The sequence below is a fragment of the Rhagoletis zephyria genome, unplaced genomic scaffold, assembly GCF_001687245.7.
Source record: "Rhagoletis zephyria isolate East Lansing unplaced genomic scaffold, Rhagoletis_zephyria_1.1 Rzeph_scaffold_00996, whole genome shotgun sequence".
NCBI classification, from domain to species: domain Eukaryota; kingdom Metazoa; phylum Arthropoda; class Insecta; order Diptera; family Tephritidae; genus Rhagoletis; species Rhagoletis zephyria.
In genome coordinates, this window is record NW_016158080.1 from 22,401 (window position 1) to 165,108 (window position 142,708).

Sequence of the window (142,708 nt, forward strand, 5' to 3'; positions counted from 1 at the left end):
AAATTTTTGAAAAATGGGCGTAGCCACGCCCACTTATAGTTATATGTGTATATCTCGGCAACCGCGGCACCGATTTCTTCCAAACTTCGCACAGTTGTTCGCCTTGGTACAGCATACCAAGTGGCTGAAAATTTTTAAAATCCGACAATAACCACGCCCACATTCCATATAAGGGTAATTTAGAGAAATACGAAATCTTCGATAAATCAGTAAATATTAAAGCTAACTTATTCAAAATTGATGCTCGCAACAATTCTTTACCAAGAAATATGTTCATGGTTAAATTTTGGAAAATGGGCGTGGCACCGCCCACTTATGACCACATATATGTATATCGGTAACCGTTCTATCAATTTGTACCAAACTCGGTATTTTTATTGTTCTTGCCACATAAAAGCAAAACGTTGAAAATTATTGAAATCGGACTAAAATTACGGCCGATTTTTATATAACGGTAAATTTCAGAAATGCTTGAAACTGCAATATTTCGAAATTTAAAGACGCTAATTTACTCAAAATTGATACACCCCGGCTTTCCATGTAGGCGTAGCTTTCGGAAGGGGGAAAAACATGTATTTAATACTTGCGCCGGGTATTTAATGTTCGGCTCTGCCCGAACTTAGACTTTCTTACTTGTTTATAATTGTTTTAGACCATATAAAGTTTTTAGTAGTAAGTAGTATCGGATAAGAAAGATCAGTTACGCCTCATCTGTACACAAGGATAAGTATATTGGGCGTTACTTGAGGTATTTCGCTTGCCCTGAACGAATTCGCCAGAACGACACCAATTACTTTGTAGCCTTTTGGCGTTATGTTAAAAAAAAATTCATACCTCGGTCCAATGGATGAGATCTAGCCCTAAGATATAACCATGGTCGCTAGGGACTCAACATAAGCATGCCAATAAAGTTACCTAATCAGAGAAGTATCTTTCAGGCTATGAGGAAAGCCGCGGAGGTAGCAAAGCAAGATATGCAAGTGTTCGCCCAGCGGTTGAAATTCATCCTTTTAAATTAAGGGGAGTTGAGGTGGGCTGAGCTGAGCCGAGTTAAGTTTAGTTGAGTATTGAAGTAAATTGATGTGAAGTGCATTGAACAACATGACCGAATATAACATAGCATAACATAACATAAGACAACACAACACAACAAAACACAACACAGTACAACTCAACACAACACATTATAACATAAAATTATATAAAATAACATAATACAACACAAGACGACAAAACATAACATAAGATAACATAACATAACATAACATACCATAACATAACATACCTTAACATAGCATCACATAACATAACACAACATAACATAACACAACACAATTCAACAACACCAAAACACATAACATAACATAAAATAACGCAACACAAAACAATAAAACAACACCACAAAACACAACACGAAACAAAGCAACACAATATAATACAAGACAACACAATACAACATAACATTTTGTTCTTCAATTTTATCGTTTTCTTTTTCCCTGTTTTGTTTCAACCTTTACCTCTTATCTCTCTTTGTCTCTGCCGTTTTTCTATCCTTTCATTTTTATAATTATCACTTCCTTGACGTTAATTCGGAACTTTATCTGTATTCGTTTCTATATCCAAATATTCACCCACACCTTTGCTATTATATTAAGTATTTAAATTTACCTTCCTCTTTGTCTTTGTGTTTAGATTTCTTTACTTTTATTTTAATCTCTGCATCTATCCCTTTCTTTTTCTACATACGCAACTTTATCTTCTTCCTTGTTTTAGTCTCATAGCTGTATTTAAAACTCGTAACTGGTTGGGTCTTTGCTATTAGCGACTCATATCCTTAAGAAACTCCATTCGAGAAATTAAGAGACACTTCAAAAGCATATTTCCCTAAGTGATGTCTACGTAAACCCATAAGGATATATCTCAGTTGCTGCGCATTTTTATTTCGTGACCTTTTCAGGGTAAACTTCGTTATAACATTTAATAGTTACATCGCGCCAGTTTTACGGAATTAATTTACTTCATGGACTCGAGAGACTAAATAAATTCTAACATGAGAACTGCGAAACATACGTATTCTCATTTTAGCAATACTTAATTCGTAATTTTTGCTATTTTTGTATAGTAAAGTTTTCATTAAACCATTGGTTATAAAAAAAAAAAATATACATTTAATTAAACAAAGCAATGCTTATACCAAAGACTTAAGCAACAAACCTGACTTGACAAACCTGACTTGACAAACCTCAATGTTTCACTCAATATTTCCCTTAATTTGGTTATATTTCTATTTTGCCAATCAATTTTCAGCTATTTAAAAAAGACGAATTTTTATGAATTGCTGTAAGTCCATTTAATACTGTTTCATTCGTATGCAACAATTCTTAATTTTTTTCTTTTTTCTTTTGGTTTACTCTAAAACTACGCGTACATATAAAAAATATTATTTCAACAAAACTTAGTAAACTGCTCCTAAACATGTGGCAAATGATCACCCTGTGGCTGGAAACCATTCTCATCGGCAATATAATTTAATGTGTATGTTTGTCCATCAGGCGCCACCCAACTGACCGAGCCACGTACTGAAATCGCTTCCTGCTCGGTGCCAACATTTTTCAGTTCAGCCTCCTCTTGGCGTACCACACCATCGCTGGTCTCATAGCTGAAAGGATAGAAATGAATAGAAATAATTAAAAAATACTAAATATGTTAAATTTATCAGATTTCAATGCAAAATTTTGTCGAATTTTTGCAATTTTTTTTATTTAAGTTTTTACAAATCCTGATAGCGGCACCATTTTTTTTTTTTTGTAATTTTGAAATCTGTTGTGGTTGCACTTATTTTGCAAATGACAACTAACAAAGACACTGGATATGGCACAATGTAGTAACTAGTTTTTCTCCGAACGAAATTTTTCAAGGGATTGTGGAACTTTGTTCCAAAGCTCACTAAAAAATTACGGTTTGAATTGAAGCTAAAAATACATTTCCTGATTTGAGTTGTTTTCAATTCTTCTTTTTGTAATTTTTGTTATGAAAAGGTTCAGAAAATTCAAGAAGAAACCACAAAGGACCTTGAAAAGCTAAAAAAAAAAAAAAAACCGAAAACTTCTGGAGGATAAAAAATTCGTTCCGAAAAATCCCAAAAGTTCTTTAAAAAATCGGAAAATTTCGGGAAATTCTTGAAAAAATCCAAAAATTATTGAGAATTAAAAAAAAAATTCTTAAAAAAAAGTACAAAAAAATCTCCAAATGTTCAGAAAATTCACGAACCAATACCAAAAATTCTCGAAACATCTTGAAAAATCGTTAAAAATCCAGTCAGGTGTTTTCGGTAGAACTTTGTCATCCTAGAACCGCTCAAAATAAACCGATTCTACCAAACTTTCATTGCATTTTCGGTTTTCTATTTCTTACTTTCGAAATTCGTTATTGGTATCTGCCCACTTCCATTACTTCCAAGTAAATATAAATTTTTCACACAAATTTTTTATTTTTTATTTCGAGAAACCATAGTTTTAACACCACAACGCGCGCCCACTCTCTCATTTTGTAAACAAAAATTCACTTTCGATTACGCTTCTTTTTTTCCAACTCACCCAAATTTGTATCCATCACCAACATTTTCGTTATCATAGCGCAGAATCTGAGCGTGTTCTGAATCATCTAGAGGCGCTGCAAAGGCGAACGCAATTAATCCACACAGTGCCAGGATGCTCAATGTATAATTCATTTGAAATTTTTAATTTATATTGCAGTACTTTTTTTTGTGTGTGCAATTTTAAGTTACTTCACTACGGATGCTGCGCTACCACACTTGTTGTTATACCAAATTACGTTCGCTAACTAATGCAGTGTAATTATCCATGTCTAAGGCTATTTATACGTAAATATGTGTTTCAGAAATTCCAATCAAGTACGCATTTGTTGATGGGTGTACGTACACATACTATGTACCTGTGTACGAGTAAATACATATGTATGTGCAAAGTGCGAGCTATGCATTACGCTCGTTGAGCAAATACTCGTATGTACATTTATTTGTACTTAGGCAAACAAAAGTTAAGAAACTTATAAGTACGTACGAGGCGTTGTGGTAAGCAACAACAATAAGTAGACTTAACAAAAGTAGGGGAGTAAATTGAGGTTTATTGTCAGCGTTATTTTTTTTTTGTGCGCACTTGCAGACAATATGCACATACATACATACGCAAGTACAATTTAATGTGATAATCTTAAATGAAACTGCGATTATAAGTTCAAATCCACACGCGCGAGCGCATTGCAGCATCCAACAAAGTAAACAAAAAAAAAACCAAGTACATTTTTGACCCATCTGTAAAACATTTGAGGCTGGCCTACAACAAAATATATTTTACCTAAATACATACATACATACATATGTACATATGTACATGACTGCCAAATAATGAAGCGCAAATTATGTAATTTAACCGATTATCTGAGTTTTTGTGATTTACATCCGCATGTGTGTGTGTGCTGTGTGTGTGTGTGTGCATGAGGGTGGGTGTACGAGTGTATGTGTGTGTACCCGTTGCGGTCATTAACCGCAATACATCACAAACCCATTAAATGCGCTGACGTTTTGAACTTCACTCTGCCTGCTGTTGCTGCTGCTGATTATCATTTGACAATTGAGCTATCTATGTATTTATGTATGTATGTATGGACTCGAATTCGCCTTGCCGCTTATAATGCTGCTGAGGCGCATCTATGTAAGTGGCTCCATTCAATGCTACACCTAAGTTCAAACAAAACTTATTTACACACCTTCAGAGGCGCTATTGAAGTGTGCACATTAGGGTGGTCCAAATAGCAGAAAAGTCGGAATTCTAACGCACTCACCCCCTAGGATTGTTCTATACCGAAAAATACTATACCTCTGTTTTTTTTTTTTGAAATCAAAAAATATTTAAAGGTCACTCAAAGCACTGAAAGTTTTCCATGTATTTTATATAGAAAAAAAAAACAATTTCAATTTCATGAAAATAAATATTTTTCGACCATGAAACTCGTTTTCTCTTCAGGAGACTTCCAATAATAATAACGAATTATTTATTTTAAAATTTTTTTGCATTTTTTCCATTGCAATTTTTGGCATTTTTGGGGGTCCTGTAAAAATTAAAGAGTATTAAAAATGGTTAAATAAACAATTGAGTAGTAATGTCCAAAGTCTCCTGAAGAGAAGCAAAGTTTTCGTACCGAAAAATATTGATTTTCAAGAATTCTATACCATCTGCACGAAAAATTCATTTTTCCCCATACAAAATATATGGAAAACTTTGAGCGCTTTGAGCGACCTCTAAACAGGGTACAATTTTTCTGTTATAGATAGCGGATGAGAGCATTCAAATTCCGACTTTTTCTTTTCCACATGCATTTTTAAACCACCCTAGTGCACTTACATACTTACTCGTGTATAGGTTATTATTTATGTACAAATGTGTGTATGCATGTATGTATGTAGGCGAAAACAATTGATCTTAAATGGCTGTTATGAATTCCTTAACAAGTTATGAGCTGATCACCTCTTTGCATAGTATGTGTGAAGAGGAAAACACTTTTGTTAGCAATTAATGGCATAATTTCTCATCCCTTTCAGTGATTTACGGTGTGAATATTATTTTGGATTCTACTTGTTTTTATATAGACTGTTTAAAAACTCTTATTAGCAGTTATCAAATTACGAACGCTGAAGAGTACACTGAGAAAAGAGTTTAGTTACGCGAAATGCACCAACTGCCCGCGCTCTTAATTATATCTTCTACAGACCACTGACTTATTGTCGAATTTTACCGTACATAATGGTAATGTCTGTTGTTGGCAAATATGATTTGTTTACATACTCCGCGACGGCAACAGGAGTTAACCCTCCATATAAGTTTGCAGTCGAATGCCAGAGCAAACACCGACGTATACAACAAATGTAAAAATTACCCACAACCACAATCAACTACGCCAATTTCTTACTGCTCGTCTCGAATGCACTACCTTTTGGTAGAGGAAGGCTATAATTTTTGGTTTATTTTATTTTTGATTTTATTTTGATTTTTTTATTTCACGTGTTGCATTGCATAACGTGTTGATGACCTTAGTAAAACAGATGTTATGGGTAAAAATCTTAAACATAAATAAGAAATTTATATGAAAAATATCGAAAAAGTAATTGATTATAAATCAGTATTTACTACACTGTTAAAAATATTGGAGAATTAAAAACAAATATATTTCTTTAATGGCAACTGCTTAATAGGCACTTAATTGTCTTTTGACACTAAAGCTGACTATAAAACTTAAAAAAGTTATCATAGCCTATTGCGTTTTAGTCAATTTGATATGCTTGCTAAAAACCTTAGAGATACTTACTAAAAAATAGAGAGTTATCTCGTATTATATTGAGGCTTGCTGTGAAATATTCAAGATAAGTGCATTTGTTGGTGTTAGTTAATTTTTTTGACAGGCCGCGAAGTTGACTTATTTTGGAACAAATTTCCGTCATCCCTTGTCAAGTTTGGGTTAGAGGCGAACCGGTTTCGGTTCTCATGAAAAATTAAAAATATAATCTGTCATTGCATAAACAAAATTAGTTTAAAGAGATAGTTTTGTCCAACAAATCACCACGATTGATAGAAGAGTTTAAAGCTTTGAAGGTCTGCAATTCTTCAATGGCAACTTTTTTGGTGAGACATCCTAATATACAAATATAAATTACCTTGATGCCTAAGTGTGAAGTTTTAATGTTTATTAAGGTACTTCATCAATCAAAACTTGTGATTGAGTTATGATGTTTGAACATTAAGTGCCATCACAATAAATTACGCTTTATGTAGTGGGCGACATTCATGGTTGCCAAACTACAAATAGGTTCTCCATGTCAGCAATTTTCATGCAACATCACTCGCATGCATTGCCAAATTTCAGTGGGAATTTTTAGTCACCAAATGTTATTTCTAAAGTTTTGTACTAAAGCTATCAAATAGTAGGTAAATTGATCATTTATTTTGCACTGAAGCTTTTATGGAAACTCTCCGGAAGTTGGGTATATACATATACATATATGTACAAGTGCATGTACAAATATGTATGCGCCCTAGAAGATACATAGTTGCGGCAACAGTTGAAGCTGTCAGCGCTGTTGTCTATAAAGTAATAGATGCTAAATATAACACTGTGCGACAATTTTATGACAATTCAAACCAGCCGGGACTTTGCTAATATTTTGTGGAAGTATATATATAGAGTAGGGAGCCCTTATATGGACGAAATTGTTCGTTTAGTAATTATCAAAACGCATACCCTTTAATTCTGTTTAGTATAATATAAAATAAATATAAAATTTTACCTTTCTATGTATATTTTAACCCGTGCCGACAGGGGCTCAAATTTAAAAAAATTTTGTTTTCTACATCTAGTAGCTAGATCAATGCAAATATTCATATTTTTGTTTAATATTGATGAAAATACAAATTTAGGCAATGGATTTCTCTAATCTAAAAGAGGATTATTTAGGACATTTTCTTTTTTAAAGTCTCTTTTACAATCTGGATACAACTTTCTATGTTCTTGCACACAGCGTAATAGGAACTGCTTTTGTTCTTCGTCTGCGGTTATCAAACCATGAAAGTCTTACATTAGTTTAACAGCTCTTTCAGCTGTGTCATTTACTGCTTTTCCACTACTTCCAGTTATCTTAAAATTTCTTAAGCAGTAGAATATCGGGACTAGTAGCGCCTTCTTGGATCTTTGATATAAATACACTTTTCAGCACAACTTCGTAAACTTGATGACGGCAAGCAAAGAGTAACAACGGTCTTCAAAGGGTTAAATTGTTTAAGGGGTTCTGATCAATTGCTTCAATTTAAAGTAACGCATGGGTTAAACCAACTTTTCGGTTAGCAACATTTTTTAAAACCACTGTTCACTCACCTGCACATCTTCAAAAGTTATAAAACTCACAAAAATGAATACCAAGACCATCAATTTTTGTACGTTTGTAAAAAAATTTTAATTATGAATAGTTGGTATTTGGGTGCATACTTGCACACACATACATAGTTGGCCAAAATATTTGATGAGAGTCGACATTCAACTTCCGCAGCAAATTAAAAAAACACAAACAAACAAACAAACCAAAAAAGGAAATATCATAAATTGCATTACTCGTCATCATAATAATTCTATAAATTATACAGCTGTGAATCTGCTGCTGGTACTTACATATGTATCTATGTATGTGTATATGTATGTACAGCATTTCGTGAGCTTGGTAATGCTTTTGGCTCTTTTTATTTCATTATTTTTTAAGTTATCTCATATTTGATTGCCATGTTACAGGTGCATCAAGGTGAACCAACTAATTACTTTTGAGGTATGCAAACGTCATACGAAGACCATTATAGTCACATATTTATAGACACTTATAGACAGTGTAAACATTCATAAATACTATTTTTTTTTTTATTTATTGGCTTGGGTTAGCGAATTAATAATCTCCTGTTTTTTTTTTATTATATTGAAATCGGAAATACCTGCAGCAATGTGCGGTTGGAGATGAGTTAGTTAAACTCGCGCGTGCATGAATGCAAATAAATATTTAAATTGTTTGACTTGAAGAGACATTGTGATTTTAAATGTTTATAAAAAATGGAATTTTTGGTCTAAAAGCCAATAGGTTATTTGTTATAGCGACATCTTGTCCCGTCAAGTTGATCGCGTTCCTAAACATACTAATTGATTTTATTAATTTTCTATATTTTGATATTTTATTTTATTTTAATTAATTAATTTTTTATTTTATTTTTCTAGAAACGCCTAAGTTATATACTTCCGACCTAACCAGATTAAGACATATACATATATTTATTTACTTGCAATATTAAATATTATAAGTAATTAGCTGCTCAAAAATTTCAACTTTCTGCAATAAGCCAGTAAGAATATATTTGGTGGATAGAATTTTTTATCTCAAGAAATATTTTCTATAACCGTTGACTTATAGCGCTATATAGTTCTTTGGTTTTGTTGTACTTTTTATTTTCGAATTCTAAAAAATTTTAAATTACAAATTTTTTTAAGAATTTTAAGCCATGCTATCCCTTTTTTTCTGTGGTATTTTTAGCAGTAAAGTAAAACGGAAATAGAAAATGCTAGCAAAAATATTCGGTACAAATTACTTGATTCTTTTCTATCGCAGAAGACATCTGCATTGATTTCCTGGAAGTTCGTCGCACTTCAATTTCATTGTTGTTGTTGTTATTTGTAAGTTTTTCAAATGTCATACGTTGGTAAATGTATGTGTTCAGCACGCTGCTCAGCTTTTCATGACATACGACCCGATTTAATGGCATCACTGCTCGAAATTTGGGATCATCGAGTTCGCTCCCGCATTGGGAACCATGGAAATCATTTGAATGATATTGTATTCAAAACTGAAAAGGGTTGTCTGCAGTTCTCAAGAAAAATCACAAAAAAATATTTTTATTTATTTCCGTACCTTGAAAAAGTATTTTGTGCTGCTGTTTTATATTCTCTTGAAGAAATAAATATACGAACTTTTTTTTTTTCTTGAAAAATCATATCACCACGCCTAGTGTAAAACCCTTTACAAGCTCTTGTTAGTGTGTAAAGTGTGAAGATGCATATCTAAATATGCAAATACATTTTACACACATTATCTATCAGCACAAAAGTTGCTGGCGCGATCACCTTTTCGTCGCGTGCTAGCAAAACTTGTTAGCGATGCTTGCCATTGGTCATTTTAAAATTGTGGGTGCATTCGTGTTTTGTTATGTTTCTCCATACATACTACTGTTATTTTAGATGACCCTGAATATGTATAAATAAATTCGAAAAAACAGCTATTTTATGTAAAGTATAAATAAATTTATTTAACCCTTGTCCACCTACCACAAATTATTGTCACACATCCACCTAGCATACGTCTGTGAGAGCCCACAGTAAAATGACTTACGGTCATAAAAATTAACAAACAAAGATTTGATTTTTTTAATTTAAAGTCCGTTTACAACATATTGCATTATTTATTAAAAAAATTATTATTTTTTTTATCTCAAATACTTGTCACTTATATCTAAGATAAACGTACTTGGAAAATGCGATAAACAAGAATTATTAATTGCAATAGGAGCTTCTTTTGATTTTTCTTTAATGTTCATTAAACGGTAAACGTATAAATTTACTAAAATTTCAAATAAAAGCAAAAATTCAAAAAAAAAAACTGTACATAAAAAAACAAGTACATCTATATCTAGCCTCCACGAAAATCGGTGGCAAAAATATTCATTCCACGGGGTCTGTGAGACATATGGGTAGGTGGTTAAGGGTTAAGCATATGAATACGTATAAATAAACTTTCGTTTTTACATATCTCATGAAAGTGTTACTCAACGCTTTGATGAATGGATATATGTATGTATGTATATAATCACCTATTTTAATTAATCATTGCATAATTATGACAGATAATAACATTTAAATCAGAGTGTCGATCGGAAATAATTATCCCAATTGTAAAAAAAATAATGAAATCGTGACTTCTTGTAATTATCAATTTTTATTACAAAACTATTAAAGCATAGCCATTGAAGTTTTTTCGCGAAAGAAAAATTGAAACTTCTGTCATTATTCAAAAAAATAGTAGTGGGCCTAGAACGTTTGGACCGGTAACATCTAAATGAAAATTGTTTGTCAAGCATGAAAATGTGGTCCTCCAAAGGGGTCTCGCTATGCAGGTGATGTTTATGCGATATCAGTAGGTAACCCCTTCTCTTTCTACTAAGTCCTTCCTGTTCGGAAGGCAAATAGACGCAGCTTGCTTTAGTTCTTGTCGGCCAATTCCCTTGCAGCTTGCCAACAATGTTTCAGGACGATTATCATTTTTGGTCTTTAGCCCGTTTCTTACCAACCCAGTAAATACTTAGAAAGGAGGAACATGCTTCATTGCAACACCAAGCTGATTCCAGTTAGCTTATGAGAGTCCTTTATCCACAATGGTTCTATCACTCACCTTTCCTTGCCTGTTGAGTGGCGACTTCCGCTTGAAGCAATTTTGGTGTTGGCTGAAGCTGAAATAGAACTTGGTTTCTACCGAGTTGCAAAAGGTTTTCTTTTAAATTTTGGAAATTCATTTAGCACACCTCACCACTGAACAGATCCCTCAAACTTTTTTTTTTTTTTTGAAGTGAAACCGCCGCTAAGGTTGGTTGGGAGTAAATTGGCGAATTCAACAGATATTGCACACGGAAATAGTGCAACGGAAATGGTTGGAGCTGAAACAAGTGCTTCTTGAGTGTATGCACATGGTATTAATTCAACAAAAACTTGCTAATAAAGGGTTAAAGACTAACATCTAGAAAAAACCAATACAAGAATGAAAGTAAAGGTGATTACGTACATAGATAGAGAGAAGGATAAGGGCAAAGGTAAAAATAAAAACAAAGATGCGTAAAGATAAAAGCAAAAATGAAGACCAAGGTAAATTTAAACACTTTACTTTTATAAGGGCAAAGGTGAAGGGAAACATGTAGACGAAGAAAATGATAAACATAAAAGTAAATATATAGAAAAAGATGAGGATGAGGATACCGATAAAAGTAAAGATTAAGATAGAGGAAGAAAGATTAAAATAAAGGTAATTATAAAGAAAAGGATATAGGTAGAGACACAGAAACTTATCGGTATAATTTGTCGGTTTTTTTATCGATATTTTTATGGATTTTGTTATCGAAATTTTTATCGATATTGTTATTGATTTCGCTATCGATATTTTCGGAACTTGTCGATATAACAATCGATTTTGTTATCGATAATTTAGTGTTTTTGCTATCGATATTTTAATTGGTTCTATTATCGATGTTGTTACGGATTTTCTTATCGATTATTTATCGATTTTGTTATCAATTAGTTATCGATTTTGTTATCGATTATTTATCGATTTTGTTATCGATATTTTTTCATATATATTGTTATCGATTTTGTTATCGATATTATTATAGATTATTTATCGATATTTCTATCGAATTTGTTATCGATTTTGTTATCGATTTTGTTATTGATTTTGTATCAACTGTATTTATCGGTTGTGTTATCGATATTTTAGTCGACATTTTTAGCGAGTTTCTAATCGAAATTTGTTATCGATTGTTTATCGATATAGAAATTTTTATCGAATTTGTCATCGATTTTATTGTCGATATTTTTATCGGTTTTGTTATCGATATTTTGTTGGATGTTACTATCGATTTTGTTATCGATATAGTATAGAGATAGAAATGAAGATAATGGACATAAAAAAACAATAACATATATGTTATTAGAACGAACAGGGGTAGAGGTAGGGATCTAGATAGAAAAAAGAGCACAAATATAACCTTAAGCAAAGCGGATGTACGTATGTACATATGTACATACATATGTATGTATATTGGTTAGGAGACAAAATAGATATGTAACGTAGGTTTCACTTCTCCAGCGTGGCCCAGGCGCACTTACTTCTTTTATTTATTCTTTTATTATTCTTTGATGTATATACATTAGACCGGACCACCTTACAAGAAAACAAAAAAAAAGTTCGCCGCATACCCGTGGCTGTAAAGTATTTTGCAAGACAATTTCCTTTTTTTATTTTTTTCAGTGACATCTACATTGGGCAATAGTTAGACACATATGCTTAAAATAGTACCTATTGCAATAATTTAAAAACTCCTTGTAATGTAAATGTAATGCTTTTTGGGGAGCTTTAATTTACTGCAATCAGGATGCAACGTTAGGGTGATAGAAGTTGAGATCTGGTGTGTATGTACTGGAACAGTATACTTGAGGTCAACGAACTTTGGGAAAAAAATTATCCTCGAGACAAGAACATCGATATATCATGCTTTAATATCCAACTGTAAATGCCGAAGATATAATAAAGAATATAAATAGAAGACCCATAGACAGTCCTGGGCGACGCCGTATGCGCAGTACCCTCGGGTTAGTTAGCGTCGCGTATTCGTATACATGAAGTTTAAGCCAAAAATAAAGTATACTGTAGCGTATTACATTTTAAGCGATTTATTAAGAAACAGTGACTAATTTTCACTTAATTTTTGCCTTAAACTCCGTGTATGCGAACACGCGACGTTACCATGAGGGCACTGCGCAGTCAGCATCACCCAAGCCTACCCATAGTTCAACCAAAAACAAATAAACAATTTTGAAATTATCTTGCGAAAGTATGTGAGACTTAGGAGTATACCGCGAACTTTTTTTCTGGTATGGCCCATCGATATATTTTTGGAACACAATATACATTGTATACTTATCAGAAGCCAATTATGTTATTATTATCAATATCATAATCGATAAATGTATGTTGTTATCGGCATTGATAAATTTAGTTATCGATATTGTTTCCAATATTATTATTATCGATATATACATAAGTATGTACATACGGCTGTATATCGAAAACGATTACTTTGTTAATCGATGTCTGTATCAAGATCGACTAAAAGCTAGCTATATCCTCTCTTTCCATAATATCCTTCTCTTTCCAATTACATTCCAGGACACTAAAAATTAACTGATTTCAAAGCCTCAGCATGGGAGAATATTACTCTACTGAAAGTAAAGATGCTTTCAATATGTTTTCCAAATGGAAGAGAACACCGTTTTTTTTAATTCAATAATTTAATGTCAGGCCAGCTCATACCCTTGATATTAACTTTAAAATAAAAAAATATTATCTTCATCACTTCACATTACCTGAACATAAAAAAGAACACGCCAGAACTAGCATCTTTTAGTACTCACCTTCACCTTTCATTTTCGTCATTGCTTTCTGTTGCGCTTATTGTCGAGTCAATTTATTTATGGTAGTCCTCGGTGACTTTTTTATTGCCTTGCTTCAAGTGAAACGAACTCATTCGCCGTCCAACCGCCACAACGTGTATAGCGCGCGAATCGATTTAGTCAACCTACACGCCATAAACCAACACCAAAATCGCACGAATGTCACAGCTGTGTGTGACAAAAAGCAAGAAGAAGCAGAAGAAGCAACAGCCAGTGCCCAAACAAAGTCAACTTCTTGGATGTCAATTCTCTGTTGGCTTCCAATAATTTACGATGCAAAGTGGATTAGCATTTTTAGCCGAACGTGTGTAATTTGCTTTTGATCGACTTGCACGCCACACTTGCTTTGCTATGTCGATGCTAAATTAGTACGATTTTTATTTCAATTGAGGCTGTTCTAACATTTCAGAAAAAAAAAAAATTTGCTCAACTCGTGTGTGTATCGATTCGCCGGCGAGTTGTTGCTTCTAGGTGACTTCTTCTTCTTGCTCATTTTTTGTTTTTTTTTTTGCTTTTGCTTTATCACTGCTGCTCTTATTGGCATATTTTATTGTACATGTATTTCATGTGTTGCCTATTTTTGGGAAAAAAGTTAGAAAACTTCTTTCTTCTTCGACGAAGCGCGTATTTTATGATTTCGATTTTATTGTTTGTGTATTTTCTTTTAGTCGTATATAAAGCTATTGCGCAGCGCATTTTGATGCGCAGTTGTCGGCTTTGGACAGTTCCGAAAAAACGTTTGCACCGATTTCGAGTTTGGTACTGGTAGACAAGAAGCCGACGGGCAGGCCAAGTTAACAAATCAAACAACGCAACGAAACGAACGCACACAGCAGCCAACAATCGTCAGCCAACAGCAAACAAAAGACTTAAGCGACAAACTTGCCAGTACAAAAGTAATAAATCAAAGCCGGCAAAGTCTAGCAGTGTGCTAAGCGAAACTATCGTTTAGCTCAAAATGTTACGAATATTTGTGCTGTTGGCGCTGCTCTATGCAGGCGCGTGCGTGACCAACGCCAGCCCTGTGTCCGATTTCGTGTCCACCAAAGCACCAGCAACGCACGCTGACGATGAAGTGCAGATTGTTAAATATTCCAATGAAAATGTCGGCGCTAACGGCTATAATTTTGCGTATGTACACAAACATCAAATAAATTAGAGTTTAATAATTTGATTTTACTAATTAAATGCTTTCAATTGCATTATCTCTTTCCCTCCCTCCCACCGGCATAAATACGCAACAGTTTTGAAACCAGTGATGGCGTGTCACGCAAGGAAACGGCTACTGTCAAACACGCCGGTGCGATATCGGTCGAGGGCACCGTCAGCTGGACCGGGCCGGATGGTGTGCAATATACATTGAACTATGTCGCCGATGAGCACGGTTTCCAGCCGCAAGGTACACATTTGCCGGTGGGACCAGAGCCAGCGACTTGATTTTTAATTAGGTTGTAGCTGCTTACATACATACATACATGCATACATATGTACATATGTGGCGATGTATATGAAAAAGAGTTAGAGAATTTAAATGAATTGTGATGTTAAATTTTAGTTCAATTGTATTTCTTAAGTAACTTGCATTTGTTTGCATGAGTCTAGTCGTAAATAAATAAAAAGAGCTACAATGAAAAATTTGCTTTATTATAAAGTAGCTTTTGCCCGCAGCTTCGCCTGCGTGATGTTTGGTTTAACGTAATTCTTTTAAATGTAACAAGGAAGGAAACAAATAATTTTTCCGCATAACTAGTATAACAGCTTTTATTAATATAAGTTAAGGAACTCAAATTAGATTTCTGGCTCTCGATACACGGGAGAAGCCAACGTAGCGTTATCCGTGGGAGAATCAAGGAGTGCTCAGATGTATGCCTGCAACTTTGAGTGTTTGTCCTTGACTTTTACTAATCGTTGCCGGGAGGGCTATTTTTAACGGAAACTACAAAAGTTTAAACTGAAATGGCATATTTGTTGGTATCAATACTGTTTGTTCTTTGGCCCCGCCAGGGATGTTGGTGGCTTGCATGATATGTCTTTTCAGCTCCGTAATGCATAGTTTTGCACCCCAACCTTTAATGTCAGTTTGTGGCACGACACCCCTGACAATTCTTAAGAATTTAGATATTCTATAGGATATGTTGTGGCATCTTCAGTTGCCATCACTGTATCAACAGCCATGTATGTGGTCGCCTTACCACGCACTTTGCCATGCAGCCCTCACCGATCTCAATCAAGAAGGTCTTGAGCAAAGAGTTCGGACTCTCTATCACTGGATGTTTTTTGTGAGCTTCAATATTTCGACCTTTGCCCACCGTGGCGAAACTTTCATGCACGCACTTAATGTATCAGAGGGAGTTTACGCGCCGTTGATATCCCTGAGGAGGAAACAGCTAGTGCAAAATTTTTATTCCTATGCAACTGTGCCAAGAAGTAAAGGCCCCCCATCTCCGCTCTCCACGTACTTCACAATTTTATGGGAAAGTTGCCTTTGCTCGCGAAATAGTTTAGTTTTTGTTTCGGTGACTTGAGCCGCGAAGTTCGTGGCCATATAATAAATAACTAATTGGACAGTGGGCGATGTCTTAAAACAGCAGTTTTATACTTTTCATACAATTGCAGGGGTTTAACGTCCATAAAGCTTACTAAAACCTCTCCCGTTTGACATCTAAATTTAAATATTTCATTTCTCTTGTCGATTAAAATGATTTTAAATTGCTAAACGGGCGGTAACTACTTCAAAAATATTTTCAAAATAATGCTTTCTTAACCCTCTGTCGTTTGGTAACCATATTAAAACTTTTCTTTAAAATTTTAAGTATATTTATTAAAAATTTCTTAACAAGTGGCAACACTCTACAAAAATATTTAGAAATAAATTTGTCTGAAACCTTTCTAATTTGCTACTCATACTAAAATATTTGATTTAAATAGTTAACTCAATTGATTTTATGTTTATGACAAGGTGGCAACTCAGTTCAAAAATATGTTTGCACCTTTTGTTTCACATGTATAACTTAACAAATAAATGAATTTAACTTTTGAAAAAGTGCCAACCCCTTCATAAAAATATCCTGTATGTTAATCCAGGTCATAGTCTATAAGTATGCCAAATTTCATTGAGATATGTCCATCCAGCCGTGTAGGCATGAAATAGCCACAAACATATACACTCACTAACTCACAAACTTTAATAATATTATATCTAATATTGTAGGTTTGATTAAAATGATTTTAAATTTATAAACGGGTGGCAACTCTCTTCAAAAATATTTTCGAGATGAAGCTTTCTTAACCCTCTCTCCTTTATATCCATATTAAAACATTTCGTTTAACCTTTAAGGTAAATTTTATTTGAATTTCTTAACAGGTGGCAACCCTCTTTAATAATATTTAGAAATGAATTTGTCTTAAACCTTTCTCACTTGGTACCCAAACTAAAATATTTGATTTAATAGTTAATTAAATTGATTTTAATTTTGTGAAAAGGTGGCAACTCTCTTCAAAAATATTTTTGAAAAAATCGTTTTTAAACTGCTTTTGTTTGACACCCACACGCTTGTGACATTTTAACTAACTTTTATAAATTTTCAGTTGATTTTTAAAAGTGGCAACCCCCTTCAAAAAATATCCTATATGTTAATATATGGTCATCATGGCCTATAAGTGTGCCAAATTTAATTAAAATACGTTCGGCCATTTTAGCGTGAAAGAGCTACAAACAAACACACTCTCTCACAAACTTTCACTTTTATAATATTAGTAGGATTTTAAAGCCTTATGTAGTTTTCCCTAACAGAACCAACTGGGATAAACGAGTTTAACTCTCTGAGCATTGACACATTTGGCATGCTGGTGACCATGATATCGGGCAGGGCTATACAACCTTTAGGGCTCTCTTTCACTAGCATAGATGAAGTTAACTTGGAATTTCAGGCTAAGGGCCATTGAACTACATAGACATGTTGTTATATCCCGCATACTCCGAGAAATTGGGGTAGGACAGTGCCTTTAAGTACTCAGCTAGTCGAATATTGAGCAGCACGGGAAAAAGGCATCAGTTGCCCTATGCTTCTGTAAAAGCGCTTTAGATGTTGCGCCGTTCTACTTGCTATATGAAACATTAATCAATTTGGTTGTAAGGGATCATTTCCTAGTGGAAACCATTAAAAACAGTCTACATTGACTAAATAGGTAATGCAGATGCAAACAGCCACACACCAAATATAACATTCAATACTACCCTTAACGTTGAAAACGTAGACATTCTTCTCTACACACAGCCTCGAGAACATTTTCACGGATGCTTCGAAGCTGGCTGATAGAGTTGGAGGAGAAGTGCTTTGCATTAATCTCAAGCTTAGACTAACGAGCGTTGGGCAGAAATATTTCTACCCGGTAGTTGACCTTGAGTTAACTAAGGAGCTCCTTTAGCTGGCTAAGCGATGACTTTTGCTTCTGATAGGTGCGAATTTAAATAGTTTCGGAATATATTTTAGGGGGGGTTTTATATTTCTGAAGATATGTCACCGGAAAATACTGAAAATTTTCTTCAGATAATACGCTCTTTAAAATATATTTATGCAAGTTTTATGTACAGTATGTAATAAATAAATAAACGTTTTAAAATTCATAAACTGCACTTTATTTACATAAGATTAACAGAACTCAAACACTTTTAACCGACTTTAAAAAAAGGGGAGGTTATCAATTCGTAACTTTGGACCACGTGAACCGATTTCAATAATCATTTTTTTGTAGAAAGATGGTACCTCCCGTAATTTGGTTTAGAGATCGATGATTGGATCATGAAGAAATTAACGGTACCCCTAAATTTGAATATAAGAATTGAAGTCCGTTGTGTTATTTCCTTAAAAACTACTTGTTTAATAAAAAGTACTATGAATTCATGATGCGCTCAACTTTCAAAAGTACCTAAGAAAAAATTTTAAATAAGACTCAGTAAAAATAAATTTATTGATTCCATGAATTTTTGCACTTTTATGTTACTTTTTTCGATTTCTGGTTTCTGGCTTTCGATAGAGATGGTGATTTTTAACGATTTCTAATTTTTTTTTAATATTTCGAATACCGAAAAAATTAACTGAACTCTCAAGAAAAACGAAAAATTCATATAAAACGACGGACGAGAAATGTAAAAGAAATTTTCTTCTACCAAAATTTCTTAAATCAGTTTGCAGCTCTCAAGCAAAAAATGCTCGCATATTTATTCCCTCATGAAAATTTACAGCAAAAGCAAAGCGCTTTTTCAAGCAACAGAAATTATAATAAATATTTCTTATAATTTCCTTGAGAGCTGGATTCTTAGCTTTAAGATACAGTTTGTATTTGAGGTTATTATTGAACCCCAAAACCCACCCCTTGTGTGCGCTAATGGCCTACAGTTACCGTACCGGAAAAATCGATTAAGTGGTAACACAGTGGACAATATATGAAATATCGCGCGCAGGAGTGCCACCTAACATTTGCGTTACTTTTAATTACACAGTAACTGCTTTCCACTGCGTTCGAATGCGGTGTGAGGTTTTCAGTTGAATGTATTAGTATTTAAGTACATTAATATGTATAAATATTTTTGTAGTTGTTGTTAACATACTTACAAGCGCATACAACAGTACAAATAATTACATGAACCTTTTTTTTATAGTTTACGTTTACATATTAATAAACATACACACACACACACGATTATGAGCTTTGCAAAATTTATCTATGTATTTGTGTTGTTTACTTTGATAGAAGTAGGTTAGCATACAAATGGATGCTGCTTGCGACTATTTATTGCCGGCGGGCTGTCTGCGTGATATGCGTGGACTGAGTGACTAACTGACTGTGGCACCTCAAGTTTGGTACAAAGCAAAATGCAATAAGAAAAATCAAACTCATTCGACCAATTGGCACAGCAGTTGGGGCCACAGTTGATGAGTGATCGTCTGCTGGTGGTGTTGCTGCTGCCCAACCTATCTGACCGCCACAAATAAGCAAATTCACTTCGCACATTTGCCAACGTCTATGCGGTTAGTTTTCGTTCGATCACTCATCAAGTGCAAACAATAACTTGGCCTTTTGACATCTAGCAAATAAACTGCATAAAACATTTCGAATGCATGCGCCGGCGCAAGTGTGTGTGTGTGGGTGTGTGCGTGTATGAGATGCGACTATCACAATGTATGTACATATGTACATATGTATCTACAAAGTTAGTTCGTTGCGCACATCAAAGCTGAGTCATTGGTGGGCATTTGAAGTCAAAATTATGTTTTGAAATTTTTTTTTTGAACAGCGGTAATTTTGGAAAGATGTTTACATATATTTATTAATAAGGGTTGCCGTTACTGCGCTGGCGTAATGGCATGTTTTTGCAATCCGTAGTTAGCTTAAACTTATTAAAATAATAAACTAAAAGTGTTTGTTTTTGGAATTGGGTCAGTCAATTGGGTTATGCAAAATTTTCTTCTATGTTCTCCCCGCCAGGAAATTCCGCTCCTCGGTCGGTTTTCGACAGAAGACACACGAATAGTCTGTTTAATTCTATTTCAGGTCGTGTATTACCAGTTTTGGCTTGGCCGAAAATTAAGTACAACTATACCGCTATTCGCCAATTTTTATTCCTTTTCATAAATCCGGTTCTCTGGTTCTTGGAACAGACAATACATTATATAAAGATCTATAGCAAAAAGGTTTGTAATAACATTGAGGGCATCCGTAGAGCAAGTTATCATTGCTCCTGTCGCCCCTAGGCTTGCGTGCTTCTAAACTTCGCTTATTTTCTCAAGATTTCAAGGTTTTTTTTTTGTAAACTAGCAAACCGTGACCACTTCTGTGTACGTCAAGAATATAATTTTTGCATCGAAACCTCATGTCTCACCAAAAAATTCTTTTGCAAGAGTAAAAGGCAACGCTTGCTTTTTTACACTTTATTCTACTTACTTACTTTTTCAATGCTGGTATATCTGACAAATACATCGCTCCTTTAAATAATTGTAGGATTTGACCATTCGACTTTGGTAATCCAAAGCTAAGACACTTTATCTGTTTTTTCTGGACTAACTTTAAGAGCATATTGCTCAGCTTATCAATCTAGCTTTCCTAGAGCTCCTTCCATGATATTGTTCAACACATATGCAAATATCCCGGTAACTAGAACTACCACATCAGCAGTATAGGCCCATACTTTCACTCCAACCTGTTTGATGTGAATCCTTCTCCTCTGCATGCATACAGTCTCTCAGACAAATAGTGGCCGTGGAATACCCATTATATGTTCATACTCGTACTCATACTCATACTCATATTCATACTCATACCCATACTCATACTCTTACTATACTCATACTCATACTCATACATATACTCGTATAATCCTCATTCTCACAAGTGTCGTATAGTTGTATGTCGTAAACATTAAAAGTTTAAATAAATGTTTAGAGGATTTGAAGCCACAAGCAACTATTTTTTAACATTTCGAAAATGCATAATATGACTCTGATGGTACTTTGCGAACCCCCTTAATATACTTTTTATATGTTTAAAGTTTACGACATACAACAATATGACACCTAAGACACCGTTGTGAATACCTCAATTATTATTTATACCTAGTCATAGGCATACTCATATTCCTACTCATATTCATACTCATACTTATGTATACTCGTACTCATACTTATACTCATACTCCTACTCATACTACTTCTCATTCTCACATTCAAATGTATTCACATTAATATTTATACTCACACTTATACTCTTCCTCTTACTCATACACACATTTGTATATATACATATAGATACATATTCATCTCAATCAGTGAAAATTGCATCTAACACTGTAAATGAGAAAGAAACTTTGCCCAGCTTAGACAGTATTTGGAAAATTACTATCTTTTTGTAAACTTTAAAATTTCCAGAGGTTCGACCTGTACCAGTTGTCAGTCTCCATTACATGTGTTTGTAAGTGACTGCATGCATATGTTTTTGCCGCGCGTGTTTTATTTTCTTAAGAAGCATTAAAACACGTTTTCGGCATTTTTTTTCCACCATTCGACCGATGCGCGTGAATATTCCTGCTGAAAATTGCAAAATTCACACACCTCACAACAGCAGCAGCAACATCGGCGCATTGCACGACTGCATCTTCTTCACTTGCATATGTATTTGTTGTTGCAAGTAAGTATTGGCGAACGATAGGTGTATGTATGTAATTAGTTGTAAGCATGTTTGGTTGTTGTTGCTGTTGTTGCCGCTTCATCTCGCTGTACACAGGTAAGTACTCTTACAAACATACATACATATTTACATTTGCATTGCCAGCGTATCGAGTTGCCATCCATTACGAATGGGCAGTACTTAAAGTTACGAGTATTTTGCCGGCATTAAAACGTGCACACGCGACGAGTATAAAATGTCTGTAATAAAAGGCTTTGGCAAGCATTAATTGTTCAGTACTTCGACAAGTCACAACCGACCAACTAACCGTCCAACCGTTCAGGCGGCCATCCAACACCACCAATACCAAAACTCCATTAAAAACACATCTCGCGATCCCGCCTCTGGCAAAAAACCCTCGACCGTTAAGAAAACACCTACATAGTTCGTTGTAAGCGCGTGTGTTTGTGTGCGTGAAGAAGAAAAAAGGAGAACAACAAAAACCAAAAAAAAAACGCAAAAGAAAAAGGAAGTGTCCCATTTACACTAAACGCAAGATTGCGCAATCTCATTCAAGATGAAGTTTGCTATTGTATTTGTTGTTGTTTGCATCGCCTGCTCCATGGCAGCGCCAGCACCACAACAAGAAGTACAGGTTTTGCGTTACGATTCGGATGTGGAGCCGGAGGGATATAAATTTCTGTAAGTCAAATGTGTATGTACAAGTACATATGTATAAGTACAACAACGAAAGTGTGTATGTGTGCATGTATGTGTGCTTGTAGTTGTGTGCTTCCAGTTTTTGTGGCCACCACCATTCACTTGTGCGTGCATGTGTCACGTTACAAGGTCGCGCCGCAATATTAATTACGTATTTAACACTAATTACGTCAATAAAAAATTTTGTTTACTCTTTCTTTCTCGGCCATTGCCTTGATTGCTGTGTCCCGGTGACCTACATACTCATACACATTTCAGTGTTGAGACCAGTGATGGCAAACTGCATGAAGAGGAGGGAAAATTGAAGGACGTCGGCACTGATCACGAAGCGATTGTTGTACGTGGCTCATTCTCCTATGTCGGCGACGATGGTCAGACTTACACCGTCAATTACATTGCCGATGAGAATGGTTTCCAACCGGAAGGCGCTCATTTGCCACGTGTCTAAGTTGAGAGAGTGGTGTTCTAAATGTGATGATCGTTCTTGTGGTACCCCCACAAAGTAATCCACATAAATACTTAACTAATCCGTAGGAGTACTGAGGAATTTGAGAGCAAAAAAAAAAAAAACAAACAAACAACAGCAGCAAAACAGCGTTAAGAGAGCGGGCATATCCAGCGATTTTATACTCATTGTGTTAACTAGGTTTAAGTAAGGTACATACATTCATACAAGTGCAAGTACATAGATAAAACATAAAAAAATGAAAGCAATTGAAATGCGAGCACATAGGCATTTGAATAAAACTTTGTTGTAGACGTGAAATACTTAAATGCGCTTGAAGTTTAAATTATTTATTTTGTTGTTATTGGCGGAGATTTGAGTGGATTTGTGGCTGATATATACATAGATTTCCATATACGTACTAGATTCTGAATCGAAAAAAAAACTTTTCATCACACTTCCCATAAAATTTTTATTCCTTACAGAGGCTGTTAAATTTCATTTTTAGCTTTTGAAATCAGCGCGCTTTATGAAAAAAATAATAATATAAAATGACTCGAAAGAATTAGAAAAGAAGTTTTCTTGAATCAGTATGCAGTTCTTAAGAAGAAAATGCTCGTATATTTATGTCATCAAGAAAATTTACACCAACTGCAAAGTAATTTTCCGAGTAACAGAAATAAATAATGAAAAATATTTCTAGTTATTTTCCTTGACAACTGTGTACGGGCCTTTAGTGGACAATATCCAGTAGGATTTATATTTTTTTCTATTAAATAGGAGGTAATAAAAAATTAAATCACTCCTAATTTTTGGAGATTTTTCTGAGATTCTACGCGGGAATTTTGTTTGCATTTTCGGAATTATTCCTAACTAATGGTTGTTTTCACACGCTAACTTTTTTACCAAAAACTGTGTTAAAATAAAAAAAACAAGAGTGAAATCAAAAAATTAAATCAAAAGTAAAAAAAATTAATTTTGATCAAACCAGGAGGTTGCTTAAAGAAAACAATAATATTTTTATTTATTGGCATATGATTTCCAACATGCTTGCAAAAAATTCTTAACCCTTGACGACCGTTGGGTATCTATAAATGAGTTACTTTTTAATTTTTGGTTTTATTGAAAAAGTTTGAATGCAGATGTTTATAAATATTTGTATTAAGGAAAAAAAGCAATTTAGCTAAAAAATCTACAACGCCGGAAAAAAGTATTGGCATAAAGCATGTTTCACAATATATGCAACAACGTCTATTCAAATTTTTTCCGCTAATTTTTTATAAAAATGTGGTTCATTCTACAACAAAAAAAACATAAAAATATGATTTCTAAAGTTTGTGAAAAATTCAATAAATTTTCTGAATATGCAGTTTTGTAGCCCACAAGCGTTGGTTTTTATAGATTTTTTTGTTTTTTTTCCCCAAAAATTCCAAGCCCTATCTACTTCAAAATTGCACTTAATTGTAATAAAATTGATTAGACTACAAAGCTCAAACGAATTGAATTGAATTTTCCTTAATTTTGCACAAAGTTTAGGAATCATATTTTTATGTTTTTTTTTTTGTAGTAGGAACCGTATTTTTATAAAAAATTCGCAGAAAAAAATAAAAATAAAAATTATTGGATATGTATGCATATTGTAAAAATTGTTTGTGAAAATATTTTTTCCGGCAGTGTATTCATGCAGTGGCCATTTTTTAAAAATTACCTGAAAGGTCTGAATTTCCTAATTTCTCCGACGAAAACTTAAAATGAGTAGATTTTGCAGCAAGAAAATTGTACACAGTTTTTTTTTTGTTTCCTCTCTTTATTGAGTTCTCCCCCAAATGGTAAAATCGCAAAAACTCGAAGCATGAGTATTAAACTCAAAACGATTTTGGTATTCTTCACACGACCAATATTTTAAACGCTTTTTCGAATTTAATTCTTTAGAAAAAATCTATTCAAGGTTAAGTCAGAGGTATGCATTTTTGTCGCCAAGAAAATTTCCAAAAAATGTCAGTTATAGATTTTAAAATAGCCTCCTTTTTTTCTTTATTTTCTATACTTTTGTAAATTTTTTTAGATAAATACTAACTTATTTTTGGTTGTTCGAACTAAAAAAAAAAAAAGCAGAGCAAACAACAGATCCAATATGTATTTCACTCGCAGACAGCGACTACGACAACCTCCTAAGCAGTTGTCGATAGCTATTTAAAAAAAAAAAATTTGTTATTAAATACCAAGGAAAAAAGTTTGTTTTAGTAGGTAGGAACAACGAATTTTTACCATAGTGCTATGGCAGGGCTGTCATATTTATGTGAGGCAAAACCGGGACAATTTTTTGAAAATGTCCTAAGCACCCCTACTCCTTCTCATAGCGCAAGTGCGATATGATCCACATTGAAACATTACGTTCAACTTTTTTGCCATTTTTAATTGTGTATGTGGAATGGATTTTTGCGATTTTTTACCGGGACGTATGGCAGCCCTATGCTATGGTAAAATGCAATTTACAGAATTAATTTTTATTCTTTTACTTCAAAGTCAAAAGCTGCAAAATAAATTCTGGAAAGATTTATTTGAGGGATTAATTTTCTAAGGCATCAGGCTGAGGATAACGTCTATTGCTTGCGACGGGCAGTATTTTAGTGCACTCGTTATGCCTGCACTTGTCGCAGGCCCCTCTAAGGAGGATTAACTCCTTTTATCCCGTTAGATATCTTCGACACGAGGCCACTAAACCCGGGTTCCGTATGTTGAAACTACATAGTCTTCTGATCTACTTTTACTTTTACCCCACTTTCATTTTCAATAGTGATGCTTGCCTCAGGCGACAATGATAAGCAAAAAACTCAGCCGCGAAAAGATCTAATCAAGTTAAGAGTGGCTAAGTCTGTGGTGTAGTGGCAATCGATCGTTCATCGGCTTTAGTACTTCCAAAAGCATGAACTCTGGAAGCTTTAGTCACAGACAGAACCGTGCAGATCAGCCCAGATTCGGTAATATTTGCAAGAGCTTATGGTATTGTGATAGTTTTCTATAACATTTTTTGGCACACAATATTAGGCAGTATCCCGTCCATAGCTTGACGAATATTGGATTTAAAATGCTCCAAAGTTATAATTGTATATACATAAATACGACTTGCGCTTCTAAGATAGGTAAAAATAAATATTTCTTTTCGCATTGTGCCACGGTTTTCTTTTACAATATTCAATCTCAGTACAGAAAAGGTCGGTTATCATACGGTCATACATAGCCCTGCGCGTTGATGTCGGTTTTATTTTTTGAAAGGAGTCTTTAAAAAATTAAGCTGAAATTATTTAGAAAGTTAAACCAATTATTACCAAATGAGTATCGATCGAAATGGGTTTGAAAGCTTTGCCTCTTAACTTCACTGGAGGGGTGCCACCTGTTTAAAAATTAAATTAAATTTAAATTAAGGGAATTAGGTAACGGACATACATATTTATCACCATTTGAGTGCTAGGCGAACAGTTTTTTAAGAAGACAATAGTTTAAAAATATTTTGAAGAGGGTTGCCACCTGTTTCAAAAGTCGATTTCAGTTAACTTATACACGACAAAACATGTTAAACAAAAGAGTGTTAAGAAATCTTTAATTTCGACACTAACAATATTTTTGAGGTGTTTACAGAGGGATGCCAACTGTTTAAAAAGTAAAATTTAAATTCTTTAATAAGCTAATTAAATTATTAAAATATTGGTATCAATCGAAAGGCTTTATTGCTGAACTATATTTAGAGGGTTGCCACAAATTTAAAAAATCAAATTAAATTTAATTCATCAGTTAATTAAAATATGTACCACAATATCAGACGAGGGTAATTCAAGAAGATTATAGCCTGAAACTACGTCTGAAGAGGGCTGCCACCTGTTTAACAAGTCGAATTTAATTAACTTAAACGAAATTTATTAGAAATAAGGATGCCAAAATAACTTATTCATCACCATGTTAGGCGAAAGAAATTTAGGAATATTTTAGCTTGAAAATACTTTTTACGAGGATTGCCGCCTGTTTGAAAAATCGAATTTGATTAACTTATATACAAATTATACGAAATATTAAAATACGGGTGTGAATTACGGGCAACATTTATAATGTTGTAAAAGAGTTACCACACGTTTTTAAAAAGTTAGAATGAGATTATTTTTTTAAAAAAGATGAATTATCAAAAGATAGATATCAATCGAAATGTGTTTGAAAAGGCTTTACTTTTGATGCTGTAATATACATATTTTCTACTCTTCTCGAACTCATACGAAGGTTCACTCCATCGGCTTATAAATTCTTGGTGAGTTCTGGTGATTTTAAACTTTTAATTCAAAGCTTTGAAATATCAAAGCAGCCTGATTATTTGAGTGGCACATTAACCCTATTGTATACTGATTTATAAAATAAAAAGGAACTTCTTTTAAATATAAATTCTTTTTATTTAATTTTTTTCAACTATCTACAACTAGGCAACAACGTTTCAGCTTCATATTCATGAAACCGCCGTTCAAGCAACTGGAATGTGAGCACCCTGTGGCTGGAAACCGTTCTCATCGGCGATGTAGTTGACAGTGTAGGTTATGCCATCATCACCGACGTAGGAGTAAGAACCTTGAACTGCGATGGCTTCTTGTTCAGTGCCCAAGTTGCGCACCTGTCCGGATTCTTGGCTTTTGATGCCGTTGCTGGTTTCTTGTCTGCAAAATGCAATTTTAAATTTGTTATCAATAATTATTCCAGATTACTACACTCAGCAGCAATCGAATCATAAATTACTACTTACGCGTATTGATAGCTCAGAGGTTCTACATTGGAGTCTAGACGCACAATTTGAGCTTCACGATCCAAATTGCCAGCCATGGCAACGGCGAAGAGAGCAACAAAAACAATGACGAATTTCATTTTTGCAAAAGGACTTGTAATTTTTTGAGCGATTTTGAAATGTCGGCTGAAACGCTGTTGACTGCTGAGAAGCTAATGATGACAATTTGATGATCTGACTGAGTATTTATAACAGACAAACGACACGCATAATCTTTTATTTTTTTTTAGTTTTATTTTTCTTCTTTCTTTTAAATTTTATGTTTCTTGGTTTCTGGTTTTGGAATAACTTTAGCAGTAGTGCAACAATTTTTGGGCGCTTTTGACTTAGTTTTACTTAACTTTTGTCTTTCGATAGCGACGAACTTTGTCGTTGCTTTAGCCGGTGAACAGCTTTTGAGGCGTTCCAATGCAGGCAGTTAGCCCCGAATGCCGAATGTTGCAATGCGTTAATTGGTCGCGGTTAAAGGTGACGCGCTCACTTTTGGGAACACGTTTCTGATGCGCTCGTTTTTGGTTTTGTTTTTTCTTTTTTTTCAATAACCAAAACGTTTTCGTAACCAACGATCAGTGACCTACTCCAACTTCATAGACTATACAACATACAATGCCGATTGCCGGCGATGCTTCAAAGAAGCCAACTGAGGGCAGTTCGAACAAGAAATTCGCAAATTACAAAGGTTATTTAAATATGTATATATATGTTTAAATATGTTTACACATGTAAACGAAAATGTGCGTGCGTATAGCCAATGTGTGTGTTGTTAAAACGTATGCAATAAATTAATCGGAAGTTATGTGGGATACCCCTGTTGGATGGATGATAAATTGCATGCGAAACCCAAATGGAAATACATGCCGGCTTAATGACATAAACACTGAAATTTTTGTGTTTCTCTCTTGAAGAAACGATATGCCAGATTATACATACATAAGTATGTAGCGAAGATTCCGTCTTCAAATAAACAGCACAATATTTTATTTTTTTTTTTTTGATAAACAAAACTGAGTAAAACGGGTTTCTTGCCCACATCCTTTATCGGGAGCAACCTGCCTGCAACAGAAATGAGACTAGATCCTTCAGTTCTTCGAAAGTAAGCATTGAAATGTTTCCTGTTCTGATTTTTATTCACCTTTGTAAAAGAGAGCACCAAAAAGCAGGGAACGAGAACAAAAGGTATGATTGCAACTGAATGCCGTTCTCGTAGTTTTGTTTCCAAAAACACTTCAAAACCAAAACCCAAATGAGAACAAAACTGTCGAGAACGTTCTCAGTGTGAATTATATAAGAACAAACCCCTGTGGAACATTCCGAAAGGGAACAAAATGCAAGCAATACTTTCGGAAACATTTCTAAGAGAAAAAAAATGGGAAGAAAGGTCTGAGGAACTTTCTCTCGAAGAACAATTTGGGAGCTAGAGTCTTAGACACTTTCTGACAGAGAACGAAACGGGGCAAAATCTTCTCTGAACTATTAGCGAAGAAAGTAATCGATAACCAAATTTTTCTCAAAGCGTTCCATTAGTTTGAAATCATTGAATATTAAAATTTATCAATAAAGGACTGAGACATTATTATGTAAATAAAGTCATAAGGCACGAACTTTTCTTGCATATAAAATTAAAAGTTGTGCCATAAATGAACAGTTTACCTTAACGATAAGCGATCTGGAAGTTGAAATAATCCAATATATAAAGTGACCAATGCCAAGGAAGGGTTGCGGTATTATTGCTTGGATAGCTGCTTCCTCGTTTGCAGTTCTGTCAGCTTACTAGTACCACCGTGTGCCTTCAAATCCTGGGATCCACATCAGCTATACCTTCTGAGTTGTGTTATCCCAGAGTGTGTAGCCTTGTTTTGTTCTCTGACTGTCGCTGCTAAATGTCTTTACAGATTTATTTCAATACAAAAACTGATGGCGTAAATCTACGCTTGGAAGATACAAAGTCATTTTTCCTTCCAAATTGAGATCACGGACAAGGAGGAAAAGTTCAAAAGGACCTCCTTTGTGATCTATTCCATAACACGGTTCAGTGGTCCTCAGTCGAAAATGACAACCAAGACTAAAATGGGGTAAAAGCGATCCTGTCACTGTTTTGAAGGCAATATCTCGCGCAATGTCACTAAAGAAAAAATTTCGCGGTGTCCATCTACCTCAGGATATGCGGATGCAGCCCCGCCATTTGCCGACCAGTGTTCTCTTTGCAACATCCTAATCTACGTAACTTCTCTACGATATTTAAGAGTCAAAGATAACTCCAAGGTATTTCGCTTCAGTTCACTTTTCTATCTCTACTGTTCTCTGATTTATATGGCGAGTGTCTAGGAAAGGTTTGAGTGCTCTTTTGGTATGGTTGATATTTAGACACACTGGATGGCACCAAATCAGGATATATCTCCCAGAAATTATGTATTTTCGCGTAGCTGTTCATCGTCCACATATCCTTGGATAGTATCTCAAGTACTCATTCACTAGCTAGCCTCTACAGCTCAGCCGCTTACGGTCTCTAGCTGTATGATTTTACTTCCAAAAAAAACTGGTTTAAAAGTTGTAGTTCAAAGTAAGTTTAGTCTTAGTTGTTGGCAAAATTCCGGCATTCATTTACATCTACGAAACTACAAATCGGCATGAACTGTTAGACACTTTTTTTTTGTTATAAAAATATATTTTTATTTTTTTTTTGCGCTTTAGGCACCCAGCTTAATTTTAAATAATTCAACTCGAAAAGCAAAAAAGGGGCTAACTAATCAAAATGCAAGTTGTTTCTCAGCGCACGAGCACGCTTGTCTTTAACATTAAATAGAAATGTATGCATACATACATACATACTAATATTTAATCCAAAATCTGTTGCGCCCTATTGGTGGCATACACACTCCCGGCACACACCTGAAGCAGTTTATAATACTAGTTTGCATGATACAAATAACTGTGTATGTAGCTATGCATTTTGTTGCTACCAACACCTACTTTAACTAAATTGTATTTGTATTTTAAACACAGTTACATTCAATCTTGCAGATCACTATAAAACTGTCACACTTCATTCGATTGGCATTCATTCACAAACTCATCATCGTTCAAAGCGTTCGAACAACGCTTAGTATTACCAAAGATAGCATAAAATAAAACTTAAATTAAAAAAAAATGAAATACGCTGTTGTGTTTTTCGCTTTGTTCGCTGTTGCCTTGGCCGCACCACAAAGGGATGCAGAGACTTTACGTTACGACGTACAGGTTGAACCATTGAACTACCAATACAAGTAAGCGGATTTGAAAAAAAAACTTTAAAAAGTCCAACCTTCGACCTATTTACATTCGAAAACTAAGTAATTGTATGCTCTTCTTTTTCTTTGCCTTTTTAAAGTGTTGAGACCAGCGATGGAAAAGCTGCCCAAGAGCAGGGTATCGTACAAGATTTGGGCACTGATGATGAGGCTATCGCAGTGCGTGGCTTCTACTCGTACATCGGCGATGATGGTCAGACTTACCGTGTGGATTACATTGCTGACAAAAATGGTTTCCAACCTCAGGGTGCTCATATTCCTGTTGCTTAGGGAATTGTTATGCAGCTATCTCTTGTTGTTTTGTTAACTAGTTTTAGTTCTTTTAAAATAAATGAAAAAACACAGTTAAGTTAAAAATATTGATACTTCATCACTTAACGCTACTAATTCCTGGGAATTAGGATGTCCCGAAAATGCATGTGAGAGAAGTAAAGTTGGAATTTTAATGCTCTCACCAATCACCACCTGGGACATGTGAAAATATTTACTAAAAAATCGCTCAAAGGTCCCATGCACTTTATATGGGGGAAAATGCCATTTTTCGTATAAACAACTTGTGAATATTAATGATATTTTATGTGTGCCCCCATTCCATTTACTGGGAATTTGGGGGACCTATAAAATAAAAAAAAAAACAATTGGGATTTTGTACTTGAAGTACTTTAAAGAGAAACAGAGCTCGCGGATTGACTAATATAGATTTTCTACTATTCTAGATTCTATACTGTTTCTACGAAAAATTGCTTTTTGCATTAAAAATACATAAAATATTTTTTGATTCAAAAAGGCGTATATTTTTCCTATATAGAAAAATCCTGGGTGTGAAAGCATTAAAATTCAGACTTTACTTTCTTTAGTCCACCCTACTTAGCATTCATGACTACTTTTAAAGAGTACTGTAAGTATATGGCCGTTCCACCGGCTACGATTGAGTGGCGAAGATCCATTACTCTTCTGAGAGATCTCGCAGATTGATGTTTACTTCGCTGATGAAAATTACTGAAAACAAGCTCTAAGATAAGAAGAGATTTCTATCTTCATATCCACATAATAAAGAACAATGAATGTGGAATATTTTCACAGAAACTCTCAAATAGAAGAAGTTACGCAGCTCTCAACCATTGTCTTGGAATTGACCTGTTAGACTTTACATAAATTTGATGCGGGTATCTAGCACAAAGAATCAAAGGAATATTGGAGAAATAGTTTTAAATTCTGTAGGGGTTGTAGAGATGAAAAAGCCATGCATCACATTCAGTATTGTCATTAGTTTCATTTTCCTCGAAACGGTTCACTCTTCACTTTGTGTTGCCGTGTATTTACAATGGGCGGATGAAAAGTTTTATGGTGAATTTTTTTTCTACGAAAATCTGTTTTCTTTTACTATGTTTGGAAGACTAATTTTCAGAGCTGTCGGTGACTTCTTACTTTAATTTGGTATGATTTAACCGGAGGCAGCCGAAGGTTTTGTGGAAACATCCCTTTTCACCGTAAAGATCCTTCCTTTTATAATAAGAGTATTCACTAAGTCTTGCAAAACCCTTGCACGGTGTGCGGATTTCACGGTTTTCAAAGTTTTCTCATAGGAAACCCATCTCTACCATGTAATTCGAGCACCATCAAAACTTAGTTAATACCCCTAACATATTAAACTCACCAGTTTCGTGTTACCTCTGAAAAGGTAAGTAAGAACTCGTTACTTTATAATCGTTCAGACCAAAGATTATGTTTTACTGTTGTGGTACAATCCTCAGTAGATAGCAAATTTGCGATATTTCACCCCACTGATTTGAGTTACCAGGCCGTGTGTTACCATCCCATCGACTATAGGTAACGACATTCAATATTGTCATGCCCGGGAACTCATCGAGACTTTGACGTGACTAAATGATGCTAGCGACGAGCGATAATTCTGCTCTTACTGCAGCTTGGCTGTCCTTCTTTCCTTTCAGTTGGAAATTGTTATTTAAAAATTCTCTGCCGGCAGCTAAATGATTTCAACGTTAATTCTGTTTTGCCTGCCCTCTTTTAAGCTCATCAAGGTTCTGCGCGCTCATCATCGACTTACTTCAATAGTTTTGATTATATAATGCTGCTTTTCATGGATGCGTTAGATAAGCAGGCTTTGAGGGGCAGATGATATCCAGCACTTCTTGAGCTCACAGTGTGCGGTAATCTACAACGTGCGAGTTTCAGTACTTTTCCGATTACTCCCTGATAGCTATTAGCTTGCAGTGCTTTCCATTAGACTAGAGATCTATAATGGAGACCCCATTCCCATTTTCGTCGTAGCCCATTACAAGATCCTGTTTCTACCAGTTGACGGACTGCTGAAGTAATAGATGTTCCTTGTCGTATGGAAATTATAAATCTACGCTTCCACCTGTGTTCGCATACAACCGATGTGTAGTCTCCGGCTCTATATAGGGTTAAGGATACATTCCTATCAAGTTTCTATTGGGCAGCATAACCGATAAGCTATGAAGACAGTCTTGAAGAGTTGTCCTCGGGTAAACTGAGTGAGCGAGATCATGGGACACAAATGGTCTCCGCCGGTAAAGGTGGGTGTTTTGTCAATAAGATGAATAGGTTCTTCAGGCCACGAGTAGACCAGTGACGCTCAAAGGAGCGCTTGAATCCTTGATCAATTTTTTAATCCGTGTCTGTAAGCTGACGTTTAACAAATCGCGACTTATGTTTATTTACTTTATATAGTATCTAATCTTTTGCTTAGAATCTATAAGCTTGCAAAATTAAATATCCCTTTTTTTTGGTTTGCATCATTTGCTCGAAGTTGCCTGCTAATCTCAAGTTATACACTTTGCTATTAACAAGCCATCAATATTGTTGCTATTGATAATTTTCGCTATAAAAAAAAATACTAATCCCAGTTGATTATCCATCGTAAACTATGTCTAATTTATCTCCAATTATGATTTCATAAACCAAAATTTATACAATTTTGAACTGTTAAAGCGTAAATCGCAAAACAATCATCGCAACATACTTATAAAAGTGAAAAATCCGTAATTGCGATTAAAGAAATACAAGAACCTCTTAAAAACATGATTTGAGGGTTTTTGTATGTGCAATTAATTGAGCGATTAATTAATTTATCAAACTTTTTGAGTTTATACAATATTTGTATAATTAGGGTGTTGCTTGTACAATGGCAACAAAATTTTAAACGAATCAAATATTTCAAAACGCTCAGTGATTAATTTAGAAAAAATGCTAATCAACCAACTTTTGACAAAAACTGATTTGCATTGCTTCATATGCACATATGTGAACATTAGGGTGCCACACCGAAAAAAAAAATTTGCATTTGAAAGACATCAACCGGTTTGAAAAGTCCTTCAAAAATTGAGTTTTTATCATAAAATTAGTTAAAACAAAAAATTTTTTTTAATCACCTCAGATGACAGAAGAGTTTAAGTTTAAAATGTCAGCATCGAAATGTTTCAACATATTATCAACGGCATCAAAAAAATGAAATTTTTGGAGGTATTTTTAAGTCAGTACAGCTCGCGTAACTCTCAATATTTGTCAGAAATATTTTGGCGAAAGTCTAAAATATGACATTTTCTATAATTCCGTTGGAAAAACAGTACTGTTACCGATTACTTTTATTTACGGTTTTTGTTTTTTTGAGAATGATGCACCTTACTGTATATATACACATACATATATCATTTAATGTTCGCGTCGGTGAGTTAATGAACAAAAAATTAATTTTACTACGAAAACTAATACGGCAACTTCAACAACTACAATGAATACTTTGCGCTATGGATGACATATAGTATTTTTTTCTTTATGCAATATATTGTGTGTGCATTCGGCATACTAAGGGCGTTTAAGGCTTTGGCACGGAAAACAATTATCTTCTTTTAAATGTCAAATTATAGGCTACCTTTCTATTTTCCTCCCAGAAACTCCCCCAAAATTTAGAGGTTTTTGCCCCGCATCTTTGACTAGCGAGCGATTCTTTGAAGAGCCCAGTTGCCCCATCGACACCCACTAAGCTACTGGGCTAACATCGCCAAGAAAGACCCTTACTTAGACTTTTCTGATGCATGCCGAAACAAATATCTTTAATAGCCTTCGTAAGGGCATCCAAAGATCCACCACAGATCTCGAGAAGTATACGCTTATTCGATTTTTGTTTTGTAGCTTTTATACACTGCAGCGACTTTTCGGTTGGTTCGGCCATCGGAGGTAATGAAATGAAGGCTCGCACTGGACTTTTGCAACACAACCAGCAAAGAATTCTGAGGGAGAACGTATTCTCAAATTTGCCTACCCGACATTACCCTAGGAATTCCTAAGGGTCAAATTCTCGATGTCACCTTCGGGGCTGCCGAGCAGGAAAACTTTTACATCGATCTAAATAAATTTTTTCTTCACTGTTAGCGGTGTTCCGCTTCCATTTCCTATGAAGAAAGTCTGAAAGAGATCTTTGCGGCATCGCTGGAATAGCGTTTCTTATTAGACGTTACAAACTACTCATCAAATCCTTGTTTCTCCCGTTTTTCTTACTGCTCTCGTTGTGAGAGATATGTGAGCGTATCTGAGCTTCATTAGTTACAAAAGCTGTAGTATGGGTACCGCTTTCGAGATTAAAATGGTCTTGGCTGCGCTTGCGGTTTTCTCTTTTCCTCTACCGTATTCCGATTCCCCGTAGAAGGGCTATAAGCGAAGTTATCAATAGGCAGTCCTTACCATGTGATACTAGAGAACTTCCTTGGCTTTTCAAAGGAGGCTTTGAGTTACCCGTTCTTGCCTCAACAGCTGCGAGGCTGTGCTTCTCGTCTCCTTTACATCATAGATAGATTCATTTTATGCCGCTTTTCTTAACAACGCCATCCATTTAATTTCAATGTGAATGTAGTTCCGTGCATAAACAACTCCAGCAGTTCCTCGATCGGTCTGCCTTACTCGATTAATTTATTCTGCGAATAGACAGCGAAGAACATAAACCACTGTTTGTTTAAACCAGGCTTTGACTTACTGATTTTTGGGAGAACATTCAGAAATTTCCAATTAAAAAGTATCGAAGCTGCGTTAGAATTTTAACCAAATCAGGCTCTGGAACTTTAGCATACAGCGACCTTGGAATGGATTGGAATGGAATGGAGTTGTGGGTGCCGTATAATCCAAACACAATTTTTTTTAATGTCTCAGGCAATGTTGCCTATTGTACTTAAGGCCTATAGCGTGGATTTGGAGGTTAGGCATATATATAGGTGCGGTAGGAATTCATTTCTCCTCTGCAAACTTACCAGAGTCCTTTATGAACCTTAGCAGTTTATTGAGAGAAAGAGTATGTAGATCGTCCATTATCAAAACTTATGAACCAAACATATAACATCTACGTCTAGCGAAGGCTGGACAACGGCAGGGAAAATGTGCTGTACTGTACTCATCTTCCAAACAAGATGTACGTAGTGAATCCTCGATGCTGCCTATGGTGACCATATGCCGTCCCAATGGATTTTGCTCTGTAATTGGTCCTATCAGCGCTCGTAGATCACTTCTTCTCTATCTTGGATGTTTTGCAGGTGTCAATACTATATCAACAGCTGTCATGAGATTTATTGATGAAATCCTTGATGAACCCAATTGTTCCCGCTATGCATGGCCATGGTTCAATAAGTTCAAGCTAATTCCACCTTGCAATGGGGTTCAGCCTCAACTCACATTCCTGGACTATTTTTGAAAAGGTGTGTGAGGTTTCCACTTTCACCAGACTGTAAAGGATGGGTATGCCACTCGCTTCCTGCAAGCTCTTACTAAGGGAGAACTTCCTTGAAGAAGCCGCCTCCAGATGGCAGTGCACTGAAAACTGTAATACAATGAAGCTTACATGGCCAAAATGGGATGTACGGACATCGGAGAAATTCTCACCCTCAATAAAGGCGATATGTCACTGGCCATTGGCTTGCTCACAGGACATATCCTGATAGGAAGGCACGCAGAACGCCTCGGGGTTGGTCACAACGACTACTGCAGGAGCTGCCACGGCGAAGAAGAGCCTGAATCAATAAGGCACTTACTCTGCGATTGCCCAGCACTAGGTAGGAAACGGTTTTCTAGCCAATCTAAGCGCAACGGCTAAGTTCGTAGACTCCACGAATTTGTTTCAGGAGTAGGGGTTTTGGATCCATGTGGTATCACAATGGTACCTGATCGGGCCTTAGTGTGCTGGTGTCCTCTGTGCCTGGCAGCCACTTCCACCTACCTAACTAAAAGCCAGCCACGGCTTTACTAGGACGACAAAAAATGAGATATTAGCCACTAGGATTTTTTGGAGCTATTTCAGGTCATTTGATTAAGTTACAGAATGCCTTATTTATAGCTCACAAGCACCTAATCGGTGCGCCAGAAGCCCTAATTAAAACCTTAGTGGAGTCAGTTCGAATGTAATTATCGAAACCGGACGATTCGTCGGGTCACGTAGGTTTTTGTCCGTGCTTCCAGCATTTTCTTGCTGTTGTTGTTCCATTTTTTGATTTCATATCAGTGATGATATCCTAAGATATTTAGCAACGATCTTCCGTAGTCCTTATGTCTCAGTAATTGTCTCAATACCACTCCACCAGTATGGTCTGCAACCTCTTGAAAATCCCTGGATATAATTAAATCTTTATTACCACAGTTTCTTCGTAAGATTAGTTCTATTACTCTTTCCTAACATGTCATGTCATGCCAAAAGCTAAACGGACAACACATTTTGCTTCGCATAAACAAACCAAAAAAAAAAACAAAATGTGTTGATTCTAAAAATGGCAATAAAACTCTAAAAGTGTATACTAAATGCAAAATGCAAACCGAACCTACACAATTTATTTACATTTACTCTGATGTACATATGTATGCATAGATGAATGAAAACAAAGCTGCGTTGCATATTATATTAAAAAAAAAAAAAAATTGCTCAGAATTTGTTTACCTTTTTTTTGAAATTTGCTTGTGTTTTTACTTATTTAATGCGCGTTCGTCTTAGCTGATAAATTTATTAATTATTTAAAAAAAATATTAAACTTGTCAGCTTAAATAGTTTTCGGACTCAGGTAATTATTATTTACTAGTTATTATTTTCTTTATGTATCTAACAACAAACACCATTACATCAGTTATTGTGTGTTATTTTTTTGTTTATTATTATTATTTTTTGTTTTGTTTAGTTTTTGTTAGTTTTTTTTTACTTGGATAACAGTCTATCATCGTATAATTCTATTATTGTTTTGGCCTAGTCGTCGAAGTACTATAAATTGGTGTTGCCCACATGGTAAGCAATCATAAGTCAACAACTTAGCCAACAACGCGCGTGTTCGTTCGTACAGTGCAGTGCGTAGTCATAAAATTATTATAAAAAGATATCCTATTAATCGGTATTTGCGAAAAATTCTTGCCAAACATGAAAATCGCCATTATTGTTGTATTCGCCGCGTTATTCGCCATCGTTGTCGCTGCGCCCATCGATGATCCATCACAAGCGCAAATTCTGCGTTTGGATTCCGATGTAAAGCCTGATGGATACTCATTTGCGTAAGTGTGTGACAGCGACGACCGACCTGGCAGCCTTGTATTGAACTTGAAACTTTTTGTTTTTTGTTGTTGTTGTTTTGCAGTTTGGAAACCAGCGATGGCAAGACGCACAATGAGGAAGGCCAATTGAAAAATATTGGTGCCGAGGATGAGACAATCGTTGTGCGTGGCTCATTTTCTTTCGTCGCTGATGATGGACAAACCTACACTGTGAATTATATTGCCGACGAGAATGGCTTCCAACCCGAAGGTGCTCATTTGCCCAATGTGGGTATTCACTAAAGAGTTTAAGAAGAGATTTACTAAACCGGCACTTGCAAAGGACTATGTACCAGAACTGATTATAACTCAAGTAAATAATGGATAGTGTTGAATTTGCGATTGTATTAGCTAGGGGAATCGAAGAGTTGTTCTTTTTTAATTTGTGTATTTAAAGTGTAATAGTAGAAAATAAATGCATCAGTATGAAAAATACAAACAAAAAAAATCGAATTAACAGCGTGTTTCATAATCTATGGAATACGAAAGTATATGCCGTAGCTACTACAAAGGCTACTCTGAAATAAGTCCCCAGCGTGCAACTGTCGTCGGTTGTGCAGGATTTAAAATATTTTAACAATTAATTAATTCGACAAAAAAGTGCCTTATGTTTGGATCTACTCAGCATGCCGATCCGAGATACAATGAAATGGCGAACCTTGCCATTTGGAGACACGTACAATTCAGTACTTCCCTTTAGCTACATATTTTTCGAAAATAAATTGAAATCCTAAAAGACGACGCTCTGTTTTCTCATCACCCTAGCTAGGCGCTAGACGGAAATACACGTCTCTTTTTGTCCAAAAACTGGACAGATCTCTCAAGTATACCCATCATAAAATTTTGCACATCACCGCCATTTTCTTCAAATATTTCGCAAAGTTTAAAATAAATATTTTTCAGATTTTAAATCAAAGCAAATCCCAATTCTTATCAGCAGAATTCGATCTTCATTAAAAGGTGAGGTCCCTGTGCAACCCGACAAGGCGCGACGACAGAGTAGATATTTCATTCGCTGGTCGCGCCTCGTCTGACCCGAAGAAATGCGCGAGCTATTTCAGCCGGCAGTTCACATTACATCCTTCGGTAGATAGGGCCAAACGTAGTCCCACTACTAAAACCGGGGAAACTTGCCAACAAAGCAGACTCATATCGCTCCTTTCCCCGGTCGTGAAAATACTTGAGGCCCTGCTACTTCCGTAATTCACCCACCATCTGAACCCAGCGAAGCATTAGCATGGTTTGCGTAAACTGCAGAGTACAACACTTAACGCCATAAACACCCAGATAACTCGTGGCATAATACGCAACCGTCCCTTGGAGCGAGCAGTCCTAGTAGCGTTGGACTTGTCAAAGGCATTTGACACCGTCTGTCTCTCCACGCTACTAGAAAACATTGAGGGTTCCTCTCTCCCACAGGGACTCAAACGGTGGTCGGCGAATTATATGACTAGAAGAATCAGTCAAGGGGTTCCACAAAGTGGTATCCTCTCCTCCTTACTGTTTAACTTCTACATCCCGAAGCGTCCACAGCCACCTGAGGGAGTCTCACTCACTTCACGATTCTTCACTGCAAGGAAACCTATCACTATCCCCAACGAAATCAACGGCGACCCTCTTCACCACCTAGATGAACTAGACCAGGCTTCAATTAGGAATTCACGTCGATGGCACACAAATTCCGACAGTGTACAACTCGAAAATTTTAGGCGTCACATTTTATAGCCTATGCTCCTTCACCGCGCACACAACCGCGGTTGTCAAAAAAGTACAGAGCGGCAACAAGGTCCCCAAGTCGCTCGCCGGAAGAAACTGGGGCAAAGACAATAAAACATTGCTGGCAACATACAAGGCAATTGTTCGGCCGGTTCTAAACGATTCTGCGCCTGATTGGTCGCCGGGGAATAGTTGGACGCAGTGGACGAAGCTACAGACTTGTCAGAACGCCGCACTCCGGACAGCGGCAGGGTGCCTTCTGATGTCGCCTGCGCACCACCTACACAGCGAGGCTCAACCTCTCCCCGTAAGGGAGCACAATAGAGTGCTATATAAGCAGTTTCTGGTGGGGTTCAACAGACGTGAACACACTAACAGACCCACGTCAGGGGAAAATCGTTAAGGACTTTCCTACATTCTATCGCATTTAGTTTAGAGCCATCCGTTTAGATGACTGTGAAGTTATCTTGGAGGCCCCAGACCGAGTCTTCTTCCTAGTCTTTCCTCGAAGGGACGCGAGTGGAGAACTTAGCCTCGAGCCCAAGCGGTTGTGTTGCATAATCTAGAGACCTAAACATATTGGGGGCGTTGGGTAAAATTTTGGTGTTACCGAATCTGGTGCCTTTCCATTTTGACAGTGCATTTAGTCTTACTGCATTGCAGCTCGCCTGTAGCTTCCCAAAAATGTCTACGGGCAAAAAGTTTAGGAGTGTTTTCATGGCTTTGGTGGGTGTAGATGGCAGCGCACCTGTGATTAGCATGCATGCCGCTCTTTGAAACTTGGTAAGTTTAGAATTAGTGAGTGACTTATCCAGTTATGTCCACCAGACTGTGGCGCCGTAGAAGCAGCATGCAAAGCTGAGATATCAAAAGCCATCTAAAGTGCTATGCAAGATCAGCGAAGGATCTCAAGTCAGGTGCACTGGCGAACCCAAACCTGATGGTAAAAGTACTAGAGGAAGCATATTTGGACCCAGATGTCATAGAAGTGCTTTTGTCAGTAATTGGCTTTAAATTCTGGCAAGCATTTTTGTAGAACTCCCTCGGAAATTTAAAAATACTATCGTTTCTAGAAGTCGTGAGAAGTTTCACTTAAATTTTGCTAACTAATAGCCACAGACTATTTTACACAAACAAATAAATCCCGCGGCGAAATAAAAGCTCCACCTTAATTTGCACTTATTGCACTTTGCGATGCTGTCAATTGATGATTTATTTAAATTAGTATTAGTGTGGAAACGAAATACGAGAACAACTTTACTTAGTAAGGCGGGAGTCTAATGCTCGATTGCAGGCAGCTTCGGCAGATGCTCACCGGTGGGTTGGTAGCCATTTTCGTCCGCTACAAAACTGACCGAATACTGTTTGCCATCGTGTTCATCCTTCCATGAGAAGCTACCGTGCACCACAATGGCAGGATGATCGGTATCAGCATCCTTGATAACACCTTCTTCGTGACGGCTGGTGCCATCGCTGGTCTCCAAACTGCAAGGATTCACAAAAATAATAATTTACAATCAGTTATACCAAGAAAGCGAAAACTGTAACAGTATATTTATGTGCATATCGATGGTCCTCTGCAATAACGACACAACTCAAAATTCTACAAAAATAAACCCTTTACTACTGTTAAGTGTCCCATGTCTCGAATCCTTACCTAATCCAAATCTTATCCTTACTACGTACTTAAGTAACCTTTACTACTTCATTTAGTGAGAATAAGATATGGATTCGACAATTTTTAGTGACATGAGACACTTAACAGTAGTGAGGGTTTTTTTTTTGTTGGAATTTTGAGTTGTGTCCTTATTGCAGAGGACCATCGATATGTGGCCACTCGGCATATAATTTACTTACTCAAAAGTATAATGGTCAGGTTGCACATCCGATTCTGATTTTATAATCTCCACATCGGGACGAGCATGGGCCAATGCAAAGATGGCGAGGAATACAATGATGAACTTCATTATGCAGTTGCACGAACGAATACCCTTCAAACTTTGTGAAAGTTGAGAACTTTATGAATGCAATTAAAAATGTTTGGCGTCTATTTATACTAAGTTTACTAGCTACTGAATTTGTTTTTAACACACACACACACCAACGCATGGTCTAATAAAGGACATACATAACTACGTATGTATATATTTTTCTCTTTGTATGTATGTATATGTGTTTTCATTTATTGCTGAAATCACACTGAAACTGCTGAAAAATTGTTTTTGTTTATTTGCACTCATTTGTAAAATAAATCTTAAATTACTTGCTAATTGATTTGAAGCTCAATTAAAAAAAAATTAAAACGTTTCTTTTTTAGTTCAAAACTTGTTCCCTCCAAAATTTCTACTGTACTAAAAAAAAACGGTCAACAGATTGCATGGCACGAACAACAAACCATAAATTTTTCACAATGTCAACCTGTCTAAATAGAACAAATAACTTTATTATCGCTAACAGTTCTTTATTTTGTAAGCTAAGAAAAATGCGAATTTACCTGCAATAAAAGCTAGCAGATGCAATTTTGGCGGAAATTTTTTTTCTGTGATAACACCCGTGAAAAAGTTTGACTATATAAAACACGGAAGGTGCAATGTTTAGAAAATTTTTTATAATAACAAATATAATACATAAAAAAATATAATATGTACACTACTGCGTTGTACAAGTATATATCGATGGGCATATGCAATAACGGCACAACTCAAAACAAAAAAAAACCTTAATCCTGTTAGGGGGCTCATGGCTCTAATCTTTGCCTAGTCCATGTATAATCCTTGTTACTTAAACTAGTAATCCTTACATCTTACTTTGGTTAGGATTACAGGATTATGGGTTCTTTAGTTCTGAAATGTGTCGTTATTCTAGAGGGCCACATACACATACATAAATAAAATAAGAAAACAATAAATTTTGTTTTACTTTAATATTTAGCTTTATCAAGTGAACGCTCAAATAGCTACTGAGGCCACACAAAAATCGGAGTGAGCCACTGCTCATGAAAGATCAAATGGAGCGTGGTGCTATTGAAGCAACTTACCCCCAAAAAGGGTACAATGCCGCAAGTTTGCCAAAATTGATAAAAAAAAGTACAAAATTTGTGTAAAAATTAGCTGTCGATGTCAGTTTGAAAACAAATAACAACCATGAAGCCATGGTGGTGGCTATATGCTGTCATTCGAACACTTTTTCGGATTTAACGCTGCCATTCATTCATTCATTGATAAAAAGTTTCCATGCGAACTTATTTGCATTTTGAGCGAAAAAAAATTGTTTACACAAAAATTTCGATTTTTTGAAAAACGCTTCTGTCCTTCTTTTCCCTACACTAATTTTTTTTTCAAATAAAAACCCAATGAGTAGGGAATTTTCCCTGCATGTACCAACACTGATTTCGATCCGCTGAATCCGAGCCTAAAGGTCCGTTTGACCCGTACACCCTCAAGCATTCGAGTAAATTACGAAAAAACGAAAAAAAATGGCAAAAAATTCGCAATACACTCGAAATTTTGGAGGTGTACGAGTCAAACGAACCTTAGATTTAGATTCAGTGAGTCGAAATGCACAAATAACTTTTTTCATAATTTCGGGTGCGAGTGGACCTCAAATTCGGATTCAGTAGGTCGAACTACATATCGGTAGGTAGGTTACATTTCCATTCGTATCCTTGGGATACTCCTCGCTTAGAGCATAAAAGCACGGCCGCCTTGATCCAGAACAACTCGTTAATGCGCAATTATCTCGGGAATTAACTGCAGTTGATCCGAATTAAGTCCTAAAGTTAATGCCCAAGCTTAATACGAATGAAGGAAGTTTTCGATGATAGCACTGACCAAAACTCAGAGAGCGCAGAATACAGAGAATGTACAAAACTAGCACGGCTATATATATATCTTTTCATCGGTAATACAGTCTCACCATACTAATTCAAATAGGAATCCAATTTCAATTGACTGCACTACGCTACCTGAGCAAACAAATACGCAAACAAAGCAGCCGATGATTCCTTCATCCGCGGTAGCCGAGTTGTGAGAGCTGCGTACTACTAGCCTGCAGGTTCCAGGTTCGATCTTCGGTTGGAGCGATTGCCAACAAAATTTTGATTCTATGATTTCTTTTATTTGTTTTTAATTATTCGTTTCATTTGACTTTATTTTATTTTCGTTTGTATTATTTTATTTTATTGTGCTTGCCACATTAACGCAAAACGTTGAAAATTATTGAAATCGCACGAAATTTATGCCCACTTTTCGTGTAACGGTAAATTTCAGCAACTTCGATATTTCGAAATTTAAGGGGACGCTAATTTACTCAAAATTGATACTAGCAACAACCCTTTGAAAAGAAGTAACATTACTGTGGAATTTTGGAAAATGTGTTTGAGAGGTTAAGATTTCGTATTGATGTTTGATAATTTTTTCGCCGACGGTGTTATTATTTTCTTCCACATAACTGTCAAAGTTAGTAACATTCTATGGAAGAAAATGCGTGACAGCGTCAGCAAACAAAAAATTTAAAAATCAACGATATTTTCCAGATACTTCGAAGTGGAAATTTGTCGTTGTGCAACTTAGTTGAATTTATCTAATTTTTGTACAAAGTTTGGATTTACATACATGATTTCGTTGGACCGTATCATTTTGTCACTTGCTTTATTGGGAAAACTGTTGCAAAAAAATACTCTACTGTTAAGATGATTTTGTTTTAATGGAGATACTGTGAAAGGAATTTCTTTTCGCTATAATATACAGTTTTTTGTGTGAAAAAAGATGTGAGTCTTAATATGTATACCATATGAAAGCTGCTTAAAACCGCACATATTTTCGAAGAATAACAAAAAATAAACACCAAATTTAAAAAATTGCATTTAATTTATTTTCATTAAAAAAAACTCTTATTTATGTATTTATGTATTAGAAACCTTTAACTTCGCATCATCCAATCAAACTACATAGGTAGTTTATGCAACTGGGGCAACGGGCAAGTGAGCGCCTTGTGGTCGGAAACCGTTCTCGTCAGCGGTATAGGTGACAGTGAATACTTCGCCAGTCTTCTCATCCTTCCACGTGTAGCTACCCTGAACAACGATGGCTTCCTGATCAGTACCGACATTCTTCAATTGACCGGCTTCGTCCTTTTTGGTACCATCGCTGGTCTCCAAGCTGTAGGTGTAGCTTTCAGGTCCGACATCAGAGTCGGATTTGACGATTTGGGTATCAGCGGCGGGACGAGCGAAGGCAACGGCCAAAAGGCAAGCGAAAATGATGACGGCGGCTTTCATGTTTAGGCGTTTAGGTTTAGGTGTTCGGCTATGTTGCTGCTGCGATAAACGTTGTCAACTTAGTGGATAACTTTCTTAGCTTACGCTGACATTTTATATCATTCGCAATGCCAGCATTTCTCCAATCATAAAATGAACCAAAATGAAATTCTTCCACTTTAACCATATTAAATCTGGTTCTAATCATTAACCTGTTACGCCTAGCAGATTGCGCTGATACGATTGCATAAGCTGCTGCACGTTTTTAGGAGCAGCATGCTAGCTAGTACCACAAATCCTGCTCACATTTCCAGTTCAGTTAGGGCGGTGAAGGCATAAATTTTGTTATAATTTCTTTTCAAGTATTCCTAAATTGCTTGGTTCATTGAAAACGAGCGCATATAATTTTATTTACCGTTTTCTTTGGATGCTTTTATGCAAATTTTTATTATTTAAAAATGTGTGATAAAAATGTTTGGTGTATAAATTAAAAGACTTGTCGAGCAGATATGCATATTTAACAATATATTCTTTATTGCTCGTTTTTATTATGCAGATGGTGCATTTACTCAATTTCCGTTCAAGCGAACCGAGAACCTAACTAAACAAAAATTTACTGCATTCGACCTAGCAACACTCTTAATATTTACAAGCAGACTTCACCGAATACTGTTAGGGATATTTAAAAAAAAAACTGGGCTATCTCAACTTTCAAATCTCGAAATATCAAGGAAAATTTTATAAAGAAATGCGATAGCTGATATGAACAAACGGTACGAGTATGTCACGGGTTATCTCTTGGATATACAGTGACTCAAACAAGTGACCACGTGTTAATTTTTTTTTTAATATTCACAATGTTTTTTAAGCTAAATTTCTTTAATATTTTTCTATAAAAATATTGTCCAATTCGAAACCATATAAATCAAACTTTACAAGATGTAAGAAAATTCAAAAAAATTTTATCAAAATTTCCAAATTTTTAATCTGAATCCTTAGAACATTTTTGGGTTTGCAGTTTTATAGAGAAAAATTTACTTGAAAAACATTATGAATATTGATTAACTGTACATAGAACATTAAGAACTTGTTTCGCCGAAAAAAGGAGCAGGAGGCATAACATGTCGCTAGGCTGCAAGTATTCTTAAATCTATGTCCATAACTTATCCGCTAGGATGGGACAAAGTCAGATTCTCAACCACGAAAGGATACCACAGACCAGAATTATCTCACCACTGTTGGGGCTCATATTGGTGGGTAAAATGTTTTGCCTACTTGGCGGATGTGGCTTTGATTTTCAGGACTGCGTATATGACATTAACGTCCTAGTCAAAGAACAATCTACCGCAGAGTGCTCTGAACAAAATTGAAAATAGAATTTGGACGTAGTTTTTCCGCATTAATGAAAATCCAATTCGTCTGATGAATTCTATCTCATGTCGATGTGTTGATTATAAATTAGTGAAAAACTTAAAAAAAAACTCAGTTCTTTAATAGCATGCAATTGTTTTCCCACAAATACGAAAATCTTAACCTATGAATTTATTTTAAAAACAAAGTGATTTCATGAACTATTCTCTTTTGTCTTTAGTCTTTTGTCTCTTAACACTTTCCTCAAACATTTCCTTTTGGGCATCGCATTATCATCGTTTTACAAAGTTCAGCAATAGTCAGAAAGCATATGGAGATTTGGTTTCCTAGCATACCGCTTCTCCAAAGGGACCGAACATAACAGTTATTGATGGAAACTGTCATGGAAAAATTCACTATGAAGGAAATGTTCTACAACTAAGTAGTGATACATATCAATCGATTTCTTTTTTCACCGAGACTCAAATTTTAAAAACAAATTTTTATTTGCAATTTCTATGCAAAATTAAAAAACAAAATAACAATTACTTTTGACTATTTTATTATAAATGCAAAATAACAATTATTTTTGATTTTTATATTATAAGTCTTAGATAACAGTTATAGAAGACTTTTATTTATAAAAGTCATCAATATAAATCAGTAACCGACTTTTATTTTTTAAATCATTCGTATAAAAGCCTTTAAAATTTTCCCAGTTAAGAAGGTGTTGGGAAACAAAAATTTTACTACGACTTATTCAAATGACTTTTATAAGTATGATTTAAAAAATAAAGGTCAGTGACTGATTTTTATTTATGACTTTTATAAATAAAAGTCTTCGGTAACTGTTATCTAAGCCAAATAATTTAAAAATCAAAACTAACTGTTGTTTGCAGATTATTCAGATAAAAATCAAAAATAAGTGTTATTTTGGATTTATAAAATAAAAGTCAGAAATAGCGGTTATTTTAGGAGTAATTAAATACAAGTCAAAAAATAATTGTTAAAGAGTGATTTTTTAAATAAAAGTTGTAACTATTACGGTCCCTGATTCTTCATAGTCGCTATGTGCTGATGGAATCGTTCGCCATGTTCTTCGCTAGTGTTTTTTTTATATTTTTTTTCACTCCTTTCTGCTCATTCCATCGACATGAGATAGAATCCATCAAACGCATTCGATTTTCATTAATACGTCGTTTTTTTTCTTCGAAAAAACTACGTCCGAATTCTATTTTTAATTTTTGTTAATTGCCCTTTTTGCCACTTTTTGACATTTCAACTGTTTTTTTTTCTCAAAAATTGAACGTCCTAGAAAAACTTTGTAAATGCACTTCAAATCAACATCTAACAAACTATAAGACGAGGTCGACCATGTTTTTGAGATAAAATACGATCAAATTTTGTTGAACCGTGTAATCTTTTGGTCAAACTTGTTTTCATATTTTTGTTTCAAAAGCGAAACCGACACTAAATTCGAAGAACGAAACAAAAGCCAAAATCGTAACGTTATTTTGATTCGGTTTCATTCCTTGCTAAAAATACATAGATTCCTTATTAGACGCAAAGTATATTAACCATCCTTCATAAAACTAGGTACATAGTACATACATGTAAATTACTTTATATAACTACTCTTATTTCTACTTTCTTAATAGACATAGTACATACGTACATACAAATTGTATTACTTATGTTTCCTATTCAATAAACCACCGCTTCATCGTCCACAAGTGGGGGTAGTAACCAATGCTCCCCAGCGGCATATCCGTCACCCTTAGCGCCATAATCACTCCTCTTTGTTTTGGACTCGAATTGAACGGATTTCGCATGAAAGTTGACTTGACCAAAAGCTAAAGCCAGCAAGCAAACGAATACGATAAGCAATTTCATTTTCTTTCTTATGTGCTTTCCTTCTTTCTGTTCTCGTGTGTGCTTTTGCGATGCACGATGCCAGCTCTGTGCACAATTCATTCTAATGCCTGCGCTTTTTTATTATATACTATCAGAAGTGCTTCAAAATTTTTGCTAATTTTTAAAAGATACTTCCTATCTTTCAGTTAAATCATAATAAAGAACTACTTATAGTTCCAGTTTAATTTAAATCAATTTCAATTACGCACAAAAACTATAAATATTCATAGTTACTATTTAATCAAGTTCTTACCGTGCTTATATTAACTATATGTGTATATTTACATAGAATATAGTATATGGGTGTTTATAAGTGGTTGTGAGAGCTTGCTAAAACTTAAATCTTTTAACATCGACTACTAACTTTAGAGCGATCGTATATTGGCATGAATACTCAAATTGTCCTCCCGTTCTCGATTCTCTATTATTTTTCATTACACGAAACGTGATGGCTAGCTGTGCTTTGTGGCTAATGGCCAACACTTTCTCCTTGACGTTTAAACAGAAGGCAAATTCACTTCAACATCACTCATACACCAACGGTTTCAGGATGGATTTTAGAGTTTAGGCAGACATTTTTTTGGGTCTTCTTGGAAATATTCTTCCAACCGCTAGAAACTGATAGTACTTTCCAGGACTGGCCGTTGTTGGAAAATTAAATTTTTAAATTATACCCTTTCGATAGTAAGTAGGAAGAGAAGCGGCCCCAACGACACCAAAGTTTGGTCTCGAGATCAACCCAAACCATCAAATTAATAAGCGTCAAAAAGTCCAACATTTCACTTTTGAAGGTCAATTTAAAGGTCTGATTGAATGTAAAATTACCTGGATCAGAACCGACTTCAAAAGTAAAATTTTTGTTTTTTTTTAAAAAGGAGGGGGTTATCAATTCGTCAGCATATTTATATATACAGTGGTGGAAGAAATGATAGAAACTTTTTACTTTGACCAGTTTTGGATATATTACTTTGTTTATTCGATGTTTAATATTTTTGTATAAAAGTCTAGCGTAATATATAACACACACCATATAAATCCACATTTCAAAGTTTGTACAAAAATTACAAAAATTCAACAAATTTTATCGGAATCCCCCAAAAATTTCAAACTTTTCAATCAGATTTTTTTGAAAAATTTTGGGTATGCAGTTTTATAGCCCATTGAATTTTAGTAGGTAAAACTGCAAACCGAAAGACGCTAGAAAATCGCGTTGATTTTTAATAATTTATTTGGCTGGCGGTTTTGTGGATTTTCTTGCATATAAAGTATGCTCGACCATGCTCAAAATTTCTTTTATTTTCTTTTCCTTCGAAGATCTTGATTCAGGCACTTACCGCGGCGAGATTGCTACAGAAGTATGCTGCAGGTTATACTGTTGTCGTTCACGAACTCTTTAGTTCTTTAAAGTGAACGCGTGACCTAGTTCGAAGTTCTAAATTAATTTAATAGTTTTTCTATCTAAAAACTTAGTTAAAATTTGTTATTTTCAACTATGCGAAAACTAAATTACGAAATCTATACCACAACTGTTGATGATAACTTTTCCCCATTTTCAAATGATTCACCAAGAGTTCATGAGGGTGTTAAAGTGACATGGATGATTTTTCTTTACTAGTGAGTGGGGGTTTCCGGGAGCCATGCCTCTTTCCCCTCTACCCACAACAGCAAAATCATTTCTCTATTGAACTAAAAATAATTAGTTCATTAGTTCAGTGATATTGCTGGTTTTCTCCTGCTTGCTGACAGAAGCGCAATAAGTTAGTGTAGCGGTGAATAAGGAAAGACAATGGATTCTTGACAATAAAGAGAAAAGTTATTGTTTACTTAGGTTAATGAACTAAAGTAAAGGCACTAAGTTACTAAGTTAAAAACTTAGAGGAAATGGTTGAGCACCTTCTGCGTAAGTGTCCATTATTAATCTCATAAAAATAATTCAAAATAGGCGTTAAAGTATTACCTTTCATTATACATTATTCTTAATTAAATAAAAAGTAGTTAATCTTTAATATTCAATAAAAAAGTTATTAAAAATGGTATTAATAGAACGTTTCTTGTTAAAGAGTGTTGTTTGACAGTGTTTTGAGATACGAGGTTTTGCCAAAGTTCGATCGAACTGCTAAAGCTATTTTGGATAGACAATTTTTTTTCTAATTACGAATCCGTAAGTATAAAGTTTCCATCAGCTCCAGATTTTGGGAAAAACGAGGTCAAAATGTCAAACAATCGCGTTTTGTAATATATGAAAAACTCTAGCAAAAAAAATAAAGGGCGATAAATCTTCCAGTTGAGCTTCCCTGAGAATACCATTCCTGCATCTTTGCCAAAAGAACGAAAAAGTATGTGGAGACGGAAAAACATACGTCAAAGCAGCTTTTAAGCAGCTTCGTGGCGCTTAGTTTTATAATGCAACGAAGACAAATGGAGTCCAATACGCCTTCAAGCTAAAAATGTTGAACAAGTTTTTGGCCTAATAAATACTTGGTGTGGCAAGCCATCTGCCAGTGTTGCAACTGTGACATTGAGTTCTTTCGGCCATCATAATTAAAATTAACCTCTGTTATATAAATTTAAATCCTTACTGGGCTACTAAATTTCTTCTTCTTTAGTGCGAAAGTCCAGTCCAGTCCAGTCCAGTCCAGTCCAGTGGAGGCCTACCTTCGTCTGCTGCCACCGCTGCAAATAATTCCAGGACCAGATCTTCTGCTTCCATTCGCTTAACACAATCTAGCCAGCACAGCCGCAATTGCATTTTCTGCTCATCCTTCCATCGTCTGCAATATACTGTCTCGTCACCAGCATGCAAGTATCCATACTTCTACTGGGGCACTTTCCGCACGAAGACGTGACTTCTTCAATGTAGTAATCGTAGATGCTTCTGCGCTAAATGGTAGGACTAACAGGATTAGGATTTTATAGAATGTAATTTTTTTTCGACGAGAGATTGAGTCCCTGGAAATTCAAATATTTCCAAGCCAACGCAATTGTCTGGGTTGCAAACCGCTCTAAAAATCCATGTGGTTTGGTTCAGTGTTTCGAACCATTTAGAAAAAACTTGTACCGAATCATGAGTGGAAGATCGACCTATCTTGGCATATAATTCGAAAACTTCCGAGATAAGTCGATCTTCCACTCAGGTGACGATTATTGTATGCTGAAAATTTTGAATTCACTCAAAATTATGGCTAAGAGTTAGAATCCCCATTTTTATAGGTTCTTCACTTCATAGGCCAACTCACTGAGTTGCCATCAAACAAAAAAGCACGCCCTATGAATACACAAAAGTTCACAATTAAATAATTAATAAATACAAATCAACCATTTTAACTTTACAAAATTGCAATTAATTTATTTTCAATAAAAAAAAACTCTAACATCTAATAACTATTAACTTCTTTTCAACGACTCCAAAACAACTTAAGCAACTGGGGCAACGGGCAAGTGAGCGCCTTGTGGCTGGAAACCATTCTCGTCAGCAATATAGTTGAGAGTGAATTTTTCGCCAGTCTTCTCATCCACCCACGAGTAGCTGCCGCGCACAACAATAGCTTCGTGGTCTGAGCCAATGTCCTTCAACTGACCATCAGAAGCGTGTTTGGTTCCGTCGCTGGTTTCGAAATCGAATTTGTAACCTTCGGGTTGCACATCGGAATCCTGACGGACGATAGAGGCTTCGGGGCGAGCGAAGGCAACAGCCAAAAGGCAAGCGAAGATGATGGCGGCTTTCATGATGACTAGTTTGTTTGGTGTTTAGCTATGTTGCTACGATGGAAGTTGTTGAAATAGTGGATACTTTTGCTCACTCCATGGGCTATTTTATATTATTTCCAATGTGCATCTATTTCTACGGCCTGATTTTAATCTGGTTTTCGCGGCCAGAAATTAATTTCCAAAAAAAAAACAACAAGTGTAGAATTATAGTGCTAGTATCGCGCGTAATGTTATTTCCAGTTAGATTAGGTAATTTTTGTATGATTGCATTATTTTTTTCTTTGTTTTACCATCTCTCTGTTCTTCATTTTTCTTTTCGTTGACAACGACAGCTTCATGGAATTTCATTTGCTACTTACCGTCGCAGACGTCACAGAATTTGCATATTAAAGCATATTTAAATATTTTTGTACAGCTATTCAACTTTGGTGTTGTCGCTGTTTTTGGATCTGAGTAGTTTACAATCTATGTTTAAAGGAACTTTTAAAAGTTCAAAAAGGACTGGATTTCACTAGACTAGGCAAATCTGGCGACTGTCTTCAACTCACCGTAACCTTTCAAAAGGCAATTATCCTGAAATCTCTTTTCTGTCTTTCGAAATACAAAGTGAAAGATCTGCTAACGAAAAGGTCTGAGCGTTATTCTGTTTGTCTTTTAACAATTAGTTTTCTAAAAATTAACTTAAATTAAAAAATACGCATATATTTTTCTTTCTAAAAATAAAAATTTAAATAACTTCAAATTAAACAAACAAAAAAACGGTTAATAAAAAGAAAAATTAAAAACAAAAAAATGGCTATAAAAACTAAATGTTATTAACAAAATAGGTTTCTTTTTAAAACAGCCAAATCTAAAAATTAAATTAGAAGAAAAGAAAATTAAATTATATTTAAAAATTAAGACAAAATTAAACAGAAAAATAAATTTAAAAAAAAACCAAAAAGTTTCTAAAAATTAAATTAAATTTAAAAACTATATATGTATATATCTTTCTTTATCAAACAATAAAATATATACAATTAAAAGAAAATTAAATTGGGGGAAAAAATATTAGTAAATTTAAAAAAACCTCGGATCTCTCGACTGGCAATCCAGTGCTTTGCTCACTCGGCCGTTGTGACTGTTGGAGGAGCAAAATGTTCTACAAGTGCTTTCTAGCAAAAGAGCTCTTCATGATGAAAGTTGGCAAAACAAACAGAATAAGGAAAATCTTTCAAACTACGCATCTTGCCTACTGCCCTTCAGTTGTCTTGCAAAAGACTTTCAACTATCTTAGTCAGAGTTGGTATCATATGTATAACGGAACTCTTACACGGACTTCTTTGGTATTACCAGGACAGTTCCTATGATCGCAAGGAAGTTAAAAAATTCTACATTTGTGCGATACTCAGTCGTAGTAAATATGTATGTACACTCATGGTAAAAAGTATTGGCACACAGAACTTTTCACAATATATGAAACAATTTGATTTAATTATTTTTGCAAATTTTTTTACCAAAATATCACACTAGTTACAACAAGAAAAAAATATACATTTAATTCAATCAATTTTCATGCAATTAATCAGATTTTTTAGAATTTTTATTAGTTCGCAGTTTTGGAGCCCATTAAATTTTGGCATAATAAAGTGCAAGTATTAAGATTTTTTCACGTATTTTCTTCTTCCATATAAAAACAATTTCCAAAACACTTTCTATGAAAAACATGCGAATCATCTTCAAAAAATTCCCACAAATTAACGGTTAGTCCTAGCTACTTAAAGTTTGCAAACGCCAAAACTTAATTGAACTTTTTAAACAGGTGGCCATCCTCTTCAAAAACCTTAAAGATAATTAAATTTTTAGACAAAGTTATAAGCGATCCGTGTACCTAATATTTGAGTGAAGAGATGTCGCATAGGAGAAAGGACAGGTGTGCCCTTTTAAACTTAGCCAAAATTGCTTAGGCGGTTATAGCGCCAATAAAGAAGAAGAAGAAAAAGGTCGCATGGTGATGGTTTTTCGCTTCATTTCTAATTTCAAATCACCGTTCATCACTTAAAAAATGCTAACTTAATTAAGTTGAATTGGTCTTTTTTTAACAAGCAAACAGTTCTCAACCCCATTTCGGTGTATACCCCTCCTTCAATAATTCATTTATCAAATTATTTATATTTAATTTTCTTAATAGGTGGCAAACCTCTTCAAACAACTAAAAAATATTCTGAATATTAAAACTAAAAGTGTTACTTTCGTTTGGTATCCATATTTTATAATTGCATATAACATGTGTATATTTTATTTAAATTCGACTTTTCAAACAGGTGGCAACCCTCTTCAAATTATTTTCAAACTAACCCCTTTTTAGACCTTTTTTGTTGGACACCCATTTTTTCTTACGCATTTCAATTACCTGATTGCTTTAATTCGAGTTGAATTTTATTTCGAGTTCGTAACAAACTTGTAATAATTGATTTGAATTTTTAAATAATTTGAGTTTATATCTTTAAAATGTAGCAACTCTGTTCGCAAAAGTAAAACCTTATTGCGCATTTGCAGCTCAAGCCTTTTAATTGGACACCTCATCAATCTGATAGCATTGATTATTAAATAGTTTGAATGTAATTACTTAACACGTGGCAACTATCTTCAAAAAAACGAAACTTGTTCAATTTCACACCTCATTTTCGAACGAATTTCACACCTCAGATCGAACGAATAGTGTAGATCTGATGACCTGTTTGCAAAAAATCCCTTCGCGTATTATATATATAGATAGTTTTACATATTTTTTATTTTAGTATTGACCACATTATTATAAAAGTAATTAAATTTGTTGGATATATTGTGTTTTATTTGATACTACATTGAGGGCCGACCTAAGCAAATTTTACACTACAGAAGTAATTTAGAAATTAAGGCAAGAACTACAAAACTACAGGGTAAGGGCCGTGATTTCTGCTCATGGTTTTGCACACAATCAGTTAACGATTTTTTACCCGTTATGTAAAAAAATTGCCGGTTTTGCTATTTACCTTGTTTTCTTAAAATTCAAATATATATGTTTCCATTTTTGACTAAGCGATCCAAAATCTGTTAGAAATGGCTACCAGCCTTATCGCGGAGGCAGGGTTATATAAAATTGGACCGATTTCGCTTATTTTTATTTTAAACGAATATATTTTTTCTAAAGAAGGCCGTAACGGGGATTTTCCTCATAAAATGTTCGTTAGGAATGACTTAAATTTAAGTGTGAAGTTTTATTCGCAAACTTAGAAAATAACAAATTGTTTCACTGTTTGCTTAAAAGCTTAAACAGACGGCAGCGTTGATCCGGACTAACTCAGACTTAATCCTGTGAGTCCGACTTTCTTCAACATACTTTTCAATTTCTTTGCCGTACGCACTGTCGCGTTTCCTATATCCTAGTACGTTTCAAACCATTGGAATTATCTAAATAAATTAAGTAAACAAGTATATACTTACATTTTTCATTTTAAAATCGCTAAAGTGCCACTAAGCGCATTTTAAAGGCAATAGCCTCATGCGATTATCGACTACATTTTTTGTTGTTTGTGTGAAATATTTTATTTTTATCAGTATTTTTCTTTTAATCAAAATATGTTGAAATAAATTTGAAATTTAAAGAGCAAATTTTCTTAGTCTTAAAAAGTTTTAAACTATAGGTTTTGTTAGAAAATTAACTCCTTTTTAACTGAAAATGCTTAAAAATAAATATATAAACATAAGTGGCAAACAATATCATTTTGAATTTGGAATTTATTCGGAAAAAAATGCAGTAAACTTCTTTCAAAACTAATTAAAAAAAAAAAAAAAACACAACAACATGCACTTGAGACCAGTTTATTTTTCGAGTTTCCCATTTCATCTTAGCAACTGAAATGTGCAAAATTAAGAAAGTGAATCTGAGCCATTGTTTCGCGTTTTGTTGTTAAACCGGCTAAATATTAACTTTTGTATAAAAGAATCGGAGAGCAAACCGGTCGTTTTAAAATAAGTACTAAATTATTCTACCTAAGCTAGGCTTTTAAATACACATAAATACAACAATTATTAATAAAAAACAACAAAATATACAGGTTTTACACCATAGATATATGTATGTGCGTGTGTTGTATTGAGTAAGGCAAACAAGTAAATGAAAGTGTTTCTATTTCTTTAGTTCATGAATAATTCAAAACAAAAACTGACGAAATTGAGCTTAAAAGAATTGAAGAACTTTTTATTAGCTAAACCAATGTCAAAAACTTGATAGCAATTAAGCTGGTAATAAATGCTCTAGACGCAACAGCAAACATATTCTGAACAATAGAATTCTTAATATTCAAATATGTATATATGTATGTTAGGGCGGGTCAAATCGTTTTGTATATGCGTGTATATCATAAGAGGATTCTACATGTAATTCTAAGCAAATTTATCAAAGCAACCATGGGTCTTAAATCAATTTGGAGTTTGTGAAAATTGCGGTTTTCGATGAAACCGTGAAAATTTTCACTTTTGTGCCCTCTGGTGGAAGTTTTAACAAAAAAAAAAAACTATTAGCGCAGAAATAGATTCCTCATATCAAAAAACCACTTATAAAACTTTTTATACAAAATTTAGGCACTTATTTACGACACCTAAACGAAATGCTAAGAAACCTATTTTCGCAATTTGGCAAACTGCAAATTGATTTTATACCCATGGTTTGTTCGTAAAATTTGCTTAGAATTACATGTAGAATCCATTTGCGCTATACGCGCATAGTCGAAAAAATCTCCCATACAAATTGACCCGCCCTAATGCATGATATCAAAAAAAATAAAATAAAAATTATTAGCTAAAGTGGTTGTGAGAAGAACTCGTCTTCTAATTAGCAACATGCTTACTCAAGTTTGAACTAGAAAATGGCTAAAAAAATAGTAGTAGTTGAATTTTAATGTTCAAAATTTCGTTAGATTGACTACATACGAGTGTTAACCAGCTAGGTGCACACACGATCATACAAACGTGCATAAAAGTGCCTAATCATAAGCAAAAAAAAAGTAAACTCAATCGTAGGACTTGCATTAGATAAGTACTTTCATTTATTTAACCAACAGGCAAGGCAGTCCACTTTCGATATATACTCGTCGTCATATGAATAGCGCACCCTTTAAATCTATAGTATTTACACTTTTTCCTTTTACAATTTTAAACAAATTAAAAGAAAAAAACTTCAACAAACGAGTGCGATATCCTAATTACCCGCAGTGCATGAGTTGTAAAGATTTTTAGAAAAATTTCGGGTATGCAGTTTTGTAGTTCATGCAATTTTACTGCATCAAAGTGCAGGTTTGAGGTGGCTACAACATACCATTAATTTTTGACATTTGTTTTTTGTTGACGGTGCTGCGTATTTTCTTGTTTTTAATATCATCAAATTTTAAATCACCCTGTACTGATAAAAAGTTTTTAACTTCAACAAATAAAATATTATCGTACATCTACCGGCTAAAGGGTTTATTTTGACCTGCCATAATTAAGAAATACTTCCGAGTTAACTTCTACAAAACTCAATTTGAGTTCGAAGCGAAAGTGGCTGAAATCCACTCTCAAATGAATTGCAGAACCTGCCTGATAGTCTTATCAAACTCATTTCGATTGATATCCATCTTTTTATAATTCATTTAACTTTTTTAATAATTTAAATTTTTTAGCAGGAGGCAGCGGTCTTCAAATACCTAAAAAATATTTCTAATGTTCAAAGTAACGCTTTCATAACACTCGTTTGACACCAATATTTTAATATTTCATATACCTTAACTAAATTCGACATTTTAAACAGGTGCCAACCATTTTGAAAATATTTGCAATCTCATAACCATAATTTAAGTTGAGTTGTATTTTTTAAACAGTTGGCAACCCTGCTAAATATGTTTCAGAAATAAAGGCTTCTGAAACTTAGGATGGGTATCACCTTTAATAATTCATCCAACTTATTAAAGAATTTGAATGCCACTTAGTAATGACGTGGCAAACCTCTTAAAACATTCCAAATCTTTAAACTAAAGTTTTCTTAACACTCCTTCGCTTAACACTACTAAATAATATGCGTAAAAGTTAATTAAATCCGACTTTATAAACAGGTGGCAACCCTCTTCAAAAGTGGCTTCGTGCTAAGATATTCTTAAATATCCTTCGTCTGACACTGCGGCACATATTTTAATTAACTGGTGAATTAAGTTGTATTTGGTTTTGTAAACATGTGGCAACCCCGCTATATATAGTTCAGAAATAAAGATTTTTCTACCCCTTTCGATTGATACCCATATTTTTTTATAATTCATTTAACTTAGTAAATAATTTGAATTTTATTCTTTTAACAGGTGGCAACCCTCTTCCAACATCTCAAAAATATTTTTAGTGTTCAAACCAAAGATTTCTTAACACTCATTCGCTTGACATCCATATTGAGATATTTCATATAACTTGTGCATAAGTTGACTAAATTCGACATTTCAAGCAGATGGCAACCTTATTCAAAATATTTTCAAACTACTACCTGCTGAAGCCCCTTTTGTTTGGAGCCCATATCGTGATACATACTTCTCTTACCCAATTCACTTAATTCAAATTGAAGTTGATTTTTAAACAGGTGGCAACCATCCTATAGGTAGGTAAAGAAACAAAGCTTTTCAAAACCATTTCGATTGATACCCGATTTTTAATAATTGATTAATTTTTTGGAATAATTTGAATATAATTTTTTAAAGAGTGGCAGCTCTTTTAAAAAAAGTAAAACCTTATTACACATCTGCAGTCCAGGATATGAGGGCATTGATTATTAAATAATTGGAGACGCAACAACATCGCAACTGAAATGGAAGAAGTCATGACTAATACTTTTATTTATTTTTATTTTTTCATAAAATGATATAGAGAATTGTAATTCGATGAAATCCATCATATAAATCAAAAAGTGAATTTCGAATTTTTTACTAGTTATGGCTATTTGCATTACAGCGATAATGTTTGTTACGTCTTTTTGCATTTCAGGGGACAATATTTGGATTCTTAAAAAATTCTGCAAGAAATTCTTCTTATAGCAGCATTATTTTCATTGCTTTACCGATTTTCTTCCGAAATTTGGTAAAGGAATCGAAGTGTGCACAGTTTATTTCATTTTAGGAAATTCGGCAAAAAATCGGATGAGGTCTTTACAAATTCCTTGAAATTTCTCTACAATTCAGTATACTCTGAAAAAATAGTTTACAGGGTGGTGGGACATCTCCTTGTGACTGGTGTAAAGTAATTATGCACGAAATAAAAGTTTCCATAGGCAAAAATTACAACTTCTTTTTATTTTTTTAATATTTTTTGACAGATTAATGAAATGAAGTCATTCAAACAGAGTTACTACTGTAAGAGATAATTAGGGCATATTTAAATGTATGTCGTTTTCCTCATTAGGATAGCGCACCTCTTTGTTGTAATATTTTTTTTTCTTAATTTGTATAAGACTTTAAAATCGGATTTACACGTAAAATATGCTATATTTTTATGAAAAAAAATTATGAATTTTAAATAAACGAAAGGAAAACTCTAAATACTATGGATTAAAAAGGTTGCGCTATTCAAATGACGCGGAGTGTATTCGTATCAAAGAAATTCTACACCACCTCTTTGCTTTATGCATTCAACTGCAAACCAGAAATTCTACATAACTAAAAAGTTTAATTGCGCTTGCGCTTTTATTTCTTTTGAACAGCACGTGTATGCACTTATGCGAATAGATATTTTTGGCAAATTTCGATTTATCAAAAGCCGCCAAATAAAGCTCACAAATTTAGAACAAGAAATAGAAAAGTACCTATTTCAAAGTGTTCAAAAAAACTGGAAACTATGTAAATATGTATTTGCTCATAATTAGGTGATGGCCCAGAAATACACAAAATCACAATGCACATTTCTACGCTGAGATGGAGTATAAAAAGGAGTGCAACATTTGCATTGACATCCATTCAAGTTTCTAACGACAACGGAAAACTAACACAAACATGAAAGCCGCCGTCATCATCTTCGCTTGCCTTTTGGCTGTTGTTGTCGCTCGCCCCAATCCCGAGGCTGAAATCGTCCGTTTGGACTCTGATGTCGGACCTGAGAGCTACACCTACAGCTTGGAGACCAGCGATGGCACCAAGAAGGACGAAGCTGGTCAATTGAAGGATGTCGGTACCGATCATGAAGCCATCGTTGTTCAGGGCAGCTTCTCGTGGAAGGACGAGAAGACTGGCGAAGTATACACTGTCACCTATACCGCTGACGAGAACGGTTTCCGACCACAAGGCGCTCACTTGCCCGTTGCGCCAGTTGCTTAAGTTAATTTGAATTGTGTAAATTTTTGGTTAAATTGTTAAATGAAATAAAATGTTTGTAGTTCGTTAGCCACTGATAAAGCGAAGCGTGAAGTAAGTGTTTTTTTTCTATACCAAAGCAAGGAAGAATATTGAAGAAGGAGAGTGGAGCACTTTTGAAAGAAGAAATTGGTGTGTAATATCTTTGACCATTTATTAAAATGGAAAATCGAGACCTATAAGCTTATTGAACTAGAAAGATGTTCGGCAAGTTTAAAGCCAATGAACAAATATACACAAAATTTAAGTATATAAATATCGATAACGAAAAAATTATCGATAACCATGAATAATCGGGGAACAGTTATGTCATTCTTAACGATAAAATCTACAAAATGTGTGCATATACATATCTATAACGTATTTGGAACAGTTTCGATAAATTTATCGCTTGCAAAATGTGAAAAAAAAATTCTAAATTCGATTGTATTAATGTTTATGTTGACAAATTTATCAATAACTACTGATGAAAAGTGCCATGGTAATTCATGAAAATGTGAAATCGATATCGATAAACTTATTGACGATAAAATTTAGAAAAATATGTGCACATCGTTATCTATAAAAATATGTGTAAATTTGCCGTTTAAAATAGCTGAAAAGCTTTAAGTTAAACTTACGAATACAAACCCATAAAGTACAAGATTATGTCATTATCGACAATCATTGATATACGTATAACCGACAACAATCGATAACACTATACATTTTGTGGTAACCGAAAACCTCAATACAAATAGAATGGTGCGAAGGTCGAAAAAATCGCGGAATGAAGAGTGAAATTCAGACTGAGCTCCGCGCAGACGACCGCCGCCCCTACGCCTTTCTCCATCTTCCACCCGTCACATTCAACGAGCCAGCACCCCTCACGTTAGCCTTCGACCTCCTCTATAGTAGCTTCGAAGTTCATTCCCCAATATGCGGGTCCAGGTTCATGGAGTCAATCTGTCTGAATAAAGTGGACGAAATATTGCTGTGTCCGTAGCACCTGCACAGAAACTGTCCCATATAAAGCCTGATGGCAGTCTTTGACATTATATGTCTGGCCGATAGGTTCGCCGGAAAGAGGTGAAACAAGGTGTAAAGTGCTGTCATTAGTGTAAGTGTCCTTGTCATTCAGATCATTGATATTATTTTAAGAAATATTTTCTTATCCATTGCTGTTCACCAAGCTAGTACTCCATGGAACAATATCGGCCTTACTATGGCGAAAAAGATACACTCAGAAAGAGAAGGCGAGCATAGTTTTGCATGCCTAAAATGCCCCGGAGGTCTTCTTAGCCCTCTTCTCTACAAGGCACTTGAGACTTTTTTCATCTGGAGAGTGACCCCATCCAGCTTAGGCTTAGACAGTTCCTATATTTCCTAGTGAAGAATACCAGATCTGTCTTTTCCGCATTGTTACTACTAATCCCCGTTTCAGTTACCCAAAGATGTATATTCCGTAGTGCTTAGCTCATAATTGAGCTGAGTGTGAACAGACACTTTCCGCTTACTATGACAGAAGTATCAGCTGCATATGCAATAAGTTTGGCAGATCCGACTTCCATTTTCTTCAGTATCCTGTTGACCAGCAGCGGCCATAGTACCCGACCATAGTACCCAGGTTCACATGTCTACTTGTACTGCAACACGTCTGCAGCACATCATACTACATATCCAGTTCGAAATAACGAGATACACCTCTGTCGTCGTCATTCCGTCTAAAATTACTTAGTTGTTGAAGTCCCAAGCTGTGTCCAAGATGACCCACAATACGAGTTTTCCCTTCTCCAAAGCCGCTTCAATTGTGTAGGGCGATATCTACCGATATTCCCTTCGTGTAGGCGTGTTTTGTCTTTGAGAGCCACGTTTTGCTTGTTGGATAGGACTATTAACCTCTCCAGGGTCTTTTGAAGGAACGATGTTAGGCTGATGGGCCTACAATCCTTGGGATATGCGTGTCCACTTCCACCCTTTCGCAGTCCTCCAATATATTGGAACCTAGGTCAGACTTAAACAGCCTTTAAATATGTTGCACAGCCAGTCCCTGTGACTTCTGGCCTGCCTTCTGCAGCATCACAGGTAAAATGCAGTCCAGACCCGGTGACTTATACTGCAAAAAGGAACTCAAACCCCACTGCAGTCTGGGTGGCGTCACCAGTTTTTCTACAAGCTCATTTCCTCCTGCGATCGATGATGCAGCGTCAAGTAGACTACCTGGATGCTTGACCGCATAGAACTGAGCTTACAGTAAATGAGGTAATAATATTACAGGAAAGAACAATTAGGGTATTCACAAGATGTCCTACGCATCGAGATATTTCAAAGTCGTAAAATTGTTCAATGTAAAATAACGGTTGAAACGGTTTGTAGGGTATAATAAGAGCTATTTACATATTTTTTATCGGCTTAACAATATTTTGGTGTAATTAAAAATCTTATAAAAGCATTTTAAGAGTTATTTTACCATGCAAAATTGTATGACTTGATGACATGACGACGCTGACGGCAGCTTGTAGGGTATTCACAAAATTTGTGTCCAAATTTTCTTTCGTTTTCTGCATTTGTCCGTACAGGCGGCTTTAGCAAAAAGAAAATGACTTTGGAAATTATTAAGAAATTTGCCTTGCCGTTTACTCAACATTCACCTCTATTTATAACACACTCAGCTGAAAATTAGAATATTTCCTCAGATTTTATCAGCTCAACCTAAAAAAGTACTGATTTCTACAAAACTAAAAACTACGTACGTACATATGTACAGTTTTATTTTACAAAAGCAAGAAATATTAAGTATGCCGGTTCATCTGGTTCATTAACATATAAATATCAAAAGCACAAAACGAATCAAGTTTTAGAATTAATAAATATCCATTTGATGGTTAAAATATTTTATGAATTCGGCAAACACAAATTGTCACAAAATTTAGTATAAAAGCACAAAAACAGCCTATCGATTACAACATACATTAGTCTGATTCCGTGGTCTTCACACACAGCACAGAAAAACAAACAAAAATTTCAAAATGAAATTCGTGATTGTCTTCGTCGCACTTTTCGCTTTGGCCTATGCTGCCCCAGCCGCGCCTGAAGTGGAGATCGTGGAATTGAAATCTGATGTAGAACCAGAGCAATACAGCTACTCGTAAGTTATCAATCTATCTAAAGCCATAGTCCTGGTCAAGCAGGACTTTTACTCTTTCAACAAGGATTACACATACATTCACATTTGAGCAATGATGCAGTCACTAAAAAACCACTTTCTCCTCTTCTCATTCCAGCCTGAAGACCAGCGATGGCACATCCAAACAAGAAGATGGTCACTTGGTGAACCCTGGTGCTGAGGATGAACACATTGTTGCTCAGGGTTCCTTCTCCTTTGTCGGTGATGATGGTCAGACCTACACCGTCAACTACATCGCCGATGAGAATGGTTTCCAACCTCAAGGCGCGCATTTGCCCGTCGCCCCAGTGGCTTAAGTTAATACTCATTATATTAGTGGGGTTTGGTGGAAGTGTTAATAGGTTATAAGGGAAAAACGATGTTTAATAAAAAAAATTCAAGATGTTTAATAAAAAAGAATCAAGAATGTCTATTTAATTGTTAAAAGGAGTGATTATTTTCTATTCTATGAAGTGAATAGTGAAGTTCTAAATATGAAGTGAAGTACTATCCAATATATTTCTCGCTTGAATTAAAAGACCATGTTAGAATTTTTCGAGACTGAGTAATCTCTACCAAATTTAAAAATATTCAGGCAAAATAATTGAGCCTTTCACTATAAGGATTTAAGCGTTTTCTCAATGTCATTATATCTACTACTATCCCGCCTGATGAATATTGAGCAACCGTCTTTCTCTATCCAGTGTTACAGCGTTGTGGAAAGAGGCGCTAGAAATCAGCGTACCGAGCGTTAACAAAGTAGACTACTCGCTAGCTAAAACTTTCAAATAACGATCGATATTCCGTAATCGTGGAGACTATTTTAAAAGATTCTAAACACTCCATTTATAGATGTCACGAAGCCTGCGGCGGTTAGGTCGAACCGTATTAAAATGTCGCATCATTGAAAACGCCATAGAGCCCTAGAGACCTTATCGGGCATCAACGAGTTAATGGCGTGTAAACGTCTATTGTGTGAATGCTGAGGATGCATCTCGAAAATGAATATACTGACAACACAACCTATGGTAACATACCATGGGTTTTGAGAGGACTGCCCTAGGGTGAAACTGTCCGGGACCCTTTTGTCTTTAATTCTGAAATGTATGGAATTTTTTTCGCATTTAATTTTTCTGAGATTCTCTCGCACTTCTCGTAATATTTTTGCTATTTTTCAGGAAACTTAATTTTTCTTGTTGTATTCGGAATAGAGATGGGCGCGGGATATCGGTATCTATGGTACTGATTTCATATTGGCCGGGATGGGTAGTATCGGAAAGGTCTGTAACAATTTTGCGGGCGGGAGTAAATTTTTTTAATGTATGTCTCATTAAATCAAGATATTCCCAAATACTTGGATCATCATTTATTTGACGCCGAAATCCAATAATGTGCTGCCATAAAGTAAAAGGAGGTAACGTATTTGACAGATGTGGCTCAAAGGCGCCGATAGAAGAGGCGGATAGATCCGTATTATCCCCGCTTATTGATCACGGTAGGAAAATTGATGAATAAACCTTGGCCGCGACGAATGACTTGTGAACAAACGGGAAGACCGTGAAAAAAATATTATGGCCGCAGCTTATTAGGAAAAAGGCAAGAGATATACTGAAACTCAATACCCGGCGTCATCACAGGACACTGTAATATAGTTATCACCAATGCTTCAACGATGGCGAATACCAAAAAGTACTCTCTGCAGAGGCTGCCATTAGGAGGATGAGGAAGAGTCAATTGACCCCTTTCTGTGTCTTTGCCCAGGTCTACAGACGAAGTGCCTCAAGCACTTGGGTTCACGTTTCTTCAACAGTCTGAGCGAGATAGCGGAAGTGGAACTGTCTGATCTCCTCGGCTTCATCGGGGATAGTATGTAATTAGTTCAGTATAATAATGACTTGAAACTAATCTTTCGATTGTAGGTACGTGTTTCCTCCTGACACTGACTTAAAGAGGGCACTCAAAATGGGACAATTCTATCTCCGAGTGCAAGTATGGAATATTCCACACCCGCTTTTCTAACCTAAACTAACCTACGTATTTTCTAGAGAACTTCACTTTGTAAAAAATTCCGATGCAGATCTCTGATACGTATTAACAAAATGCGACTGCCAGAGAGAGCTCTTACATACATACATACAACCTTAACATTTTTATTACATTTAGAAAACTCTTTACCTCACATATAAACCTAGAGCCTGACTTTTGTTGGCCTATATTTTTTGAGTAGTTAGTTATGGAAAAAATCTGCATATGAACAAATTGAACGGTTTACATTCATGCGATTCCTTGGCTGCACTGTTTTTTGCTCTTATGAATAAATATCCACTTAAATAATTTGATACCAAAATAAGTAAAAACGAGTATTCTAACAGGTTCATTAATTTCGAAGCCATAGTGAGCGAATTTCATTTGCTGATCACAATTTTAAACTGAACTTCCTTTATATATGTGTACTAAGTATGAAACCAGCAAATCTTAGTCTGATAGAAATCGGAAATTTTTTTATTTACTGTTTGATTGGATTTTTAGCAACTCGTTTTTGTGTTTTTTTTTTTAACAGAGAACACCTTTTTAATGTTAGACAAAGAAGATTAATAGACAGACGATTTTGTCATATTTAGGCAAATATTTCCTACGAATTTGCTTTGAACTTCTGCGTGTTTTTTTTCCGAATAAAACTAGTTTGTATTCCAACGCCTTAAAATATTTCAACTTGCATAGCCTTGCATGCAGGCGAAGGCGTGAATTATGATTTCATAAAATAAATAACACCGGTATGCACATGGCAACCAACATAAATACACGAAAGATTTGTAGAAGAAATTAAAAATATAAACAATATCCGCTTAATATGGATGCAAGACAAAGATTTTGCTGCAGAAAAAAAAAACAATTTTTAAGCAAATTAAAAATGAGAAAATCCAAATGTCGAAGAAGATTTAAACTTGTTTGCAACACAAAAGTACGCACAATTACAATCTAAAAAGACAATCAAAGAAAATCTGCGTAAAAATAGTTAGAAGAAATAAAAAATTTGGAGGCATTTTTTTTCTCTATGAACTAAACAAAACGGAGGAAATGCTTCAGCTCGTTGTCTTTCTTGCACTAATCCAATGTAGTTTGTATGTAGCTGCTTTGCGGTGGAGAATGCTGATGATGCTACCAAGTAATTAATCAATACCCACAACGACTAACCATGCATACATACATCCATACACACTTTGGCACGAACATACAGATGTACAACGAGACCTATTCATCAAAAGTAGACAAAACCAATAACAAACAGATTGGCTTAACTTTGAACTCGCTTCAATTGAAAATACCCAGCTATTCGTATATTTGTTGATTAAGTTGATGAACTTGAAAATTCATCGAATATTTAGTGATAGTATAAAAAGCATGCGTAAGAATTTGAATTTGTCATTCAATTACAAGAAGCCAATAAAGCACCACCACCAGCTACCAGCTACCAGCTACCAGTTAGTTAAACACCACAACTAATCAACATGAAATTCGTCATTGTTTTTGTTGCTCTCTTCGCTGTGGCTTTGGCTGCGCCACCACAACAACAAGTGGAAATTGTGCGTCAGGATTCTGATGTCCAGCCCGAGGGTTATCGTTTCGGTTACGCTACCAGCGATGGTACACAGCACGATGAAGAAGGTCAACTGAAGAATGTTGGCTCCGAAGATGAGGCTATCGTCGTGCGAGGTTCCTACAGCTTTGTCGGTGATGATGGTCAGACTTACACCGTTAACTACGTCGCCGATGAGAACGGTTTCCAGCCACAAGGTGCCCATTTGCCAGTAGCTTAAGGTGTACGTACGCCGGGATTTTATAGTCCAGCGTTAAAGATAGCAGCAGAGTGATTTGGATTGTGCGTGGTTTTTGAGAGTATTATCGAGAGAGAGAGAGAGAAAATAAAGAAGTGCTTTAGTATATTTTTTTACTAAAAAAACATGCTCATGGACATTTTTTCTTAAACTTGAAAAGTGTATACATACGTGCATATGTAATTTCTGTTTCGCAGATAAACAGTGTCCAAACTCAGATTCGCAAAGTTTTTCAAGGGCAGATATCAGGAGATGTGAAAATTTTAGGTCATATTAAGGGACGTATCAGTCCAGTCTATTGAAGTATTTCAAATTTTTTTTTTACATAAGCATCCGTAAAATCATATTGCTGTTTACCTTATATTGCATGATAGCAGAAGTTACTACTTGGTTTTAAAGTTAGAATTAATATCGGAAATGGGAGACAAGAAAATAGAGTTTACGAAAATTGCTGATGGAGAGTTTTGAACATAAGTCCTTTGGTTGCCGTTAAAAGAGTTCCTACCATCTCGGACAGACCGCTGCACGCCGTACGGTAGTCTGAGAGCGGCAGAAAGTCCTAATTTCGAAATTTGTGGAAATATCAAACTAAGTGGTTGGCTCTGTTCTTAACATATCTAATAACAGGTCTTAAGGATTTCTTCCTAAGAAAAACTACTCTAGCAATTATCAAACGACACAGGAAATCGATGTTGTATGAATAGAATGTTTTACGTTAGAATGATCGATATAAACTGCATTTTTCTTCAGTTTGAATACCAAATTCAACAGTTCGCGAGAGTGGCTCCAAATCAGCCGCTCATAATTTTTCCTAGTCCTTACAGTGTTTTTCAGAGAAGTATAAATAAGTAGCTTGCGGTGCTGTGCAGTGGAGGAGGATGATTGGTACAAAAATACTTTGAATACTTTAAACCAATAGCAGTAAAAATGTCAGCTGCGTCCGCCTGCGTGCATATCGTCAATCTTCCATTGACTGAACGCTTCGCACTGGCAGATCCTAAAAAGGTTTTTTGGAAAAGGGAGAAAACGGGTCTCCATTTTGTTGAAATTTGCTATTTAAACTACTTTGGCTAAGGAAAGAAAAAGTATGAAAACTGGTGAAAATTGGTGAACTACCACTTCCACTACAAAAGGGGGAAGATATGGTAAATGTTTTCCAATTCCAATGAAGTTCAGTTAGTAACTTCGATTAAACTGGGAAGATATAACTCTGTAATATGATTAAAATCGGTTAACTACCACGTCCATTAGCTGTTCAAATTTTGTATTCTAATTCGGTAAGGACTAGCAACGATCCTCCAAAATTACATAAAACCCAGAAGTATAAAAAAAGTGTGCTCCCCTCCATACTAGTGGGCGGGAATTGGAAATACTATCCGATTTTATTAAAATCGATTTGTACCTTCCAAACGGAATTTCCCTGAAATCGGATAACACTTCCCATTTCCATCCACTAGTGTGGAGGGAGGGGCGCGTGACTGGTCGCCAATCCACACATTTTTTACTTTTTTATTTGTGGGTTTATTGCTATTTTAGTGGATCGTTACTAGTCCATGCCACATTAGAATAAGAATTCGGTAGCAGTTGGGCGTGGCAGTTGACCGATTTTTCCCATCTTACAGTTTTATGTCTTCCTATGTTGATCTAAGTCACAAATCGAATTTCAGTGAAATCGGATAAAAATTTACCATGTCCGCCACTAGCGTAGTGGGCGTGGCAGTTCGCTCAATTCAAACATTTCTCATATTTATTCATTCCTACGTAAAAGCGCTCCACGTTACAATTTTCAGCAAAATCGGAGCACGTTTACTACATTTTGCCATATTTTCCACGCCGTTTTGGGTGTGAATTGATCTTTCACCATCTGCTGAAAAGCTGAAAATCATCGATGACCCTTACCGCTGCTGGAGCATGAGGATATGAAATCATTTCAACACGGAGTGTTTTTCCTATCACAAGTCTTTATTGGCATCGTTCTGTTCACTTAATCCTACCCCTCTCACCAACCCAACACAACAATATAGGCAGCCAGTAGGCTATTATTTTCCGTTTCCTGAAAATGGCGTGGCATTCGACTAGAAGGGTTAAAGGTGTTTCTTTGATCGAGCCACAAAAACGCCAGCGATCAATTGACCAAACATGTACCTATTACGAACAAGTGGCCCTTCAGTCTACAGTGTCCTGTATGAATGCCTTGGACGATTCTTATTTTCTGCACTTTGCCCGGTATAATCCCGTTGAGCGCGACATGAGCTGTTCTCTTATTGCTCTTCTTGCAATTATGATCTCCATGCGCTCCATGGTGCTTTTCGGTACTATTCTATTCTGACCAAAAAAACCTTCTCTGAAGAAAACAGTAGAGATTAGAGAGTAGAAATATTAGGGTTTTCGCTTTCTACGACCCTGGGATTTAGATATTCATTACTTTTCAACAACTTACATCGAAAAAAATTCGTATATCTCTCCTAACATAAAATAAATAATAAATAAATGGGTTTGAAACCTAATTATGCCCGAGCGCACTTGTGCACAAGCGTTTATTAACTTTGTTCACATAACGGCTGTTTGTAACAGCCGAAACGAATCAAGATAGATATAGACAAATGTATACATATATGCTCAGATTGAATAGAGAAGTCGATTAAGCCTTGTCTGTCTGTCCGGCCGTCTGTCCGTTCGTCTGTGTACACGATAACTCCAGCAAAAATTGAAATAACTCAACGAAATTTGGTACGTAGGTGGATAAAGGGCATCTAAGGTAGGTTGATATTGAAAATGGGCGAAATCGGACTATAACCACGCCCACTACCCATATAGCGGTATTTTCAAAAAATGCTAAAACTACGATATTTCAGTAAATATTAGTTGCAAATTGTTCGAAATCAGTATATGAATTAGAATTTTGGTGTAAGATAATATTATTATGAAATTTTTGGAAAAGGAGCGCGACCCCGCCCACTTACGATGAAATACTGTATCTTAGTAGCCGCTCCATCAATCCTTACCAAACTCGGTACGAACCTTGCTTGGAATCCAGCTAAGAAATTTGTTGAAACTCTTTGAAATCGGGCAATAGTCACGTCCACATCCCATATAACGGTAATTTACTAAAGAAGCTAATTCACTTAAAATCGATGATTGCAATAACCACTTAGCATAAAACTTTGTTATTCTAAATTTTTGGATAATGGGCGTTGCGCCGCCCACTTATGAGCACAAATGTGTATCTCGGTAACCGATTTATCAATTTTTACTAAACTCGGTGCACTTAAAAAACTTTGTATAAAAAAAGATTTTGTTGAAAACTATTCTAATCGGATTAAAATTACACCCGATTTCTGTATAACGGTAAATTTCAGATATATGTATGGAAGCTCCGATATTTTAATAACTGAGGAAGGTAATTTACTCTAAGTTAATATTTACAGCAATCTCTTAACAATAAATAAGACTTCTGTAGACTTTTAGGAATTGGGCGCCGCACTACCCTACTTTATGACCACAAAGGTGTATGCTCGGTAGCCACTTTATCGATTTCTACTAAACATGGTTCAACTATATCATTAGGTCTAACTCAGCGTATAATCGAAAATGTTTGAAATCGGGAGAAACAACCCTGCTTATCGCGCAAATGTAGTTTAGAGGATGTTGAAACGACGATATTTGATACCTGCGCCGGGTATACAAAGATCGGTTTCGCCCGAACTTGTACTTTTGTACTGGTTTTATTTTATTTTAATTGGATTTTATTTCTTTCTTTATTCGCGCAAATATGCATGTCTGTGCTGATACATATATGTACAAGTATGTGCTTTCACAGTTACATTTATAAATATGTACAAATGTGCGTAATATAAAAGTATTTTCTTACTTACCAAATTCACTTGTACCTGCATTTTTTTATTAATTGCTTGGTTTCTGGTATTTAACAACTTATTTGCTCATATTATTCCACTAGCCGAATGACAAGGTGTTAGAATTATATGAAATTCTCCAATGAAAACCGAGAATCAAATTATCAATACTATGTGCTGGCTTTTGCGTCGAGTAGTATGGATATGTATGAATATGACCACATAAATATGTACATATAAACGCAAACATTTACATACACGTGTACATATGTATACAGATATGCACGTTACCGAAACCACGCGACACGACCACAAGATGGAGTCCACGAACACACGAATTTCACTTTTTCACATAATTTCTTAGCAGCAATGAAATAAAATCGCACTATTTATATTTTTTATTANTCATGGCGAACACACGAATTTCACTTTTTCACATAATTTCTTAGCAGCAATGAAATAAAATCGCACTATTTATATTTTTTATTACTACTTGCACTTTTAATGCTATTGCATATTTGAATATAAATTGAATAAATCATTTTAACACTTTTGCACAATATTTTCCTGCTTATCGGATTGAACTCGCGCACCACACGAACTTAAATATATCCGCTGCAAAAGTCTACTGAATATTGAAAATTAACCTACACTCTCACCCTGGAAATATTAATTTTTCCAGGTCCTCACTTTGAAAAGAGTTTAAATCACAGTATAGACAGTAACCAACCTTTTTGGGTTGTTGTTGTAGTAGTCGTTGTTTTTGTAGTTACATTCACTCCTGAGGAAGGCACGGGGTTGTGTGCTGCTATTTAATGGCCTTCCTCAGACTTTTTCTTAGATATCAGGGTTGTGTGCTGCATTATTATTAGATAAATAAATTTAAGCATTTGACAAATCGTGATTTTATTAAAAGAAAATTATAAATGGTGTTGAAAAACCAAACAAACGCTCGTGCGAAAGCTCTATTTTTGTGTCTTGTTAAAATTTATACATGGCGTATTGATGGTAATACAAGCAATGTAGATTGTGGATTTTATGTTACTTGAGAATTTAGACAACGTGCGAGCTGCCAGGTTCTGTTATCAATATAATTAACACAAGCTTTTTCGCGTAGTTGCCTTTCAATAAAAAGAATAAACAAATATTCGCAAATAAATTGGATATATTGGATTATAACTGACAACTAACGTACGCTTTTTGTTCTTTTCTCCATTTTGATTTTGACTTTATTACCGCCAACAACTTTATGTGTATACATATTTACAAGCTGTCAAAATTTTGCGTAGTCACACGAGCTAGGTAAAAACTATGGCATTCTTATTCACAAGGAGAAATCTCAAAATTTTTGTTTGGTATTTCCAAATTTTCTCTTTTTTATCAGTTGGCAAAAGCCCTCAGTGGCAGCGCTCCGAGCGTTGAGATAGTAATTTCATGTCAATTAGTAGAAAAGTTCCATGATGTATACCATTTTATGTGGAATTATTCAATAAATTTCGTTTTACACTATACTTTTTGAAACTATTTGAAGGTAATTATTTTTTATTTGTTAAAAGCAACCCTGCGTGCTTGGAAGGCCTGAGTACCAATAATTTCATCACTAGCATATTCATCCCCGAGGAAGGCAGCCGCCAAATTCACCGAAGGTTGTTTACTGGTTATATTGTGGTTTAAATGAAGATAACACACTCGAAAAGTCTCAATTTGCAACTGTGGAAATTGATTTTGCGTTAACCGATTGCGCAGCAAAAAAAAGCATTTCAAGAGCGGATGAAGAGTGCACGGGAAACGGAAATGAACTCTCACTCATAGAGAGGTAAGTAGGCGTTTGTGTTTCCGCTTAAAAGACAAGAAGAGTGAGCTACCAAGAATAGGTGTGTATAGTAACAAAAAGTCAGTACTAATTTGTACTGGAACTTGGAAATTTTTACTGGAAAACTTTATAATAACCAGGGAAGCCAAATCTTGGGGAATTCCCCGATTTGCGGGGAATTTCAGTTTGCGTGGGGAATCGGGGAATGGACAGTTTTTTTGTGGGGAATTTCAGCTCGTTCAATTCTAGGATAATAAAAATTCATATGGCCAAAAATTATCACTACTTTTTTAGAATTTTGTTTGTCACTTTTGCTTCCATATAAGGAAAAAACATAATTTATTTTTATATGGAAAAAAACCGCAAAAACTTTGGCAAACCAATTCTAAAACGAAATTTTTAGACACTTGAAACTTGCACTTTATTAAAATAGAATTGCGTGGACTACAAAACGGCATACTCAAAATCGTTCTAGAAAATCGAATTAAAAAGTTCAAAATTTTTACGAAATTTTGTTGAATTTTTTTTCTAATATTGCATAAAGTTTCAAACTTGTATTTACATGGTATTTGCTAAAGAATGAATGTGTAAATAAGGAGATATCTATGGGTGGGGAATGTTACGAAATTTCGGGCGAAATCGGGAATTTCATTCTCGAAATCGGAGAGTTCTTAAAAATTGAGTTGGCTACCCTGGATTTACTGGACTGTGTAAGTGCTTGTGTGTATAGCAAAGAGTATAAACTGATTTATAAATTGTAAAAATGTGTCAAATTAGTGCAACAACTATTCACTTGTAAAAGTATGTCCTTACTTACCAAATTCACTCGTAGCTGCATTTTTTTATTAATTGCTTGGTTTCTGGTATTTAACAACTTATTTATGATATTATTCCACTAGCCGAATGACAAGGTGTTAGAATTATATGAAATTCTCCAATGAAAACCGAGAATCAAATTATGTGCTGACTTTTGCGTTGGGTAGTATCGATATGTATGACTATGACTACATAAATATGTACATATAAACGCAAACATTTACATACACGTGTACATATGTATGTATATAGATATACACGTTACCGAACCCACGCGACACGACCACAAGATGGCTTCGCATCTCTTCATGGCGAACACACGAATTTCACTTTTTCACATAATTTCTTTGCAGCAATGAAATAAAATCGCACTATTTATATTTTTTATTACTACTTGAACTTTTAATGCTATTGCACATTTGAATACAAATTGAATAAATTATTTTAACACTTTAGCCAATATTTTCATGCTTATCGGATTGAACTCGCGCACCACACGAACTTAAATATATCCGCTGCAAAAGTCTACTGAATATTGAAAATTAACCTCCTACACTCTCAGCCCATCACAGCTAATTTCCAATTTCCAAATATTTATTTTTCCAGGTCCTCACTTTGAAAAGAGTTTGAATGAAGGTAACACACTTGAAAACTCTCAATTTGCAAATTTGGAAATTGATTGGCGCTAACCGATTGCGCACCAAGAAAAAGCATTTCAAGAGCGGATGAAGAGTGCACGGGAAACGGAAATGAACTGTCACTCATAGAGAGGTGGAGAGCATATTCAATTTATTTCCATTTCCTTAGTGCTCTCTTCCGTATTTTTATCTCTTGATACAAAACTTCAAGCGGAAACACGTAATTACTCGCTCTCACAATTTCAAGCACAAAATCACTTCCGTTTCTCATAAATATGTTCCTTCTGCTCTTATTTTGCATTTTTTGCAGCGTGACCTGTTGCTTAAAATGTTAAGGTTTGAAGGCCATTCATACAAACTTATTTCATAAAAGAGTCTTTAATATATTTTCAGTGTTTTTACTATTTTTAAATTGATGGAGAGATGTTTTTCCAGTTGGAAAATCGGCCAAGATGTGAGAGTGTAGGCATTTTCAGTATGTATTCAGTGGACATTTGCAGTGGAAGTTAGTTTGGTTAATCTGTGGTTGTGAAAGTCACTTTAAATAAATTTAGTGTAAAAGAAATATACTAATTTTATTCCAAAATATATTACAAGTGTATATTTATTTACTTAAAAATTATATTTACATATACATAGCTATTTAAAAGCTATTAACGAATGAAGTGAAAAAGTGAAAATAGTCTATTGCGTGATCGGGTCGCGTCGGTTCGGTACATTTATGTATGTATACGAGTGTGCATACAAATGAATTGCATTAGCTGTATATGTATGTATGCATTTAGGTATGTAAATTGGTTTAATTAGTCACATTAATTTTTTCGTATGTTGCATTATTTTAAAGTGTAAGTGTAGGAAATATATTAAAAAAAAAAATCGCAAAGTAATTTAAATAGTGGTCATGTGTGAGAACGTAAAATGCAAGAAATATGTAATAAGTTTGGAGATAAATAATTGAAACTATTTAAGCAATAACAAAATCCAATTTATTGCGTCACTGACTGGTAAGTGCATTTCTCATTTTGAACCAAATGTAATTTCCTATTAATTGATATATCGCTGGCGTTGAGTGAAAAATAAGTAAGTCCAATTTTTTCTAAGGCTCATATTTTAATATAGGAAGCAAGAAAAATCCTAAATGCACCGTTTCCTAAAGGACTGAGGCACTTGTTTTATTTCCTCCCTTTTAAATCCAATGAAAGGCAAATTTACTAAGTCCAAAAAAAATTATACAGAAACTCGATATGGTCAAAATAAAAAGGAATCCTGTAATTAACATCAAATCATTCTGATTCGTAAAAAGTTTTGCTTTGCTTTAGATATGTACCAGGGTAGCCAACTCATTTTTGAGAATTCCACAATCTCTACAATGAAATTCCCCCATTTTGCCCGGAATTTCGAAAAATTCACCACCCGTAGATATTTCCTTATTAAATAATAACAATTATTTGTATTTTGATATATTGCTAGTATTTCTGTTTATTTTATTAAGTTAGTTAACAAATAAGAATAAAAAAGTACACATAATATTAACATACATACAGCGGTCGAAAAAAATTGGTCGCACCACATTTTGACAAGTTTTCACAATTTTTATTTCATTTTTTATTATTTAATTTGAGTTATTTTTATAAAAATATAGTTCATTCTTTAACAAAATCCGTTTAAATCCAACTTTCAAACTTTGTGCAATATTAAAAAAAAAGCAACAAACCTTCGTTTCTAAAAAAATTTTGAGTTTTCAGTTTTGTAGTCCACTCAATTCTAGTCTAAAAAGTGTAAGCTCAAGTACCTAAACATTTTTGTTTTGGAATTTTTTTGCCGTAGGTGTTGCGGTTTTTTTTTTATATAAAATAAATTGTGTTTATTCGTTATTCGAAAGTAAATGCTACAGGGAATATTCTAAAGAATTAGCTGTAATTTTCAGCCATTTTAAACTTTATTATACTAGAATTAAATGAGGTACAACACTAGATACGGCTCATTCCACGATGACGGGTGGGATATTTCTACTGACATTTTTTTTAAATAATTAGGAAATTAGTGAAGCAAAAAAGAAACCTAATTCCTCACAAAAACATTTCATCCCCCGCTTCCCTATGTAAACTGAAATTCCCCACAAAAAACGGCCCATTCCTGATTCCCCACGCAAACTAAAATCCCCCGAAAATCGGGGAATTCCCCACGAGCTGGCTTCCCTGGTTATTATACACTTTTCCAGAAAAAATTGCAGGTTCCATTACAAATTAGTACTGACTTTTTATTACTATACACACCTATTTTTGGTAGCTCACTCTTCTTGTCTTTTTAAGCGGAAACACAAATGCCTACATACTTTCAACCTCTCTATGAGTGAGAGTTCATTTCCGTTTCCCGTGCGCTCTTCATCCGCTCTTGAAATGCTTTTTGGCTGCGCAATCGGTTAGCGCAAAATCAATTTCCAAATTTGCAAATTGAGAGTTTTCGAGTGTGTTATCTTGATTCAAACTCTTTTCAAAGTGAGGACCTGGAAAAATTAATATTTCCAGGGTGAGAGTGTAGGTTAATTTTCAATATTCAGTAGACTTTTGCAGCGGATATATTTAAGTTCGTGTGGTGCGCGAGTTCAATCCGATAAGCATGAAAATATTGGCTAAAGTGTTAAAATAATTTATTCAATTTGTATTCAAATGTGCAATAGCATTAAAAGTGCAAGTAGTAATAAAAAATATAAATAGTGCGATTTTATTTCATTGCTGCTAAGAAATTATGTGAAAAAGTGAAATTCGTGTGTTCGCCATGAAGAAATGCGAAGCCATCTTGTGGTCGTGTCGCGTGGGTTCGGTAACGTGCAATTCTGTATACATATGTACACGTGTATGTAAATGTTTGCGCATACATAAGTGCATACGTTTATATGTACATATTTATTTAGTCATATTCATACATATCCACACTACCCAACGCAAAAGCCAGCACATAATATTGATAATTTGATTATCGGTTTTCATTGGGGACTTTCATATAATTCTAATACCTTGTCATTCGGCTAGTGGAATAATATGAGTAAGTTGTTAAATACCAGAAACCAAGCATTTAATAAAAAAAAATGCAGGTACGAGTGAATTTGGTAAGTAAGAACATACTTTTACATTACGCACATATAAACAAATTTATAAATGTAACTGTGAAAGCACACACTTGTACATATATGTATCAGCACAGACATACATATTTGCGCGAATAAAGAAATAAATAAAATTAAATTCAATTAAAATAAAATAAAACAAATAAAAAAGTATAAGTTCGGGCGAAACCGAACTTAATATACTCGACACAGGTCTCAAGTATCGTCGTTTTAACTTCGTTTCAAACATTTCCGATTATACGCTGAGTTAGACCTAATGATTAGTTGAACCATGTTTAGCAGAAATCGATAAAGTGGTTACCGAGATACACATTTGTGGTCATAAGTGGGCGGCGCCACGCCCATTATCCAAAAATTTATAACTATAGAGTTTTGTGCTAAGTGGTTATTGCAATCATCGATTTTAAGTGAATTAGCTTCTTTAGTTGCTGATTTATCGCAGTTTTCGTGTTTCTGTAAATTACCATTATATGGGAGGTGGGCGTGGCTATTGCCCGATTTCAAAGATTTTCAACAAATTTCTTAGCTGGATTCTAAGCTAGGTTCGTACCGAGTATACAGCATTTCATGATAAGTGGGCGGGGTCACGCCCATTTTCCAAAAATTTCATAATAGTATTATTTTTTTTCAAATTTTACTCCACATACTAATTTGCAACAATTTGCATCCAATATTTACTGTTTCGAAAACACCGTTATATGGGAAGTGGGCGTGGTTATAGTCCGATTTCAATACCAACCTACCTTAGATATAGGGCAACCTACATACCACATTTCGTTGAGATATCTCAATTTTTGCTCTAGTTATCGTGTACACGGACGGACAGACAGACAACCGTTATGTGAACAAAGTTAATACATATAACCTGTGCACAAGTGCGCTCGGGTATAAAAATAAATAATAAATATAAAGTTAAATAAAATTAAAAAGTTAAGTTATATTCAAATAACTGTTAAACAAGCATGTCCTTTTTAAGCAAGAACCACAACCGAATTCAATGCTGATATAAAAAATGTGCATAAGTTTTACTCTTTTCATGATCCAATGATTGGAACTAGGGTGTTCGATTATTCGCCTGTTTTTGAGTTATTCTAAAAGTTGCAATTTGAAAAAAAATCGGTTTCGATCGATTGTTAAATTAAGAAAATAGCGGATAAGCCGGTTTTATTTTACAAAGTTTTCTTGCGGTGAAAATGCTTATGTTTTGTTTGAAGTCATGACTAACAATTACAATAAAACTATTAACAGTAAAGATAACTTCTATTTAAAAAAAGAGCAAAGCAAAAAAAGTTAAGTTATTGCATTTTTTTCTGAGCTTGTTTTAAATAATATGAATTGTTTTCTAGTTGTTTTTAGAGTGTTTTGAATTATTGCAGCTTGTTTCAATTTTCTTTTACAACCCCGAATGTGAAATGTTACGTAACGTGGCGTGGGATTCTTTGCAAATAATCCCGGGATTTTCGGGACCTAAAAAGGCAATTCTGAAATAATTTCACCGGTATTCCAGTTTTGAGAATGAAGAATAATTTGACTTTCCTCCAGCTTTTTGAAATGTATCGAGGGCTTACATATTAAATACGTCCTATCTGCAGTTTTCACAAAAACTACTTTTTGATGTTAGAACCCTTCTGAGATTTAACTGTTATCACTTACTGGAATTTTTACTTTGAAATTCATTAGTTAATTCTACTAAAGTACGATATACAAGGTCAGCATTAACATTTTTGATGACAGTTAAGTCTAAGATGGATTTTTATATAGGAATCTCACTTTTGTGAAAACTGCAGGTAGGTCATATTGAATATAAGCACTCGATATCTAAGTTTGTAAAAGAAAGAAGCTCAATGAATCTATAAAATCATCGGTAGAATGGTTCAACAAAGCCTGAATCAGTTTGACTTATATTCCTCAAAGCTGGAAGAAACTGCCTGAAATTCTCCCTATCAAAATTATTGCAAAGATTATTAGAAATCCATAATATTAATGACTAAAAAAATATGGAATAATTAAAAAAAAAATAAAGAACATCTGCAAATCAAAAAATAAGTCCTTTCTAGGCGGTCAATAAAGTTTTTCAACAGGTAAACAACCGTGATTGCGGAACATCGGCCTCTTCGCGAACAGGCAGCCAAAATACTCCCCGATGCCGCAGCTGCAAGCTCGCTTATTATAGGGCGCAAAACTCATAAACATCGGAGCACAATAACTCAGATTTAAAAGAAGTTAATTGGTTGAGTGAAAAAGTGGTTTCAAGGGAAAAATATTTACTTTCAAATGAGCTTTCTTTTTCTAAAAAAAGGAATTGTTCGTGATGAAACTACACAGTGACATAGCAAAAAATCATGTGTGTAGTCCCAGGATCTGACTTTTTTCAAATTTTTTGGCCCAGTGTTATTATTGCTGGTGATAAAGCACTGAGACCCCAAGATCTATTGTAGCCCCTTCATGCCAACGTTAGTATTAAGCCTAAATCTTTGCATTTCACTACGCTTTCGGTTACTAAATTTTCAACCAAGGTTTTTTTGCGTTTGTGGATTCCTTTCTTTGATATCCATCCTGAAAGATCTGCATCGCTTCTGTGAGTAAATAACCAGTTAAGTCCTGTCAGAATCCTGTAATAATTCTTAGATAAACTCGTACATTGCTTAAAGCTTTTTAGTTTATATATTCCCAAAAGTGCTTTAAAATGCTATACACCTGCTAAATTGTCCCAGTAGTGATTTCTCTGAGCCTTTTCCAAAGAGTGCCCCTTTTCCTTTGCCAGGGCCGTTGAAAGGAGTTGATGCTCCTTTCATCGTAAGTTTATTACTAATATCGTTTCCTACAATACCAATTTTTTCCACAGAACCCAAACTCGTTTGGTCAGACCAAGCTTATCAACTACTACTTTATACATTGACATAGTGACTCTCTAAGCGTTATATGGAGAATGGCTTATGATCTCTCCGCAATGGTTAGCGCCCCACTCTACTAAGACACTACATTACAAAAATCACAAATTTAATCGTTAAACATTTTTTTTTATTTTAAACCAAACAACAACAAATCCCACTCCGTTAACAAGTGCTGACTTAAGCCACTGGGGCGACGGGCAAATGAGCACCCTGGGGTTGGAAACCGTTCTCATCAGCGATGTAGTTGACAGTGTAGGTCACGCCATCATCACCGACAAAGGAGAAGGAGCCACGGGCAACAATGTGTTCGTCCTCAGCACCAATGTTCACCAATTGACCATCTTCTTGTTTGGATGTGCCATCGCTGGTCTTCAGGCTAAAATTAGCAGAAAAAAAATGTTTTTTTTTTTAATAAAATAATTTGGAAGGAAGCATGCCTCATTTCTGTTCTCGCTCTTACTTATATATTTCTTTTTTCACTACTATCAGTTCACTTTTTTTTTTTACTTACGCAAAGCTGTATTTCTCGGGTTCAACATCAGATCTCAATTCAACGATTTCTGCTTCAGGAGCAGCTGGTGCGGCATAAGCCAAAGCGAAGAGAGCAACGAAAACAATGACGAATTTCATGTTGAAAATTTTGTTGTTTGGAGTTTGCCGGTTGTGCAGATTGCGAGATCAGACTACTAACTGTTGAGGATTAAATATAGGCAGCATGCTTTTATATGAAAGTTGTGTCAAATTTAGAGAGAAAAAAAAAACATAAAGGGCACACATCTACGTATGTACATACATATGTATATACATTATGTGTGTATGTTTTGTTTCACTTATTCTTAAAGACACAGATAATCGATTTTAGCTATTTTCGTATTTTTGGTCATTTGAATTCGGTCTTATATTAAACAAGTTTTGCTGCTATTAAAAAAAATTTGCATCAGCAATTTTATGCAAATATTTTTGTCTAAAATTAGCAAAGCCTACCCATTTGTTAGTGACGTATAACACGCAAATAAAAGAGCAAGAAAAAAAGCAGTCGCACCATCATTAAAAGTTTTTGAAGATCCAAAAATTAGAAGAGAGAAAACTTAAAAAAAGAAAGAAAATAAATTAGTATTGTAGCAATTCGATTATGAAAAGATGTCGCGTATCATTTTCACAAACTGGATCGACTATTTTATTCCCTAATTCTTATTGAATGAAAGAAGCGGTCGTAAGGATACTTATGGAAATGCAAATACTTTATCAAATTCGTCATAATACATCGGTTTTAATACAAGACAGATCTTATTTTAATACTACTCCATACACGCGCAAAGACCTGTAGAGTCCAATATTAGATTGCAGGCTCTAAACTTTCCCATGCAGGCGAGGATTTCACCCTCCTGTGGTTGCATGGGCAAAGGTAGGAGTGTGCTGGCCACCCCAACGTTCCCTCAAACCGTGACGATAGCACACGAAAGATTATTGCCGCTGCATCCGTGAGTGCGGATATGGCACGAATTTGTGCGGATAAGGCCAATTTCGTGTCCTTTAAACAAAGGCAGAGGTGTATCAAAGTGGTCTCGCCAAAGTTGTCTTTTACCGCCACGGCCCTCCTTCCAACCGGGGTATCAGGCAGTGCAGAAGTGAGTGAAGTTAGGAATACTACTGTTCTGATGATAACCCAAGTAGGTATGTAGTATTATAAGTCGGCTAGTTACCTTACGGATAAATAGACGGCACATAAGAGTAATACGGGAGAGCTACGTGTTTGCACAGCGCGTATGTAGACTGGATGGCTTGCATGGAGTCAACGTCTTAGGAAAACATAACGATGTTGTTTTAGTTTGTAATGAGACATCTAATCATTTGGCTAGAGAAATCTCAGACCAGTTATTCATTAGTTTGCAGCCAGTTATAGCCAACAGAAACTGATGTGTAGGCTTTAAGTGGTTGTAGGTGGGCACAACTCATTTTGTCCTCAATCTCCAAAGGTCGTATTACGTATTTACTTTCACTGATGAGATGGGACTGCAGACAACTTATGAGACTGCGAACCCGACTTGGTTTTCCTACCTTGGTAAGAGGAGGTGGCTGAATACGTTTTGTGATTCTGCCCCGCCTTTGCAAGGATGAAGTATAAGACTTTTGACAGTGATTTGTTGTAAAACGAACACCTCAGCCATTTAACGCTAAATAATCTGCCCCGTTTTATTGATAGTTCGTGTAGATGTCAAAGAGATTAAAGTGCAATACGAAAACAGTACAATAAAGGACGGCATGATTTGGGTTAGTTTCGAGATAAAAAGGTATCTTTTTTTAAAGCACTCTCAAAATATAAAGACAACAGGTTCGGCCAAACTACCATTCTAACTAACTACCCCGATACTTTTAGAGCCCCATACTATACACCATCGCCTCTCGAGCTCGAGAAACAAGTTCTCCACTCGTACCCCTTAGAGGAGGAACTGGGAGTCTCTGCAGTCGTCTACCCGGATGGCTCTAAACTAAATCTAAGAGTAGGGAGTGGGATATACTAGTAGGATGTCTTATTAGCTTCCTGCTCAAAACGGAGCTCAAGCCCTCTTTAGAGGATGCATTTTGGCTTATCGAATATTCTCTTAATCTGCCTCCCGTAAACCTTCACTCCGATGGCCACTGGAACACTCAGAAACATCGTGAAAAACTTCGATAGAATAGAGGAAAGTCCTTAATGAGTTAGCTTCAAGCCCCTGAGACATACAGTTCCCTGAGACATACACGGTAATTGTACAGCAGATGAGCTTGCGAAGTAGGAAACCACCCTTCTGACGTCATGGCTTTAAACACACTTGCTCGAGATTGTAGGAAAAGCCCACGTGTCGAAGGACTAGACATATCTGGCCGAGCTTCGACAAGAAGAGATCCAACGCCCTAATTTGGTTAGAGCGCCCTCTACTTAGGCAAGTGACCGCAATTACAACAGCTCACTGCTTGATGGGAGGGCATGCAGACAGAATGCGCTTGCCGGCTAGTAATTTCTGTTGAAGCCGCCGGAACGAAGAAAGAAATTAAGAGTGTTGAACACTATCTCTGTCACTGCCCTACACTATCGGAGACAAGAAGGCGGTACACTGGACCTAAGTGTGCATCGCTCCTATATTGGATGCAGACAGCCCCTTCAACCTAACCTAATCTAAAAGCATTTCAAAGTTTTAGCTTTTAAAGGTTACAATAGTAGGAGTATCATGTATTATGAGACGAATTTCTCTCATTCTTTGCCATATTTGGTTTGAACATAGCACGGTTTCGCCGTTTTGTCGTTGTAAATGTAATTTTTCATTCGAAGATTGTGTAGGAACTTTAAAGTAGATTCTTCTAAAGCCAAAGGGCACAGGTGGTCAAGTCATAGCGTACGCTGATGATGTAGTAATCGTTATAATGGATAAACATCTGCACATCCGGAGTATGATATTTCAAAATGCACCCTGCCTTGTAAGCTGCTCTTCCAAGGAATGTCGTCTTGGCGTCGATCCTAGCAAGAGCGGGAAGGTATTTACTGTTCACGAGAACGTATAAAATTACCCTATTCAAATCTCCCACCTTAAATGGGACGGAACTTAAAACTCAGATAGTCAAGACTTAATTTACGTAACTTAACTTAATTTAATATTTTGGCCAACCTGCTGTATAAGATTGTCTTAACGGTTAGTTAAAACATAAAAACTAGCGAAATATTTTCGATTTTCTTAACATAATTTTATTACTGTATTTTTTAATTTCTAGTTTTTTTTCATCATTTCACACTTAAAGCTAATAACAGTTCCACAAATTCACACTCAATTAAAAAGTATTGACTTAAGCCACTGGTGCGACGGGCAAATGATCGCCCTGAGGTTGGAAGCCATTCTCATCGGCGATGTAGTTGACAGTGTAGGTCTGACCGTCAGCGGCTACGAAGGAGAAGGAACCGCGAGCAACAATGTGTTCGTCCTCAGCGCCAACATTCACCAATTTACCCTCTTCTTGCTTGGATGTGCCATCACTGGTCTTCAGACTATTGAAGGAATAAAGAATCAAAGAAAATTTTATGAAGAACTAAATTTGTTGAAAATTCTTGAATTGTTTAATTTCTTTTTTGCTCTGTTATGATCCTATTTTTTCATGGACGACTTACGAGAAGCTGTATTGTTCAGGTTCTACATCGGATCTCTGTTCTACGACCTCCACTTCAGGACCAGCTGGCGCAGCAATGGCCAGTGCGAAGAGCGCGACGAAGACAATAACGAATTTCATTTTATAAATTTTTTGTGATTTATTTGCTGTGTGTGCAGACCGCGAAATCAGACTACTAACTGTTGTAGTTGACAAAACGACCACTTGCTTTTATGCAAAAATGTTACTATTTAATAGCTGTGGCCATCTGCAGTGCTAAAGAGACAAAAGCAATTGGTTAGTTCTTAAGTTTGATGACGCACATTCTTTGACGTCGATTAATTAGCAAACTAGTTTCGCTTGCATTGTATTTTTCATATTAAAGGATTTTTGTTTTTTTTTTACTCTTATTTGGTCAAATTCAAATGACAAGGTGAATAGGTGATAGTATTTAGTTGATGATTTTGTTTAACGACGACTATAGACAATTTTTAAAATTTTTGAAAATGTGAATGTTATTTTTTATTTTCTTTTTTTACTGAGTATTGAAATTTTCCTAATTTGGTTCCAAGTTAATTTAAATGATTTGGAAAAAAACTCGTGAACATTTTAAACCACTATTTGCAACCCATGTGGGTCGTTTTAATCCTTGGTTGGGCAAACGTAGTAGTAACTGAAGCTTTATTGATTTTAAATTTTACAGAATTTTCTCTCTAATTTGGTACCCATATTGTTATTCAAAAATGCACTGATTTTTTACTATTTTTTTGAATTAATCATATATTGAAAATTTCAAAGGGTATCAAATGAAAGGGCTTAGCTTAGCTTACATATTTGTCGGTCCCTTGAGATCCCAAGTCCGTATATTAGGAGCCAGTCACCACCCTTGCAATGCTTCCTTCGGCATATGCTGTGCCACCTTGGAATCGGGGTAATTTATGGAAATAAGATGCAGCTCAGAAGACTTCCGAAGAATGGGGAGACTAATGTCAGACCCATCATCACGATTGCCTCTAAGATCAGCTATTCTTCCCCAGAGTGTTTTCCCTCGTCCGATTATGAATTTGGGCATTGCTCTCTAAATAAATAGTTGGAGGAAAAGCTGCTTTATTGGACCGGACCAACCTACACAACCCCTGCAAGAAACACCACTCAGTCTCCGTACCGTAATTGTGAAGATGGGCCGAAGCACAAAAAGTGTGTTGCCGCCGCATCTTCTTTAAGACAGAAAGGACAAATAAAGTTGTCATGTTTGCTCACCACCATTGCTGAACGAAATATTCACCTAGCTTCTGATGATGGATTCAATGACTAAAGTGGGAATTGCTATTTTAAACCAAATTAAGCAGCACCTGTGCAACTAGCACCGAGAGTGGAACAATTTCGTTATAGGTACATATGTGGTAACATAATTTAGCTGAGACTAGCATTGCCTAGTTTAGAGCTAAGTAGTTAGAGGTCTGGCCAATGGTTTCAACGTATTAGGCCAGTGTCCATCCTATTTTCCACCCATGCGGTTACTGTCCTTAAGGACAGCCAATTCTACGGCAATTATTGCGGAAACAAATTCCATAAAAGAGAATAGGAGACTCCAGACCTTGGCCCAATGTTAGTCGTAGAGCTGCATAAGTACTATAATGAAGCTAGAACCTAGCCACAGAAAAATCAATGTGTAATATTTTCAGTAAAGATGGTATCCTTTGGCATTAAGAAGCACATTTAAATCACAGCCTACAATACTTTCATCCTCACTCTACACTGTGTCTTCACAGAACTCATTCTTTAAGCCTTTAAATGGGTTTAAATTATGTTCATATATTATGTTCATATATCACTTGAATATTTTTGCAAATAAATATTTGAGACATTCTCCTCAAAATTGCGAAATACTCCTCAAAAATTACGATTTTTACTATCTACTTGGAAAAATTTTAAAACTGCAGCGCTAGTATATTCTCGCAAAACTTCTTGAATCAGATTTTGATCAAGAACATGATGCTGTGTTATTATTTCGAGATAGTAACTTGAATAGTCAAATACTAATTAATACTTCCATCGTCAAAGTTGCGAGCCTTCAGCTACTATCGTCAGGTATTTGGTTGGATGGCGAAGATAGGATCTGTCGTAAGCTTCGGTTTAAGCGCAGTCTGCAATGAGGAATACCAGTTTGACAAATGTTACGCTGTTTTGCAGCTTGATGAGTAAACTAAAGAAATTTTTTTGGCGCTGAAAAAAAATCAAAAAGTCCTGACAACAAACAAAGAGTCCTTGCGTATTAGAAAATAAATCATTTCTTTTCAACTTATATAAGTATTCATTTTTTTTATTCAAAATAATTTTCCCACTTAAAACCTAATAACAGCTCCATTAATCCCACTCAAATAACGAGTGTTCACTTAAGCAACTGGGGCGACGGGCAAATGAGCACCCTGTGGTTGGAAACCATTCTCATCAGCGATGTAGTTGACAGTGTAGGTCACGCCATCATCACCGACAAAGGAGAAGGAGCCGCGAGCAACGATGTGTTCATCCTCAGCACCAGGGTTCACCAATTGACCATCTTCTTGTTTGGATGTGCCGTCGCTGGTCTTCAGGCTGGAATGAGAAGAGGAGAAAGTGGTTTTTTAGTGACTGCATCATTGCTCAAATGTGAATGTATGTGTAATCCTTGTTGAAAGAGTAAAAGTCCTGCTTGACCAGGACTATGGCTTTAGATAGATTGATAACTTACGAGTAGCTGTATTGCTCTGGTTCTACATCAGATTTCAATTCCACGATCTCCACTTCAGGCGCGGCTGGGGCAGCATAGGCCAAAGCGAAAAGTGCGACGAAGACAATCACGAATTTCATTTTGAAATTTTTATTTGTTTTTCTGTGCTGTGTGTGTAGATCACGGAATCAGACTAATGAGTGTTGTAATCGATAGGCCGTCTTTGTGCTTTTATACTAAAATTTGTGATGAGGGCTATAGGGGTTTGGCAACTTCAGCAAGAAAAAAGTAAATAAATTAAGAAATTCGAATATATTCTAAACTAGATTTGACACTTTTGTGCACATGTACATATGTTTCCGCTATAGTATTATCATATATGTACAAGTATATGAATGGCTTTTCAACCAAAATTAACATAATTTGTGTACATATAACTAATACCATAAAGTATCTAATAAAATATCCGCATGCATTGAGGTTTTATGTTTAATGTAGTCCCAAAAGTGCTAGCCATTAGGCATGCGTATTGTTGATGTGTATTCAAATTTGCACTTACATACATATACATATGTATATACACGGTATATATATACATACATATATGATCTTAAATACTAAGTTATTTGGCGTATTAAATAACGACGTTTAGGCACTGGTCATTGAACTATTAATATTATACAACAACTGACGTCACAGTTTTCATGTGAAATTTAAAATTATAGCAAAGACAATTTTTTGCTGCTACAAAAACTACTGCGTGGATAGAACATAAGAAAATCAGTCTCTAACTTTGGCCAAATATCGTTTCCAACTCATCTTGCAGGTACTTCTCACAATTGCTTAATTTAAAAATGGGGTATGTTGAAATACAAAATTGTGCGCAAATCATCCCTGCATATATTTTTATTTCGAGACCATATAAACTATGATGACTAGCAGATGAAGAAGACCGACTATGGCCACGACTTGGAATCTGACACCATCCTGGATCAGGCGTCATTTAACAGCACCTCTAATTGAGGGAAACTTGTTTTTAGGCTGAAATCTATACAATTAGCAAGTCGGCAAAGTCATACAGTCCAGCTGAGATCAAGACTCTTAGGTCCTTCGGCCCAACGAACAGTAAATATCAGATTTTATGGAACAGAGCACGGAGCGCTGCAACCTAGAAAATCTTTGGGGGATCCCTATTATAGGTTCTTAACTTTGAAAGCTACGGGTTCAACTGTTTGCAAATTTAACTATTACAGTCTAACAGGCTAACCTAATATTAGCGGCTTGCGTTTTTTTTTGAGTCACCCGAAATTGGCTTGCGAGCGTTTGCATTTGATTTCATTGAACGAAACGTCAAATCAAAATGTCACACAGAACAAAAATTGGAAATTGAATTAGCTTAGACACGCACACCGTTCAATTTCGGTTGTTGCCATACAAGTTGCATGTGCATGAGGCATTTTTGACAGTAAATTCGTGACGTGCGTGAATATTAGGTTTGCCTGTAACAGGGCAATTCTGGGCTAACATATTAAAAACCAATCTTAGAAAAAAAGCTCTCTCATTCACCACTCACGATGAAATGCTATTTTGAGAGAAATCACTTGCTTAGCTCACGTCGCTCCAACAGTCGCAATTCCGAGTGAGCAGAGCACTGTTGTGCTTGTCGAATGATGCAGATCGAAACCTCGGGCAGCGATTTTTCTTTTTACTTTTTTTAACAATTTCCTTTCTAAAAAATTTCGTATTGTGATTGCCCCTTTCTCTTTTCGCGTTCGTTTCTAAAATAACGGCAAACGGTGAGAAAACTTTGTGTTCGTTTCTTAAAATGTCACACTCTTGTAAGACAAAAAATTAAATTATAGTTTAAAAAACTAAAACCTCCCTATTATAAAAGGAAGGTAAAAAGACACATTCTCTGCCGTTTGAAGCTTTGTCAGGGGAGATGGTTGCCCTGAAAATCAGATGGTAGGCTAAAACGATAATATTATGAAATTCGATAGCTGGATAGGACAGGGTTGCACTTTTACAGGGTTGAGTGTAAAATCAAAACAAATACATTTTACACCGTGCAAGGGCAACATTTTTTGGTAGATTAGATTTCACTGTGTTATGCCTGGGGCACATATGTGTTATGTGGGACACACATGTGGTATAGATCGTAATTTTGACACCATACTACGATGTGCGTCTCTAACCTTAAAAAGAAAGAAATATATTTTTTTAATTTAATTTAATTTTTAGAAATTTATTTTATATGATTTATATTTTTTTAATATTTGATTGTTTTAAAAAGAATTTTTTTTTTTAATTTTGTAAAATTTTTAAAAACGATTTTTTTCTAATTTTTAACTAAACATTTTTTTTCAATTCAATTTTCTTTTTGACTTTATTTTTTTTTTAAGAGAAATATAATTTTTATTTCATTTATTCTTTAGGATTTTTTTTAATATTTTTTTTTCCATTTACAACGCTTTTTTAATTAAATGTTCTTTTAATCTTTAGATTATGTTTCACAGATAAAAATTTGTTTCTTTCATTTAATATTTAAGTACCCACTATTTTTTCTTTTTTATTTAATTTGTTTATTTTTCTAATTTATTTCCTTAGATTTTTACATTTTATTATTTCCAAAAGAAACATTTATATATTTTTTAAATTGATTTCATTTTGAAAAATATTTTTTATTTGATTTTGCTATGTTTTAATGTTGTTTTGAAAAACTTTGTGCTAAAAGGCGAACAGCTCAATGCGTTGGCAGATCTTTGAATTTGTCTTTCGAAAGATAGTAAAGAGCTTTCAAGGTAGTTGTGATAATAGGCAATTAACTATCTTAGGAAAGACTTTTGCCTCTCGGTAGATTATGGTGAGTTGAAAGACAGTTACCAAAATTGGCCTGTAGGCCTTGGCAACGAACGAGAATCACACGTGTTTCTTCGCCTTTAAAATATGGTTGGCATTACGACCCATTTCATCTCCATCATACAGGGTCAGACCACGGTGCTTGTGAAAACGCAAATGGGTATGACTGATTAGATATCTAGTTAGCAGTTTATTGTCCTTGGCTCTATTTAAATGACTATTGTCTTCCTAGACAATCTGGCCTGTTTTACTTACTGCGTTCTGCGTTTACCCACTCGGTAGTTGCAAATCTTAAAGAAGACCAACTAAGTCCACATAATGTTTTGTAGACCCACAAGGGCAGATGATGTGGTTTCTGTCGGCAGTTCTTCGGCGGCTTCGATTTCCTCGATGCCACAGTGACTTGGTATACAGCAGAGTTTTACCATGTTTTCCGTTGTCAAAACTTGAAGAGTGTTACAACACTCCTTGATAGCATAGATGTAATCATCCTATAGAGTACCGAAGTGTGCGGAAAATCCAAGAAATATAACACGAAGAGCATTGAAAAGTTCTGAGAGTAAGTCCAAAAAAAAAATCCAAAGTTCTCAAAAAATATCCCAGAAAGTAAAACATCAAGAATCACAACATGTCTGGAAAAAAATCCCACACAAATCCGGAGACCACCTTGACACACCCGAAACAACAAACAGTTCAGCATATTATCAATTGCCAAATTAAAAAAAAAAAAAATTTGGGTATTTAATATCCAAACAGGTACTCAAACATAAACTGTGAAAACAAAAGAATTTAAGTGTGCCCATCACTGATACAAACTATTTACTAAGTGCATATAAGTGAGCAACTCTCGTGGAATCTTAAAGTTTTTTATTGATACTTCTTTTAGCTACTTTTACATATTTATGTATCATTCCAAACCAAAATAGCGCCAATCAGTCTGTTATTTGATATTTACAAATTAATTAACAGAAACAATATCACCCCAAAGAAAATACCCAAAGTAGCACTTACATACTTATATATTTATTTTTTTGTGAATAACAAATTTTGAAACTCTTTTGGTGGTTCTTCTAAAATTAACACCTTTGCTCTAATTCGTGGCCAAATTCATTTGGTAGACGCGTATATAAAAAAGCTGCGTTGACATATATTTGACAGTCTGAAAATAGTTTCCCACTCGGCACAAAGTACTCATTCATACTTCAGCTATTCAAAATTGTAAATATTTTACTTTGACACTTCTTGAACAACTACTACTACAATGAAATACGCGCTCACTTTCGTCTTCATTGCGCTGTTTGCACTCACCATGGCTGCGCCAGCCGATGAACAACACGTCGAAATTTTGCGTCAGGATGCTGATATTGCGCCCGAAAGCTACAAATACGGTTTCGAGACAAGCGATGGCACTCAGCATGACGAAGAGGGTCAGCTGAAGAACGTTGGCACCGACGATGAAGCGATCGTTGTAAAGGGTTCATACAAATATGTGGGTGATGATGGTGTCACCTATCAAGTGAGCTACACTGCCGACGAGAATGGTTTCCAGCCGGTGGGTGAACACTTGCCAAAGGCTTAAATGGGGGTATACTTAGGAACTAATCCTTCTTTGAGGTTTGTAAGAGCTGAATGGTTTTTGGGGAATATAATATTCGTATATTTATGTCGGTTACTGCTGTTAGCTGAGCGTTTAATATAAAATTGCTATAAAAGAAAAATGATAGTTTTCCCTTTTAACCGGAAACAGTCTCGAAAGACTTGTTCTATCAAATTTTGTATCAAAAATATTTTTAAGTTACCAATGTTTATGTACGTATGTAAGTTTTTCGAAATCGGACTATTTTTTGCTGTATTTCGTTTGCACTAAATTACACTTTCAAATAAAAGACATGCATATTTTTGACACTGACTGAGACCGTTACAAGTTTTGTTTTTTTATTTATTAGGTAGTTTTTTCACACACACACATATATTATTTTCTACAACTTCCTCATCCTCATCATCATCAACATCATCATGTAAAATTGCGTTTATAGGTAAATTTTGCATATTGGGTTTTCTTAGTATCGCTTCCGATTGTATCGAAGAAACGCAATAACTTTTACTACAACTCTGTTTCATATTTACACTTTCACGATTTTGCTTTATCTGCATTAAATATTCTCACTCCAATCCATCAACTTATTTCGGTATGTGTGCGCCTTCTGGCTGGAAGCCATTTTCATCCGCCACAAAATTGATTGTGTAAGTTTGTCCATCGGGCGCCACCCAAGAAACACTGCCGCGCACTGATAGGGACTCATTTTCGGTGCCTGCATTGTTGAGTACTGCCTCCTCGGTACGTGTTGTGCCATCACTCAGTTTGTAGCTGTAAGTAAGAAATGTAAGCGAAAAAAAGTTTATTAAAAATTTTACTCAGCTAAATCGTAGTCACGATTCTTTGTATGGCGTGAATCGAAGAGTGGCAACCCCTGAAATAAAGGTTGGGTAAATAAATACACGTACGGGTTAAAGTTGTATAATGGAGTTGGCGGAGGGTTGTTTTGGTAGGGACTCTCTGTTAATATTAAGTTTAGGCTTCCTGATTTATGTAGCGTATTTCAAGCAGATAGAACTACAGAAGGGGTCAGTTGACTAGCTACATACTTGCGTAATACCGATTAGTAAGATAAATATCTACTTCGGAAGTCAAGTGGCAATTAGAGCTCCATGATCGCGTGGATTGCGTTGGAAACTGGCTGTGGATTGCGTTCGGTTTTAAAGACTTTCAATCAAGCTGAGGTAATATTTTCCGACACAGAGGGTATATAGAAGTTCCTAAGGCAACCTGTGGACTGCTCCTAGAAAAAAGGCCGAAAGCCCCCTTAATAGATCGCAAGCGATCAAGAGAGGTTTTTCAGCTGGCTAAGCGCTAACTCTGTATTCTGAAAGGAACCCCAAACGGATTTTGTCCAATGGGAACCTATGCGGTACGAATTAAAATCGTTTCGGGCCCCTATTACTGCAACTGTTTCTAGGTGGAATTATCTCAGTATTTGCTTACCAGTTGTCAACTTTTTCAAGGCTAAGGTTTAAGCATCTACGCTCGTGCTTCATCGAAACCTGCGAGAAAATCTCTATGCGGTATTTGTTTGCACTATGACCTGAAATTAAACGCCTAGAGATTGTAAATATGGTCATATTTACCCGGTGGATTTCTTTTTATGTCTATGCGTACACTGTTGATCCAACGTTGTCGAACGCATAGGCAATCTTTAAGCTGACAAAGATATGAAGTATGGACCAACGCCACTAGGAACTGCTCGGACGTTTTAATGGCTTCGTTACAATCCACTTAATTAATGTCTTCTTCATATTGTTCGAAACGATTCTATAACTACACGGCCACACAAAGTGAAAATGTAACGGCCAGAGTGATCCGAGTTTCGGAGTTAATTTTACGGCATTATGTCCGGTTTTGACATAAATCGAGCTCTAATCCATTGTCTAGGGTACTCAGCTAACGAATTAATGAATTTACTTAATTAAAGCTCTAAAAACCGATTAATCCCTTCCTTTCCGAATTTTTTCGACATAGGAAAAATATTTTGAGTTTGATTTAAAACAATCTGCAAAGTTGAAAGTTTGAAGGTCTTGTCATGATAGAGATCAAATATACAATATAATTTTAATAATTTATGTTTTTTGAATAAACCCATAGCTCCAAGATAGAGATACAGTTTGGTAGCCAATTAGCTGTCATGGGAAGAAGAGGCTTAATGTCAAAATTTTCAAATTTTTGCGGGTTTTCTGTATAAAAGTCACTTCTAATAAATGCTTTGTACTACAGGCTTACAGTGGCGAAAATATAAGTAGGGAAAAGACATTTTGGCATTATTTCGCTATTTGCCTTTCGTTTATTAATTTTTTATGAAAGTGTGGCTCGCTATCTAACAACAACTTTGTATGAAAAAAATTATCGAAATTCGCCAAATTTCATCAAAAGTCTGAACTTTTTAATTAGGTTTCCTGGAAATATTTTGAGTACGCAGTTTTGTAGCCCATTCAGTTTGGGTATAGTAAAGTGGAAGATGTTGCTTATTTTCTCCATACCAAAAAATTTTCCAACATGTATAGAAAAAGATACGTGGACAAAGAATTGTCTAAAATCAACGGTAAATCCAAGCTACTTCAGACGTGCACCTTATTTGATATTTAATGTGATTCAAGACTGTATACTCAGAAAAAATTCTAAAAAAATCAAATTAAAAATTTCAATATTTTGATGAATAGTTTGAAATTTTGTTTTAAAAGCTACATAGATATGTATATTTTCAGAAAAAAATTAAAAACATTTTTAAACCAACAGAAATAGCCAAAAACTTGCTAAAATGTCTTTTCCCCATTTACATTCTCGTCACCGTATGTCAACAAAAAAATTTACAATGATGGCATAAAATGAACTCAGTCAGTTCTGCAAGGGTTGCTCACTTATCTTAACCGTTTTCGGTGACCTTTGAAACCATTGAATTGCCATTTCAAAAAAGTTTGCATCAAAAATTTTTTGTAAGAGGGTACAAAAATTCCTTCATAGATAGAAATTAGGATGATAAAATGATTTCCAAAAATATACTCTCTCACACGAATTATATATTTGAAAATAGAAATCCTATCTCATGGGCATATTTCATAAGACTTTCACGATAGCTATCATTTGAAGTTGAATTATTTTGGTCGCTACATTGTTGAACCGAATCTCGATCTAAAAGACATGCAGCCTGCTTAGCAGTCTTGAATATTCTCTTAAATATTTATATTTATGCCGGAACCTCTTAAATAAGATCAGATTAACTTAAAAATCTGTAGCCTATTACGACGTAATCCATAGTTTGTGTGGACGTTTAAGAAATCATTTGAAGATTTTTTTTGAGGTAGTCTATCATCAGTAAGGAAAAAATAATAAATCTGGCACTAATTTAAGAGGGTTTCGGACTACAACCGTAAATAAACCCCTCACAAATAAATAAGACACCTGACTTGCTAGTCAGAGTTTCTTCCAGGCATTTCATTTACATACCAGCAGCGCTGTCGTTCAGTTCTGGCTTTCTATTGTTTTTTGAAATATTGGTTGCCTCTCCATGTGCAAAAAAATCATAGGAGGGAAAACTAATTACTTCTAGGTCAAAACAGAACCGCCAGTGGTGCGCTTCATATTTTATGGCCTCCAATAAAAATGTTATGGAATCATTGCTTTTCTCAATTTTATTTCGTACTGTCATTAACGTGACCATTATCAAGAATTTTCATAAAAAATGTTGATAAAAAAAATATTTTTCCTAACTTCTTAACCAGTTTTTATGAAATTTGCATTGCAACACTGTAAGACCCTCCTTAACTTAACGAAAAAACATTCGTAAAAATCGGTTCTTTAACAAAGAAGTGATGGGAGAACATATATGTGTCCAAAAAAAAAAAACCGAATTTAAATGCTCTCACCCCATATGATGGGTTTTCTGAAAAATACTGATTTTCAAGAATGTATACTATTTCTAAGAAAGACTGTTTTCTCTATATAAAATACGTAGAAAACTTTGAGCGTTTTGAGCGACCACTAAATGTTTTCTGATTTCAAGTATTAAATATAGGAGTATATTTTTTGTGTGGGGTTGAAATTCAGACTTTAATATTTGTACATGAATTTTTGGACCACCCTCATGTACAAACATACATATGTAGTTTTTCATGGCAGAATATACTCAAAGGCTTACATTGCCTGCCAACGGGCGACCGCTATTAGAAAAACTTTTCTATGTTTGTTTTTTTTTGTTTTTGTTTATGTTGGTCGGAAACTGGGCTCGAAGCCAGGCCTTGCGGAATTGTAGCGCGCTATGCTAACCTCTACATCACATATGTACATATAAGAAACATACACAATAAATCGAGAAATTTTTCAAAAACAAAACATTCTTTCCTTACACACTAACCCCATAAAAATCCATTCTGTAGGACTTTTTAGTTCAAATTTTGAATAAATAAATATAAAATAAACCCATACACCCATTTTCAGTTTTGACTTATGTATGGTATTTCTGTGGGTAAATTTTGAACTGTGGTGTATTCAGAGACTTGTAGTATAATTTTGTGACAACTATTTTTGTGGTACGATTTAACCCATTATATCCCTGAAGACAAAAATGTCCATTTTTTTAGGAGTTAGAGGGTTAAAATTAGTGTTGGGAAGTATCGAGTAATTTTGAGGATCGATTTCTTCGGTATCGATACTTTTAAGGATCGGGTATTTTTCAGAGTACCGAGTACTTTCTTTAAATATACACACGTTGGTAACATTTTCAATGCTTAGTGTAGAAATCTCACAAGCTGGCAGTATTTTATTACAAATAATATATGAATCCTGAATTATACGTCAAATGAATGGCTAACTGTACTTGTGTATTGTACCTACCTAAAATTTATTGAAACTGCAAATTGAGTACAATCATTTCTGAATACCGTTAAATGTAAATAAAACTCAGTACTTTTTAAGTATATTCGACACTTAATACTGACTACTTTGAATCGATCCTAAGTACATGTATCAAAGCGATTATTGGAACAGAGTATTTTTGAGAGTACTGACCACTTTCGAGTTCTTTTAAGTTCCGAGTACTTTCGGGTTCCTTTTTTGAGCACTGAGTTCTTTGGAGTAATCAGTATCGATACTTTTAAAAATCAGGTGCTGTCGATCCTTTTGAGAATCGAGTTCTGAGTACTTTTGGTATCTATGCTGCCCAACACTAGTTAAAATGTATTCTACCTACAACTTCTGAATGCATCCTCTATCTCAAATGTAAGCATCACATGGCTACCCATGCCCATTTACCAAGAGGGTATCCAAAAAAGGGAAGTTTTAACACCGATAAAATATAACTCAGACGTAAACTCACACAACTCATACGCTCCCAAATTTCTTACTATGCCTATAAGAGGCGGCTCTAGACAATATTTTTGGCGCATATCCGGCAAACAAAACAATATTGCATTGAAATGCATAATACAACCAAAAGCTTACCTGAATTTATAACCATTAATGCCAATATTATCCACTTCTTGTTCTAAAATTTCCACTGGTGCTTGTGGTGCAGCCAAACTACCGACGAGTAGGCACAAAAAACTCACGACTAGCATCTGTTTGAAGAGAAGAAGAAATGCGTAATCGCAAGTTAAATACACTAGAGTCCTTGTTAAGCTGCATATGTACATACATATGTATGTATGTGTACTTTCACAATCACTTTCACTTACCAATTTCATATTGGCAAAGAACTAACACCTTTTTACTTATCAACGTTCAAGCGTTTGCGTGTGCTGACGTCCCTTTCTCTTCTTTAATTTATTTTTATTTTTTCACAACTACTTGGCGCTACCGATTTAATGCGGTAATTGCACGTCTTGCTCACTCGAAGGTAGGCAAGAATAATTTTTCCAGTGCACTGCAAATGCATTTTATAGTCTTGAGCGATCCAATGCAGCAGCAGCAACATGCATGACACGCGTCGTCAACGCATGCGCCATGGCGGCAGCCGTTTAGAATCTGCAAATGTCATAGGAGCTTATAAGGCAGTGAGTGCCAAAGAAGAAGCGCCGCCAGCGTTGATCAATTGGACTTAGCAACAGCTTGAAACCCCCAAACAAAAATTCAAAGCTGTGACCAGAAGCTGATGTACTATTGCAAATTGGTAATCGCAAATATTGTACCAAAGCGTGATCGATGGGCAGCGTCATGCATTAATGCAAGCAGAATGCAAGCAGAATGCAAGCGCGTGCGCGAATGCGTACTCGTACTCGTACTCATACGCCATGGCGTCCACTTAAGATGCATACAAAGCTGCTTGCTGCTGAGTAGGTAGGTAAAACTGCTGCAACTCCAGCTAATTTGCAAAACGATGACGGCGACGTTGTTGGCGAGCACAACAGCTCAGCGACGGACATGGGCAGCAGTTTAACTTGTTTGTGCGCTTTATTGCAAATCCAAGCAGGCTCGCGGGTGGGGCACTATTGCACAAGAATACTCATATGTAAGTAAATAAGTACACAGTAAAGTAATCGTAAACTAGCATTTGGCGTGCGCTGATTTACGCAAATAATTTAGAAATTTTTACTATCGCCACATTGTCATAAGTTTGTGCATTGCACATTGGCAATACACACACACGCACACACACATGTGTGTCTAGTTGATAGAGTCATCAGCATTAGCCGCTGTGAAACATGTTTCTTCTGCAAGCAAGTACAAGTTTTCTGCATTTTTTCTGCAATTCTAATCGCTGCGCGAGTATGTTTCACTAAGCTTGCAAACAAGATGCTACAACAACAACAACATGCACACTTAACAAGTAATCGTTTATTGCAAGACAACAACACTTTTTATGGTAAAATACGCACCAGCGCAATGTTAACAAACCACTGATCGGTGGCCTTCACAAATTTATTGGTGAATAATTTTTAATTTAAAATAGCTTTAAATAAAAGTATTTGAAATAAATTAACTGATAGAAAAAAAATTAAATAATTCGAAATGAAGAAGCAGGGCCACTTTTGTATACACAATGCACATTTTCCGCCGTAATTGGCATCAAAAGCACTAACTAGGCATCACTATTCAAAATCGGTGTCATTATTTTTAGTCATCCATGAGTTATTATTGAAAATTCTCCAAGCTATGTTTTTTGTAGCCTTTGATAAATAAATACCCATCATAAGTCATCCGTTATTCATCATTCAGTATTAAACTATCGTCTATATATACACGTACATATGTAATACGCGAAGGGATTCTTTTTATCAAATTAAAGGACAATTAGGTTTTATTTTTTCGAAAAGGGTAGCTGCCTTTTAAAAAAAATTTATTCAATTTATTAAAAAAAAATAAATCAACTATCACAATATGGTTATCAATCGAAATGGTTTCGAAAAGCCTTTATTTCTTAACTTAATAAGGAATGTTGCCACCTGTTAAAAAAATCAATTTTAATTTTAATTAAGGTAATTGAAATATATATTACCCTATGTGTGCCATACGCAAACAATTTAAGTAGGTATTAGTTGAAAATATTTCGAAGAGGGTTGCCACATGTTGCAATAATCGAATTTAGTTAACTTATACACAAGTCATGTGAAATTTTAAAATATGAATGTTACATAAAAGAGTTTTAGGAAATATTTAGTTTGAACGTGTAGAATGTAAGGTGTTTGAAGAGGGTTGCCACCTATTGAAAATGTTAAATTCAAATTATATAATAATATAAATGAAATAAAAGTCGGGTATCAAGCGAAATTGATTTGAAAAGGATTTATTTCTGAACTCTTTTTAGGAGAGTTGCCAGTTCATCAGTTAATTGAAATTTATCATAGTGTCAGACGAAAGATCTTTAAAAAGATTTTAGTTAAATATAATATTGAAGAGTGTTGCCACCTGTTTTAAAAGTCTTATTTATTTAGGCCTTGCACAAATTAAATGAAATATTAATACTTGGCTTGAAAATATTTTTGATTTGGGTTGCCATCCATTCGAAAAGTAAAATCTATGTACCAACATACATGTATATAGTATATGCGCGAAGGCATTTTTGTGCAGGTCATCTGGTCTGCGCCATAATTTCAAAAGTGAGATGTCAAATTAAAGAAGTAGGCATGCAGATGTGTAATAAGATTTTAAAATTAAAAATTAAAACTTTTTTTTTTAAATTTGATGAAATGAAATACCAACAACTTGCGGGCCCTCCCTTCACTCAGAAACGGTTGAACGGATTAGATGAAACATTTGAAATATTTTTAATGTGTAGGGTTGCCATCTCATTTAAAAGTTAAATTCAGTGCTGGCGGTTTAACGTCATGCGAGTTCACTAGTAAGTTACCAATCATCGTTCATCATTCAGCATTCAACATCATTCCCCCAATCATCACTCACCATTATTATTTAATTATCAGCGTTCGCTAATTATCGTTCATCATTCAGCATTCATTAGTCACCATACGACTATCATCATAAATCTATATCAATACATAACTCATTCTTCTTTCAACATTCCTCCTTCGTCAGTCAACATTCAGCATTCACCATCGACCATTCGTTGTTCATTATCCACCAATCTTCATTCTCCTATTATCACTCGTCATTCATTATTTATCATTCACAATCATCATTCAAAATTCACCAATTATTTTTTTTGCTTTACCAAATCATCATTCATCACTAATCGTTCTTTATTCATCATTCAGTATTCAGCTATAATACATTGTGTAACTATTCGGAATTCATTATCAATGATTACCCATTCATAGTTCATCATTCAGCATTCATTATTCTTCATTCATTGTTCTACTTTCATTATTACTCATTCGCCATTCAAAACTTAGCAATTATCATTTATCGTTCATCATGCATTATTCACCATTCCTCGTCTATCAATCAGAATTCACCCCTCCTCTTTAATTATTACTCATTCCGGATTCATCATGACTGCCATCGCTTTGATGATTCAAATTATTTTTTTGAGGTGAGTAAATTCGGAGTTCTCATCCATCACATATAACTCGGCATTCACCACTTTCTATCGTGCATTATTCACCATTCTTCAATCAGCTGTCAATATTCATCTTCTTTGATTTAGAACTCAATATTCATCAAGGATCATTATCGTTTTCCTGAACAAGTGAAATCGTATTCCTATTCGGATTGTAGATTTCAGGAGCCGGAATTTTCAGCACCGCACGAAGCATGCAATTAAATAAGCTATGTGTATACGCAGCCTTGTAATACTCCAAAAAAAAAAAAGAACATAAAAATTCTCATAAAATTTGCATTCTTCACCAAATTTGGTGCTAAAGAGCTTCAACGGAGTATTGCGTATATTTTAGAATGCCATTTAACGACCTGCGAAGGCATACCATACCAGTAATTAAACAACAAAAACTTTTATACCTTCGTTAACATTATTCAATTACAGCTAATACAAATTTTGGGTTCGTAAATTTGAAGATAGCAAAACATTTGCCGCTGGCCACCAAGTATTTCGTTGCAGCTGTGCTTTTGACCAAGACATCATCCATACGCGATTTTTTAATTGCAATGTTGAACTTCAATTGCATTTATTTGTATGCAATTCTTGAATAGGATTAGCCGATATTGTTCTTTGGTATTAAATAAACTAAAATTTTAAAATGGTTTGCATTGACATTTCGATTAAAAGTGTAAATTATATGGAGATTCTAATCGGCTTAAGTATGAGTTTGTGTTACAAAAAAAAAAAACGAAAATGCAAAATGCGAAATGCGAAATAGTAGCTCGACTGCAAAAATAAGTTGTTTCTGTTTCTTTTTTTTTTTTGTTTGCCATCTTTTGAGTATTTTGAGAACTGATGGCCAATAAATGCGTCTAAAGTTACCAAGGCTTTGACAAAAAATGACTGGGGAATTTTAGCGCTGAAATCTTGCTTATCATCATTGCTTATTATAATGACTACTGAAAAAGGTGTCAGAAGATTCGGTAGTAGAATGAAGGTTCGCAAGCTTGCATAAGTATCAACGTGGTTGTTGTGGCTATCTTCATCCAGATCCTGATGGCGACACACTTTGGCCTGAAGGGCGGGCAATATCGACATGAAAGGAAAGAGTTGGAGCTTCCTTGACTACTTGTGAGCTTCTCTTGGATATATGAGCATCCGGTGAACTCTGCGAAAGCTGGGGAAATAAAGCGCTCACTTTACTGTGAGGTCATTCTGGCCGAGGCTGGACCAGGGAAGGTCTGGGGATCTCTTAGGCTCTCGAAGCGGTCTCTCTCGGTTGTGGTGGATGTACTGACTGACCACTGTCCTATCAGTATTCTCGCAGTGAGATTAGATATCTTAACGGACCGCTTTTGTCGCAACTGCACGGAGGACGACCGTTCGCAGTGGTATCATAAAAAAGCGACCATCGCTGACCTAAGTGAGTCCATAAACTAACCTAACATAGCCAAAACCAGCCTAACGTAACAAGACAGAAGAATGTCCATAAACTTGTTTTCAATATGGGATACACATCTTAATATGTAAATACAAAGCCGATGAAAAAGTACTTTCATTCAATCGCCATTCGTACAACTTATGTCGAATTTCCACTAGGCATTAAATGACAAAAAAAAATGTATTTCAAAGTTGGGCAATAAAAAAATTCCTATGCATTAGCATTAGAAAAATTGTCATTAAATTCGTACGCACATGGAATTTTTTTATGGGCACATATTTTCGTCAACAATGTTTAGTGGAAATTTGGCATTACTATGTTACAGATCTATATGGGTAGGATGAAGCTTCGATATTCGATAACTTCCTTCTTATTTTAGTCTGCAATGAAAAGTAGATGAACTTTCTGCCTACAAAAGAGTCGCTAACAGCTAGGTGTCAAGTTACAAAGTTATTGTGTGTAATGAGCACAGTAATGCCCGTTAACTAAAATCATATTTATTTACTAAACTTTAACATATATTGACTTTTCTATCGAAGTTTTCAATTTAACCGGAATAAAAGGTTAGTTTATTGTGGTTTCACCACTTCATGTTATGCAGAGAAGTTCTTTATTGATTGATGAACTTAATGCTAGCAAATCAGGTATATACATACATATATACAAGTTTTGCATCGACTAGCAGCATCCGTCTATAAATAATGAAATTAAATTTTGTACGCTTAAGTAATTGTTGCATGCGGTTGGAATTATTTCAAGCACTTTATATAAAAGATCACTCGAACAAGCATCCCGGCAGGAAAAAATTAGCAACTGATCAAAAATAGCCAACTTGTAGTTAGCTTTTTGCGGAATTTCCATAAATACATAACTTTTAATTAACTATTACAAAACCAACTTAAAGTGGGTGGAGGATACCGACAAAAGTAAAGATGAAGATAGAGGAAGAAAGATTAAAATAAAGGTAATTATAGAGAAAAGGATATAGATAGAGACACAGAGACTCAATCTGGGAACTATTTTGGGATTTCAGATATTTTCGGGGCTCGGGACTTATCGATATAATAATCAATATTTTTAGCGGTTTTCTTATAGATATTTTTGTAGATTTTGTTATCGAAATTTTTATCGATTTCGCTATAGATATTTTCTGAACTTGTCGATAAAATAGTAGATATTTTTATCGATTTTGTAATCGCTATTTTTATAGATTTTTTTATCGATTTTGTAATCGATATTTTTAACGATCTCGTTATCTTTATTTTTTATCGATATTGTTATTGGCTTTGTTATTTATTATTTATCGATATTGTTATCGATTTTGTTATCGATAATTTATCCATTTTAATATCGATTATTCATGGATTTTTTATCGATATTTTTCTCGATTTTGTTATCGATATTTGTATCGACATTTTTATCGATTTTTATCGATTACTTATATAATACTTATTATATTGATATTGATTTTGCAATCGAAATTTTTATCGAATTAGTTGGCAATTTTTTTATCGATTTTGTTACCGATATTTTGTTGGATGCTACTGTCGATTATCTTATCGAATGAGTATAAAGATAAAAATGAAAATAAAAGAAAAAAAAAATAACATAAATTTAATTAGAACGAACAGGGGTAGAGGTACGGATCTACATAGGAAAAAGTGAAAAAATAAAACCTTTAGCAAAAGCAGATGTATGTATATATATACAGATGGATGTATATTGGTTATGACACAAAATAGATATGTAACGGAAGTTTCACTTCTCCAGTGTGGCCAAAGCGCCCTTACTTTTTTTCGGCACTTCCCAGATGCTTTTTAAAATTCAGGACAATTAAAATGAAGATCTAAATTTTATATTATTAATTTGATTTTCTATCTGACGACTAGTAGACTGTTGGGTAGTTAAAACTTAGCAACAAACTAGCTACATTACCGGCAGGGATCTTTCTGCACATAAACACTTATTTACTACATTTATACTTAAACCAGATAACGTCCGCGGCGCATACACCACCATCCGGGTGAGTTATGCATGTTTGTCCGTCAGTTATGAAGCGGCGAACCCAAATTAAAGAATGTTTTAAAAATAAAATTTATACGCCATGAAATAAACATTTTGCCATCACTAAACAGTTAACACGCAGTCAGCGGCTGATGATGATGAAGCATCATAGCCGTCATTGGCGCAAACACTGGTTTGCCGAAAATGCTGTTGCAACAAGCAATACTGGCACCCGCAATCGCGCAACATTAAACGGTCACAAATTTTATTTTGTTTTTTTCTAGCAATCGAGTGTGACCACATAGAATCTTGCCATGGTAGACGGCACACATACAAATGTACACATGTTCTTGTGCATGCGAGTACAAATTTTTGACTGCTCATCAAGTCAATGGCCATTTGTGTAATTAGCACAAAAGTAGGAGTTGATCGGTGAGTACCAATTCTATAAAAAAAAAATAAACAAAAAAAATAAATAAAAAACGAAAACTTGTCTGTATGCCACATTGAGTGGTAGTACGCTAGGCCACGCAACCAAATTTATGCATAAACATAAAAAATCGGCCATAAAAAATTTAAGATTTATTAACGTTGCGCTGCTGATGCGTTGGGAATGCGCTTGGATAATTCTTTTGTAGGCAATGTGTGAATCGTTGGTATTTCTATTTCATTTTACAACTGTTAACAGTTTATGGATACATAAAACATTAAGTGGATACCAAAATATTTCTTAGCTAATTTGGCGATTGGTTCTGATGGTGGTTTTTTTTCTTGTGAGTTAGATACGCATGTAAACATCGATTAAGGCAATGTTTCCATCGGTGCTTAAAAACAGAATTTACGAAAGGAGATAAAGGTAAATTCTAAAGTTACCTACTTGAGATGGAGATATCTAATGTTTAAATTTCGCTTTGTCTTATTTTATTATTTAAGTGTTTAAAAAAAACTTCATACGATTACTGTAAGAGTCACTATAAAGAATCATCTACACCGCACAGCCAATAAGCAAATAGATAAAGCAAATGCTGTATGTAAAATTTATCTTGAGATCTTGAAGCCAAAAAGACACGTGAAATAGTTATGGTGGCGATTTTCTGAAAATATTGATAGAATGTATGTACCACTTATTTAAAATATGACTTCTTCATGATCAGGATGTTTTTGTTATTTTTATTTTTTTTTTTTGTCATTGATATACAAATTACATTGTTCACGATTTTTGGGTTAGTCCGCTATTTTTCAGGACTATCTTGAAATTTTTTTGGTACTTTCCGGGATTTCTACAGAAATTTACGACCGTTTCTTGAATTTATTTTTTGGAATCTTCCGAAATTTTTCGAGACCTGTTATGGCCTTTCGGGACTTTTCGTTTTTGTTCGGAACTTTTTGCTTTGTTTTGGGCACTTTTAAGTACAAGTTAAATCTTAACTTCTTCTTTTATGAATATTTTACGAATAAAAATAAAAAAATGCCGGATATTTTCTACCAAAAATATAAGGAAATGTTCGTCTTTAAAAGTTTGCTTCTATATACAAGTACATATAATAAAATTGTAACAGGCCGATTTCTGTACATTAAAGATATTAAAGACAAATCAATACGTGGGATCTTTATTAGAGCAACAGAAGCCAAATCCACAATTTTTAGATTTTTTGTCTGTCTGTCTGTCTATACGTTTTTACGTGCATGACTCGAAAACTAATGCATGCTTGAGGTTAAAAATAAAAAATAAAAAAATTAAAGAGTTGCCACCTGTTTGAAAATTGCAGTTTAAGTAAATTGATAACATAAATTAAATATTGCAATATGACTGTCATAAGAAAGAGGTTTAAGAAGCTTTACAGACAAAAAAATTGTTGTGGAAGGTTGCCACCTGTTTGAAAATTTTAGTTTAATTTCATTCATAAGCCAAATTAAATATTGCAATCTGGGTAGCAAACTAAAGAGGTTTAGGAAAGTTTACTGCCGAAAATATTTTTGAGTGGGGTTGCCGCCTGTTTGAAAAATTTTATTAATTTATATTGATAAAATAAATTAAATATTACAATACTGGTGTTAAACTAAAGAGGTTTGTTGAATTTTACTGTCGAACATATATTTGGTGCGAGTTGCCACCTATTTGAAAAATTGTATTCAGTTAAATTGATAAGATAAGTTAATATTGAGCCTTTGAAGAAAGTGCGCGATATGAAGCCTCGGGTTATAACTTATAAGATTAAAAATTAAATTTCCAGAAGAAATCCGGTAATCTACCTATTTTCTAAATACCTTTGAAAATATATTAACCAACAGCCACACTTATCTAAAATAAAGAACCTTCATACATCGAAAATTTGTTTGAAAATCTCTTTTCATAAATCTATTTAAATCTATTTTATTTTTTATGTATGTGGCCATAAGAGTTTTGGGAAGGAGGAACAACACAAAACTACTTTTGAGGCGCAGTGAAGCACACGAAGAGTAGTTCTATTGCTCAAAATATTAAAAGTCTATATAACAGTAATAATATTTTGGGGCTTACATTTTGGCCGAGCTTCTCCTTCCAATTCGTGGTGTACGTGCTGATTTTATAACAAAAATGGATGTATCTACAATTTTTCGCCACCTCCGAATAGCAAATGCTTTTATGAGAAGCTTTTTCAAGGCAGAAATTCGCTCGAAGGTTTACCATTGCTCCTCGAGAGCGAGGGGCGACCATTGATAGAAAAAAAATTTTTTTTTGGGGTTTCTAAGGTATCTTAATATTGTTTGGAATATATATATATATATATATATATATTTTATTATAAGTCTGCGTTTTTTGAACAAAATGGGTCTTGCTGACTAACTGTTTCAACTGTAAGGGAAAAGGGAATAAATCTGCGCTTGCTCCATGCTAATTAAATAGCCAATGTGAATTTAAAACCCATGTCTAAAAAAATACTCCCCTCTATAAGTACTTTTAAAATGATTTCAGATAAAAATTTGTTTATCATATCCCTTTTGCACTATGACTTGCAAAACTTTTTAGTCACCATTACTCAACATTTTTCAATCTAACGCATCTATAGCAGGGATACTGAAATAAATACAAGCACGAAATACAATAAAAATAAATTCATAGCTTTATTAAAAAGTATTCTTTGTGTTTGCGAATTTACTCGATTCATGGCAATTTGCGTTTATTTTTAATCCACACCATAGTTGTTGGCATAATTTGTACGCCGGTCAGCATCCAATGGCCAATAAGCGGACGCGCCGCAGCAAAAGTAAAAACAAAAAATTAAGAACATAAAACTAGGTAAAAATGCAGAATTATTTTTGTTTATTTTATTTTTGTAAGAAATACAAATTTTACTTTTTGCAAAGATTTACTGTGAGTGAACAGCAATTTAAGAACATTACTATTATAATATTTGTGTTCCTTTTTTTTGTGCAGATTGACAAGCTTCACTCAAGACCAGTATGTATGACCACGCACGCGTAGCAAGCTGCAGACATGCACGCAAAGCGAATCCACTGCTGCTAAGTGTTTGGTCTTTGAGACCAAATGTTACTGTGTGACATAGAATCGACGAAAGGTCAACACAGCAATCCGCGCAGGCGCAGCATTGTGTTTGTTGTTCTTACAGTGCAATGGCATATTAACATCGTTATGACAAAGTAGCTTGCTTGTGTCTAGTGAATGGTCGGTTGAGAATCAACTTAAGCATATTATTATTAGTATTTTTGTTATTAAATTTATGACCATTTTTGTAATGATGCGGCCGTCTTCAAATTAGTGAAAAAATACTGGTTATATAATGTTGAAGTAATATGCATAGTATTTAATTGTGGAATGTGTAGAATGCATAACCAAACGGATGATTTCAGCGGTTGTAACGGTTATCATTGTTGTAATGCAAACCATAACAAAAATGTCTGAGATGAATAAAATTGAATTGCTTTCCAAATTCTCACTCAAATCGAGGAAAATTGTCTGTAGTTTCATAAAATATTCGAAAACTCGGTATAGCCGGAAAAAAAACAAAAATAAGAGTCGCAGCGAGTTCAAATCCATACCGTTCAGTCAAATTATACCAAAAAATATCTGCACCCAACGGCCTAGAGATTTCTTTAACCCTACCTAACCCTTTAGGCTGTAGGAATTCGGAGTAATTAGTAACCGCTTTAGTTGGCTTTGGAAAACTAAAGCTATCGAAATGCAGCTCCTACGATTTATTGCTAACCAGTGCCACGCCTCCTTTTCCAATAACCCCACTTTTATTCATGAGCATAGGATTGATGTCATATATCTCCACACTAAGTTTTAGTACCATGAACACTTCTGCATTTTATTAGTCCATTACCATCCCTGGAACGACTGCAGTAGGTACAGCCATTTTCGAGATCATCTCTTCTCTTTATAAATACTTATAATTAGTATAGAAGCTTGCTTTTCGCGCCTTAAAACTTCTTTCGAACTGTAAAACAATCTAACAATTCTATTCTATGTAAATATGTATATCGACACCTGAGTGGAAGATCGACCTATCTCGGCAACCATTTGGAAAACGCCCTATTTCAGAATTTGGGTGAAGAACGCCTTACCTCAGAATCCGGTTAAAAAAAGCCCTATCTCAGCACATTTTCAATATGTTTTAAGCTGAGGTAAGGCGTTTTTGAACCGAATTCTCAGATAGGGCATTCTTCAACCAAATCCTTAAATAAGGCGTTTTCGAGCTTTTTAGCCAGAATTTGTAGTAATTTTTTGGGTAATAGATAAAAATAATCCCAAGTTTTGAGCGGCTAAAAAATCGCATTAATTTTTAATATTTTTTTTCTGACGGATTTTACGTTTTTTTTTTTTCATATAAATAGCGAAATTTAGGAAAACTTGCATTGAGTTTTTTAATTTTTTTTCGATATTTCGAGCAGGTGGCAACCCATTTCAAAATATTTTCTCAAACTGCTACTTTCTGAACCCCGTTTCGTTTGGCACCCATATCTTGGAATTTTTTTCCCCTATTTAATTTCCTTAATTCAAATTTATTTTGAAATTTTTAAACAGGTGGCAACTCCCTAAAGTTTAGTTAAGAAAGAAAGATTTTCAAAACCATTTCCATTGATACCCATTTTGTAATATTTTATTTTTTAGATAATTTGTATATATTTTTTTAAAAGGTGGCAACTTTTTTCAAAAAAGTAAAATATTGCATACCTGCAGTGCAAGCCTATTAATTTGGCACCTCATCATGGAAAATCGTAGGAACGGCGCGGTTATTATGGCATTGCTTATTAAATAATTTGAACTCAATCGTTCTATAGGTGGCAACTCTGTTCGAAAAAATAAATCCAGTTTGCACCATCTACAAGCCAGGTTAAACAAAAAATTCCTTCGCGTATCAAATTACTTTAGGTGTGCCAAATTTGTCTATGATCGTTTAATAAATACATAATTTGAATTTTGTATAGTATGTGGAAAAGTGAAACTCTGTGGAACTAGCCTGTTTCTTAGTCTATTTTTTTTTTATAAGCAAGTTCCGCACAGGATAAATTACCCGGCTAGTAGAGGTAATTCCGTATTGCAAAAAAAAACTCACCTAAAACTATCTGCCTTACTGTGGGAAATCCCTGCAAAATACACCTCAACCAACGCTTTCAATGAACTACAAATTATCTATAAATAGTTAGCTTCATTGGGCCTTGGTTGGCGAGTTTTTTTTTTAGGTTATTATCTTCAACAGGAAGTTGCATCAGCTTGTCTATACTCATTTTGTGCTCAAAGATTTTCGAGATAAAGCATAGCATCAGTGCCAAATGCTGTTTATATACTACTTCACGTCTTCTTTTTGCCAATGACTTGAAAAAATATATATGTATTTTAATCACCTCTTCCTGCAGTCAAGTTCGTTTAAAATTTCGCAAAAAAAAAAAACAAACAAAAGAAAAAAGTATCAAACCAAAGCTGATTTGTTACGATTTATCAACCACCACTTAAGCAACGCTACTGACTGGCAAGCAAACACAAAAAAGAAAACCAAACAAGGGCAATTGTCAAAATAACATTTGATAGTTTGTTTTGGTTTTGTTTTTGTTTTTGTTTTTCTTTCATCATTATTAACTTACCAAAAAAGATTACATCGGCAATTACTCACTCACCAAATTGCCCGCCACTCATCAGCACAACTGTCTGCTCCACCTTACCGATTCGTGCAACCACGCGCGCTAGCTTCATTGCTGCCACTGCAGTGGCTGTTTAGCTGCCACTTGCCACCAATCTATAACCCATTTTGTATATAGCGTATAATGCCCCTGACATTCACCATATAACATCGCCACAATTTATTGTTTCAGTTTCGTTATCTGTAGCTGTGGCTTCTTAAGCACACAAAATAGTAAGCTTTTGGTGGCTTGCTTCTGTCTCATAGTTCGACAAGTTTTAGGATTATCATCTTAGCATCTAAAAAATCAGCAGCTTAGTGTGCTTATGCATGTCGGTTGATTTTTTTTTTGGTTTTTTTGGTTTTACTCATCAGTTCACCTAGTCACCAAGTCACCAACTCACTCATTAACTCGCTTATGCGACGAGTAATCCACCAACTCATTGGCGCATCTGTATGCGTAGCCCTTGACTTTTTTCTTTGATTTTTTTTACTTTTGCGCGTTTCTGTTGATTTAATGCGATTCATATTTTGATCAGCGTCATTTTGATTTGATTTCCATTGGTTTGGCTTGGCTTGGCTTGGCTTGGCTTGGCTTGAGGCGAATTGAGCTGGTCTTCTTTTTATGAAGATTTCTGTTCGTTTAACCATTTTTTCTTTGTTGGTTAAGCTGTTAGCTTGATTTGTTGTTTTAAGCAAAGCAAATCGCCTCGAATACCTTAGCTATAATTAGCTCTTTTCGAGGGCGCCAGCATCAGGTTGCACTTGGTCTGGTCTTATACTAAAGCAATAAGTCTTGCATTCAAAGAAAAAAAACGTGCATTGCAATAATATGTAGGCAATTTTTTACGCATATTTAATAATTCATAATTTATGATATCATAGGTATACATACATATGTAGTATACATATGAACGATAATAAGCATAAATCGCGCGACAATTCTACCGCAGGTTTGGTGCTTAAGTCTTTTGTTATAGGAATACAACTTGAAGCACAAAACACATTTCATTAACGTTATGACTTGTGAGACAAGCAAGAAAACTTAAAACTTGTTTGATTAAAGATAATCAAATTTATTATAGCAAACATTTTTATTTGACAAATTTGGTTATGATTAATTATATTATGTTAAATAAACCAGAATTTACTCTAATAGAATTTGAAGGCACCAGGAAATGCTTGCATATGCATTCACTGGTTTTATATTAAATACAATGCCGGACAAAAGTATTTGCATAGAGAATTTTTGACAATATATGCAAGGTTTTTTTTCTAATTTATTTTCAATTTGCAGCTTTCTATTCAGATTTTTGTAGAAAAATCTAGGTATGCAGTCTTATAGCCCATCGAACTTTAGTATAACAAAGTGGAAGTTTGAAGATGCTAAAAAATCGCGTTGATTTTTGGCAATTTTCTTAGTGGAAGGTGTCGAATATACTTTGTACGTAGGAACCTGAGTGAAAAAAATTGCCAAAAATTAACGCGATTTTTTAAGAACCTCAAACTTGCACTTTGTTATGCTAGAATAAGATGAGCCATAGAACTGCATACTTAGAATTTTTCTAAAAAATCTGAATAGAAAGTTGCAAATTAGAATGCAAATTTACTGAGTTTTCCTGAATTTTGCACAAGGTTTAGAGATTTTGTTTTTATGTTTTTTGGTGTAGCATGAACTATATTTTAATATAAAATCGATAACACATACTCGATAAAAATATCGAAAAAATATCCATAACAAAAGCGATACAAATATTGATAAAAATATCAATAAAAATATCCACAACAGAATCGAAAAAAATGTCGATAAAAATATCCATAACAAAATTGATAAATATCGATAACAAAATCTATAAATACCGATAAAAAATCGATAAATATTGATAACAAAATCGATATATATCGATAACAAAATCGATAACAAGGTCGATAACAAAATCGATAACAAGGTCGATAAATATCGATAACGAAATTGATAAATATCGATAACTAAATCGATAAATATCGACACAAAATCGATAAGTATCGCTAACAAAATAGATAAAAATATCCCTAACGAATTTGATAACAAAATCGATAAAAATACCATTCACAAAATCGCTAAAAATATCCATAACAAAATCGATAAATATCGATAACAAAATCGACAAATAACGATAACAAAATCAATAAATATTGATAGCAAAATCGATAACAAAATCTATAATTATAAAACACAAAATCGAAAATTTCGATGACAAAATCGATAAGTATCGCTAACAAAATCGATAAAAATATCGATGAAAATATCCATAACGAATTCGACAAAAAACTCGATAAATATCGATAACAAAATCGATAAATATCGATAACAAAATAAATGAAATTTCGTCAATGTTATTGTAGCTTGTTAACATTTTTATTTTTAATATTTTTATTGAGCTTTGTACTACGATTGTTTATNGGATGTACATAGCTCAGTGGTTAACGCTTCTGACTTTGAACATCGAATTCGCAGGTTCGATCCCTGCTGAAGTCTAGAAAAAAAGAAGTCTGATGAGGAGATGAGGTGATCTCCGAAATAATGCTATAACTTCTACCGCTTAGACTTTGTTGCTTTCTCAATTTTTCCTAATAAACAATCGTGGTACAAAGCTCCATCAAAATATTAAAAATAAATGAAATTTCAATAACAAAATCGATAAAAATATCGATAGTATTTATCGCTAACAAAATAGTTAAAAATAAAACCAATAAAAATATCGATTATTTTATCGATAAGTCCCGAGAATCCGGAAAATCTCTAAAATCCCAAAATAGTGCCCAGATTGAGTCTCTGTGTCTCTCTCTATATCCCTTCCCCTTTAATTACCTTTATTTTAATTTTTCTTCCCCGATCTTCATCTTTACTTTTATCGGGATCCTCATCCTCCTCTTTATCTTTACTTTTATATTTATGATTTTCTTCATCTACATATTCTCCTTCACCTTTGCCCTTATATATATAAGTAAAGTGTTTAAATTTACCTTGGCCTTCATTTTTACCTTTATCTTTACGCATCTTTGTTTATGGTTTTATATTTATATTGCTTTTATCCTCTTCTTTGTCTATTTACGTAGTCACCTTAACTTTCATTCTTATATTTTCTAAGTGTTATTCTTTAGCCTTTTATTAGCAAATTTTTATTAAATTAATACCACATGCATACACACAAGAAGCACTTGTTTCAGCCCCAACCATTTCCGTTGCACCGCTTCCGTTGCATCATTTCCGTGTGCAATTTCCGTTGAATTTTCCAATTCACTCCCAACCAACCAACCGTCGCTACCTAAAAAAATTAAATTAGTTTAAAATGTTATTTATTTAATAACTAAAATACCGGCTATCGGAAGACAATCGAACGCAACTGTTAAGACTCTGAACTACATTTAAAAAAAAAAAGTTTAATTAATGTTATTTCCTTCGTTGCAATGTCCAGTAAATAAATAATTTTGCGCAGAACAACGTCTTCCAGGTCTGCTAGTTTGTCATATATTTGTATGTACATTGTACATATCTATATACATATATTAAGCAAGTTCGTTACTTAAGTCTTTTGCATGAAGTCTACTTTTGACGATTCGCATAATCAAATAGCTCACACGCCGCTGACTAAACTGTCACATGTATTATTTATGGCAATAGCTACAAATATAGAAAGTGAAATTAATGTCAAACAACTTCTTTTGTTAGTTAAGTTAACCAAAAAGAAAGAAAAAAACAAAATTAATATATGTTTTTCCGCCACATGCTGCTGGCAGCATTCACAAAGACTAGCATCCTCTTAGTAGCTAGTACTACAAAAGTATGATAATTTACGTAAATACATACAGACATAGATACATTTATAGCAGCAAGCGGATTAATCTTCAGAATTTAAAATACTCGCAAAACTTGTTCGACTTGTTTAGTGGTGAAGAAGTGTCTAAAAATTGTTTATGTCTTAACATTGCTACAAACTTACATACATATTTATATATATGTATTTATATACTTAAGTAAATATGTGTATAATCTTCTATTGTTGCTGTCGATTTTGTTAAACAAACTTTACCATCCTGTTTTCAGTTAAGAAAAAAGTATGTTTTAAGCCCGCTCGTTGTCTTAGTACAAATCAGACATGTTGTAACGTGTTATTAACTACAAATACAACGAAAATTTTTGTTTTTTTTCTCACATATAGAAAATAAAATTTCAGTAAAATTTATATTTAAGCTTTTATGGTGTTTGCAAATTCAAGTTTATTCATGCATTTTTATGTCGCTATTATATTTAATAAAAAAAAACTTGAAATTGCTACTTTACCACTTTTTAGCACACGGCTTTAAATACCTTCTGCAGCATTAAATATGAGAAACTTGAAGATGAAGCAGCAACAAGAACCGGCAAAGCCATTTGTAAGCAAACAGCTTATGCTGCTCAGTACAAATATTTAAACTTAACAAACAACAAGTACAAATATGTATGTATACAATAATAAAATAAATGGCAGTTAAAATTGCTGCTGAGCTAAGGTGATTTATCACTGAACCACCTCGAGTCAAACCATATGTACCAAACACGTGCTTCGGCTTGTGGTTCGCAGAATGAAATATGTAAATAAAAATAATTGAAGTACCCCGCACATACATGCCCTAATGTTCTGGGAAAAAAGTAGAAATAAAAAGGAGTTTTTAGTTCTTTATTTCGTGTCAGTTTTTCTTATTCAGCTGGAACAAGCCTTTGTTTAAAACAATTAGTGTTCTAGTCGTATTCGCCTTTATATTCGTCGTCGTATTCGTATTCGTGTTGGTCTCCGCCTTCGTACTCGTACTCGTACTCGTCTTTGCGTTCGTGTTCATCTCCATTTTTTTAATCGCCTTCGTATTCGTGTTCATCTTCGCACTCGTATTTGCATTTGGATTCGTTTTCAGTTGTGTAATCGTCTTCGTATCAGTATACGCGATCGTGTTCGAGTTCGTCTTCAGAAAGTTCAGATAATGGGGAAATGAGGAGCATTTGTGGTACAGTACAAGATTATATTAAATTAGTTTAGACTAGATTAGACTAGACTAAATAAGCTTAGATAAGATTAGATTAAATTATATTAAATCAGATCAGATTAGGTTATATTTTAGATTAATTTACATTAGTTTAGATTAGATTCGATTTTTCGTGGTATAACCTCCAAGACAAGATGTGCGCCATGCTTAGATTTTTAAGGCGTTATTGCTTCTTTTGTTGCTCTTTAGTTATAACGATTTTAATATCTATTTTATTTAATGCATTCATTATCTATAATTGTATGCCAATCTGTTTTTAATTTAGTAGTACCAGCTTTGGCTGATGGCATTCAACCATAAACTTCCTCACTGTAATGACGTAACTGTTGCTGGTAGACGAAGCAAATGCTGCATACAAACAAAAGAAGAGGCTGTAATTGCCACAGCTATGTGTATGTGTGGGTAAATATCAACAATACCAATACACCAACAACACCCAGATGTCAGCGGCGACGCGCCATTGTCGCAGCCTCCCTGTTGCTATATACATAAGTTCTTAGCCAACGGAGGCCGTTTTAGTGCTGGCATATTTTTAACTTTTGTCATAAATTTTGTATTTTACGCCGGCTTGCCGAAATTTTATTGTAATTTTGTATACAAAAAAAAAAACAAAAACTTAAAACAAAATTAATTTTTTACTGACTTTGTTGTACGGCCAAGCACTTCTGACCACCGCCCGATCACTTCTGGTTACAGCAATTGGCCATTAATTTTTCGTGTCAACTTCTTGTTGCTTATTGCTTCACCATAACGCTTGTCTTCTTCAATTTAGTGGAATTTTCTTCTTCACAAGCCATAAAATCCAGTTTGTGTTGGCATTGTGTGTATTTGCTTGTTGCTGAGGCAACTTTTTTAATGTTGAATTTTTTATGAATTCGTATGTGTGTACATCGTTTTTTTTCTTGTTGCAATTATTATTGCTGTTATTGTTGTTATTGTTGTCGATTACTGTTGTAACATTAACGAATTCAAGGTCGCCAGACAGCCACTCTACAGCACCTCTCTTAAGCCATTCATCTTCACACTCGCTGCCACAACAGTTTCATTCTCCTCTTTTCTTTCATTTGAGTATTAAATTCACTTTTAATTTTTGCTTTCCCTTTCATTTGCTTAATCTACCGTTTTTCCCTTTTCGTTTGTATTGGTATTCCCCACAACTTGCTGGTGCGGTTTTGTCTAAGTATTGGTATCGACTTTGCAAAATTAACACCTCTTTGCTAATTGCAAGTTTTATAATGTTTAACGCTTTGGTGTAGCTGTATGCATGCAGTGTATTTTTGATTTATTAATTGTGCGCACACACACACCTATATACATATGTAAATATGTATGCTTATGTTAATATTCATATATCAATCAATATTTGCGGATTTGTTATGCAGCGAAGGTACATGGTGTGGTCTTTTGGTTTCTTGTTTTCTTTTCGAAATTTGTATGGCTTGTCAAATTTTATTTGAGTTTATTTCTTTATAACGGGTGATTTTTTAAGAGCTTGATACCTTTTTTTTTAAAAAAAACGCATAAAATTTGCAAAATCTCATCGGTTCTTTATTTGAAACGTTAGATTGGTCCATGACATTTACTTTTTGAAGATAATTTCATTTAAATGTTGACCGCGGCTGCGTCTTAGGTGGTCCATTCGGAAAGTCCAATTTTGGGCAACTTTTTCGAGCATTTCGGCCGGAATAGCCCGAATTTCTTCGGAAATGTTGTCTTCCAAAGCTGGAATAGTTGCTGGCTTATTTCTGTAGACTTTAGACTTGACGTAGCCCCACAAAAAATAGTCTAAAGGCGTCAAATCGCATGATCTTGGTGGCCAACTTACCGGTCCATTTCTTGAGATGAATTGTTCTCCGAAGTTTTCCCTCAAAATGGCCATAGAATCGCGAGCTGTGTGGCATGTAGCGCCATCTTGTTGAAACCACATGTCAACCAAGTTCAGTTCTTCCATTTTTGGCAACAAAAAGTTTGTTAGCATCGAACGATAGCGATCGCCATTCACCGTAACGTTGCGTCCAACAGCATCTTTGAAAAAATACGGTCCAATGATTCCACCAGCGTACAAACCACACCAAACAGTGCATTTTTCGGGATGCATGGGCAGTTCTTGAACGGCTTCTGGTTGCTCTTCACTCCAAATGCGGCAATTTTGCTTATTTACGAAGCCATTCAACCAGAAATGAGCCTCATCGCTGAACAAAATTTGTCGATAAAAAAGCGGATTTTCTGCCAACTTTTCTAGGGCCCATTCACTGAAAATTCGACGTTGTGGCAGATCGTTCGGCTTCAGTTCTTGCACGAGCTGTATTTTATACGGTTTTACACCAAGATCTTTGCGTAAAATCTTCCATGTGGTCGAATAACACAAACCCAATTGCTGCGAACGGCGACGAATCGACATTTCACGGTCTTCAGCAACACTCTCAGAAACAGACGCAATATTCTCTTCTGTACGCACTGTACGCATTCGTGTGGTTGGTTTAATGTCCAATAAAGTAAACTGAGTGCGAAACTTGGTCACAATCGCATTAATTGTTTGCTCACTTGGTCGATTATGTAGACCATAAATCGGACGTAAAGCGCGAAACACATTTCGAACCGAACACTGATTTTGGTAATAAAATTCAATGATTTGCAAGCGTTGCTCGTTAGTAAGTCTATTCATGATGAAATGTCAAAGCATACTGAGCATCTTTCTCTTTGACACCATGTCTGAAATCCCACGTGATCTGTCAAATACTAATGCATGAAAATCCTAACCTCAAAAAAATCACCCGTTACTAGTCCACATGTAAATGGCCCTTCAGCTTTACAGATAAATATGTAGGTGACTGCGAATGTTGCTGGAAATGGCACACCCTATCCATTTTCGCCAAACAGAAAAGGATTAGGCGATCGATTGAATGAAGTTTTCATCTTTCTTCTATCCCATCGATGTTTACAGCTGTGAAACATTCAATAATACGAGTCTGTAGTTTTTTTTTAACATTTGAGTCGAATTTTATCTTCACAATCCTTCGGTAGCCTTGAACATGAAGTAGCTGAGTTTATGGAGGAAATCCCTCTCAATGATCAAGGTATTCACGGCGAATTGTTTTTTTTTTGTGGATGAGAAATATAAAAAAAGAAATACCTATGTTCCTAACAGGTTCAGCAAGTGTTTCCAAAGAAGTTTGTGACAATAACGGTTCTAGCCTTTATAAGATCGTTGCGCAAATCTTTTTGTGACAGATCATTGAAGCATTGCTGAATAAAATTCCTAACAACCCAGCCTGCAACTCTTCGTCATCTCTTATGTTAAGGTTTCCGGACCACTGCTGTGTTTTCCAGAAAGCTATCGATAAGCTCTTCAACTGTCAATAAATGGGGATGCGTTTTGTGATATTTCGAGAACGTTCAGAATTTGTTGGGAAACTTTCGGAGTTTTTTCGGGAACTTACAGAAAATCCAAAACTTACGTATTTTTTTTTTTTTTTGGAAATCCTTCGTTTGGATCTTTTTTGTGCCTGAAACTTTCGGAATTTTTCGGTTTTTTTTTTATGGACGGAATAATCTTAAGTCTGCTGACCCATGTTTTTATAAAAAAAAATATCAAAGAAGTTTTAGCTTGAAAAATATTGTAAATATTAAAAACGAAACATCATTCCTCCATTTTTCACTGCCACTGTAGGTATGTGCATAATTGTTGAATAAAACTATAAAAACAATACAAAACATGCAGTATTTTTAGGCGAACACCAGCTATTGCAAACTGTCCATCTAATGCAGAAAATAAAGCTTTTGCATAGCTTAAACTAAGATTAACAAATATCAAAGCTTAAATATACGAATATTTAACAGTTTGAAAGCTTTGCTAATATTATTGTCTAGTTGACTTGCTTAAACTGTTAGCTCGAACTAAGCTTAAAAGCTCCATCTTAACTTTTCTAGCCAATTTAATTTATGTATTCATTTTAACATTGGAACCGTTTAATATTTAACGCATAAATTATGTAAATAAATGTCTCGTCTTTTCATAAACCAAGCAAAACTATTTCGAAGGTTGTGTCATTTGAAGCGATTAATCATGGTCACTCATAGTACTAATTGTAAACAAAAGGTTAATGAACCAAAAAAAATTGTCACTCAAAATAGATTTCCATAGCTTAAGGCTGACCTCAAAAAATTATGAAAAAAAATGTGAACAACTACTGGGCGTAGAAAAATTAATGAGTTTTCTCATTGATATAAAGGTAGAATTGGTCAAATAAATTTTTATTTATATCTTAAAATGTATCTAACTAAAAGGTGCAAGGTAAATGGTTGTAAAAATGGATGAACAAAAATTTATTTAACCAAAAATGCGGAGCGAGATAAAAATATTATCTCAATATTAAAGGAAATTACTTATATTTAAGTATAACGAAAGCGTCAGATGAACAACATAAAGTTGGATTTAGAAATTTTAGAATTTTTATAGTTCACACTATTCGAATCATTGTAATCCATTGGAGATGCACCAAATTGAGGCAATAGATACATAGACTTAAATATATTAATATTAATATATGTATTTGTAGGCCAATCCATATTAAATCGACCTATGGTTAGAATCGACCATTTGGGATATGGATGAATTTTAGTCAGAGCTTTTCTTTTATTAAATAACGAAGTTCTGCCAATAGAAAAAGCTCCCTCGTCAAAAATGATACTGAAGATGGCATAACGCCGAAACTAGCTTGTTTCCAAATTAAATTTGACAAAAGAGGGAAATTCGTTGACAAATACATCACAAATCCTCCCAGTCGGAAAAAAAAACCTAAGAGAAAATAATTATACAAAATTCTATATTTTACAATTTTCAGGATTTTGTAAGTTTATTTCTTGAATACTTCAAAAACTATCAAAGTTTCAAATGTGGCTGTGGTCTCGTTTTGAAAGTAATGTTTAGGGCTATAAAGAAAAAAATTTATACAAAAAACATTCGAACAATTAAAAAAGCGTAAAAGCAGAAAATTATAAAAAATTTTTGGCTCAAGTTTTTTTTACAATACCTTTAACTGATCTTAAAAATCTTAAAATTTTTAAGGTGCTTTTTTTTAAGTATGAACTTTTTAACTTTGGACAAAGAAATTTGTTTGGCAAATTTTAAATAAAGTAATATAAATTTATAAATTCAGAGTTTGTAAAAAAATTTTTCATAAATTCTTATCTTAAAAAACACCAGTTAGAGGAATTGTATAAAAAATTATGCAAAAATTTATAAAAGTTTTTGCTTTTGAGTTTTTCTGCATTTTAATATTCTGTAATTTTTTTACTTCTCGCATCCTTTTTAAATATACTTTTTTATATAACCTTTAAAACGAGTCCAGAATCATTTTCGTAACTCCCATGGTTTTTGCGATGTTTAAAATACAAAATCCCCAATTTTAATAGTTATAATTAAAAAATTTTGAACTTTCAAAAAAAAACAAAAAGATTGTTTTCCTTCGGCAGAACTTCGTTGAATGATAAAAGAAAAGTTCTGACCAAACTTCATACAAACTTAATTAGATCGCTCGACGTGCTTTGCACCTGTTCCAGTGGATTGTCTGCTCTAATGACGGCCCAGTCATTCATGAGTATTTCTGGGTTTTGCTGCGGCAGGAGGCTCACAAGTGTATCGCTGTCCAAGGTCATCTTCGGCCTCCAAATGTGGACCCAGAGTCTTCTAGTTACCTCCTCATCCATCAGTTTCACCTTTAAAAGACTCAGCCTTGCATTTGCCTGAGAAGTCCGTAGAGAACTTATGTATGTATGTATGTACTTAAAAATACAACCACCCCTTAGAGACTCGCTAAAATTGTTTATCGGAATAAGACTAACAAGATTTTCAAACAGGTATTCTCGAATCCGTAAGAGGCTTGGCGCTGCCTGCGACCTCATCTACAAGCGCGATCTAAAGCTGATTCCTGGCCACCTCGCAGTACCAGTGTTTCGCCATTGGCTCTTCTCTCTGGGGGGCTATTTCCAGATCATATTTTCTCAGCTAATGTCTCTATAAAATCTTCATTCGGTGAGCTACGTTTCGTCATATGAGTATGTCTCTAAGTTGTGTACCTCCTGTACTTCTCCACCACATCTTTGCATTTACAACCATCTTTCTCACCTTTGAGCTGCAAAGAGCCGGCTGCAGCATTCATGGCAATCTTGAAGACGGCCGGATTGTGCCGCGAATTCAGCGTCACCCCAAAATACTTGGCTTAACTCTGATCTCTCTTCGGAGTGATCCCGATTCCGATTCCTTCTCGGCGCTTAGGATGCCTTCGGAGACATTTGTATGATCTTTGTTTTATTTGTTTCTTCCAATTTTTGAAGTGAAACTTCTTTAGCGGCGGTTGGTTTTTTGGGAGTAAATTAACAAATTCAACGGAAATGGTTTGGGCTAAAAGAAGTGCTTCTTGAGTATATGCACATGAAGACCAAAGTAAATTTAAACACTTTACTTATGTAAGGGTAAAGGTGAAGGGGAATATGTAGATGAAGAAAATGATAAACATAAAAGTAAAAACAAAGATAAATATAAAGAAAAAGATGAAAGTAAAGATGAAGATAGAGGAAGAAAGATTAAAATAAAGATAATTGTAGAGAAAAGGATATAGATGAAGAACACAGAGACTCAATCTGGGTAATATTTTGGGATTGTAGAGATTTTAGGGACTCTCGGGACTTATCGATATAAAAATTGTTATTTTTATCGGTTTTCTTATCGATACTTTTATCGATTTCGCTATCGAAAGTTATATCGATATTGTTATCGATTTTTCTATCCATATCTTCGGAACCTATCGATATATTAATCTATTTTGATATCGATATTTTGATGGATTTTGTTATCGATTTTGTTATCGATATTTTTATCGATTTTGATATAGATTATTTATCGATTTTTTATCGATATTTTTATCGGTTTTGTGATGGATATTTTTATAGGTTTTGTTATCGATATTTTTATCGATTTTCTAATCGATTTTGCAACCAATATTATTATCGAAATATTTATAGAGTTTTTCATCGTTTCTGTTATCGATATTTTGTTGGATGTTACTATGATACAAAATAGTTATGTAACGTAAGTTTCACTTCTCCAGTGTGGCCCAGGCGTACTCACTTTTTTTAATTTCTCTTCTCACGAGTATGCACAGAAGTGGCAGTCAACCCTGGTATAGCCGGCATACCTTGCTACTACGCTTGTTACAACCAATCTTGCCCATGCTGGCTACTCATCGTTCGGCACGGATTCCACACCACTGGCTTATGCTGCTGGGAAAAGTAAAGACAGTAGAGAGGTTGGAAAGAATGTATCGGGTGACGGCGGACAAAATGAGGATGATTGGGGTGGTGACGTAATTGCGTACTTCTGCGCATTGGAACTGCGGACTCTCCAATCCCTATCCAACTTTCATATGAGAAATAGTTGACTCCCGCTCTAACTATGACCAGAACCATATTCAATAAAGAACAAGCTTTCCCAATTTGTATAAAAGAATTCAAGGATTTCTTATGTGATTTTCACGATTTTTTCTATGGAACTTTTCGGGTTTCTCACGACTTTTCGGCATCTTTCCAGTTTGTCGAAAATCTTTCGTGTTTTATTTGCGATAAAATCAAAAATAAAAATAATTTTATTGCAAGATAAAAAATTTGCTCTTATACCGAAATCACTGAACCGCATCACACAGCAGTTTACTAGCCTTCAGCGTACGCCGCATCTCATTAACTTTAATATTCATTCAAAATTTTTAATGATTTTTTAATCGCCTGATACGTCTACAAATACAAAAAATACCTGCATTTTTGGCAGCGCAAGGTTTCCAAATACATACTTAAATGATTTATCTTAGTTTAAAGATTCATTGTGATTTCCTCTGCTGCTTTTGTATACATTTTACGCATTTCGCCTTACCCAATTGCATATTTTAGATAATTGGTTTTGTTTGCATCGCCATAAAGGTGATTAATAAATTTTAGTTTGTCTGAGATTGGCATTTACTATTTAAATGGAACCAGTATTTAACGACGCGCTGTGTTTTTCTCAGAATTTTAGAATTGAAACATAGTTCGTTGGTAGTTTGAGGCAGTGAGCGTAACTTGGTGGGAATTTCCGAAAAGAATTTTCAATACCAACGAAAAAATTGCTTTTACAAATACGAACTTGCAATGGTTATTTTTTGGTTTTAAAAAAGTAGTGGGAATAAATCTTAATCATTTTTTTATTTAAAAAAAAACAGCATAGCACTACAAATTTAACAACAACAAAGGCAACAATAATAATAACTTAAAATAATTGCTTACCACAATAACTATTTTGTGTTTCTACAATACTAAAATCTATCACATTAAAACACATGAGGCACCAACATACTAAAATACATATAAAAGTTTTTATGCTTCCGTATAAAAAACTCGCCAACGCGCATAAGAAAAGAAAAAAAATTAGGCTTTAGTGCAAAACACACACACAAAAGAGGAAAGAAGGCCAAGAGGTCAATGCGCCAGACACGGTTGCCATTTCAAAAAACGACGACGACGACGACGACAGCTTTGCGCGCTTTTGACCTCCTGACATGCTTTATGGCTTTATTGAGCAATGCGCAGCACGCAACACGCCATACGCGAACACAATAACTACTTCTCCGCTTCTTCTTCTTCTTCTTCTTCTTCTTCTTCTTCTTATCCTGCTGCTTTGTCTTCTTCATATAACTCCCCCCTTTCATGCCATCTCCCTTCAACTGCGCATACATTGATCTCACGCGCCCTTCCACATTTAACCAGCCAGCGATTGCAACGATTTCGGTGATAATTTACGATTTTTCGCATTGCCTCTGGCACGCATGCGCAGGGCCGTACGCTCTGCTGTCGCACGCTCATCAGACTCGTAGATATTGCTGCCGCCAGAGTTTGGAATGTAGCCGACCTCAGTGCGTCGTGTACCATCGATCAGCTGGTAACTGCGGTTGGGAGACAAGAAAATGAAATTGAAAATTTTGTAATCCTTTCATTCTCAGAATTGACAGCGCATATTATGTAATGGGTGAATGTAGACACGTAAATATGTAGCTGATGTCAGCGTTTAAATACTTACGAGAAGCGGTAGCCATCACGCGTGGGCACATACTCAAAGTCACCCAAGAAGATTTTTGGCAAATTTATTGCCAACAACGGATTATTGCTGGTTTGAGGTGCATTGTGTCTGTCATTGCTGTTATTGTGAATGTGGTTGTTGTTGTTGCTGTTGCTCTGTATGTTGTTGTTATTGTTGTTGTGAATGTTGTTGTATCGGTTGAAATTGCCATTTTGATTATTGTAGCTGCCATAGTGACTGCCGTAATGTTGCTGACCATCCGGATAATATGCCTCACTACAATGGAGCAGGAATGCGGCCAACGCCAAGAACTGCAGCTGCAGAATGAAGAAAAAAAATTAAAAAAAAAAAATTTTTTTAAAAATTTAAAAAAAAATTTTTTTTTTGATACACGTTCACAAAACCAAATGCACTCCTTGCAAAATGCACACTTCCTACTTGGCACTTACAATTTTTGAATCAATCATTTTCTTCCAACAATTGCTACTGTTCCTCTGCGCTGTCGCAAACAAAATGATTACAATGTGGCGCACAAATTTCTATTGTAGCCAAAAAATATTTCAAAAATCAACAGCGCAACACTTATGCATGTCTTACGAGTAGAGTAGTTAAATTGGTTTGCTTATCCGCCGCATAGAAGCTAGACGAAAAAAAAAAAACAAAAAAAATGCAAACGAAAAAAGTACCGAAAATAATCGAAGCAATAAAACAAACAAAACATTTCAGCGCGCACAGATAATAGATAGCCAAAGACAGCAATAATTACGGCTGCCGCAGCTGTTGCTACTACTACAACCGCTTACTATACGTTGGCGTCGAAGACGCTCTACAGCCCCGCAAAGTCGTGAGCAAATCAAGTGCTTTTTTGTTTTTTTGAGATTAAATCGTTACTGCATTTGATTTTCAACTCAAAATCCAAAAAGTTCCGCTGTGTTATTGTAAATCTTGTAGCTTCTTACCATTGGCAACTTAATTGCACTGCCAAGTTTGTTGCTTAAGTCTTTGGTTTTCTTATACACTGGCGGCCATTAGAATAGACTCGCCTTAATTTTTAGAGTTTTGACTATTTCTCCATGGTTTATTTTATTTTTTTATTCAACATTTTTTTATAAACGCCTGGCTAGGGCTACACAACAAATACCATATAAATGCCCTTTTCAAACTTTATACAAAAATTATAAGAATTTGACAAATTTTCACCAAATTTTTAAACTTTTTATTGAGAGTACCGTTGATTTTTAAGAGTTTTTTTGCTGATGGTATCACGAATTTTTTCCCATACAAAGTGTGCTCGACAATTTTTATACCCGAGCGCACTTGTGCACAAGGGTATTATAACTTTGTTCACATAACGGTTGTTTGTAACAGGCAAAACGAATCGAGATAGATATAGACAAATGTATACATAAATGATCAGGATGAAAAAAGAAATCGATTAAGCCATGTCTGTCTGTCCGTCCGTCTGTCCGTCTGTCCGTCTGTCCGTGTACACGATAACTCGAGCAAAAATTGAGATATCTCAACGAAATTTGGTATGTAGGTTTCCCTTAATCCAAGGTAGGTTGGTATTGAAAATGGGCGAAATCGGACTTTAACCACGCCCACTTCCCATATAACGGTAATTTCCAGAAATACGAAAACTGCGATATTTTAGTAACTACTGAAGATAATTCACTCAAAATTGATATTTACAATAATTTTTAGACGAAAAATAAGAATATTATAAATTTTTGGAAAATGGGCGTAGCCACGCCCACTTATGGTTACATGTGTATATCTTGGTAACCGCTGCACCAATTTCTTCCAAACTTGGCACAGTTGTTGGCCTTGGTACAGCATAAAAAATCGCCGAAAATTTTTAAAATCGGACAATAACCACGCCCACATCCCATATAACGGTAATTTCGAGAAATACAAAATCTTCGATAAATCAGTAAATATTGAAGCTAATTTATTCAAAATTGATGCTTGCAACAATTCTTTACCAAGAAATACGTTTATGGTAAAATTTTGGAAAATGGGCGTGGCACCGCCCACTTATGATCACATATATGTATATCGGTAACCGTTCTACCAATTTGTACCAAACTCGGTGTGGTTATTGTGCTTGCCACATAAAAGCAAAACGTTGAAAATTATTGAAATCGGACTAAAATTACGGCCGCTTTTTATATAACGGTAAATTTCAGAAATGCTTGAAACTGCAATATTTCACACCCCGGCTTATCATGTAGCGGTAGCTTTCGGAAAGGTGGAAAACATATATTTAATACTTGCGCCGGGTATTTAATGTTCGGCTCCGCCCGAACTTAGACTTTCTTACTTGTTTTTATATGGAAGAGAATGCCTAGCATTGTCAACAAAAAAAAAATTGTCAAAAATCAACGATATTTTGTAGCCAATTCATACTTGCACTTTATTGTCCTAAAATTGAATGGGCTACAAAACTGCATACCAGAAATTTTTCTCAATAAAAAGTTTAATAAATTGGTGAAAAATTGGCGAATTTTTATAATTTTTGTATAAAGTTTGAATGGTGTTTGTTGTATAACTAGCCAGGCTTTAATAAAAAAAAATATTAAACATAAAATAAACCCTGGAAATATAGCCGAAACTTTTCAAAGTAAGGCGAGTCTACTCTAATGGCCGCCAGTGTACATACATAGCTGAAGTGAAGTGAAGTATTGTTTTTTTACAATTTGAATTCATTTGCTAAGCCAATCAATCAGCTAAAGGGAAACAAATCAAAGCAATTGGAAGTCGCCTCTTAGGCTTATTTTGTTGTTGAAGCGTTGTTTGTTAGTTTATTTTTTCTGCATTTTGAATTTGAATGTACATGACCGAGTATATTAAGTACAGTAAGCGCCTACATTCATAGATAGCATTGACACAAACATGCTCATTGCTCAATTTGCTGTCATATTCCAGCAATTAATTTCATATCTATGACTATATTTATATCTTTGAACGTGTGTCGTAATAGTTTAAAATTTGTCGAGTGCGTTGTTCAGTGCCCTTCTTGACCATCACTAAAGCTGCCATTTAATTATAAGGCTGTGGTCACTCCTACAAATGTGTTTCATTTCATTTTTTAACGGCAGCTCATAACTCAATGCTGTTCAAGAAAGTTCATTACGTCGCGACTAGGGGAATTTCTTTGGGAATACGTGCGCCGAGCGATTATAAATGAGTAATACTGGTATATTTGGTATATGAGTTTCTTTTTTTTTTTTGTTATTGCTGTGATTGTTGATTGGAAGTCCGGTGTCATAAAATTAGCAATTATTTATTCATTACTCATTAAGGCTCAAAGATCATGAAAGTTGTACAAAAGCAGCAAAATACCATTGCTTGTTTTTACTATCATTGCTCGCATTTGTTTCTGTATGTTGTTATAAATATTTCTCAGCAATAAAAAAACTAAATAATTTCCAAGATAACTCAAACTTCTGTAATAGATTTCTAAGGGCTTTGGTGCATGAATTCTATGGTCGAAGCAAAATATGTACTCTGCTGGTTATGAAAAAGTAGGCGCTGTGTTTGTCTTAACAGAGCAATTCAGCACCTATGAGAATTCAGACGATAACCAATAAATATCCTACTGAAAAGACAACAAAATTATTTGAAATCGAACGTATAACGCCGACTCCTATCCAGAGGAGAATGGAAAAGTGGCTCAGTGGCCAATAACGTGCCTATATCTTTCTATACCGACGATCCCAAGATGTAAGTCGTGGGAGCCTACTCTAAAAAACCGATCGCTCTCTCTCTATACGGTGGAAAAAGGATATCTTGCTTGTAAAATCTTAGGTAGTGTTGTCGTAATTTACCCTGCAGCCAGTCTGCGTTGTTAGCCATAGCAACTCAGGTGCCCAGATTTAAACTGATCAAGAAATGCAAAGTGATGTTACATTCAGTACCTCAGTCAATGATTATCACCCTTTTCTGCGCTCCCGGTCGTAACAACGAAGAGAAGACAATGAGAAAGCAATCGAATTCTCGAAGGCTGGAGGCTGTTTCAATGAACTAGAAGCGATGGCACTGGGATACTCTTTTGGAATAATCAAAACAGAAAATCAAGCGGCACGCCATTTGATTGCATGCTAGACTTTTAAAATAGCAATAGAATTATGGCCTGTTAAAAACTCAAAATTTGATACAGGAAGCAAGAAAAATTAAAAATGCAACGTATCCAAAAGGATTAAGATACTGGTCTTATTTCTTTCCGTTTATTTTCAATTAAAGGCAAATTTGCTAAGTCCAAAAGAGGCACTGAAAATTCATTAAGCCCAAAATATTTCGAAATTTTTTAATTAACTAACATCACATATTTCTCGCTCGTATGGAGTTGTGCTTTACTCTAAACCGGTCATTCACAAAGTGGTGAAGGTGGACTCCAGGGGTCCACGGTAGAATCGACAAGGGTATACGTTGGCGTGAAAAAGAATGGGGGCTCACAAGTTTTTAGTGGTGGTCCAAGGAAATTCATCTAGGTTCGATAGGAAAGGGCGAAAATATTGCCTTGCTTTTATCTTTACCTTTCAATGTAGGCAGATAATAAAAAAAACTTAAGAGAGCAAAATAAATCGCAATTATTTTTCGATGATTTTTGACGGGCCGTATTTCGAATGAAGTTTTGGACTTAGAATGCTCTCACGCCCGACGATTGTTCTATATTGAAAAAAAAATATAGCCCTTTTTTATTTTGAAATCAAAAAATCAAAATAAAAACAAGTTTTCGTAGAAATGGTGTAGAACTTTTGAAAATCATTACATTTTTTGAGGTTTTTAAAGGTCCTATAAAAGTAGTTAATAATAGAAAATGGTTAAATAAACAATCGAGTATTATTACCAGAAGTCTCCTGAAGCCAAACAAAGTTTTCCGATCGAAAATTATTGATTTTCTAGAATTCTATATCATTTCGGCGTAAACTGGGTTTTCCCATATAAAATACTTGGAAAACTTTGAGTGACCTCTAAAATTTTATTTTTTGTTCAAAATGAGCATATAGAACAATCCTAAGGGGCATTAAAATTCCGACTTTACTTTTTAACATGCATTTTTGGACTACCCTTATGCACATACACCCACTCAGCAGTCGCAAGTCTCGAGTGATACCTCAGACCAAAAAAACCGTGGCCTATGTTCCTATTGCAATCGAAAGTTGATTGTGGTCTATATAATCCATATTTGACCCGTCCGAATATTTACTACGTAATTTGCAAATCTATGAATTTAAACTCAAGTTAAGAGAACTCCTTTGGTCATATTTTGACTGGGAATTTTCTCCCCAATCGGATTTCTAACTGAGAGAAATTTAACAAAATATATTTCCTGTGCTTCTTCTTCTAAAGATAATCATCAGTTTTTCGAAAATATGAAGAGCAGGCTATCGTAGAAACGAGTTTAAAGCCGATCTTTGTGTGTCTTATCTCAATAGAAAACCAAAGTTAGTATTAATAAAAATGTTTCTCCTTGAATCTTAAAAATAGAGGAGCTATTAGCTAAACATTTTTTTAACTCTGGTGGTGAGCAAAACATGAGTATTTATAAAAAAAAGGCTACCCTCGTAATCAATTTTCTGGAGATATGTACCTCTAAAGGATTATATTAATTCCAATAGTCTTGTTTGGAAAATAGGATGCTTCTAACTTTTCGGTTGTCTATTACAGACAAATAAAGCGAAGCTAAAAGGAATGGTTTGTCATTAAACAATACTAAAAAACACTTTCGCTTTTAACACAATATTAATCAAATATGTATTGAAAACGACCATCACAGAAAGAAATAATGGAAAGCCTTATTTATTATTGCGTGCTTATAAAGTTCGTATTTAAGTATAGCTTAATGAAGCTGTGCTTATTGAAATTGTATTATTCTGCAGTTAACTAGTTGGCACATGAACCTAAGTATACGGAGCTTTTTTTAAGCTTATATGATCATCAGTATAAAAAGTTCGTAACATAGCTTTTTCGTATGCAATAACTTAATGGTTATAGCCATAGGATACATGCGTTGACATAAAGCTTAATATTATGTTAAATTTAAACTGAATTATTGATTAGGGTTGTTCAACTTCCCTCGAAAGTCGACTTGCGACTTATCGATCGACTCTGTGCAGTCGACTTTAAAAGTCGACCGATCCACGAAGAAAAGTCGACTTTTTCGATGTTTTTAACCAAAAAAAATGTATTAAGTATACCCTGCGTTTAACTCATATATTAGATATAAATATAAGGGTCAGAATACGCCAAAAATATCGTGATTTACTACTGATCTTTAGAATAATCTGATTTTTAGTGAAATTCAATGCTAGGTAAAAAAACAAACACACACTAACGGATTTTTAAAAATTTTGAAACTTGTTCCAGTTATACAGCATGGAAATGTTGGTTGTGGGGGTTTTTAAAAATTATATTTTTGAAATATAATTTAAAAATTTTTAAATTTTCACCAAAACAAAAAGTTCAAAAAATTTCTCGAATCGATATTTGGTAATTACGGACAACTTTTTGAAAAATGTTGCCTTTCCGATGGAACAGAGGTGGCGAGTATTGGTAGACATGGGATATTCGCCCAGTAGCTCAGACAGCTAGTGGATTGGGATTATCCACACGACTAATGTCGCATATCAGCTGGAGTTCTATCAGCAACATTTTTATCGATGTTTAAAATGTTGTACCTTACGGATTGGTCAAATTCGAACCAAAGACTGTATGTAGAAACTTACATAAATTCAGGGAGAAAAACTTTCTTGCATGAAATTGTTAAAATAAATACTTATGTATATCTTACCTAATTACTAACTGAAAATGTCGACAGTCGAAGTCGACTTTGCCATCCCTATTATTGATGCGTTAAGAGTAGGGCTGTGCGATTATTCGATTACTCGAGCAAGTTGGTTAATCAATTATTCGGTTAATCAATTACTCGAGTAATCAAAATTTTGATTACTCAAAACGATGATTAATCGAGTTACTTGAAATATGATTACTCAAAAAAAATAATTTTGCTCGTAATAGAGTTTGCTTTGGAAAATGCTTATTTTCTTTTTTACATTCTGTGTATGAAATAAATTTTTTTTTAATTTTTGAAAACAGAAACGTTGTTTTCAAAGTATCAAGGAACTTTAACTACTTTATACATATGTAAAGAGTTGAAATGTTGATTACTCATTTTACTCGAAATGTTGATTAATCATAAAGCATTTTACTCAAATATTTTTGTTTTTGGTTAATCAAAAATCTTGATTACTCGAGTAACTGAACTTTTGAGTAATCATAATTTCCAATTAATCGAATAATTGAGTTATTTACTTTATGATTAATTAAAATTTTGAGTAATCAATTAATCGCACAGCCCTAGTTAAGAGAGAGACCATTAAGAGGTTGTGTGCACACTTCTAAACAATTTTTCTTTTATTTTTAGCGCCAAACAAGAAGAATAGTTCTATGTAAATGAAATTTTGTAAACTAAAAAAACTTAATCGGCTTTACTTTAATGGAGACTGAATGTAGCATCGCTACCTATTTAACATCACAAGTAAAGAGTTCCATATATAGATATGTATGTACATACATTTATTACGGCATATATACTAAACATACATCAATACAAATATAATTCCATGAGGTACATTCAAGTAACCTAATTCATTTATATTATCACAATTTAAAAATACAAAAGATTTAATCAATAGATATATAATTTTACCATAAACAGCTAAATATAACTACAATTAATTTTATAAGCATTTTATATTTTCCAGCAATATTTTACTTAAATTTTATCATCTCGAATTTTACGCGCCGTTACATAGGGTTGAAAGCCATTCTTGTTAGCCTTATAGAGTACAGTGTATTCATAGCCATCGGCAGAGATGAAACTATAGCCACCACGATACTCCACAGGTTTCGCAGGTTTCGCAGTTGTCACTGCATTCAGCTCATTGTCATCAGCCTTTTCAGTATTAACATCAAGTATTGTGTTATTGTATGTTATATCCTCTGTACGCGATTGACCGTTCTCCGTTTTGAAACTGTCGAGACAAAAAAAAATAAAAAATTTGTAAATTTATTTGTTTTTTCTACATTTATTCTAGATATTTAAATGTAAATGACAAGCTACTTTTTTCAATGTTAAATAAATTATACCAACAAATGTAAAACAGTTAAATCGTTTTGCCAGCTACTTAGAAGCATGTGTAAAATTACAGTTAGGTGGAGACAAAACGAGCACCTGTTTGCCAACAAAATGATATCATAGCCCAAATATAAACAAATATTTTTAAATAAGAATTAAGCAGGGCGAATACAATTTGCATATACATACCCAGCCATTTTACATGATAAGAAAGAACACGAAAGTATGTACGACTTTCTTTTTTGCCTTCGTTCTTAGACTCACCCAAAATGCAGCAGCTGCTCACCATTGTCACTGCTTTCTATGACCATCGCTTGTATGTATTGCACGCATAAAATTATGGCTAAGCTGTAAAACTGTATAAAAAAATTTGGATATTAATAATTTAAAGTTTAGATGTAAATAAAAGCAAACGTTAGTTAGTATTAAATAATTTAGCTATCTATATACATATATAAGACGCGAAAGTATTTTTTTGTTCAGGATATAAGATCTGCAACGTTCACTTGATTTTCAAAACTGAGGCGTAGATGTGCAAACTGGTTTTATTTTTTTGGAAAAGTGTTGCCACCTGTTGAAAAAATAAATTCAAATTTTTTAAAAATCAATGCCATCATATCCGCACCGTTCGTTCGATTTTCAAAAATGAGGTGTCAAATTAAGAGGCTTGGACTACAGATGTGCAGTAAGGTTTAACTTTTTCGATAAGAGTTGCTACCTTTAAAAACTTATACTCAAATTAATAAAAAGAATAAATCAATTATTACAAAATGGGTATCAAACGAAATGGTTTTGAAAAGCTTTGTTTCTTAGCTGCATTATAGGAGGGTTGCCACCTGTTTAAAAAATCATATTAGGTGAGAAAAATATGTATCACCATATGGATACCAAACGAACGAGGATTCAGAAAGTAGTAGTTTGAAAATATTTTGAAGAGGGTTGCCACCTGCTTGAAATATCGAATTTAGTTTACTTATACACAAGCGATATGAAACATCAAAATATGGGTGTCAAACGAAGGAGTGTTAAGAAATATTTAGTTTGAACGGCAGAATATTTTTGAGGTGTTGAAAGAGGGTTGCCCCCTGATTAAAAAGTTAAATTCAAATAATTTAATAAGTTTAATGAATTATTAAAATATGGGTATCAGTCGAAGGGGGTTTGAAAAACTTTTATTTCTGAACTGTGCTTGGTGGGGTTGCCACATGTTTAAGAACACCTTATGTGTGCATATTAAACTGACAGCCGCTGTGACTGAGTGGTAAGACTTTATAAGTTAAGCGACGTGCTAAGTTAGAAAACGTCTCCGAAGGCTCTTAAGAAACTAGAAAAACGGTCGAGTTTTTACCAGTAACTGGCACTCCTATTATGAATGTATAATAGACTGAATAAACGTTCGCCTTCAACAAGAGTCACTGGCAAAGTACAAAATTTCCATCTCGATTCGTGTTACTTGTTTAACACTACATTGGATTTAATATCCTGTGAGTCGTAGGTATTCAGATCCGGAATCCTAAGCGATCCTGTAGAGCTCCATCTCTGCCTAGCCTTCGAGTGGTAAAATTCTTTACATCTGCTTTTGATTGCTCTGAGCGAGGCTCTTGTGCTCATCGCATGGTACACAGATTTGCGCAGAGCCATGCATCCCATGAATTGGAACTAAATTCTTTTTCACACTCCCTAAAGTAAGATATATATTTTTCGCACACTGAAACACTCACTTTCAAACAAAAATGTGACGGAATTCGCTGACATAATTGCCTCATAACAGTGTATGTATGTTTAAAGTGCTTGTACGAATATTTATGTATTGTACAGTGTATTGACCTTAATCAAAGCAGTTCGTTTTGCCACATATCACATCACCCAAAAATAAATAAGCGTGGTTATTGAGCTTTAATGCGGAGTTCTCATACGAAACACAGTCAGTCGAGCTTTCTGTGAAAATATTTGTATAAGTGTCGGCTATGTCCTTTTAGGATAAAAAAAATTCAGAAATTGGCATTCTACGAATGGAATCGAAAAACTTTTAATTTTTTTCTAATGAAGTTGCCAGTTAGGTCTACGTGAACTTGGCGCGAAAACTATCTTGTTTCATTGCAATGCTTCCTCGGATTACTCATCACAGAATAAATTATTTTATTCATCACTTCCTATATTCAAATGTCTGAAACAAGTTCGAGATAAACGTTTTGGTCCAACTGCGACAGAAAAGTTATGGAATGATTTTTTTTTCTTTTCTTGACCAGCTTCTTTCTACATCCATATACATACCTACATATCATCACCTGCAATGCAAAATGCCGTAACTAATAAAAAAAAATCAAAATTCACTTATTGATTGATAAAATACATTTCATCGAAATACAACTCCCCACACATCGTTTTATGCAAACAAAATTTTATTAGTAACGACTTTTTGCATTTCAGGTGACGATTCAGGTGACGGTATGTGTAATAATATAACGTTTGGCACTGTTTCAACGCAAACAGGGATTTTTATTCTCCTCTTGATAAACCAGTGATCGTTCAATATTCGCAGATCTTTTGCGTAATAAAAATTCTTATTTGCCATCAGCAATCCCAAATAAAAATTCTATAGAATATCAGCACTTTTTTGCACGGAGTATATAAATTGATTATTTTTTAGTACTTACGATTTGCGTCTTCATTTTCACACTCAATTTTTTGCGAAATAAAAAAAAAAAAATTGTAAGTAAACTTTGTTTTTGTTTCTTTGCCACCTCAGTTGAAAATCCGTTGGAACGTTGTGCTTTCCTCCAATTTTAAAATCTAACTAAACTGGTCTGCTGCGTTGTACGATTCTAAAAAGTATCTAAGTATTAGCAAGTCACATTTATGTATGTTCTCAACTGTTTTTTCTTTCGTTATAGTTAACGAAATGCGGCTTAAATATTTTTGCCATGATTTTGTATTTGATGATTTTTTATTTTCCTAAGAATTTGTTATTCTTTTTACATATGTATGTATGTATGTATGTATGTACGTTGATTTTGCTGTAAGCTTATGCAAATGAGCAAAAGCATTAGCGTTCCATAAGTCACCCCAAATGGGATGGATCATTTCGACCGGCGAAACGCAATAATAATAGATTACGTCATTATTTATTGGACAAGTTTGTCTAAATTTAAATCGCTATACAAGTAGTGAGATGAAGAGATTCGCAAAGCAAAACAACGACTTCAGATGGATGCGCAAATTTTTCAAGCGCAAAAGATGAAGATACTCGTGTTTGCAAAAATCCAATTGCGACGATTGACACTTGAACGAATGCCAAAGATAGAGGTATGTGGACATATTTTTGAACACATTAGGGTAGCCCATTTTTATAGCAACTTTTGTCGAAAAAAGTTCAGTAGAAAATCTAAAAATGCTATGAATCATCATGAATCCCCTCTGTATTTTTTCTGCCTCATGCTACTGCTGGAAACCAACCAGCAGTTCGTGGATTGGTGGCCAACAAGCGGCCAATACTTATTTTTAAAGGCTGCTTAAGGAATGATGATATTCTTCAAATTTACTTCTGCATCCTAAGTACAGATATCGAACCAGTGTCCTTTTGAGTGTTAGTATGCACCTCTAACCACTCGTCTATCACTATGGCCCATATAAATCGCTGTTCAAAGCATCATCCGCTCATTAACTCTACAACATTTACCAAGTAACCACATTTTCTTACCCTCTTATCAACTCTTGATGAGCCACCCTAGTATTATCGCTCATCGTCAACTAATTCTTAAAATATTTTTGAATTTGTCCATGTAAACGTGACTATTAGTATTTATTTTATTATTTTATTTTGTCTCATTGAAGCCGGTAATTTATCTCCTAATCAGCTCTGTACAAATTTAAATGGGAATTCATTTATCAACGACTGACTTATGGTGTAGCCAGTGAATAATTGCTTGTGTTTGAATTTGAAGCGCATCTACTGTTATTTGTAGTATTTTTTCTTATTTATTTCAATTTAAAAATGTTTTTACTTGCAGGCTTTCAAAGCATTTGCATTAGCAAAGCATTTGTATAGGAAGTTGAAGCGAGATTAATGATTTTATTTCAGTGGAGTAGAATAGGTAGCACAAAAAGGCAACCCTTTTGTTGCGAACACTAAAACGAGTACTATGTAGAACAAATATGAATGCCACTACGATGACATATTGGAATATTTATAAGTAAATATAGATGACCTGATGGAATTTGCAGCACGTAGTGTTTCAAAGTGATCATGGCCAAACGCTCTCAAACCACAGCCGCTAAAGTTAAACGTAGAATACGTGATAATAATAAGAGCATATTTAGGTTATAAACAGTACATTTCTTTTTATTTTATTAGATTGGATTTTGAAACCATTTCAAGTGCTACCCATCTTTTAAACAGGTGGCAACCGTTTTAAATATTCTTAATGTTCAAGCTGAATATTTCCTAAAAATCCTTCGTTTGACGCCCATATTTTAATATTTAATACAGTTACTTCTGTATAATTTAAACAAATTCGGCGCTTTTTACACAGATGGCAAAATATTAAATATAAAAAATATTTTCAAACTAAAACCTTGTTAATCCTTTTTCGTATGTCACCGAAATATACATATCTACATATTTAAAATATCTGATTCCCTTAATTCAAGTTGCATTTAAATTTTAAAATGGATGGCAACTCTTCTACATGTGTAAACAGGTGGCAACCTTCTTTAAATTATTTTCAAACTGAAATGTCTGACATTCGCATTGCGATGCATATTTACGTTCCTTTAATTCAAGTTAAATTTAAATCTTAAAATAGGTGGCAACTCTCCTACATGTAGTTTAGAAAAAAAATATCTTCAAAGCAGTTCCGATTGATATCCATATTGAAGTAGTTCATTTAACCCATGGAACTTTGTACACAGGTGGCAATTAAGCATTTAAAATAAGTGGCAACTCTACCACATGTAGTCTAAAATACTGTTTTTTCAAAGCCATTTTGATTGATTTTCACATTGTAGTAACTCATTTTACCTATTTTTTACATTTATCTTTGTAAATAGGTGGCAACGCTCCTTCATATAATGAAGAAATTAAGCCTTTTCAAACCTATTTCGATCGATACCCATATTGTAATAATGCATTTAACTTATAAATAATTTCAAATACACTTTTTATCAAGTGGCAACTCTTTTTCATTTGTTACTCAGAAGCCAGCGCACTTCCAGCGCATGCACGTGTTTGCAAATTGATGACGAAGTGATTTTGTATGGAAAACCATTTATACTCATATATTTGAATCAAATAAACATACCTAGAAAATATCAGCCAATACTTCTCANTGACCAGGCCCTTGGGGTTCTATTTGTATGGAGGTTCTATTCAAAAGATGTATGTATGTCCTTTGAGTCCCTATCGAACCCTTGTTATTACTGCGTTCTGAGTTTACCAACTCGGTAGTTTTAAGTCTCGAAGAAGAACAACCAAATCCTGGAAATGTTGCCTCAGCGACCTTGTTCCCCTCGATTCCGCGGTGAGCATAGCGTTACCGTGCTTTTCACTGTCAACAGTTGAAGAATGACAAACATTGCTTAATGGGCTAGGAGGTGATAATCCTCTTGGATAAGGCCCTAACGGACGCTGAACTGTCTAAAATGATAACTATGACCTTAAAAGCCTTTTCAAGGTTCAATTCGCCACAGGTTAAGATTGCTTGCACCTCGGCTGGAAAGACTATAAGCCATCTACGCATTTCAATAGCAAGTTTAATGTGGAGTCCATAAACCCCCGCACATGTTCTGCTGTCCATCCTTGAACCGTCTATGTAGTACCACTGTGTGTACATATCTGGGATCAATGGGAGGTGGTCAATTTGCCTTGGATTTCTCTGCTGAAACAATTTTTTCAGTATAGAGTCGAAAAACCTGCAGAATTTTTCCCAAGGCATTATACATAAAATATTTTTTTGTTACATTGTCTTATGAATAGTACCGCCAGAGATTTTTGCATTGTACGCATTAATTGCCACATAGAAGTCATAAGATCCCTTTCTAACGCACCCAATAGAAGACCTAATGCAGAAGGACTGTCTGCACTTGGAATAAACAACTGATGCAACTGGTGAATGTTTTTAATCTCGTTCCAAATTAGATGCTTCTGCTGCTTAAATGAAAATATGGAATCCGTCCCAGAAACGACTCTAGGGCCACGTTTGATCCTGTGAGTCAGAGTTAAGCTAACCTCTGAAGTTTATAGCAACATGATGTGGCACTTTTTTACGGTTTTTGGGGCTGTCATACCATATATGCACTCTATTAATCTTACTCGACCAAAGAATTTTTTACAGGTCCGCGTGGCTCGGGCGACCTTGGTAAGAGTTTGACGAGAAACGAATTCGAACTTAGTACCTTATCAAAGTTTAGTCCAAGATACTCGTATTTAACTTCGTTAGAGTAATCTCGCACTATCTCTGCAATGGTAACCAAACCAAGGTTCGGCTAATACTTTCTTATGAATGGTACTAGAACACTTTTTTCGGGTTTATTCAGAGGGTCTTACTGGCACACCAGTTTTATACCAAACGCAGAGCTGGATTTATAACGTCTTACTAGCCAAATACTGAAGGGTAGAAACCGTTAATTTCCCTTTGACATAGGCACTAGGGTAGAGCGAAAAAAATAAAATTATCGATTTCGAAAATTTATTAGTACGGAAAATATTTAAGGTCGCCCCAAGATCCTTAAAATTTCGAAAAATCTCTAAAACTGTGGACTCCGAAGTTAGGAGTCGTATCACATTTGCAAGTTTCGTCAACAGAATTTTATGCAGATGGGAGCCCTTAGGCAGAAATTGATCTCCACATTACTCCTCCATGATTCTCTTTTGGGCGTCTAATACGTTTACTATAGTAGGTGAAATCAGCAGTAACGGATTCCAGCTGGTAACCAATGGTCAGATTCGCTGACATCTCCATTTTTCGATTGAATTTGTGGAAGGTATCAGCGAATCTGCATCCGTAGTCATAAAATTTTTGAAAAGGTCTCGGTTGGTTTTCTGTGCACGAATCTAAATTGTCCTAGGATCTCGAACATTATATTTTGGTGATCCGCGAGTGATGCTGCGTCCGAAACTTTTCAATCCCAAATGAGTTCAATAGCTGATGTGCGGCAGTACTCTAAAGCATACTCACACCTTTCACTAATCCTAATACAGTATAGTATTCTTAACTATTTCTACATACTTCGAAGACATTGTTTACCAATTTTCTAGGCGGGATCGTGCTTTGCAGATATTTGAGAATCAAATGTAAATATTTACATTATCAAATCTTTCGAATGTTTTTCGACCTTGCAAAATCTTGCCACAAAAACCAACTGCAGTTCAATGGCTACTACTTTTGTTAAATAAATAATTTTCTAACATTTTATTTTCAGTGTATCTTATATGATTGTACAATCCGTTATGATGAAATACATACATACGTACATAGTAAATATGAATATCAACCAGAATACAAATAGAGGTAGAGATGAAGTAATAAAGCTATGATTATCAAAGTCTACTCTTCGACACCGTTTTCGCGCTTCGCACTCATTCAAAGTGAGCATGCGTGTCCGATGCAAGAGCAGCCAAGCACAATGTGATTCAAATGCGTTAAGTGATTACGCTAATGTCTGCCTTGAAAACTAGAGCCTAACAATTGCAAGAAATATACATATGTACATACGTTTGCATTGGAGTTAAAGAGAAAATCAATCAAGGATACGCTTTATAACTAAAAAGAATGGTATTGCGTATTTATGTTGAAATTAATTAAAATAATTTTTTTTTTTGTCAAATAAAAATTTGTTGGTTTATGCCAATGAACATCACACGAAAGTAGACCAAAAGTATGAATTGAAAAATATTAAGTCAATGAAATGCTGTAGTACAAGGAAAAAAAAACCGCGTCTTTACCAAACTATGATTGGCCTGACTGTACGTTTTGCATTTGAATAAAACTCAACCCACTTCCTATTTTATACGTACGTATTACCTTGGAGTAAATTATGCAAACATTACTTATTCATTGCAATTTTAAATCACTCTACTACTCACTAATTCTAACAAATGATAAAATACTGATAAATAGATACCAACACAAATCCTTCTACCCTTTCAACTAAATACATCGCACTCACCCCATTTGCTCTTGGTTAATTATTGTACGCCTGACTTACATAATCTCTTAAAACAACAAAACCCGCTGTGCCACAAGTAAACTTCAAATTTAATTAAAAATCATTTAAAATAGCGCATTTAGTTTGGTAGGCCGTTTTTGTGATGCCAGATCGGAATGGGCGTAGGAGCCAAAAAATTTCAAAGTTTAGATATGAAACCAACCCAGTCCTACACAAAACATTGCAATTTAGGTAATTAATTACATAGTCAAAAATCATAACTGGAACCTCGCTGACCAGTCTTCGCCTAGTGACCAGCCGGTTGCCAAATGAATGACAAATGGGAAGACAAACACGAAAATGAATACCAGGACGAATTATAAGACTAGAATGAGCACGGAGACGAAAACAATTACGATAGGGAATACGAACACGAACATGAAGATGAGCCCGAATCCGAACCCGAAGACGAATGCAAAAATGAAGACCTGGATGAACAAGAATACGATTACGTAGATGAAGATGAAGTCGAGTAGGGATACGAATATGAAGACAAATACCATTACCAATACCACTACCATTACCATTACCATTATCGCTACAATTATCAATACCATTATCATTAACATTACCATTACGATTACCATTGCCATGGAGATTAACATTACCATTACGATTACGATTACCATTGCTATGAAGATTAACATTACCATTGCAATAACCATTACTATTGTTTTTACGTACGATTACAAATACGACTACGAAGACGAATACTAATATGGGGACTTAATCTGATATTAAAAGCAATACAAAATTCTGCAATATGAAACGAAATAAAAATGAATCAAAATAATGACATATGGCAGACAAAATATACCAACAACATAAATAAGTTAAGGTGAATCTTTTTTCAGTGTCTTATCTTTCAGTGTGTTTCTATGTCGCAAAAACTCTGATTCAGCTGAGAGAGATGTGTTGAGTGATGAACTGTACGAGCTCTATAAAATGTATTTTGGGTGTAGTTAAACCCATAAAAAAACAGTGATTATGCTGACCTGCCCAGAAAGGTTATTGGAAAATCTTCTCCACTTGGCCACTGTGACCACCGAGGGAATTCT

General features: G+C 34.8%; 19 protein-coding genes across 20 annotated transcripts; 8 read left to right on the top strand and 11 right to left on the bottom strand.

The window, feature by feature from the left end:
• Window positions 1–2,333: 2,333 nt before the first annotated feature.
• Window positions 2,334–3,844, bottom strand: Cpr65Av (Cuticular protein 65Av). Its single transcript, XM_017615289.1, has 2 exons — window positions 3,597–3,844; window positions 2,334–2,659 (listed from the first exon to the last, which is right to left on the bottom strand). The coding sequence occupies exons 1-2, from the start codon at window positions 3,728–3,730 to the stop codon at window positions 2,470–2,472; spliced, it is 324 nt and encodes a 107-aa protein (XP_017470778.1). The 5' UTR covers window positions 3,731–3,844; the 3' UTR covers window positions 2,334–2,469.
• Window positions 3,845–14,804: 10,960 nt separating this feature from the next.
• LOC108362359 (endocuticle structural protein SgAbd-6-like) lies at window positions 14,805–15,309 on the top strand. The gene is made up of 2 exons (XM_017615290.1): window positions 14,805–15,003; window positions 15,117–15,309. The coding sequence occupies exons 1-2, from the start codon at window positions 14,831–14,833 to the stop codon at window positions 15,307–15,309; spliced, it is 366 nt and encodes a 121-aa protein (XP_017470779.1). The 5' UTR covers window positions 14,805–14,830.
• A 6,978-nt stretch (window positions 15,310–22,287) lies between these two features.
• Window positions 22,288–23,529, top strand: LOC108362360 (larval cuticle protein 8-like). Its single transcript, XM_017615291.1, has 2 exons — window positions 22,288–22,737; window positions 23,014–23,529. The coding sequence occupies exons 1-2, from the start codon at window positions 22,613–22,615 to the stop codon at window positions 23,201–23,203; spliced, it is 315 nt and encodes a 104-aa protein (XP_017470780.1). The 5' UTR covers window positions 22,288–22,612; the 3' UTR covers window positions 23,204–23,529.
• Window positions 23,530–27,612: 4,083 nt separating this feature from the next.
• Window positions 27,613–28,187, bottom strand: LOC108362361 (larval cuticle protein 8-like). The gene is made up of 2 exons (XM_017615292.1): window positions 27,981–28,187; window positions 27,613–27,894 (listed from the first exon to the last, which is right to left on the bottom strand). The coding sequence occupies exons 1-2, from the start codon at window positions 28,097–28,099 to the stop codon at window positions 27,705–27,707; spliced, it is 309 nt and encodes a 102-aa protein (XP_017470781.1). The 5' UTR covers window positions 28,100–28,187; the 3' UTR covers window positions 27,613–27,704.
• Window positions 28,188–31,088: 2,901 nt separating this feature from the next.
• Window positions 31,089–31,597, top strand: LOC108362362 (larval cuticle protein 8-like). Its single transcript, XM_017615293.1, has 2 exons — window positions 31,089–31,282; window positions 31,387–31,597. The coding sequence occupies exons 1-2, from the start codon at window positions 31,167–31,169 to the stop codon at window positions 31,574–31,576; spliced, it is 306 nt and encodes a 101-aa protein (XP_017470782.1). The 5' UTR covers window positions 31,089–31,166; the 3' UTR covers window positions 31,577–31,597.
• A 7,021-nt stretch (window positions 31,598–38,618) lies between these two features.
• On the top strand, window positions 38,619–39,340 carry LOC108362363 (larval cuticle protein 8-like). Its single transcript, XM_017615294.1, has 2 exons — window positions 38,619–38,860; window positions 38,944–39,340. The coding sequence occupies exons 1-2, from the start codon at window positions 38,730–38,732 to the stop codon at window positions 39,140–39,142; spliced, it is 330 nt and encodes a 109-aa protein (XP_017470783.1). The 5' UTR covers window positions 38,619–38,729; the 3' UTR covers window positions 39,143–39,340.
• Window positions 39,341–41,789: 2,449 nt separating this feature from the next.
• Window positions 41,790–42,620, bottom strand: LOC108362365 (larval cuticle protein 5-like). The gene is made up of 2 exons (XM_017615297.1): window positions 42,473–42,620; window positions 41,790–42,100 (listed from the first exon to the last, which is right to left on the bottom strand). Exons 1-2 carry the CDS (start codon window positions 42,580–42,582, stop codon window positions 41,893–41,895), a joined length of 318 nt encoding a protein of 105 aa, XP_017470786.1. The 5' UTR covers window positions 42,583–42,620; the 3' UTR covers window positions 41,790–41,892.
• Window positions 42,621–45,503: 2,883 nt separating this feature from the next.
• Window positions 45,504–49,115, bottom strand: LOC108362364 (larval cuticle protein 5-like). 2 transcript variants are annotated; one of them, XM_017615296.1, is made up of 2 exons: window positions 49,076–49,115; window positions 45,504–45,838 (listed from the first exon to the last, which is right to left on the bottom strand). In XM_017615296.1, exons 1-2 carry the CDS (start codon window positions 49,113–49,115, stop codon window positions 45,573–45,575), a joined length of 306 nt encoding a protein of 101 aa, XP_017470785.1. In that variant the 3' UTR covers window positions 45,504–45,572. The 2 variants fall into 2 exon arrangements, with proteins under 2 accessions (XP_017470785.1, XP_017470784.1); XM_017615295.1 differs by lacking the exon at window positions 49,076–49,115 and having other exon boundaries at window positions 45,504–45,937.
• Window positions 49,116–52,461: 3,346 nt separating this feature from the next.
• Window positions 52,462–52,920, bottom strand: LOC108362366 (larval cuticle protein 5-like). The gene has a single exon (XM_017615299.1). The coding sequence runs from the start codon at window positions 52,860–52,862 to the stop codon at window positions 52,551–52,553; it is 312 nt and encodes a 103-aa protein (XP_017470788.1). The 5' UTR covers window positions 52,863–52,920; the 3' UTR covers window positions 52,462–52,550.
• Window positions 52,921–60,829: 7,909 nt separating this feature from the next.
• LOC108362367 (larval cuticle protein 5-like) lies at window positions 60,830–61,277 on the top strand. Its single transcript, XM_017615300.1, has one exon. It carries the CDS (start codon window positions 60,866–60,868, stop codon window positions 61,184–61,186), a length of 321 nt encoding a protein of 106 aa, XP_017470789.1. The 5' UTR covers window positions 60,830–60,865; the 3' UTR covers window positions 61,187–61,277.
• A 2,886-nt stretch (window positions 61,278–64,163) lies between these two features.
• LOC108362368 (larval cuticle protein 8-like) lies at window positions 64,164–64,684 on the top strand. The gene is made up of 2 exons (XM_017615301.1): window positions 64,164–64,349; window positions 64,486–64,684. The coding sequence occupies exons 1-2, from the start codon at window positions 64,231–64,233 to the stop codon at window positions 64,682–64,684; spliced, it is 318 nt and encodes a 105-aa protein (XP_017470790.1). The 5' UTR covers window positions 64,164–64,230.
• Window positions 64,685–67,829: 3,145 nt separating this feature from the next.
• On the top strand, window positions 67,830–68,271 carry LOC108362369 (larval cuticle protein 8-like). Its single transcript, XM_017615302.1, has one exon. The coding sequence runs from the start codon at window positions 67,877–67,879 to the stop codon at window positions 68,183–68,185; it is 309 nt and encodes a 102-aa protein (XP_017470791.1). The 5' UTR covers window positions 67,830–67,876; the 3' UTR covers window positions 68,186–68,271.
• Window positions 68,272–81,496: 13,225 nt separating this feature from the next.
• Window positions 81,497–82,043, bottom strand: LOC108362370 (larval cuticle protein 8-like). The gene is made up of 2 exons (XM_017615303.1): window positions 81,857–82,043; window positions 81,497–81,721 (listed from the first exon to the last, which is right to left on the bottom strand). The coding sequence occupies exons 1-2, from the start codon at window positions 81,973–81,975 to the stop codon at window positions 81,523–81,525; spliced, it is 318 nt and encodes a 105-aa protein (XP_017470792.1). The 5' UTR covers window positions 81,976–82,043; the 3' UTR covers window positions 81,497–81,522.
• Window positions 82,044–85,164: 3,121 nt separating this feature from the next.
• On the bottom strand, window positions 85,165–85,602 carry LOC108362371 (larval cuticle protein 8-like). The gene is made up of 2 exons (XM_017615304.1): window positions 85,484–85,602; window positions 85,165–85,363 (listed from the first exon to the last, which is right to left on the bottom strand). The coding sequence occupies exons 1-2, from the start codon at window positions 85,600–85,602 to the stop codon at window positions 85,165–85,167; spliced, it is 318 nt and encodes a 105-aa protein (XP_017470793.1).
• Window positions 85,603–87,857: 2,255 nt separating this feature from the next.
• LOC108362372 (larval cuticle protein 8-like) lies at window positions 87,858–88,311 on the bottom strand. Its single transcript, XM_017615305.1, has 2 exons — window positions 88,193–88,311; window positions 87,858–88,056 (listed from the first exon to the last, which is right to left on the bottom strand). Exons 1-2 carry the CDS (start codon window positions 88,309–88,311, stop codon window positions 87,858–87,860), a joined length of 318 nt encoding a protein of 105 aa, XP_017470794.1.
• A 3,980-nt stretch (window positions 88,312–92,291) lies between these two features.
• On the top strand, window positions 92,292–92,609 carry LOC108362373 (larval cuticle protein 8-like). Its single transcript, XM_017615306.1, has one exon. It carries the CDS (start codon window positions 92,292–92,294, stop codon window positions 92,607–92,609), a length of 318 nt encoding a protein of 105 aa, XP_017470795.1.
• A 441-nt stretch (window positions 92,610–93,050) lies between these two features.
• Window positions 93,051–98,456, bottom strand: LOC108362374 (endocuticle structural protein SgAbd-6-like). The gene is made up of 3 exons (XM_017615307.1): window positions 98,312–98,456; window positions 98,079–98,194; window positions 93,051–93,398 (listed from the first exon to the last, which is right to left on the bottom strand). Exons 1-3 carry the CDS (start codon window positions 98,318–98,320, stop codon window positions 93,212–93,214), a joined length of 312 nt encoding a protein of 103 aa, XP_017470796.1. The 5' UTR covers window positions 98,321–98,456; the 3' UTR covers window positions 93,051–93,211.
• A 26,528-nt stretch (window positions 98,457–124,984) lies between these two features.
• Window positions 124,985–125,793, bottom strand: LOC108362375 (homeobox protein 2-like). The gene is made up of 3 exons (XM_017615308.1): window positions 125,752–125,793; window positions 125,303–125,619; window positions 124,985–125,168 (listed from the first exon to the last, which is right to left on the bottom strand). Exons 1-3 carry the CDS (start codon window positions 125,767–125,769, stop codon window positions 124,985–124,987), a joined length of 519 nt encoding a protein of 172 aa, XP_017470797.1. The 5' UTR covers window positions 125,770–125,793.
• A 7,073-nt stretch (window positions 125,794–132,866) lies between these two features.
• Window positions 132,867–136,277, bottom strand: Cpr65Ay (Cuticular protein 65Ay). The gene is made up of 3 exons (XM_017615309.1): window positions 136,103–136,277; window positions 133,710–133,801; window positions 132,867–133,341 (listed from the first exon to the last, which is right to left on the bottom strand). The coding sequence occupies exons 1-3, from the start codon at window positions 136,115–136,117 to the stop codon at window positions 133,083–133,085; spliced, it is 366 nt and encodes a 121-aa protein (XP_017470798.1). The 5' UTR covers window positions 136,118–136,277; the 3' UTR covers window positions 132,867–133,082.
• Between the last annotated feature and the right edge of the window lie 6,431 nt (window positions 136,278–142,708).

What these genes read in the sequence shown, in the direction of transcription:
- Cpr65Av (XM_017615289.1), bottom strand. Translation starts at nt 3,730, where the DNA reads ATGAATTATACATTGAGCATCCTGGCACTGTGTGGATTAATTGCGTTC. An exon ending in GGTGATGGATACAAATTTGG is followed by an intron (nt 2,660 to 3,596) that starts GTGAGTTGGAAA and finishes CTATCCTTTCAG; the next exon opens with CTATGAGACCAGCGATGGTG.
- LOC108362359 (XM_017615290.1), top strand. Translation starts at nt 14,831, where the DNA reads ATGTTACGAATATTTGTGCTGTTGGCGCTGCTCTATGCAGGCGCGTGC. An exon ending in GCTAACGGCTATAATTTTGC is followed by an intron (nt 15,004 to 15,116) that starts GTATGTACACAA and finishes AATACGCAACAG; the next exon opens with TTTTGAAACCAGTGATGGCG.
- LOC108362360 (XM_017615291.1), top strand. Translation starts at nt 22,613, where the DNA reads ATGAAGTTTGCTATTGTATTTGTTGTTGTTTGCATCGCCTGCTCCATG. An exon ending in CCGGAGGGATATAAATTTCT is followed by an intron (nt 22,738 to 23,013) that starts GTAAGTCAAATG and finishes TACACATTTCAG; the next exon opens with TGTTGAGACCAGTGATGGCA.
- LOC108362361 (XM_017615292.1), bottom strand. Translation starts at nt 28,099, where the DNA reads ATGAAATTCGTCATTGTTTTTGTTGCTCTCTTCGCCGTTGCCATGGCT. An exon ending in CCTCTGAGCTATCAATACGC is followed by an intron (nt 27,895 to 27,980) that starts GTAAGTAGTAAT and finishes TGCATTTTGCAG; the next exon opens with ACAAGAAACCAGCAACGGCA.
- LOC108362362 (XM_017615293.1), top strand. Translation starts at nt 31,167, where the DNA reads ATGAAATACGCTGTTGTGTTTTTCGCTTTGTTCGCTGTTGCCTTGGCC. An exon ending in CCATTGAACTACCAATACAA is followed by an intron (nt 31,283 to 31,386) that starts GTAAGCGGATTT and finishes GCCTTTTTAAAG; the next exon opens with TGTTGAGACCAGCGATGGAA.
- LOC108362363 (XM_017615294.1), top strand. Translation starts at nt 38,730, where the DNA reads ATGAAAATCGCCATTATTGTTGTATTCGCCGCGTTATTCGCCATCGTT. An exon ending in CCTGATGGATACTCATTTGC is followed by an intron (nt 38,861 to 38,943) that starts GTAAGTGTGTGA and finishes GTTGTTTTGCAG; the next exon opens with TTTGGAAACCAGCGATGGCA.
- LOC108362365 (XM_017615297.1), bottom strand. Translation starts at nt 42,582, where the DNA reads ATGAAGTTCATCATTGTATTCCTCGCCATCTTTGCATTGGCCCATGCT. An exon ending in CCTGACCATTATACTTTTGA is followed by an intron (nt 42,101 to 42,472) that starts GTAAGTAAATTA and finishes GAATCCTTGCAG; the next exon opens with TTTGGAGACCAGCGATGGCA.
- LOC108362364 (XM_017615295.1), bottom strand. Translation starts at nt 45,893, where the DNA reads ATGAAAGCCGCCGTCATCATTTTCGCTTGCCTTTTGGCCGTTGCCTTC.
- LOC108362366 (XM_017615299.1), bottom strand. Translation starts at nt 52,862, where the DNA reads ATGAAAGCCGCCATCATCTTCGCTTGCCTTTTGGCTGTTGCCTTCGCT.
- LOC108362367 (XM_017615300.1), top strand. Translation starts at nt 60,866, where the DNA reads ATGAAAGCCGCCGTCATCATCTTCGCTTGCCTTTTGGCTGTTGTTGTC.
- LOC108362368 (XM_017615301.1), top strand. Translation starts at nt 64,231, where the DNA reads ATGAAATTCGTGATTGTCTTCGTCGCACTTTTCGCTTTGGCCTATGCT. An exon ending in CCAGAGCAATACAGCTACTC is followed by an intron (nt 64,350 to 64,485) that starts GTAAGTTATCAA and finishes TTCTCATTCCAG; the next exon opens with CCTGAAGACCAGCGATGGCA.
- LOC108362369 (XM_017615302.1), top strand. Translation starts at nt 67,877, where the DNA reads ATGAAATTCGTCATTGTTTTTGTTGCTCTCTTCGCTGTGGCTTTGGCT.
- LOC108362370 (XM_017615303.1), bottom strand. Translation starts at nt 81,975, where the DNA reads ATGAAATTCGTCATTGTTTTCGTTGCTCTCTTCGCTTTGGCTTATGCC. An exon ending in CCCGAGAAATACAGCTTTGC is followed by an intron (nt 81,722 to 81,856) that starts GTAAGTAAAAAA and finishes TGCTAATTTTAG; the next exon opens with CCTGAAGACCAGCGATGGCA.
- LOC108362371 (XM_017615304.1), bottom strand. Translation starts at nt 85,602, where the DNA reads ATGAAATTCGTTATTGTCTTCGTCGCGCTCTTCGCACTGGCCATTGCT. An exon ending in CCTGAACAATACAGCTTCTC is followed by an intron (nt 85,364 to 85,483) that starts GTAAGTCGTCCA and finishes TTCCTTCAATAG; the next exon opens with TCTGAAGACCAGTGATGGCA.
- LOC108362372 (XM_017615305.1), bottom strand. Translation starts at nt 88,311, where the DNA reads ATGAAATTCGTGATTGTCTTCGTCGCACTTTTCGCTTTGGCCTATGCT. An exon ending in CCAGAGCAATACAGCTACTC is followed by an intron (nt 88,057 to 88,192) that starts GTAAGTTATCAA and finishes TTCTCATTCCAG; the next exon opens with CCTGAAGACCAGCGACGGCA.
- LOC108362373 (XM_017615306.1), top strand. Translation starts at nt 92,292, where the DNA reads ATGAAATACGCGCTCACTTTCGTCTTCATTGCGCTGTTTGCACTCACC.
- LOC108362374 (XM_017615307.1), bottom strand. An exon ending in ATTAATGGTTATAAATTCAG is followed by an intron (nt 93,399 to 98,078) that starts GTAAGCTTTTGG and finishes TCTTACTTACAG; the next exon opens with CTACAAACTGAGTGATGGCA.
- LOC108362375 (XM_017615308.1), bottom strand. An exon ending in CGTGATGGCTACCGCTTCTC is followed by an intron (nt 125,169 to 125,302) that starts GTAAGTATTTAA and finishes TCCCAACCGCAG; the next exon opens with TTACCAGCTGATCGATGGTA.
- Cpr65Ay (XM_017615309.1), bottom strand. An exon ending in GAGCAGCTGCTGCATTTTGG is followed by an intron (nt 133,342 to 133,709) that starts GTGAGTCTAAGA and finishes TTGTCTCGACAG; the next exon opens with TTTCAAAACGGAGAACGGTC.